This window comes from Filicampus tigris, chromosome 7 (assembly GCF_054856515.1).
Source record: "Filicampus tigris isolate MCC_2025a chromosome 7, RoL_Ftig_1.0, whole genome shotgun sequence".
NCBI classification, from domain to species: Eukaryota; Metazoa; Chordata; class Actinopteri; order Syngnathiformes; family Syngnathidae; genus Filicampus; species Filicampus tigris.
In genome coordinates, this window is record NC_141223.1 from 15,621,048 (window position 1) to 15,765,226 (window position 144,179).

General features: G+C 41.3%; 8 protein-coding genes across 13 annotated transcripts in view; 4 read left to right on the forward strand and 4 right to left on the reverse strand.

The window, feature by feature from the left end:
* Positions 1–3,463: 3,463 nt before the first annotated feature.
* Positions 3,464–8,487, reverse strand: LOC147144882 (uncharacterized). The gene is made up of 8 exons (XM_086036789.1): positions 8,276–8,487; positions 6,897–7,042; positions 6,168–6,277; positions 5,753–5,886; positions 4,832–5,058; positions 4,573–4,661; positions 4,314–4,500; positions 3,464–3,997 (listed from the first exon to the last, which is right to left on the reverse strand). The coding sequence occupies exons 1-8, from the start codon at positions 8,355–8,357 to the stop codon at positions 3,851–3,853; spliced, it is 1,122 nt and encodes a 373-aa protein (XP_085892915.1). The 5' UTR covers positions 8,358–8,487; the 3' UTR covers positions 3,464–3,850.
* A 1,077-nt stretch (positions 8,488–9,564) lies between these two features.
* Positions 9,565–18,876, forward strand: rrp8 (ribosomal RNA processing 8). 2 transcript variants are annotated; one of them, XM_086036605.1, is made up of 9 exons: positions 9,565–9,861; positions 10,116–12,751; positions 12,830–12,938; positions 13,279–13,540; positions 14,633–15,380; positions 16,240–16,369; positions 16,470–16,576; positions 17,592–17,688; positions 18,492–18,876. In XM_086036605.1, the coding sequence occupies exons 3-9, from the start codon at positions 12,843–12,845 to the stop codon at positions 18,603–18,605; spliced, it is 1,554 nt and encodes a 517-aa protein (XP_085892731.1). In that variant the 5' UTR covers positions 9,565–9,861; positions 10,116–12,751; positions 12,830–12,842; the 3' UTR covers positions 18,606–18,876. The 2 variants fall into 2 exon arrangements, with proteins under 2 accessions (XP_085892731.1, XP_085892732.1); XM_086036606.1 differs by having other exon boundaries at positions 10,119–12,751.
* Positions 18,877–45,765: 26,889 nt separating this feature from the next.
* On the reverse strand, positions 45,766–92,020 carry nectin3a (nectin cell adhesion molecule 3a). Its single transcript, XM_086035851.1, has 6 exons — positions 91,848–92,020; positions 67,526–67,873; positions 61,220–61,519; positions 59,182–59,299; positions 52,862–53,013; positions 45,766–46,948 (listed from the first exon to the last, which is right to left on the reverse strand). The coding sequence occupies exons 1-6, from the start codon at positions 91,900–91,902 to the stop codon at positions 46,338–46,340; spliced, it is 1,584 nt and encodes a 527-aa protein (XP_085891977.1). The 5' UTR covers positions 91,903–92,020; the 3' UTR covers positions 45,766–46,337.
* Positions 92,021–99,338: 7,318 nt separating this feature from the next.
* On the reverse strand, positions 99,339–105,490 carry LOC147144885 (diablo IAP-binding mitochondrial protein-like). The gene is made up of 6 exons (XM_086036430.1): positions 105,328–105,490; positions 104,143–104,266; positions 103,458–103,580; positions 101,453–101,563; positions 101,282–101,378; positions 99,339–99,838 (listed from the first exon to the last, which is right to left on the reverse strand). The coding sequence occupies exons 1-6, from the start codon at positions 105,369–105,371 to the stop codon at positions 99,636–99,638; spliced, it is 702 nt and encodes a 233-aa protein (XP_085892556.1). The 5' UTR covers positions 105,372–105,490; the 3' UTR covers positions 99,339–99,635.
* Positions 105,372–110,621, forward strand: LOC147144886 (odorant receptor 131-2-like). Its single transcript, XM_086036429.1, has 2 exons — positions 105,372–105,490; positions 109,579–110,621. The coding sequence occupies exons 1-2, from the start codon at positions 105,486–105,488 to the stop codon at positions 110,426–110,428; spliced, it is 855 nt and encodes a 284-aa protein (XP_085892555.1). The 5' UTR covers positions 105,372–105,485; the 3' UTR covers positions 110,429–110,621.
* A 2,965-nt stretch (positions 110,622–113,586) lies between these two features.
* Positions 113,587–118,891, reverse strand: LOC147144887 (diablo IAP-binding mitochondrial protein-like). The gene is made up of 6 exons (XM_086036714.1): positions 118,696–118,891; positions 118,167–118,296; positions 116,278–116,403; positions 115,383–115,493; positions 114,998–115,094; positions 113,587–114,854 (listed from the first exon to the last, which is right to left on the reverse strand). Exons 1-6 carry the CDS (start codon positions 118,809–118,811, stop codon positions 114,649–114,651), a joined length of 786 nt encoding a protein of 261 aa, XP_085892840.1. The 5' UTR covers positions 118,812–118,891; the 3' UTR covers positions 113,587–114,648.
* Positions 118,892–121,400: 2,509 nt separating this feature from the next.
* Positions 121,401–135,331, forward strand: p4ha3 (prolyl 4-hydroxylase, alpha polypeptide III). 3 transcript variants are annotated; one of them, XM_086036722.1, is made up of 14 exons: positions 121,401–121,606; positions 122,332–122,884; positions 123,947–124,101; positions 124,270–124,493; positions 125,164–125,313; positions 125,387–125,438; positions 125,736–125,884; positions 126,888–127,064; positions 128,750–128,814; positions 130,305–130,464; positions 130,878–130,940; positions 132,823–132,891; positions 132,967–133,063; positions 134,830–135,331. In XM_086036722.1, the coding sequence occupies exons 2-14, from the start codon at positions 122,529–122,531 to the stop codon at positions 134,898–134,900; spliced, it is 1,788 nt and encodes a 595-aa protein (XP_085892848.1). In that variant the 5' UTR covers positions 121,401–121,606; positions 122,332–122,528; the 3' UTR covers positions 134,901–135,331. The 3 variants fall into 3 exon arrangements, with proteins under 3 accessions (XP_085892848.1, XP_085892846.1, XP_085892847.1); XM_086036720.1 differs by having other exon boundaries at positions 122,479–122,884; XM_086036721.1 differs by having other exon boundaries at positions 122,491–122,884.
* A 3,822-nt stretch (positions 135,332–139,153) lies between these two features.
* Positions 139,154–144,179, forward strand: part of c2cd3 (C2 domain containing 3 centriole elongation regulator) — a 25,717-nt gene continuing 20,691 nt past the window's right edge. For 2 of the 3 annotated variants that reach the window (XM_086036855.1, XM_086036856.1), the window contains exons 1-6: positions 139,154–139,357; positions 140,279–140,548; positions 141,674–141,831; positions 143,083–143,255; positions 143,333–143,454; positions 144,011–144,116. In XM_086036855.1, coding sequence (XP_085892981.1) covers positions 139,303–139,357; positions 140,279–140,548; positions 141,674–141,831; positions 143,083–143,255; positions 143,333–143,454; positions 144,011–144,116 — 884 coding nt within the window. In that variant the 5' untranslated portion in view covers positions 139,154–139,302. Of the gene's footprint in view, positions 139,358–140,278; positions 140,549–141,673; positions 141,832–143,082; positions 143,256–143,332; positions 143,455–144,010 lie in introns of those variants that run through there. The other variant, XM_086036857.1, reaches the window with a different exon arrangement.

Consider the following 144,179-nt stretch of genomic DNA (forward strand, 5'->3'; position numbering starts at 1 on the left):
GAAATTGTCCATTAGCACTAATGTAGGTACTGTACACTTGTACGCAGTGTGGTCGGATGTGTGGAGCGCTCCAGCGACACACTGATTAAAATGAAATGTCTATTATGACCCCGGTCGGCTTCTCTACCACCGGGCTAAGCAAGTTTTCTGGGGGAAACATTGTGGTATGAATGATCTTTCCGCAGTAGTTTCCTTTGTATTTTACTTAAACTGTGTATTTGCAGTTTGTAGTCATCACATTGTTTTTTCTTTTGAGTTTGTTGCGTGGCTGGTCGTGTCAGTGTGGAATAGCGAACTATCAAGCTGGTGGCCGTTTATTGCTAGCACACAAATTTCCAATAGCTAACATTAGCATTAGCATTTTGATTCGAACATGGAAAGCTACTTACTAGACCAGCAAGAACAGAGCCAATGCAGCATCGGTCAACGTCGTGAGCTCACGCCAGCGAGTGAAGCCAGGCCAATGTTGATCGTTCTGAACATTCTTTCACCCGGGTAGACTCCCTTTTTCTTTTTCTTTCTGTCTATTCTTTTTGTTTCTTCAGTTGTTTTGCAGCTTCTGCGTTAACACTAGTAATTGCACGTAGATGTTAGAATTGACTACAGTCTTTGTAACGAATTGGGAAAGTGGGGAAGTGACATATCCCATAAAGCAGTCAGCACATTTGTAATTATTTTATGTGGCAGGGTTTGTGGCACCCTCCTCAAAGTTGCCTAGTGGCTGTAAAAGTGATACAGGCACCATGAGGCCATGACAAAGATACCATTCAACCCCTTGTAAGTCCATGTTTCATCAGAAGAGTCATGAAAATATTTTATTAAGGTCGAAAACGTACCCAGTGTTGCTTTAAAAAATGTTAAAAAAAAAAAAACAAATAAGATGACTACTGTTCATATTTTATGAACCATTCATAAAAAAATAATCAAAAAGTAAATATCAAATCAAATCAAATCAAATTTTATTTACATAGCACTTTTCACACATAAACATGCAACTCAAAGTGTTGTACAATAAAAACATCCAAATACAACATAACAAGAAAACCCACTCCCTCCTTCCCTCCAACCCTCCCTCGTAATATACACAAAGGCAGATATCCACAAGCACACCTGCACTCAAATGAATAAATAAATAAATAATTAAATAAATAAGACATGGCAAGGCACAGAGAAACTGCATGAGGAAAGATTACCCAAAGGGGAGCTCATCCGCACTGAGAGGAATGACAGCCCATGGCCAAATATGACCATCAATAATACTGTTGTTAAAATTCAAACCAAATGAAGACTAACTCATTTGCTGGTGCAATAATGCGAATACGAGGAAACAAAAAAATGACTCAAATAGCAAAAGAAATTCCGGCTGATGTTGGGCGAGAGGCAGGTTACACCCTGAACTGGTCGCCATACAATCATAAGGCACAAAGACAAATGTGACCATTCACACCTGAAGGACAATTTAGAGTCTTCAATCAACCTCCCGCGCATGTTTGGGGAAAGTGGGAGGAAACCGATTACCTTGGCCGATGAGCCAAATGCTGCTTCAGGAGAGGTTGTTTAGAGCAGGCGTGGAGGTGCGCAGTTGGAATACTGATCAGGTTTTCTACTACAAAATGTCCCGGGTGGATTGGGATGCTTCAAACCTTTGCTAATTCTGTGTGCGAAGCTAGGTTATTAGCTTCACGCTAGCTTCCATCTCCAAAGCTTTTCGAGGGGAAACAAAGGGCTGTTCTTCCCTGTAAAGAGGCACTCGTCACGGGAATGGGTGGGGGTGGATGCAAAGGAAAGGGAAATGAAAAGAGCAAAGGTAAGGAATGGGGAAAGGTAAGGATAGAGAAAAAGAAAATTAAAAGGAAAAAGACTCATGGAAATGAAAAAGGGAGGAAAAAAGACAGGAAAGGAAAAGCAAAATGAAAGGAAAAGGAATTGAAAAAAGGGGGAAAGGAAAGGGAAATGTGAAAAAGAAAAAGGAACGTGAAAAGGAAAAAGGAAAGAAAAAAGGACAGTGAAAAGCAAAAATGAACATGAAAAAGAAAAAGGAAGGGAAAAGGAAGAGGGGAAAAGGTAAGGAAGAGGAAAGAAGAGAGGAGGGTCATTTTTTTAGTTTTTGTTGCACAAATATATATATATATATATATATATATATATATATATATATATATATATATATATATATATATATATATATATATATATATATCCTAATTTCCTGCAGCACAATGATGACAAAATCATGACAAAATGTAGGTTTTAGTTATCTGCCCTGAATATCAGAGAGACACATTTTTACTTTTTAGGATTTTAAACTCTCACAATGTGTGAAGAACCTGGGTGTCAATATTGACTCTGAGATCAATTTTATTCCTCATATTAAAAATGTAACTAAGATTATTTTTTATCATTTTAGGAATATAGCCAGAGTCCGCCGTTTCTCTCTCAAGATAACACGGAGGTGCCGATGCATGCTTTTATTTCCTGTCGTTTCGATTATTGTAATGCCCTGCTCTCTGGCCTCCCCAAAAGAAGTATTTCCACCTTACAATTACTCCAGAATTCAGCCGCACGGCTGCTGACGAGGACCAGTGGGCAGGAGCACATTTCATCAGTTTTAAAATCGCCACATTGGGTCCCTGTGTCAGGATTGATTTTAGGGTGATTTTATTAGTTTTTTAATGTCTTAACGGTCTTGGGCCATCTTATTTATTTGACCTGCTTTTATCATTTCAACCCTCGTGGATCCTGAGGTCCGCTGAAAACACATGGTGAAGCTGCATTCAGCCATTTTGGTCCACGGCTATGGAATAGCCTGCCAGAGGACATCAGGTCCGCAGATTGTTGATATTTTTAAAGGGAGGCACGAAACTACCTTTTTAGTTGGGATTTTGATTTACCGGTAGGATTTTTTTCATCTAATCTTACTGGTTTTAGTACTTTCTTCTTTTATTTTGTCTTTTACCTTCGTTTTAGCTTTGTTTTGTCATTTTTAGCTTTTAGCTACCAGCCTTACTACCCTAGCTGGGTCACAGCACCGATTGTCAACATCCATCCATCAATCCATCATCACCTGAAGCACTTACCTTCATGATGGATACATTAAATTACTAGTGGAAAAAAGATCAAACATGGTTTGCACATGGTTTGTCTGTTGTTGCACTTGGTGTCTTGACATTGCACGTTCCCCGTGTCATCTCTCCAAACAGGTTCATGCACTTCAGGGATCTGCTGCATTCAGCTTCTAAAGCTTTGTGATCTTTTTTTTGGACTGCGACTGATTACACTGCGCATATTTGTTTAAAACACTTTGATGCTACCGGTAATTAGCTGAGGTTGTAATTATACACAAGTTTGAAATAGATCACATTACGTTTAATGCAGATAGCCTACAATCTTGGCCAAAATATGCTGAATAAAAACGGCATTGCATTAATAAACTAGCCACAAGAGGGTACTGCAAATGCACAAATACAATCAACGATTTTATTCTGGTTCAAACGCATTTACATTGTCAGTTGAAAAAATCATGTTTACATGGTCACTTCAAAACACATTCAAGTCAAAGTTTATTGAAAAGAAATCATGAGAACATTTTTCTTCAATTAAAGTGTTTACACTTCACATTATTGGCACTTCATTTTCCACGCTAGGACATTCTTCAACAATAGCACTATAAGTCTGTAGTGTGGCCTCAATGCTGTCAAGATGTCATACTGTGATTATATTTCAGCGCTAGTCTAAACAGTGGACAACAACAGAAGGTAGCAGCAGCGAGTGCGAAAAGAAACATTAGAACTCAGTTGATTGCTGTTCGCAAGACAAAGCCAAGATGGAAAGCGGCGGTCGGATGGCGACGTCACATCAGATGGACGCCAGTCAGCATCACGTACCACACCTCCAGCCATTTGATGCTTTGCAGGTCCTTAACTTGATATGCGAAGTCCAGCTCGAGGTCGTCATTGAAGGTCAGGTGGAAAGTACCATCGTCACACTTGATGACAATCTGGATGTTGACAAGACAGCAAGGTAAGCAAGCACTCCTCCGTCAGTCAACGTACACTTTCTACAGGTAAACCCTGGAGCTCTGAAAACGGTAGACATCTCAATTTGTGTCCACTTCTATACCGCTGCAAATCTTAGAATGCGACTTTAGATTTTAGTGATGTGAAGCCTGTTCTGCATAGACACTCACTACAGGAAAAACTTCCAAAATATTTCCGTGATCGTTGTAATCGTTTGACAGGTTAGCGTGGGCACAGGTGCAGATGTCCATGTTCATTTGGGTGACAATTGGCTGACGACATAGTGATGGACCTCACCTTGAAGTCAAGTCCGGGTCCAAAGGGGCGTTGTTGGGGAAAGTTCTCGTCTCGCTTGTTGCCCCACTTGCCGTCCACTCTGTAGGTGAGCGTGACGGTTTTGCTGTTCAAGTTGAAAATCAGGCGCAGCGCCGTCGTGCGGGTCTCCTTGAAGTCATGCTTGCGCACGTCCAGGTTGACCATGAGCCTGTCACACAAATGCGTTCTTGTGTTGACTAACTTGTGTGGGTGTGTGTGCTGGGGGCGTGGGGGCTATTACGTGTCTGCTTTGGGATTGGCTTGTCCTCTGATGACGATGATGCGGTTCACACTGAGACCGTCTTTGAGCGCAGCCCGGAATCCGCCGTTCTGTGCACACACATTTGAGAAAAATGACAACTTTGACAACAATTTATGTTCAACTCAACTTTTTCATGGACACTATTGACAAGCATTTCCCCAGTCCGTCCGTTTGTACAATTGATGGACAAAAGAATAAAAAATGCTTTTGGACTTCACAGCAGAAACCATCGACTCACCGGGTTGGCAATCATGGGGAGCAGGCACATGCATGTGACGTTGTGAGACCAACACGATGGCCCACCGGCAGAGCTCGCGCAGGTCAGCGTGGTCGGACAGGACGGAGGAGGGACGGTAGACAGGTTGGCGCAGGGTGTAGCCTCAGGAAGAGGGGCACAGGGAATCGGATCAGGACAAGAACGACAGGGAGGAGGAGGAGGAGGACAGGTTGGACAAGGGGTCTTGGCTGCAGAGAGCCAATCCATTTGAAGGGAGAGTGCACATTAGAGAAATGCAAATGTTCTTGTTGGTCATACATGTATTGACTGCACTCGCACACCAGATGCTATATTCTTGGGAAGAGTGATACTTTTTAATGCAGGCAGCAGCAATTAACTAGTGTTTCACTACCACCATCTACTGGATGGATGGATTAACTGCAATGCATATAGACTATCAATTGCAATGCAAATCCACTATCAATACACAGGGTTGGACATTACCAGTGGCTCACCTGAAGCTCACTGACGCTGGCCCACAACACCTTCTTGCTTTTGTAATATTTAACATTCAGTAGTTCAAGGTTTATTCAATTCAATTGATCAATCATCACTGATGTTTGAGAGATGGCTTGAACAAGATAAGCTCATCAAATGTTAAATATTCAGTTAAGATGTTATACTGCAAAAACAAAAATAAGTAACTCACAGTAGGCTCACATGAGAGAGTGGCAGTTTCCCAACCTGAAGGTGTTGAATGCATTGCTCAACTCTTTTAGGTGACTTTTGTTTTTAAATCTCACTGTGCAAGCGAAATTTACATAAATACTATTTCAAAATTGACTTCAATTTCTGAAAAACAATTCAGTATCACTTCATATATTTTTCAGTTTAGTGCACGCTAACGCAATGCAGCCACAAATCTACAAGGTGTGGACTCACCCAAGGTGAGCTTGCAGATGTAGGACACGTTGAGTGAACAGCTGAGGTCATTCCAGCGACGATCTGGACCCCTCATCTCACCACAGTTTTCGTTCATGCTTTTCCAGTTGTTCGGCTCACCGGACCTCCAGAACCTGGAATCGACGATCTTTCACACACAGCTACAGGTGCAAAAGAGCCGCGGCAGACAAGAGCTGGCCTGGGGCCACCTTCGCCTTTCGCTCACGAAGCAGAGGAGGTTGTAGTGATTTTGCTTCATAAACGACAAGTAATTTTTCATTCCCAAAAATATGTGCAGTACTTTTGCCATCGTCATCATCATCATCAGTATTTACAGCGACAAGTCAGCAGGAGGAACAATTGGAGCGATTTGGCATCTGCGGCTCACAGGCTTTGTTACTGGAAGGACACTTACGTCTCAGAATCAAATAAACGACTTCCGTCTGTCCACTGCCACTCGCTGTTCACGGTCTCGCGCCGCAGGCCGATCCAGATATTCTTACCCGTTTGTGAGCCCAGCCAGGACTGCAGGAGAAAGAGTGAGGATAGTGAGTGTGAGAAGGGTGTGTGTGTGCGCGCGCATGCTTGTGTAGAGTATGGGTACGTTTTTGCACGTTTATACTTTTGTAAACACTATAAATGCTGTGAGTAACATGTATACTAATGACATACAATTTTAGCGCCTGCGTGTGTGTGTAGAGAGAGACAGAGAGGAGAGAACACTCTTTCTCTGTTCTTCTCTCTCACCCAGAGAGAGAGAGAGGGAGAGAGAGAGATACAATTTTAGTGCGTGTGTGTGTAGAGAGAGAGACAGAGGAGAGAACACTCTTTCTCTGTTCTTCTCTCTCACACAGAGAGAGAGGGAGATAGAATTTTAGTGCCTGTGTGTGTGTAGAGAGAGAGACAGAGAGGAGAGAACACTCTTTCTCTGATCTCTCTCACAGAGAGAGAGAGAGAGCGAGAGCGAGAGAGAGAGAGACAGAGAGAGAGAGAGAGAGAGAGAGAGAGAGGGAGGGAGGGAGAAGAGAGAGAGAGAGAGAGAGAGAGAGAGAGAGAGAGAGAGAGAGAGAGAGAGAGAGAGAGAGAGAGAGAGAGAGAGAGAGAGAGAGAGAGAGAGAGAGAGAGAGAGAGAGAGACGTGTCACCTGCTCGTCTTGGTCCCAAATGCTCGCCAGTTGGGCTCCCTTGGTGAGGCAAGAATTTTTCGCCTCATTCCAGTTCTTTCGATCCGCTGAAAAATAGTAACAGCGGCCCCTGTAACGCTGCCAGCCGGTCGGACAGTCAGACAGCGCTGCAACAAGAACAAGAAGATGAGAGCCTCGCCAACACCCAGCAGACGTAACCTATTTGGTCACACATGCAGCAAGAAAACAAAGTCGAGTGCCTTATCGCCTAACAGTGTCAACACGTTCCTGCATTCTTCCCGAATGCAACCAAGTGGCTGTCAAATGAAATTCCACGCTTGTCCATCCAGCACTGCAAATGTACCCCTCATGGGGGCGCTACAGGACACTAGAAAGTCCAACGCAGGTCGTCACAATCACAAAGCCACTGACTTTACAAACCCGCTTCCGCCCGTGGATTTTTGTTCAGAAGCCTCTTTAGACTAGTGATCCCAGGGCATTTAGGAACATTGAGGTGGGAAGATCTCACATGGAGTGCCAATTAAAACAGTAAAGGTGCGAGACAACCCAGTGGGCATATGATGAAAATTATCAATATGACATCAAGTTCATTCAGTTGATGCTATATTGATGTTGAATTGACATTAGATGCCCACTGGGAGTTTGTAGAACAATATCCTTCATAAAGTCAACATTCAAGTGCAACTTGCGGACTATGTAACAAGTTCGTTGCTTGCCGATGCGTTTAGGCTTTAACCTGAAGGTGGTCTGACAGTGTTTAAAAAATGATGAGGGGAAAATAAAAACCCCGGCGACTTTCTAACATTCTTTTTTTCCCACCAGCGGAAACCACGACTTCTTTTTGCTTTTTCACAAAACTGGAGAAAATGGGCTACTTTTAAAGGAGTACTTTTCCTGTATCAGCACGTCAATATTCAATCCAAGACACGTGCAAGACCAATGAGCTTATTGAGCTCAAAGAAATAAAAGGCAAAAGTTGAGACGAGCAGAGTTGTGACGTGTTGCGTTTAGGACGCGTTTCACGGAATCCAGCCCGTATTTCTTCCCCATTTGCTCATTCAGTAGTAGACTTTTTCAGACCCTCTGTGAAATTACACATAAATATGTCATTGGCCATTGGGGTAGAATGAGCTGTCACCGGTGAATTTTACAAATCAGTTATTCCGATGACATAAAAACGTTCAAAAACCCCAAATGACTCACAAATACATTAAATTTGATGAAGTTAGCGTGACGGAAAGAGGAAACGTTGACGTTAGAGTTAAATTCTCTAAATTAAGACAATTCAACTGCTCGTAACATTTGTAAAACGCAAGGTGAAGCCCACAAAAAGCCAACAACATTTCCATCCCAAGTGAATAAAGTGAACATTAACTCACATGTGCAGGTCCAACACAGTCCAAGGGTGATGATCAGCCCCCCGGCGAATGACATCCCAATGTCAGGAAGTTTGGGACCCATCCAGTTGGCCCAACTCAGACGGAAACGAAGCAAAGCAGCAGATGACTTGAGAAGGACAATGACGCGTCGTGTAACAACAAGTGCCTTGCCCGGCCTGAACTGCACCTCGAGCGTGCGGGACCAGCTCCCGATCGTGTCCCCCAAAACACGCCCCCCCCCCCCCCCCCCCCCACACCACGCCACAAAAGAAAGCAAAGAGTTGATGCTCTTTGTGCTTTGCATACTTTGTGGACGCGAGGGACGTCGTTTCAAAGCCTCAAACAATTTTGAAGAAGAGCAAAAAATAAAAATACAAAAGAAGTAAACATGCATTGATCTTACCAACAAGGAATCAAAAAATATTGAGGATTGACTTGGTCATGTTGTCCGTCTCATTTTTTATTATTACATAGATATTATTAGATTTTTCTTTTTTTCTTCAGTTTCCAATTTTATTTAAAATTAAGTGAAATTAATGAATGATTTTTTTTTTTTTTTGGTGGGGGGGGTGGCTACATCAAACACAGTGATTAACGTTGTGCACGCATTCTGAGGCGTGTTGACTCGATTGTCACCCGCCATTCGTACCCTGGTCAAATGTTATTCAGATGGACACATGTTATCGGACAACATCAGCACCTGGCCTTCATGTCTCCCTGACTGTCTGAAGACAAATCACAAAAGACACACTGGGAAAAAATGTCCCCTGCATGGTTCCATTATATATTTACTTAATTCAGACATGTTACCTGGATTGCATGATTAAAATGTGTTCAGCTAACATATTTGAATATTTGTGAGGACTAGAGTAGAAAATGGCATCATCAGCTGATCATATTTTAATCTTGTGCAACCGAAAGTTAAGTGCTTTGTTTATTAGTGCAGAAGGAAATTTTTGCTGTGGCCTTTCAACAAGACTTTATTCCAGTCAAAGATTGCCCGAAATGTGATCACTATCTTTTGATTATCTTTTGATTGAGGCCTTGAGAGAATCGAGGGACCCGTTTGTAAAAAGGAAGCTTCACTTCCCAAACAAGTTTGTCTGTGAGCTGCATGGAGTGATGCCTATGTACTCGGAAAAGGTGAGACCGCTGATTTGTCAGCATTTACCAGCAGCCTAAGATGGGGACTACGGGACCCGCCCACATCAAAGGCGAATTCCCGTCCTTTTTCCAACATTAAAGCAGCGCGTCGTCACTGGAGAAATGCAGAGTGGCCTTTGACAGATCGTTATATCAGAGATCATTTGCAAGATTGTGCAAAAGGATAGGTCACAGCATGGAACCTTGGGTTACACCCTCAAAGAAAAGTAAACTCATAAATTTCCTTTAGATTATGTGCCCCACTTGTCAAAACACGGCATACTTATTAATATTTGAGCTGTGCAATGTGAATGAAGCGGCAAAATCCACCAGTTTTCATCCATCTCAGGAGGCAGCCATTTTGCCACTTGCTGCCGACTGAAAATGAAATCACAGCTTGATCAACAGTTTGCGAGTGCCATGTGACCAAACTCAGAAAACAGGTGAGCCCTGAGCAACTGTAATGTCATTTTTTGTCGATAGCAGGGGGAAAAATGGCCACCCAGTGTGATGGATAAAAGCGGGTGGATTTTCCTTCTTGATTAATGTTCCACAAATGCAATAATAATGAGAATATCATGCTTAGACTAGTGGGGGTGGAAGGAACAAATTATAAAGAAAATGTATGACTTGACTTCTGCTTTAATATTCAGGGAGGTTTGAGGATGACTTGTGCTTTTTCTTTGCTTTTGGGCAGCAGCGGCACAATCCCGGACACTTTGCATAGGCGTCTGAGTTCCATGCTGAGACGTTCGCAAGGTGCCACAATGTTTCAACATGAGGCTCGCGAGGGACGCTCCGGTTTCCCCCCAACACTGATTCAAGGTCATACAGCTGCTTATCTGCGGACACTTCCTTGCCACCATTCGGCCGAGTGCATTTGAGCTTTGACCTCTTTTTGGAGAACAAAGTGTGAAGTGTGCAAATCTGGAGGAGTGCCGTCATGTGATCGTCGGTGCTCAGAAAGGGAGGCCGGTGCAATGCACCTCCTGCAAAAAGTTGACAATGTTTCTTCTACAGCGATACATTTCACATCAGACACAAGCAAAGACAAATACTTTGCGGGGGGCTGGGGGGGATGATAAAAAAGAAGAAAAAAAGCAACAGTATCCGTTTAGGAACAAACTGTACTCAGAAATGTATTCACGTGTGCATTCACAGGCAAAGCATCAAATTCTCAACTGCCATAGTTATAAAAAGTATTATTTAAGACAAGATTTTAAATGTGTAAAATATAAATTCGCAAGTCAATTTTTCATTTTCACTGGTCAATATTTTGGTGTTTGAGTTTAGTTATTTAGTAGAGTTTTGACTTTTAAATAATACATATACCACTGATTTTAGGTTGGATCTACTCATTATTTACATTGAATGTATTTATTTTTTTCATACACAGAAATCTAGTTGGTAAGCAAGAGAAATATACAACACCACTACTTTTCACAATTAAATAGCAAGACTAAAACATACTTATACAGGACATTGAACATTTTTTTTAACTTGGTGCAAAACTTGCTCCTGTCAATTAGCAGATGAAGGACACAATCAACAACAGGCTATCCAGGCACTGTGGCACGAAGCTCAGTCTTGAAAAAATGTTTCATGGCAGTGAAATTGGCCTTTGTCCAGTCCTCTTCTTCTTGCTGTTCAATGTGGCCTCATGAGACGAGACCACGTCCAACAATGGCTTGCAGCACCTGGCCATCATGAGGCTATGAACAGGATACGCCCAGAGGGCCATGGCAACTCACACTCAAAGACTGGAAGAGTCACAGAAAGGCACAGACGTGCATGTCTTTGACAATTCCAAAGCAAGGGTATGACCTTGACAAAACAAAACAAAGCAGAGTTGTCAGCCCACTCACGTGGCATGTAAACACACATGGAGTTCCTGGACTTTGGAGGATGTCTTTAGTGGCAAAAAGTGCTTTTCAAAGCACTCCAATGTGTACTTCAACTTCTTGCAGATTTTCAGTGCCCCGTTTTGCCAACCACAAAGACGCTGAGGGCAAATCGGATGGCTGCGCCATCGTCGTAAGCCGAAATCTGTGAAAGAAGTGACAATGAATGCCTGTATGCTCGTGTCAAGGATGTTCATCACATGCTCCTTTATTCGTCTATTTTTTCTCCCATTTTACAATTACGATTACTATACAGAGATTGTCCGACCGTCACAGGCATCGCATTCAAAAGAATGGATTCACCATAAAGTATTTTGGGCCTTTCTTCAAACTTGCTCATCAATCATTCCAGTTTGCTTTTGGCACACATACTATATGCGTGTGTTTTCACACACACCCACACACACCCACACACACCCACACACACACAAACACACAACGTGGCTTCACCCACGGACAATGAGTTCAGACCTTGTTGTAACTGCATTTCATTTTCTATGCAGTCTTCTTACTTTCTATAGAGTCCTCCATTTTCATTAATTCATCACAAATAACTGGAACGTGTCGCTAAAATGCTTGTTTTTGGTAGGCGTACCTTTGAAACAACTTTTGCCAGCATGTGCGCCCGGCTGTTTGATTGACAGCATACCCGTGCCTCTCACAGTCTCGCACGCAGATAGTCACACCAGCCCGAACACCACTAGACTTAACCCCCCAACACACACACACCCAACACACACACACATAGCCCGAGACCCGACCCCTTAATAGCCTCCACTGTGTGTTGTCTGCTCTCATCACACAGGTGTTTAATAAAAAAACAAGGTTTTAGACGCACGTTTGAAAACTGGTGCCTGCCTGCCGATCAGACATGCGGGACAGCGAGTCAATTTGCGGGACGCATCAAAAATAATTTAAATACATATAGAGCTATTGAGAGAAAAATGGCTAGGACGTTCCTTGAAACATGTGGCCTATACAAGCATTATTTTAGTTTCTTACAGCAACTATAAAACAACGATCAATCGCTACTTCCTTTATATAAATTCAAGTTCACTCAAAAATATAATAATGTAGAGTACCTTTTTATGAAAAGTAGTTTCTAGTGGAGACTGTATCATATTTTGTACATTTGACATTTACAAATAAATAAATAAATAAATAAATAAATAAAGGTAAAAAAAATAAATAAATACTTTTCGAGCGGACACACGTCTGCGTTCCTGACGTCATCAACGCGCGCCGGTTCTCTGTGTTGCTTCGTCCACGCGCATGCAAACTGAGCGACGAACGTGGTCCAAAAAGGTGTCGAAGGCATGCTGTGATTTATATACTCATAGTTACACATATGCACAGAATATACTTTACTACATTTGGTGATAAGCCTACCGTGTTCATCAAGCGTCGCCTCTATTAGACACGCCGTAGACTGGTGAGTTAAATTAGAGCTATTTTGGGTGTAGTACTAGTTTAAGTCTTATTTTAAAACGTATGCTTCGGCAATATGCAGAGTTTGGGGAAATATGTTTAACGAGGACGAAGACTGGAATGGCGCCGCCGACATCTTGAGTCAAAGTGTTGTGAAAAAGAGGCTAAACAGCAACAGTACCGATGTAAAGGTATGTCATTGTGTGCGCGTGCGTGTGTGGGCGTGCGTAGTCTGCACAACGATAAAGTTAAGAGATTCGCACACCCCAAAAATATTCAGCATCACAAATACAGAAATAGACACATTTCTGAACAGTGGCCCTGACATGTATTTACTGAAATGCACAACGTATCAAGCATTTTTTAAAGCCGGTGTTTGCATTGGCCAAAATGTATGTATTCCACATGGTAGAATCCATCGCAGTAAAAATCTTGTGGCACCAACTATTATTGATTACCTGAGGAGAAAATGGAGGGGTGTATATTTGGGTTTACAGTCGCTACATCTAGAGCATTTTTCATTCTGCTTAGTCCAAACATGTGGGAAAGAAGAGTCTCCTGCGGACGCTGCAGACGTTGGAATCGATACCAGACTGGAAGGGCGAGGACCAGCGTCAGCCTGACAGTGACAGCGACACAGAAGCCACCGCGCCACACATCAAAAAGAAGAAGAAAAAGAAGAAAAGGACAAAGAGGATTAAAGCCAGTATGACAACCGGCGAGCAGGTGAACAACACTGAGGTAAAGGAAGAGAAAACTGTAATCAAGGAGAAGAAAGTGGAAAAGACAATTGGTGAGTGTAATTTTGTGATTATAAATTAAACATACTCATTCCACTAAGAAGTATTGGAACAGTGAAACCTCCATTGTCGCTTTAGACTGAAAAGCAATTGGGTTTTACAGTATACTGTACGTACAAATGGACACGACACTAAACGTCAATAGCATTCTTTGTAACAAAACGTCATTTTCACGTGAGCAAAAGTAGTGGGACAGATATTCTTCAAATAAATTAACGTAAACAAGACTTAAATTGGGGCGCCACGCTGGTTGGCTGATTAGCATGCCGCCCATACAGTTCAGAGGTCGTGGGTTCGATTTCGGCCTCGGCCTTCATGTGTGGAGTTTGCATGTTCTCCCCGTGCCTGCGTGGGTTTCCTCCGGGTACTATGGTTTCCTCCCACATTCCAAAAACATGCATTGTAGGTTAACCCATTAAGGAATAAAGCGCCTGTCTCAACAGCTCCCCAAAACCTAAGGTTGCCTTTGGAATTACCCTTGAAAACCTGAAGATTTCCCAGAAATTCAACACTTACAAAATGATTAATATATCAGCCCCTGTAGCAGACAGAAACGTAATTACAAAAGAATTAAAGAGCTTAGACACGTGGCTTTCACACAGGCAGAATTTATCATTATTTACTGCTTCAATCGATGATGTAAAAATAACGTGTCAGTGCAAGAGAAGCACCATTTGAATTAAAAAAAGAAATCGAGTGGTAATTACCATCCTCTATTCTGTTACAAAGACGTCTATATCGTCATTGTCTACAAACCATATCATATCACATTCGACTGGTTCCACTGGTCGTGCGCGTCGTCTATATATCACTGCCGTTACTTATCAGAGCTCCGGACGATCAACGGGTTCCGCCGTTAGTCTACCTACGGCTCGAAAAACTCCACAACATCCTCCGCGGTCTCGCGCCACCCTCACGTGTATATTCTGATGCATTAAATTGGCTAAGAGACGGAGAATTGGATTTAAAAAAGACACCGACGTATCCGCTCTCCCGGCTTTAAAGGTAGAATGACGCAGCAGTTTGCTGACTGTTTCAATACTTTTGGAAGGGAGCATACATAATGGAAAAATGTCCTTTGGAAGGTGTCCCGAAGAGCGAAAATGCACCTGCAAGTGAGACTGAAGGCAAAGCAACTCCACAGAAGCCAGCCGGCGATGCCCCCAAGATCAGCAGGCAGCAGTGGAAAAACAAAATGAAGAACAAAAGGAAATGTAAAAATAAATACCGGCAGAATAAACCTCGAGAGGAAGTCGTGAAGGACGACAAACCTCTGCCGGCGACGCATTCACGCATCAATAGTGGCCAACAAGTCCAAGCACCAGACAAGAAAATGTTGCCGCAGAAAAGGAAAAAGACTGACGAGGATGACAACACGGAGACATCAGCCATGAAAACCGCCAAGAAGGAAATGGGAAAAAACATCAACGGATCAATGCGGGATTCCCAGACACATAGACAAAAACCTGAGCTACGCAAAGCAGAGGTGCTGAAACGCCAGCACCTCCGGAAGCTTCTCCGACCGGCGAGTCCTGAGGCGCCCAAGGAGGAGGCGCCCAAGGAGGAGGCGCCCAAGGAGCCCGTTTCAGAGGAGGCCAAGGATGCGACAGTGGACCGCTCGAGCTCATTGCGCTCGCGCATGGAGCAGCGCCTTGAAGCGGCCCGCTTCCGCTACATCAACCAGTTGCTGTACAGCAGCAGCAGCGGTGAGGCCAAGCGCATGTTCCAGCAGGACCCGGAGGCATTCGGGATCTACCACAGGGGCTTCACGGCGCAGGTGCGCTGCTGGCCCGCCAACCCTGTAGACGCCATCATCGCCTACATTTGCAAGAAGTAAGACGCCTTCCTTCCGTCACATACGCAGCAGCATCGCTGCTTTCCGACGCAAGGCTGCCAAGGTGGAGGAAACATTCTATAGTATTTTTTCCCCCCATAATTTAGCCGATGTACGTTCAAACGTACAAGTATTTGCCAATCACAATGTTTACTCCACACTGGCAGCTCCACGGTGCCGTACATTTCAAAGTAAAAGCACATTTTTGTAAATGTATTGCTGAGCCCGAAAATCACACCCGTTTCTTTGCATTGGATTTAGCTTTTTGAAATAGGGATATTTTTACAATTATTGATTGATAATTAATATGAGGTTATCAAAAATATTCATCATTTATTCTGTAATACAAGTGAAAGTCCAGTAGTACAGCGTTCGCGTGGTCAAACATGATTTGTGGAAGAAAATTTGTAAACATTTTATTTTTGGGGGGGGACAATTAGGATTGGTGAATGTGCGCAACAGTTTACGAGACGTACTTTGAATGTTACTAAAAGTAGTGTTTGTGCTTTGGTATTACCTGCTTTTGCATAACAAAACTGCGTTGTTTACTGCTGATATTGCCTAATTTTCAGATTTATTTATTTATTTTATTTATTTTTTAGACTTGGCTTTCACCTGAACCATGATTTCCATATAGGAGGTTCTCTGCAATACGGTGGCTGTCTTTCATGATATTACATTTAAAAAAAAAAAAGCAAGAATAATGTATGGACATGCTTGAAAAAACAAATACAGCCTCATTGAAGTTAGAGCATCTAGTAGGTGTCTAAAGCTCACTCGTACCAACACTTTTTATGTGCGTTTCTTGGCAGGCTGTCCTCGGCATATTTTTACTTTTTTTTGTGTGTGTTTTTTCAGACCTCCGTCACTGGTGGTGGCCGACTTCGGCTGCGGCGACTGTAAGATCGCGCTCAGCGTCAAGAACAAAGTGCACAGCTTTGACTTGGTGGCGACTTGCGACCTGGTGACAGTCTGCGACATGGCCCATGTGCGTTTGTGTGTGCGTGGGTGTGTGTTTGTCCGTGTTCGTGCCCGTGTCCGCAAACTTGCTCACACCAACGGCGTCTCTGTCCGCATCCTCCATGCAGGTGCCACTGCAGGACAGATCAGTGGACATTGCCGTCTTCTGCTTGTCATTGATGGGAACAAACCTGGCGGCTTTCCTTGTTGAGGCCAACCGGGTTTTGAAAAGAGGGTAAATTCATTCATTTCAATCATTGGGCAATTTGCTACAGATAACGAATAAATAAATCAGCATAGAGTGAGTAAATAGCATGATGATGAAAGCAGACGAGTGATGTAGTCAAAATAGTGGCTGCCACAAGGCTCATCTTATTTGTTTTCACACTTCCTACTTTTGTGTGCACAATGGTACTTTGAAATACAAGTTTCATTCAGTCCTTAATCACACAACTCAAACCTGTGACCATTGAAAAGAATGGAAATGCTTATGAATCAATTACACCCCCCCCCCCCCCAAAAAAACAGTATTACTTTATAACGAATTTCGAGTTTTAATGTGATGAGTTTTAAACATTTCACATTAACTTCATTTTAACTTTAACTTTACATTTTACCATGATAAATTTCACATTAAAACGTGAAGAGTGTGACTTTCACATTCAGCAAATCGATGCGGTTCCTTCCGGTTCGCCTGACTGGTGGACCACTGTGTAGGTATGCGCGTCGTTATTTTAAATTTTGAATCTGTTTTAAACCCCTGGCCTTAATTTTATTTATTTATTTTACAGCATAACAAAAGAGCAGCGTGATTATGTAGCTAGTGACTCGGGTTTTTTTCTGGTGTGGCAACAGTACACGTTATAATATATTTTATAAAAACACAGTAATTATACAATTAAATAGAATTTAAAAACTTTGAAACCTTATTAAATTCGTTGTGTGCATGTTGGCCACAAGGGGGCAGTATAAAGGCCAATTTATACTTCACTCTTGCGTGCCTGGATGCAGCAGGCAATCATAATGCAGGTGAGGCTAGAACACAAAAAGGATTTACATAGGTGTTCCTCGCAGATGATAAAGAATGCAGGAATATTTACCAATTCAATCTGACACTGCCACCCGACAGCATGGGTATCTCCAGTTTGTGCTCGCAAGTAGGAAAAAAAATTGTACTTGTGGTCACTCGTATCTCAGGGCACCGCTGTGTGTGTCTCTATCTGTTTGGCGGCCGTGTGCGTGTTTTTTAGGGGCGTGCTGAAAATCGCGGAGGTGGCGAGCAGATTCGACAACGTGCGTAACTTCCTAACGGCGCTAGCCAGGCTGGGATTCAAGATGGTGTCAAAGGTGAGAGGTTGAGATGCACAGGCCACTTGATTAGGCACACCGGGGGCAGGCCAACTTTAGTTCAACGGCCACGTGTGCGTTAGAAAATGGACAGATGGGCCTTGGGTTACTATTTTTTAAATTGTTTTTTTATTGATAAAATTCTCTGTTTGGATTTCATTATTTTAATTCTGCTCCATTAATCATTTAATGGTTTCTCTAATTCATATGTAAAATTGTTTTTACTAGTATTCTATTCAAAATAAATTAACCAGTTATCTTTTAAAGTACTATACATATGCAAATTTTTAATTTGGAATAAAGATTTTTTTTAAACGTTTATCAAACTTTTTCTTTTCTTTTGAATAGTTACAATAAATGACAAATACTTTTAATCAATTGTACTTTTGCTGTAGTTTGTTGATATTTTAACTTTGTTCACAATAAATAAATGGCTCAATTATTGCAATACATTTTTTACAAATACATTTTTACGATGACATACAATCATTCGTTTTAATTTTGAAAATTATTAACAATAAATTAACCTATCATTTACCATCTTCAAGATTTGCACTTTTTTTTTTTACTAGTATTTTTTAATTATTATTTTTTTATTTTATATAAAATAATCATTTTAATCATTCATTATTAATAAAGGCACCAATAATTTAATGTAGATGTAAAAATTTTCTTTTTACAAATATTTGTGTGTTGTGGTTGACAAATCAATTATGTAATTATTTAATGAGATAACTGAATAAAACAAGGCAAACCTAAGGAGGATTAGTTTGTAAATATTCTGTTTGCCTTCTTTCTTTTAGGATACAGAGAACACTCATTTCTACGCGTTCGACTTTACCAAGACGGGCGACGCGCCAAAAAACTTGAAGAATTTCGGCTTGCAGCTCAAGGCCTGCTTGTACAAAAAGAGATGATTTTTTACGTTTACATTACCTTCACTTAAAGTACACGCGTGTGTAGTACACGTGTGTCTCCGTTTTGCATTTGCCCAATATGAGGATTTATTTTGAAAATGTTTTAGCTGGGACGTGAGTACAATTGTTGAAACATGAACACATTTTCTTTTGTGATGTGTTGTCTTTGTTAAATGTTTTTGTTTGCAATTCCTTCAAATATGGAAAATTGTATAAAATGTAAAATACGGGGGGAAAAGACAAGATTAAAGTCAACATTTTTGTACCATGAGGATGAAGTCTTTTACAAGAAAAGTTCTCTTAGAATAGTCATGGAAGTGGAAATGTTTTGTGAATAGCCATGTACTGTATACAATTTTATTTTATGATGGTGGGTACAAGGGGAATGGAAAATGGATAATCAGCACAGAGCTGTTTTTATTATTGCTGCACTTGTCAGCAGTGGCCCTAAGGGGGCGTACTAACACTGTTGCGCTGGAAAAAAGATGCATACATTGGGACCTTGCTTTACTAACCACTTCATTAGAAAAAACAATGAAAATAACGCCCTACAGTATTGTACTATATAAAATCATACAGTAATAACAAAATACATTGAAACGTATTATTTTTTCCCCCATCTTTTTTTTATGACCAGGCGTCAGCATTTAGAAATTTTCAGGCATGGTTTCTTGAGGGATTTTTGTGTGTCGACTCATGACAGACATGCCCACTAAATGTCATGTTGCTTTGTGAAACTGGCTTCAAGGGGTGATTTTATTTTTTTTTAAGTTTTTTTTTTTTTTTAATGGCCAGCAAGAGTAGAAAATTATTGTTTTTTCCCCCTTTGGTCAGCAGTTTTGCGAATCACTTGAGGAGCAACTTTCTAATTTTGTGGGGCAATTTGTTTGTTGGGGGGCAGGTTAATGCCAGGGAACTGAAACAAGGGTTTTATCAAATAATGAAAAAATGACAATAATTAAGTGGGTTTTTTTCAGCGGCGAGGCAGGCTGTCTTTGGAACCGTCAGGGTGGTTCTTTTTTTTTTTTTTTTTTACTTTGTTTTGACTGGTGTATCTGCGATTGACACGCAATGGCAAGAACTACATCTCTTCATAATTTTGCTTGGCCCATCAGACTAGCATACTTTAGTCAATCTGGTAGTAATTGTACAAAATCTCTTGGAGGATTTTTGCAAATGACAAAGTTGACTCCAAAATTGTCAGACTTTCTTTGTGCTTTGGGACATTGGGACTTTTTTGTGGGTCAACTCATGCTACACATGGTTGTCAAATTTCATGTTGCCAAGTGAAAGTGGCTTCAAATTTTTAAAGTTTCCATCCCAAGCCATTTTGGGATGTCAAACCCACCCTGCCCCCAACCAAATATATAAAGCTGCAAAAGTGGCCTTTTTTTTTAAGAATGGGAAAGCCCTCAAAATTGTGATTTTTGATCAGTTACTTTTTAAACAAAGGAACAACTATAAGAGGTCCTTTTTTCAGTGTCATCTACCAGATGTGCCAATGGTGTGCAGCTCCACTTCCGCTTTAACCCGGCAAAAGCCAGATGGAAACGTATGAACTCACAAATACCGCGAGAATTCAGCTTGCAGGCAACGTTTCTGCCGCTTGCCACCAATACAAAGATGGCCATTGGCTCATGTGACACGAGGCCAACAATGTGCTCCTCATCAACACTGCAAAGCGATGTGGCGTTGCCGTGTGGAAAATTGTGCGAAGCGCAAACCGTAAAGCGGCTCGCGCACATCCCACATCAAATGACTCACTCGTTTTCTTTCCAACAGGAAAATGAACAAAAGATGGACTTCTTTATATTCTTAGGCCAAAGGCAGATTGAATTTCTGCACAGGAATGGCATCCAAATATGTAATCTTTTTTTAGCCAAACTAACTCTGGCTGAACTTAACTCTACCCCGGGCTTAACCCCAATAGTAACACTCACCCTTAGCAGACAAACCCAAATCCTAACCCCTGACCCTGACTCACAACCCCTAACCTTAACTAGAGGTGGGTAGAGTAGCTAAAAAGGTAAGTAAGAGTACTCTTTAGAATAATATGACACAAGTAAAAAGTAGTCTTCCAAATAATTAGTTGAGTACTAAGTAACTGGCATTTAACTTTTGAGTTGCATATTTTTATTCACTCAGCACCTGAAGCCAAAGGTAACACGTCAGGTCAGCACACGGCTGAGTGAGCCTTTTTCGTTGGTATTTTTTGTGGTGATGGTGGCAAAAGATGGAGGATCCAAGAGCGGGGAAGCAAGGTGTGTAAGAGTCTCCCAAAAAGTATTTATTTAAAAAAAAAAAAAAAAAGCAACATGAATTAGTAAAATTACTAAATGAACAAAGTCCATAAAAACTTTACCACTTTAAAATGTGCTATATAAGTGCTGTGTAGATAACTCCCGTTACATGAGATTCAAAGTAGCAAACAAACACTGAGAATAAACTCACAACATTAGGAAACAAGACATGAACAGGGAAACCTGCCTGATGACAATAACAAGGCACACCTTTAAATGACTCACGCTGGATGAAGCTGATTGGTAGACACAAATGAAAATCTAATGAGTACAGTAAAGAGGACATCAGAAAAGGGACACAAGGAAAACGACAAAACGGAAATCTAATCAAAACAAAGTCAACAAAAACACACATCAGGACTTATCTATCTGTACATCTATCTATTTGTACATCTATCTGTACATCTAGCAAGCGTTCTACCTTTAAAGCAGCTAATGAGCTACCTAACCTCATAGCTACTTATCTGTGTAGCTTCTACATTATCTACCGATCTGTCTACCTGTGCACCCATCATCCATGTATGGGTCCATCCATCCACCCAGCAAGCTATAGCTAGTGTTCTTCTCTGTATAGCTTCTATGTTATCTTGCTATCTATCGATCCATCTATCCATCTATCCATCTATCTATCTGTCTATCTGTCTGTCTGTCTGTCTGTCTATCTGTCTCATCATCCATCTATTTATACATCCAGCCATTATCCATCCATCCATCTCTATCTCTCTTGCTGTCTATTTGTACATCCAAATGTTTTCCCAAATGGTGCAATCAGAGTAATTTTGCCAGCCATAAGTAAGTAAGCCATAAGTGACGCTGCAGTGAAAAGGTCAATAGGGACTAGTGGTGACGTCGCGTCCCCCAAACATGGCGGTCAACCTCTGTCAGGGTACAAAGCCAAAAAAGTGTCAGAAACCACCTGAGACCACCCTGCACTGTGTTCCTGCTCACTACACCATCTCTGCTTTAACACTTTGTTAATTTCTCACGGCTTAATGTCTTTTCCAGCAAATTAAGCAAGCGGAAGCAAAAAACACAGACGGTCCGACACAGGCCTGTGCTTGTGCTTAGCACACGCAACGTTCACGCGCGATAAAACATTCGCCTCACAATTCTGAGGTTAGGGGTTTGAATCTGGTGAGGAGTTTGAATATATGCTGAAGAATTCATCCAAAAGCCACATAAGCATGGGTCCCCTTTGACAAGTCAGCCATTGGCTTTGAGCCAAATGAGGTTAAGCTCAAGAGAAAATGGACGGATAGTTTAAAAGTTAAGAGTGTTATTCATTTTGATGCAAGATGGCCTCGAAAACATTTTTGCCATTTTCCTTGCTTGTTTTCTTTTTTTTAAATCCCCCTCTTTTGTACTTTTGTTTCCTTATTCTCTCTCTCTTCCTTCCTCTCTATGGCCTACGAAGTTGATGTTGAAAGTCTCCACAGCAAAGAAGCCTGTGTAATTTGTTCCTGGGAATTCTCTTCCTGTCACAATAGATGATGGGTTGTCATTTGGTTCAAGATTAAGAACCCTGTTCATTTTGATGTCTGACGTCAGATGATGTCAAAAATCTTGTCTGAGAAGAAGCTTGCGGACACATATTAGTTGAAATACTCATACCTCATGGAGAAAATGTTTTGTTTGTGCTTTTTGTTTGCCGCTGCCATGGCGACACAATAACTCTAAATATTGATGAGATTCCGTGTGCGACATCTCCTGACTGGGCTCATGGAACGTCATCAAACAAACGAACGAAAAAAAAAAATCTTTGGCCTAGTGAGACGTGTTCTCCACGATGACTGGCAGGAGTTCCAAAGTGCTGGCTGCTCCCATGATGCTTTGCAGGAGGCACCCAAGCACGCGTCCACAAATGTGGGGAAAGATGACTCACACTGCAGACAAACAGTTGTGCAGTCATTTATCAGCAGTGGATAGCGATGGCGCCCTACTGTGAATAACGAATAACAGCAAATGCACTGTTGCCTTCGGAGTAAATTAGCAAAACATAGTGGCTAGCTTGCCAGCTAACATCAGCGCTACAGCACGCTAATCCTTTCAGCATCTAAAGAACACGCCTGTTCCAATAATCCGAAAACATTTTTGAGACATTTTTCCATGAACTAATAGTAGCTGGATGTTCTTAATTTCACTTCCTCCATCTAGTGGTGAAGCCGAGGCGTAAGTTCACGTTTTTGCTCGCAACCTAAGGCAACATTTGGACTCGTAAGTTGGCGGCCTGGTATGTGACAGTACCACTACATTTGTGTAATCATTCTACTTTTGAGGGTCATAAAGCAGCCATTGCGCTTTCAAGTCACATCGCCGAGTCTAAAGATGTCAAAGTGAAGCACTGACAAAGAAAGCAGCCCCTTTAGCGTGCGTCCAACAGGTCCGTAGAAGTCTTTGAGGGCCCGTAAAACAAGAGCGTGAGGATGTGGCCCAGGATTTTTTCCAAGCACAGCTACATCCAAAGTCAATATGTCGTCCGGTGAAATACAGCGTACCTTCAGACAGTGGATGTAAGAAATAAATGGATTTCAAGTGTGTTTTATTGATTCAGGTGCACACTCGTTTACCAGACACGGACAGGATTTGGTGCCTTTTCCTGAAAAATATCTTTTTGATATTGAAATAAAGGTTTCCAATGAAGCTATTGAGGTAAACATGCGCTGCCGCTAACTCGCTATCTTCAAACCAAATTTTCTTCTTCTGTTGTCTTAAAAGTGTCTTCCTTTCTTTATTTCCAGCTGTTGCGCCCGCAGCGTTTTATTCGAGACTCCAGCCAGTCTGAGCTCAACCGGTAACATGTTACCGGTCTCAGTAACTCTGTACTAATATGACAAGAATAGAATGGGAGAACGTGTTCTTAACGCAGTTACCGCCTAAACGTTATACATTGCTCTCACGCATTTCCGGAGTAATGTGTGAGAGTAATATATTACCCCCAACACTGGTTGTTGTTGACCTATATAGGCTACGTTGACACTGCAGGGTGATGCCAATATGTATTTTTTTTTGGCACGTACGATCTTTTTATGTAGTCGTTCACATTACAAAAACAAATGTGACTTTGAATGTGAACAGAATGCATCCGTGAAGTTCCATCAGCCCTTCTCAAATAGTGCGGCGGGACCCCAAGGAACATGCCTTTTTTCTGTTGTTGTACTAGCATAAAGTGTAATTGCACATCCACTACAGTAGGTGGCAGTGGCACTCTCAGCGAGTATAAACAATGTTAAAGTTATTTAGCAGATTTAGAGAGTATTTTATTTTTGGTTTTCTTTAATGTTAATAAGGATAAAATATTATGCAAATGCCTACTTCTAACAATTTCAAAGAGAAATTATAGTATTTATAGTGGTGGCGGGGAGTTGGGGGGTGAGAAATATTTCCTTCTGCGTCAGGGGGCATTGCAGCACTGAGTTACATGCATGCGCACAAAACACATGCATGCACACAAAACACGTCACGTGAAACTACAGAACTAAGTTAAGGTAGCCCCTTGTGTGCAACCGGAGCCAAATATTTTGAACCTAATAATTTCACGGATGAGTCGGATGAGCACCCGAGTGTCCGGATTGCAGTCATATCGGATATTTATACAATTCATAGCCACATACGGAAGAGGCACACGTTGAATTTGGAAAAAAATTGGAATTGTACTGTTCACATTAACTGACATGAAAAAATCCTATACATGTCACATATGTACAAAAAATTAATAAGTCAGAATTGACCTGCAGTATGAACATATAGCTCTATTGTGCTGAGTGACCAGGACAGAGACCAAAGAAAACATACACACACAAAATGCCAAAGAAAAAGCAAAACAAACTTGTGGAGGTCATTGTTTGGACCTGAAGTCTCACCTCTTGCACAACCTTTCAGTGCATCCTTATTTTCCCTGAGATATCCTTCACTGATGTTTTGAAAGCAGTTTCACTGCATTTTGACTGATCTTTCAAGATCAACAGAATATTGCGTTTTGTGGTAATATAAACACCAATGCTTCCAAAACAAAGAGGAGACTTTCTTCTTTCACAGGAAAAAAAAAGCTTGTTTCTAAATAATCTTCAGTAGAACATGAGGTGGATTCACGAAGAACACCAGTTTCCGATCAAAAAGTGGAGACAAGTTGTTTTTTGTGTGAAAAGAAACATGTCAAGCAGAACAGTGACTTTGAGGCTAATATTTTTTGCTTTTGTGAAACCTCAAAGTACAAAACAACAAAAAGAAGAGCAAGAAAGTTTTTTTGATGGCAAAATTCGAATGGATAGAAACACACTGTGAGCGATGCTGATTAACCGCATTGTTCTAGTTGACTATCAGTGGCTTTTTACACCGCGTGAACCATTCACTCCATGAACTGCATCATCTTTTCTCGTGAGCGCGACACACATATTCTACTGCCTACCGATACACATGCTCTGTTTATACCTTTACATATACAGTACACGCTCTGTTCAAATGTGAGGTGCCTAAACCTAGCCGATCTTCAACGTGTTGGCATTTCTCTCCCTCGCGTTTGACGTGACAATCAAAAAAGCAAGATTCACGGCTTAATTTTTTGTCTACTCAAAAACTGCTGACCTCAACTCCAAAGTGGTGTGATCCTGCCATCTACAGGGGATTGTTAGTTGTACAGTGGTTTACAAACCTGAATTTCACAGATAAGCAGGGAAAGATCGTCTTCCTCGCCTACCCGGAGAAAAATATACTTAAAGCGGAAGTCAACCCAAACATTTTTTTTTTCAATAATATGTTCCCTGCAGGTTTTAAAATGCACTTGTTTTTAGCCATCTCTGACCTGTCTTCTGAATCTGAGCCGTGATTGGTTGTTGTGAGCAGTTGTGATGTCATTTTCAGTCAACAGAAGACAAAATGGCCGCCCCCAGAGATGGCTAAAAACGAGTGGGTTAACACTTATTCCACCAACGCAATATTTATCAGAATGCCCTGTTTCAACTAGTGGGGTTGCATAGAAGATATTCTTGAAAAAAAATGTTTGCTTTGACTTCATCTTTAAGTAAGTTGGTGGCAGTAAACGTTTGGATTGCAGCTTACAAATAGAAATGTCCATAAACAGTAAATGAGCTAAGGACTGATTTGGAGTTCCTACTGTAATCTGCCAAAAACGTTTTACAAGCACTTTTCTATATGTTGCAACAAGTTTGTTGCCTTAAGTCCATTTTTCCCTGCAGGATGTTGTGAGGCCACGTCGAGCTTTGGTGCAGACCGCAGCAGGATAATTCTAATAGCATATAGGAACAAATGAATGGCCACTCATTTGTTTGTGGTTTGAAGAAGCTTTTTAAAGCCAGTGACAGTCAATGCTGTAAACGTCTGCTAAGGCTGTCCACGGATCGATGTGGAAACGAGATTTGAAAGTATTGTGGATTCAGAGCTTTGTCTTCAAACTCCTGCTGCAAAACTGCAGCTTTACAGATGCCACCATGGCTACATAGGTGGTGTGTGTTGTGGTCCACAGCAAAATCCGTCTTAGTCCAGCCTGTTAGCATTGTTAGCATTTGAGCCAACCTCCTTTCAAATGGGCCCATGAATATTTGGTTCAGGATTTGGTAAATGGGCAACCACATTCACAAGAATCACAAGACTAGGTGATTATATTCCCTTTGTGGCAACACTGTCCTGTGATGGGGATGGGGAGCACGTCCGCCTCACAGTACTGGGGGTGTAGGGTTTGATTCTTGACTCTGGTCTTCCTGTGTGGAGTTTGCATGTTCTCCCCGTGCGTGCATGGGTTTTCACTCACATTCCAAAAATATGCATGGTAGGTTGATGGAACACTCTAAAACCGTCCCTAGGTGTGACTCCGAGTGTGAATGGTTGTTTGTCTATGTGTGCCCTGTGATTGGCTGGCAACAAGTTCAGGGTGTACCCCGTCTACTGCCTGTAGACGGCTGAGATAGGCCCCAGCAAACCCACGACCCTTGTGAGGATAAGCGGCTCGGATAATGGATTGATGGATTATTTCCCGGATCCCCAGTTGCAGACACCGCAGTTTGAGAACCGGTGCTATAAACTGTATTAAAGCAGTGTTTCTTCCAATTTTGCTGGATGATGATATTTTCCGGAAGGTGAAAGACAGTTCAAGAATGAAATGGAACATTCCATTTTTTAGGACACGCACACACACAAGCACACTTGCCATTGCCTCGTCCAGCCAATGTAGTAATGACAGGAACGTGAGGCTGGAGGTCACTTTTACACGCTAATTAAAGCAGCCCAAGCACTTCCCCACCGAATGCTTCATGAGCTTGGATGACGAGTCCGGAAAACGTCCAAAGTGCTCCGCTGCTTTCGGCTGGAATGTCTTTCCCAGACGATGAGTTTACGCACGAACCCTACGCAGAGTTTACGCATTTTTCACAGATGTGCATCCTGGTCACATGGCTGAAATTGTTGGGATGCGCCACAACAACATAGGCTAGAAAAGACATGCCACTCAAAACAAATAAAGAAAAGCTGTGAGCAGTAAAAAGCAGATTTTAGTAGACAAACAAAAATGAAGCCATAAATAAATACACAGTGTCATCAGTCACTGTATACTTCGTTTTTTCAAATTTGTTTCAGTCCCAGGATCATCCGGACAGATGTGAGGCCATCAGCATTTGACAGCAAAGGTTGTGCAGCTCTTGTAAGCATTTCATTCCATTCCGCATGGCTCACTACTTCAGAGCAGCCCTGCAAATTGCAGTCTGACAAGAATTTTTTTTCGTCACACCGTTACAATTCGTATTACAATTTTCGCTACCCATGGCAGGTTTTTCAAAACAGGACCTGTTCTTGGGAAACAACGCAGCGAAAGAACTGCTAGTTCTGACGAAAAACACCACACTCCTAGAGTAGGCGTTAGCGCAAAGGCAGGCAATGTTTGGCAAAGTATCCATTGGGCTGCAATGGAAGTCAGTCTTGACAAAAAAAAGATTTGGCCGATGCATCGAAGAGTGAAAAAGCTTTAAGTGTACCGACTTCTGGTTGTTGAGCATCTTAATCTCGCGCTCGACGTCTATGAAGACGCTACAAGGAAAGCTTTTTCACCCACCAGAGCTTTTGCTGAAACCAGCTGGAGTTTGGCTGTAGAACGTACAATTTCACCGGCGTTGGGCCAAAACCTCACATTTTGGTGAATTTCATATATTTTCAAAAATCTATACTATTGGTCGGCGTGGGTGTTATCTGTACACATTATTGGCTAATCTAAAGTGTTGGGAATGGCTTGCTCGCTTTCACCATGCAATGCAAATGGTTGAACAAACTTGCCACTTCTCCTGAAAAGTGACTATTTTGGCGGTACACTACCGGTACAAGGTTTTGGCCCGACGTCAGTGATTTGCGATCATTGGGGGGGAAGTTGGTACAGAGTGTGAAAATGTCATTTTTGAGGCTGTTTTACAACATTTATATCCTGCAAACAAACTGGAATTTAATTTGTATATTTTATGCAAACAAGAACTAATGTTAGGTAAAACTGTATGCAGGTAAAGAAGCCTCATTTTGAACAATCCAAACAATGGCGAGCTGAAAAGGTCGTCAAATTCAGCAAGGCCTGAGGGTTAATGGATGGACTTGTGTTGTGTTTGTTTGGGAATGACAATCCATGTCATGATCACGGAGTCCAAGAAGTCATTGTCAGCACGTATCAAATGCGCCATTTGGTCTGGCCGGAATGCTTTTAAAGAGTCAAACTTATTGAGTGACACGTCTGCGTGACTTCCTGTTGATGTTGCGGTGCACTCTCCTGCGCCTAATGACTCTTTAGTGGACTTCAAATGACTCACACGTGACCGTGCAGCAGATAATGAGGCCATCAAGAAGCATTTATTAGCAAGTACTTATTATTAAGTAGGCTACTTATGCTGTGGACACACAGCTGAGTGTTTCATGTGTTTATGCAACTGAGAAAGCGGGAGGCGAATAAAAGCTGCTTCATTTGATCACTTACGATAAGCGGACTCGCTGGAAACAGCACAGAGTTGATTTGGTTTTATCGGTTCACTGAATTGGGATTGTTGACTCACCAGACACATTGAAGATTTTTTTCATTCGACCCATTTACGCTAGTTAGCCAACATAACACAAATGCCGCTTACTCAGTTGATTCAGTTGTATTGGCTTACTTGCTCAAGTTAGCAGACTCATTGATTTGTACGGGTTCATTGACTCGTGTTAGCGGATTCACTAGAAACACAGCAGACTATGACAATTCAGTTGCATCATTTCACTGAGTCTTGTTAGCCAACTCGGAAACACCGCAGACTCAGTTGTATTGGCTCACTGATACAAGTTAGCAGACCTGCCACAAATAATCAGAGCTGGGCATTTTACAAAAAATGGAGCGTCTGTTATTCGTCATCTGTCTGCGGAGCGGGACCATTCCGTCGTTAGTCGATCGCCTTCTTTTCGGGGGGGGGGAGCGGGTGTTTGAAATAGTATCCAGTCCAGTCCGCCTCTGATTTTAAATGAGCTTCCGTCAGCGATTCCGACTGCAAACTTCAAATAGCCTCTCTGATTGGCTAGCAAATCTGCGCTCGGAGCACGAATGGGAAGTGACAAATGCTGATAAACAGTGAGCACGCCTCTACTGCCTTAATATTCTTACAAGTACAAGAGCGAGGGTTGACAATGTAAGTATTTCACGATACTGTGTCAAGAATGTGATGGTTTGCTTTGCGTGGGAGTTCTGTTGTTTTTATAATCCGCCTCCATCCAATAGCTTTCCGGTTGGCTTTTTCTAACCGTGAGGAATAGTGCCTACCGCCACCGATGGTATGGAGGTGTATTACATCTCACACATGCGCAGAAGTTACTTTAATGGTCAGCGTCGCTGTCTGTGGTTGTGGTGTATTCTTCCAGCGCGACGTGCCGACAGTCGGCCCGATGCCACAGGTGGTAAGCGTCGGTCCTAGTTGGCCAACGTCCGATTGGTCTATCTACGCCTTTAGAAACACCACAGACTCAGTTGTTTTGTTTGTACCAGTTCAGTGACTGGAGTTTGCAGACTCACCAGATATAATGCAGACTCAGAAGAGTCAATTTTACCAGCTCACTGATTTGAGTTCGTAGACTCATCTGAAATGCTTGCTCGGTCGGGTCTCTGACTCGATTCACAGCAACTATCCCGGATTCAGTTGTATTAGTTCATCGACTCGGTTTAGTGGGCTAACCAAAAACACTTTGGACTCAGTTGATTCGGTTAATTTGACTTGTGTTAGTGGACTTGAAAAAAACGGCAGACTCAGTTGATCCATTGTATCAGATTACTAACTCCAATCATCAGATTCACCTGAAACACCGCAGACTCAAGTGAATAGGTTGAAACGGTTTAATGACTCAAATGAGCACACTCAGTTGATTTGCTCGTTTTGGCTCAGTGGCTCGAGTTAGCAGGCAACACGATGACTTAAATGACTCAAATGAAATTAATCACTTTAGTGAAGACTAATAGTCCATAAACTGAAACACGTTTATCCGGATTATGACAAGTATGAGGAAGAAATAATACTACTCCATCAAATTAGATTTAAATGATACAAAATTATGATATTAAATAAACAGATGCAGCAAAAAAAAAATGGATTTAAGAAACTGCATACACTGCACTGTAGTGCTACATGAGGCGTTAAGTGAGTCAAAGACTTCCTTCCTTGCCAGCGAGCTCGTAATTAAGGCAGTTGGGAGATAATGTGTGTGGGTGTGTGTGTGTGTGTGTGCGTGTGTCTGTGCGTGTATCATCGTGCAGCTGATGCAACACAAAATTCCCATGCAAAGCTTCGAGCAGCGGGACAAATGACTCTGGCAACAAGCGAGGCGAGCAGCGAATCGATGCGAGTTTATGGACGTGGCGCACGCGTCAGTGTTCTCGGTTGGTCACGCTGGCTCTGCGTCTCTTTAAAAGAGCAGATGAGGGGGAGCACGCGAACGCATCACCACTGCACAGTCCAGCTCAGTAACGCGTCAAACAGCCTGCATTGCACTGCTGATGCAACAAAACCTAAAATGGGGCAGGAGTTGATAAATTGATCGACTCAAATGGGGGTTTTGGTCTGGTGGCCCATGTTTTACAACTGGCTACATTTACATGGACAAAATTGATCAGAGTCTGGATTGAAATGATGATCACAGGCGTTGTTTTTCATGGACACTAAAAAAGTACTTGAGTGTTTATGCATCACACTTTCGATCGGAACAAATTATTTTGACATGCGCAGATTGACCAAATATACTGGAAATAATAGTAGATGAAGAAGAAGCCGTAGCAAGGTCCGTTTCAATAAAACATCGCTCCGTCCATTTCTACTTTGAACGTTAGCGTTATTTTGCATATTTTTTCCGTTTGCGCTGTTACGTCGAGTTGATACTTCCTAATGGCGTTTGGACTAGTTCAGTCTTGCGCCTGCCATGTCTTTCACTGGCTCTGCTTCTACTAGCTTCCGGGAATAATAGAAACGTGTACACTGACGTCAAAGACGTGCGATAAAAACAGTTTAACAATTTAATAATTTTAAAGAAATTTCGAATTAAGCATTTTCATGCACGTCGATTTTATTATCAATCGACATAAACCACCCCTTTCGTTCGGAATAAAATCTTGATCGGAATGGGCTTGATCGATTTTTTTTTTCTAATCAGGTTTTTAATCTGAATAAATGTGACCATGTAAACCTAGCCAGTGTTACTGTACACTTGAAACACTAATGCTAAAAGCAAAGCTGAAGTAGCATGACTGCTACTACGAACAAGATTTGAAATCAGCCCCATTTCAGAATCAGCCTCGAATCATATTTAGCATATCATGAATAGCACGTATTTCAAATTGCTGCTGTAGACTCCGAATGCTGATTCTAATTTTGCACAAGGGGATCACAGGAATTCCTCCAATTAAAATATATACATATAATTTCGGATGTTGTGCATCCCTGGGAGCAATCACTTTGGATCTTAAATAAACTGTTTGAGAAATATAGCTTTAGAACCAATCACTGGGGTGAATTGTGCCGTTGATAAATGAAGTAAAAAAAGATCATTTTAATCTCACAAACGATAATGCTATATAAAAGCAAGACAAATTCAATACAAAAGTACTTGTTCAATGTTTATTGAAAGTTTTAACATCAGCAAAGGCCAATTTTCTTCAACAAGGCCTAGCGCCACATAAACACATGGTCAGAACAAAATTACTATTCCAAAATGTGCACACACAGATTCGGCCTACTACTGGACATTCCACTTGTCAATGCTGCAGGGGAATGTGAACTGGTGGTCCCTGATGGATTTTGGTCTAAAATTAAGAATGGCACATAGTTTTAGTGATCAAATGTAAAAATACAATGTACAATAACAATAAAGTAATAAATAATCATAAACTGGGGGGAAGTTATGCCATTGGGACAACTTGACCCAGGTCCTTTGGCACAAATTACCCCACACCCACCATTTTGAAATAAATGCATCCCCCAGCTGTTTTTGAGCTAGCATCATGCTAACTGTATAGACTCGTGATGTAGCTTACTAAACCTCTTAAACGTGTGAACTGTTTTCAAAGTTTTTCTATAATTGTTCAACCACAGCAATCAAAAGAAATAGACATTTTATTTGAAGGGCAAATTTTTTTTTTCTAAACTTAAATGTTCTTACCCATCAAGCCATGTGTATCCCTTCTTTGCAGGATGACCGAAACAAATGCCTCTTCAAAAATATGTAGTCACATGACCAACTTCTTCGGTGGTTTTCTAAACAACAGGGGTGGCCCTATATACCTGCCCCTTGGCACAAATTAGCCCACTCTCCCTTACCAGTCACAGGTTTAGGGATATTTTCTCATGCTACTGAATTAGGACGAGCTTCTAAACCTTTGACCGGTATTGCACATGTGCATATCTGCATATGTGAATATGTAACCCATATCCCCAATATAAATAAGCTCTTACGGGAACCTGTAGCTGGAGCAAGTATGACTGGTAATCTATTATGCACACACACGCACACACGCATGCACACACCCACACAACAAACACAAGTTGAGGCCCTCAAAAATCCCCGTGGCGCCCCTCATATACGCTATGATCACTCAACCGTTGCATTCCTGTCAAAAACACACACACACACACACACGATGTTCAGCCATCACAATGACAACACAATCTAAAAAGGGGACATTCCCACTGTACCAGCCAATATCGCAGGTGTTATCCCAACACACACACACGAACACACACGCACACCCACGCACACGCCTCCTTGCTTTGCTGCCAATAGCACACAACAGCATGACCTTTGTGTTACTTGCGCTGACTCTGCATTTCACTTCTTTGCGCTAAGTGATTACGCGGCTGCCTGTGTGCGTGTGTATGTGTTTGTGTGTGAGACAGAGAGAGAGGCGTTTATTTCTGGATGAGCCTAACAACAATAACACACAACTACTGTACGTGCAATTTAAGAGGCGGAGGTACTAAATCTTGTCCTTTGGGGGGGTTAATTGGTTGGACAAATGGGAGAATGCTAATGCTGTAAGTGTTAAATTAATTGATTTTAGCATATATGTCATTCCCAACCGGTGGTTACATGAGGTACCATGTTTGGAACCAATCAATGTAAGTCAAAAGCTTGGAAACCTTTGAGTCTAGCTCAGCCTAAGCACTGGAAATGAAGGAATGTCCATTTTAAGCCCTGAAAATATAATGAGTATTAGGTATTGCGAGGATCAAATCAGTGACATCATACATGGTCAAGAACAAGCGCTGAGGATGGTCAGGAAGTCGAGTGATTTTTTCAGTTACGCTATGCTAACCTGTAGCATTAGCTTTAGTGTATAAATCTCTCTGCTCGCCTCGAGACTTGAGGCTCAAAAACGTCAGTCAATGTTTTGAAAACGTCAGTTTTCCAGATGCAGGCGGAAAAATAAAGGCAGGAATCCAAACAAGTAAATCCTTGTACTGTCAGGCAGGCTAAAGATTGCATACTGAAGAAGCCCTAACAACAAGCTGGAAACAAGGACCAGCAAAGGTTTTAAGTCTCTTTTCTTCAGACAAATGTTTTTTCCAGTAAAGAGAAAAATCTATTACCTTGCTGACAGTTCCGACTGTCACTCCAGCCTTCGTCAGTCCGACAGCCGAAATTGTCAGCAAGATAAGAGATTGTTCTCTTTACTGGGAAAAAAAAAAGCCTGACCAAAAGTAATTTAAAACCTAAAAAAGAAGACAAGATGAATGCCAAAGCGCCAAGAACCAACAAAGACAGGAAACGGAGACATGTTCAAAAGGGAAGAACCTAGGAATCCTCAAACAAGAAGCATAAACTTTCCACCACAAACATAAAAAAAGTACTTGGCCTTTGCTTCTGTGGACCATATTTATGCTTCTGGGTTCGGGTCACGTAGGTTGGTAACCATGTAACCAATCTTGTTCACCAAGATTTCATATGAATTTCCTATACAGCGGAACCTGTTTAAGGTGATGGGAAGTTTGAGGAGTCCATTTTGGTGAACTTCAGGGTAAAAAGTAGGGTAGACCTGTCAACTTCAGACTAGACACCTGGAAACACGTGCATTTACTTGAATTTAGAGTCTTCTGTCAGCCTAAGATACTTTGCATGGTTCTGGACTGACGAGAGAGAACCCATTAAAAAAAACAAGGGCGACATCCATTGAGTTGACACTGATTAGAGTCCAGAATTAAACTTCACAATTACAAAATTTGTAGTCATTTTAGTCACGTTTGTCAACTTGCATGGACACCCTCACGCCAGCTGTGGTTGTGCCAGCCCCCTCGGCCTTCCCCTTGTGGAGCCCTTGGCATGTGATTGGCCAGCAGGGGGGGCACCGCGCGGTCATTACCACCAATCAACCTGAGCGTGCGTGAAAGTGTAAACCGACAGGAGGGATAAAGGTGGGACAAAAAGGTGCAATTTGGTGGTCCAGATGCCAAGTGGAGAACAGGATGAGGCCTTTTATCTGACAGTCGGGAAAAACTCAAGTTAATCAAGCGTCACCCTGCCCCCGGAGCCCCTACCGGCGCTTTGTTTTGTCTTCAGCTCACCATCCTTCTCATCCTCGTCCAACTCCTGACCGTCGCAGCGTGACGTCAGCATTAAGTCTCACTAATTAAGACTTCACGCTGGTCGACTTTAAACGCCGCTCGACGAGCGCCCTGCCGGGCCTCCCTCCCCCCAAAATTGCCGTCCACCGACCTGCTCGTTGATTCAGTTTGACGCCGGCCGCGCTTCACCTCACCCTCGCCTCGGCCCGCCACGCACGCTGGCGCCCGGCCGGAACAATGGCTTTCCTCTCGTCCTTTTGTCCGTTTTGCAGCCGTCGCTCCCTGCCTGGCGTAGACAATGGCGGTTGCGTTTAACGAAGTCAAATGTGTCTTTGTTTCAAGACAGAGCACCCGCAATTAGGAAGCGATTGTGTCAACGGTGAAGGGAAGGAAGGCGGACTTTCACTCAGGAACGTAGCTGATGGGATCTAATATGCATTCAAAGACAAGTTCAAGGGAATTGATTCGTTTGAGTTGTGCAGACAAAGCACAATTTTGTGGATTATTGACGTTGGAAGCACTCCAAAACTACTAATTTTATATTTATCACACTTTATGCATCGTTTTAGACTTTTGCGTTGGAAAATGTGATCAACCAATCAACCGACCAGATCATCTGATTGAGCTACTAATCGACTGACAAAGCAACCAATTAACTAAACTAGTCTTACTAACCGATCAACTGACAGTCGACTACAATATGAATGACAGAAATGATTTTTAATTCTTGACATTTTTGATTAAGTATTATTTTGCCATTATTATTAATTTGTTAATTGTTGTAATTTATAGCTATGACTTCAGAAAAAAATCCACCCGTTGCTGAACCTAATCGTTAATTCATAAATTTTACTAAACATATTACTATATTACATTGTTGTTATATTATTATGATTATCATGAAAATCTGATGTAGTAGAGAAAAAAAGTCATGCCTCTTTGATTTAAAAAAAATGTTAAAAAAAATATCCCGCACTTGCTTCAAATAATTTGTTATCTTGTAAAAATATGATTTGCGTAGCTGACTGGCATTTCATGAAGTCTCCAATCATTAACGTAGACTTTTTTTTTCTCCTCGGTTAGTGAAAAGGTATTTCTACTTTTTTTCAGTTTGATTTTTTTTTCTCCCTTTCCTCATTACAATTGGTTAATGTGAGTATTTTCTTTTAGTAAAAACATTTTTTTCATGTTTTTGGTCAATAATTAAACTGAACAGTGAGTAAATAGTAAAATAATAAATAAGAATTGACTGTTAGGATGATAATAAACAGATAAACATTTCAAGTCTTTATTATTATTATTTTTTACATCATTTACGAATGACCTGGCCCACAAAATGAAATGTGGCCCTGAGCACAAATGTTTGGCCACACTCCTTGTCTAAATGCAGGCAAGTGACATTTTAAAATATCATGATTAGGGGGAAAAAAAACAATGCTTAAAATAGCGTGCTCAAGAGCGTGCTGGTGCATTCACGTTTGGACTACATATGAATGGATATACTGTAGATCTTGTGCAAGAACCTTTCATGTCTTTGAGCTGCATACTGACCTGATGAAGTGACACGTTACAACAATACGCTGACTTTGCGCTTTTTGATCTTGTGTGAGGGGCTTGCGAGTGGCAGCCTCCCATGGTGGTCCACACGCAGTCATATGACGGGAGGGGTCACGCGACCCAAATGGTCGCAGCTGCCTGATAGCGGTGCCGAGCTGGACCGGTGGACGGACGCGAGCAGGTGACGCCGCAGGTTTTGCGATGGAAAATAAACACACCAGACGCAGACGTCCCTGAAAGCAATTACATCATTTACACTGCAGACGGAGAAGAACAGGAATGCCACACCACCGGGTTAAAACCACAACTTGGCATCACATGGAGGCCTGAAAACTCGTGCAGCACAGAGGAAACATCTTCATCTACACTTCATGTAACCAACCATATGTGACTAACTGACCAACCAACCAAAAGAGTATTTGAGTAACTGATTGACCAACTCAGTGACAAGCTGAGCCATTGATTGAGTGACCAACCAAGTAACACACAGACCAACCAAATAACCAACCAACACACCATCAGGCTAAAGCAACCAATTTTCCAATCAGCCAACGAACCCAATAAAAATCAAATACCAATCCAACAAGGAAGTAACTAATAAACTAGGTAACTGACTGACCAGCCAACAAGGTAACCAAAACCAACTGATCCAACTAAGGTGTCAAAGCACCAATCAACCAATGCATCATCAACCCACCCAGCAAAAATGCAAATACATGCAATTAACTACCTAACCAATCACGTAATGAAAGAATCAACCGATCAACCAACCAACCAATAGAGTAACTATCAAACTGACCAACCAACTAAGTAAAAAACAAACACCGTAAACCTCCAACTGACCAAGTAGCTCTACCAACCATCCAAGTAACAAACCAATTAACCAAACAATGCGACAACAAAAGCTGTGTTCAACCAACAATCTAATTAACTAACTGACCAACCAACCAACCATCCAAACAATCAACCAAGGAACGAGCCTACAAACCCAACACACAAAACCTCTAACCAACCTACCAAGTAATTTACCAACAACCAAGTAACAACCAACGCGCCAACAAAAGATGTTTTTTTTTTTTTTTTAACCAACCGACCAACACGGCAAATAACTGAGCAATCGACTAAGTAAAGAACCAAAAAACTAATCCAACTCATCAACCATCCTACCAAGTAGCTTCCAAATCAACCAAGTAACAAAGTAACTAACCAACCAATGGGCCAACAAAAGTTACATTTTTTTTCCCAACCAACAAACTTAGTAATTAATGGAGCAACCGACTGAGTAACTTAATCAGTAATTAACCGAACAACCAACCAACCAACCAACCACCAAGTAGCTTACCAACCAAACAACAAAAGTAACTAACAAACTATGCGGCAACAAGTTCTATTTTTTTACCAAGCAACAAACTAAGTTACTAACGGAGCAACCAAGCAACAGTGTGACTATCTAACTGACCTACCAACTGAGTAAAGAACTAACAAATCAGTGACCACCACACTAAACCTCCAACCAACAACCTACCAAGTAGCTTACCAACCAACCATGTAACAAAGTAACTAAAGAAACAATGCACCAACCAACAAGCTAAGTAACTAATGGAGCAACCAAGTACCTTACTAAGTGTAAGTAACTGACCAAGCAACCAAGCTAGCAAGCTACATCACATGAGTTAGCTGCTGTGTGTCGCTCTAGTTTTTGCTTTTGCAGCATGCAGCCATTTGCCAATTTGGTAGGATTATATATGAGCGCAGAGTTTGAGATGCACTCTGGCCCGGCGGAATAATTCCCAGCGACGCCGACTCTCCCACGCGTCTGTCCCCACTGAGGGGGCCACCCACCCAATCCGATCACAGAGGCGGGTGGGCCGTGACCGCCAATTAGCCCAAATAAAAACTACAAGCGCCGAGCTGACGTCTACAACATGGTTACATCACGTGCTTTACGTGGTTGTAAAAGGTCATGGGATTGTGCCCCGGCAATTCGGCCTGGCGACAAGGCCGCACAGCCAGCAATATGGGGACACAAGAATGGGCAACATTTGTGACGGCTACCAAAATGTTTCCTATTTGGGGGGGAAAGTACTGGTAGTAATATAATGAGATTAAAATTGTATTATTTCGGGGGGAAAAAGTATCTATTTTGCTGGGGGAAAATGTCGTATTTCTCCATAAAAGGGTTGAAGAAATGTATTTCAAAATGTATTTTTTAAGGAGAAAAAAAACATAAAGAAAAGATTACAGTCATTAATTTTATGAGACTAAAGTAGTCACTTTTGAGAACAAGGTGCATACTTGTCCAAGGAAAAGGTTGTTTTTGCACCAGATTGCTTTTGTTGCGAGAAAAGCATTTCCCCTCAAAAATGCAACTTCAATGTTTTCTATTATGATTTTTTTTAACCCCCCAAAATACATCCTTTTTCTACCAATGTTTACACTTTAAAAAGTCACTTTTTTACAACATAATACAACTTACTTTGTCCGGGGAAAAAAACTAATTCAATGGCACAAGGCTGACTTTTTTTCTTAAAAAGTTTTCCAAAAAATAGACATTCAATAGGCACAGACGCTTTATCTTGGAAAGTACAACTTTCTTTCAAATTCTTTTTCAAAAAAGGGATATTCTTGAAAAGAATCTGACTTGAACTTGTTGCGATTGGCACCACTTGTAGTTGCCGCAGCTCGGCTCTCTTGCCAGCCTGTTGTGCCGTTTGATTATTTCCCACAGCATGGGAATTTATCGCTCGGGGCCAAGTCCGCCTAGTGCGTTTGATGTGGGGCCCACCCGTGCTCATCAGCTAACAAGCCAACAAAAAAGGGTTTTGAGAGCACCGCCTCTGAACAGAAACCAACGATTAATCGGATTGTGCAAAATCATCGCAGACCATGTTTTGTTCTGTTTTTTTAAGGACAAGTCCCTTCAAAGGAAAAAAAGGACATTTCGATGGCAGGAAGCCCTTGAAGAAAGTTGTGAGCTGCCATGACAATAACTCAACAGTTCTGCTGATGGATTCATGAAGTGCGGAAAGACAAAGCGTCCGCGGGCAACTCGCCGCGCTTGCACCAACATGCAAAGTGTTAGCTTGATGGATTAGCCACAGGTTAGCAAAGTGACGTCCCAGAAGGGCGTTATCGGACCCACATGCCGCTGAGGATTAAGTATCATCTTTCTCCTTCTAATCTGAGGTTGTGGGGGGCAGGGGTGCAGAGTTGTCACTTTGCTAAACAACACGTATGGGTTTGATAGCGGGGTTGCCGGGTTAGCACCGGCCGAGGGGATTAAAGGTGGCCACTTAGAGCGGGAGGGCCCGGATTAGGGAAGACATCGTAGCAACACGTCGTTTCTCTTAAGAGCTCGCCATGTTTGCGGATCGGGGGGGTTCTCGAGGTGGGGGTGGGATGGAAAGTAGCGCTGGGTGGTCAGTCGGCATCCAGGTGCAGATCAGGGGAAAAGGTTGATTTGTTTTAATAAATTAAATTTTCGATAAAAAAAAAAAAATTACAGAATGGTAATAGAATTTTTTAAACTATTTAAGAAGTGATTTTGATCTAAGCTTTTGGCGAAGAACCCTACTCCCCATATTTGTGTAGAATTTTTTTTTTCTTCATCCAAATTTTGAAATTGACTTCTAGAAATTTTGTGTGTGTGTGGGGGAGGGATCATTTTTGTAGAAATATTTTTTTGATACTCATTCTAAATTTTTCTTGAAAATTCATGACAAAATAAGTCACATTCTTCATTAAAGTGTCATTTTCAAAGTTTTTTTTCCTTGACAAATTTGGAAATGTACTTGAAAAATGTATAAGACTAGTAATTTTTTTCAAAAGATTTGCAAAGAAAAAGCCCCATATTTTTCTAGAATCTTTTTCTTCATACGAATTTTTACATTTTCTGTAAAATTTGGATTACTAGAAAAACATTTTCTTGAGACAAATTTTGAAATTTTCCCAAAAATGTATTATGACAAGACTAAATTGATAGTTTTTTAATGATTTTTTTACAAGAAAAAATCCAGTTTAAAAAACATCCTAGAAAATGTAAGTGTAATCTTTTATCCAAGAAAATCAATGTTTTCCAAGATTTTTTTTTTGCCAAGAGAAAAAGATCAGGCTATTTCATTAAAAAATTAAGAGATTAGTTTTTTTCCCATAAGAAAAAAAGGTTAAAGTATTAAGACTTTCTAAAACAGATTTTAAAAGATGTAAAAAAATAAATTAAAAAAAGTCAAAACACCTCGAGATGTTTTTTTAGAAAAAATATTTTTGACGTAAAGTCTTATTAATTTGAGGGGGAAAAAAAGCATCAGTGAGTAATAAAAGCTGGGGCGGGCATGTGGGTGACAGGGCGCCAAAGAGTAAAGTGGCTGCGGGTGGTCAGTCGGTGTCAGGACGCGACAAAGAAGAGGCGTTAGCGATGATGACGAAGTGGCTGCATGGCCGGCGGTGGCCGTCAAACGCTTCGTTTAGCCAGCATCACAGGTGACGACACTCACCACACAAGACAAATGACCGCGAGCTGCAAAATGGGGCCACCCTGAAAATAAGCCTCAGCCTGATGACCACTCTTGATTGAAAGAAAAAAATGCAGCATAGTTTTATATTTAAGTAAAAGTAAGAAAAAAAAAATATATATATTTTTTTTCGAGGTATGCGTTTAAGAAGCATTTTGGGGAGATAAAACTTTCTATGGAAAGTTGTTTTTCCACATAAAAAGGAAAAAAAGATTCTAAATCATATATTTGTCTGAAAGTAGTTTTTTTTTTTAACTCACTATGCAGGAAAGAAAAATACCAAATAATATAACACCAAATAATGATATAAAAATAATTTGAGAAAGAACTTAGAATTTAGTGGGGAAAAGGCACATTTCTTCAGGACGGACGTCTTCAAAACAAAAGGTCACCAATCTTTTTTATAACAGTCACTTCATGGGTAATGCAAAAGGCTATCAGTTTGACGTACACGTATTAATAAATGTGTTCGACTTACCTTGAATAATGTTATTGTCAATAATTAATGATATTGTCCGCCTCAGTATTTGATTTTAATTTTGTTAATTATTTCTCTGATAATTAGGAACCAAGTTATTACCATTTGCAATACTATTTCTAGAAATTTTCAAATGAGCACTTCTACAACATTCCTAGGAAATCAGTGTACCATGCTGCTTTTTTAGAAAAGGCCCATGGGCTACCTTAAGGGTACTCTAGTAATATATTTTCGCTGTCCTGTGAAAAACACTTATCTCCAACTTTGGAAAGTTTTTTTAAACTTAATGCGATGTCTGTAACGCGGAAACAAGATTCGTGTAAAAATAAGAAAACGAAGAAAAATGGAGATGAGTGTTTTTCACACGATAGCAACAATATATTTTTTTGATTAATATTTCTTCTGAGTAAAAAGTTATTTCGTCACATTAAAATACCCTTTTTATTAATTTGCATTTTTTTTTTTTTCCCCCTTTTTAAATTTATTTATTTATTTATTTATTTTTTAAAGTAAAAAGCTCAGAATTATTTTCTAAAAAAATTCACGTGGCGTAAGCCACCTAATGTTCAATTGGAACGCTAATGGTGGCAAATCCAGTTAAATCCTGATGAGGAGTACCTCAATGGACAGAGAAAGAAAACGAGTGCCGCCCATAACGAGAGCACACTAAAGTCAACAAAGTGGGCGAATGGTGACTCAAGACAATAAAAGGATGACTTGAGTCCCGTAAGTCGCAACTCTTAAAAGCTTTGAGTGAGCGACGGGAAGGTTGATGAGAGGACACGCGACAACATGCGCTAAGGTCAGAAACTTTTATTGCAAACAATGGAACCCAAAAAAACCCCGTAACAAAACCTTGTCACACATTCATTCTTCTCCGCTTCCCGGGAGAGTGTAAGCAGTCCATACAAAACACGTCGGGACAAGAATTGAACTTCTCTTCAAATGTTACACATACAAAAAAATTACATTTCCAACATTAAAAAAAACACGCCAGTTTATGTATAAGACAATATTTCCCAAGATTGAGGCTCGCCTGCTAACGTAACAAGTTACACGCGTCCAATTAGAAAATGCTCAGGATAAACAAGCTTTTGTCCCGTTTAGCCGCTGGCTAACTTGCAATCTCATAGACATGGTAAGGCACCGTCCATTCAGCCGCAACGGCTGATGCTAAGCTAACATCTTAAACAGCGGATGCTAACGCTAACTTCTTAGCGTCACTTCTTAGCATTAGCTACACAAAATGGTGAAAGAAGAACTAAAACTACCTTCATTGAGGTGAACAAGACGCTTGAATAAGTTGCACATTTGTCACACAAAGTGCTTGTCACATACCAACGCTTCTTCCCAAAATTGGCCAAAAGTTTTGCATTCGTCATGAGGAGGGACAAAATGAAAATACGTTTTTCTAGAAAAAAAAAAGTGTAATCTTACAAGAAAGACATTTTTTCCCCAATGCAATAAGTCTCTTTTTTCACAACTCATACAATTTGTTTTCCCTTAGGTACAATTTTATGTACAACTAAAAATCAAGGGGGGGGTCCATCTTTTCATAAAATTACAACTTTTTTTCTGAAATAAATGCAGTCGATTCAGTCTTTTAAGTATCTTGAAAAACATGACATGAAAAAAAACTTTTTCGTGATAAAATACAATGAAAAAAACTTCTTTGAAAAAGTTCTTTGGAGAAAAAAGAAAGACCCTTGATGATTACTTGGAAAAAAACAAAACTTTTTCTTGGGAAAAAAAAATCCTTTTCAAAAGCACAACTTTCATTCTTACAATCCAACTTTTTTTGGGTGCCAGATCTAACTAACGTTAGGCTGGTAATACGATTTCATATTTTCCTTCCAGTGTGTCCCTCGTCCTCCTTTTAATTTCCGATCCGCAAAAATATCTCGACGTTTTTTTCACCGGCCCGATTGAAGCAGCCGACAAGGCGACGACGATTTAAGTAAGCAGATGTGCCGAGAACGACCAATTTAGCGAGAGGCTCAATTTAAGTTGGAGATTTGAGGTGAGGGCCGCTCCCCCTTGCGGGCGGGCGGCGCTTCTGTGTGTGTGTGTGTGTGTGAGACATTAAAGTGGTTTATTCTCAGCGATGGCGGGGACGGGATGGGATGGGCCCACTAGCGGCAGCACAAAAACCCCAAAGAGGTGGAGACGCAACACATGCTCCCTGCGTCTCAGTGCCTTGCCCCCAAGCGACTTAACCCTTTCATATGCGCTTCATTTTGCAGAAATCAGAATAAATGTGGAGATGTAATTTGGAACTTTTCAAAATGGAATTCTAGTCTGTCGACGTGAATAAACAGATCATTCATCCACATGTTTCAGAGAAAAGGGAACGCCACACATTTTGGATCAATATTTATGACGAATGTTGAGTGGGGGTGCTGGGGACCTCGCGAATAACCAAAATCCCTGCGTTAATGACAATACTTATAATTACATAGGGGGAGGGGTCCACATTTTTAACCCCACAAAAAACTCTTGAATAAGCCGGGATCTGCCGCCATGTGTTTTCCACTAAAAATGGGGGCTGCACCCCCTAATAAAATAAATTAAAATATATTTAAAATTGCAAATAGGTGACTTGTGACTAGGCAGGGGCCTAAAGTATTTTAAACAATCTTGCTTATGAGATGTTCACTAACCCAAAAATATTGCAAGTATTTTTTTTCTGAAAAAAAAAAAAAAAAAATCTCACAAGTATGCTTCTGTCTTATTTTTGGGCACAGTGGTGCCTCGAGTCGATCACGCGCATAAAAATGTGTATGACAAATCATCTTTTCCATTGAAATGAATGAAGATGCCATTTATCTGTTCCATCATTCCCCAAAAACTTTTTTTGTAATTATTTCATGCCAAACGAAATAACACTTGACAATATTTTACATAAAAAACATTTGAGCATCGTGATTAGAGGGGAAATTAAGTCAAAATAAATCTTTACAATAATGTGTTTTCATCTATGTCATTTTGCACAGTGTTAGCATGAATCAAGCGTAAGGCGAAGTTGTGTGGTTGGTTTCAAATAAGCAACTGCAAACGTCAGCTGCCAGCGGCAATCAAACAGCGTGAAGCCTCTTTTAAATGTTTTTTTCTTTTTCACAAATCCCAATGACAACTCACATCTCCAAAAACTCACGCGTCACTTGTATCACAATGCACCATTGTATTTGTTTTGGTCAAATTGGACGTGAACAGTCTTGCAAGAGTTAAACACGCCCTCTCGGATAGCAAGAGGGGAAAAAAAGTGCAAGTTGGTGTGCGCTCACAAGTGATGATGTCAGTGCTTTGCTGAGGATTTGAGAGTGTGTTTCAGAGAGAGCGTAAGACAGAGAGCGAGAGTCTCTCCTCCTCTATTTGGGAACTTTTCCACGCGTCTTCCCCTCTCCAATTCCTTGCACTTTTTTCAGTGACGAGCGGGCGCTGATGTCAGCGGCTAACAATGTTTCCGCTAAGACGTTGTCGTCCTCCTCCTCTAGGAAAACGTGTTCATTTTCTTGTTTTTGGGGGGTGGGGGGTGGGGGGGTTCACAAACAGAAGCACAGAATGGCCACAAAAAAACACACCAACACATCTGCAACGCGCCACTTTGATGACACGTACACAAAAAAAGCCTTCTAGCGTCGAGAGTGCTGATGAGTAGCTGCAGCTTAGCCCGGCTGGTAAGAGAAGAGGGGTAACACCCTGGACTGGTCGCCAGCCATTTCCAAGGCACATGTGGACAAACAAACATTCACATCTGTGGACAATTTTGAGTTTTCACTGAATTAATTTAACGAAGCTGACCTTTAGGGAGAGAAGCGGGGTACACCCTGGATTGGTCTCCGACCAGGGCCAGGGCACATAATGGACTGGTCGCCAGCCAGTGACATGGCATATATTGTATAGACAACCTTTCATCTTTTTGGAGCATTTTGGGTCTTCACTCAAGCCAGGATGACTTTTGGCGAAGTTCACAGTGGACTGGTCGCCACATGTAGAGAAACAACCATTTAACCTATGGACAAATTTGGAGTCCTCAACTTGCTGAAAGAATAAAGCAGGGTACACCCCAGACTGGTCGTGAGCCAATGGCAGGGCACACAGACAAACAACCATTCAGACTCACGTTAACACCCACGGACACTTTGGTCCAAATTCAAACACACAACCTCAAAAGTGTGAAGCAGATGTGCTAACCACTAGTCCATCGTGCTGACATCACCCCCCCCCCCCCCCCCCCCCCAAAAAAAAAGACAAAAATCGATGAAAAGATAAAAACAATCCATTGGCGTATGAAATGGGAGAAGGCGTAGGTCGGTTTGCTTTCCTTGGTGGCAAGTAAGCAAGTACAAGTACTTGAGTAGATTTGTCCGAGTATTGATTGTTCCGCCTTTAGTGAGCTCTTCCCCGACATGCAAACTTTGTCAGTCAGTGGAGATGCTCAGCATCCTCGCTTGTCTTTGATTGCGGCAGAGGATTACTGAACATTTGCTTTGCAGTTTGAGGAGGAGTTTTGAACAGGGACGTTTTGTGGAAAGCTTTGGCGGGTCACAGAAAATTGGGGGTTTGAGTTTGACACCTGTGACAAAGGGGCAGGGGGGAAACGGCGACCACGGGGGGTCTCCAGCAGGTGTGTCTTTGACATTTGTGCGAGTGCCAGCACATCTCAGTAGTGTGTAGGAAAGCCTCGTTTTCCTTTGATTTCCTGACGTTCCCTTTGAGAGCGTGTCTTTGTTACTCAACACCGAGAGCTGTCAAGATGCCAAACATGGGCTGACCGCGCCGCGGCAGAGACGTCCCGGCGCCATCACGGTAAAGCGGTCTACGGTACGCACTTGAGCTCAGACGTACCACTCCCGCCGCGAGATGACCGATCCGTCCATGTGCGCCACGTAGTCGCCGTCGGCGCAGTTGTTGCGGCAGTCGTCCGGGAGGTACGGCGAGCCGTTGTTGAGCACGGGCAGCCCGCAAGGGTGCTGCGTCTTCTGGTCGCGGTAGCGATCGGCATAGTAGTCGCACTCCCGCTTGGCCCAGTCGTCACCGCCCTGCTCCTCGCCGCTGTATTCGGGGTAGATGACTTCCCCGGAGAGTTTGGACTTGAGCTCCTGGCTGCCTTTGTCTCCGTAAACCTCCTGGAGCTCGTGTGGCTGCAGGACGTCCATCTGCGTCTCCTTCTGCATGTCCGATGGGCCCAGGTACTGCTTGGTGTAGTAGTCGCCCCGGAAGGTGCGGCGCTTGCGCAGGAAAGAGAAGCAGACGGCCAGCAGCACCAGGATCAGGACCAGGGCGCCGCCCACCGCGCCGCCTATCACCATGCCCAGCGTGTCATCCCGCGCAGGGGCCAGCGTGGGCGAGGACAACGGGGAGCGCTCCGTGCCGGCCCCGGGGACGCGCGGCTGGTGGCTGGCGGTGGTGGTGGTTGCGACGGGGGCGGCTGTGGTGGAGGGGGGTTCTGCGGAAGGTACGAGTGTAGATTAATAAACGGGCTGACGGTGAAGACAAAATAGTTGTAGAAGAAGAACAGTGCGTGTGTTTGAAGTTCTATAACAAGTGACGTTTCAAGTCTGCCGAACTCACACTGCTCCATTTGCTGTGCCATCACAATTTGTATTTTTCCACTTTTTTAAATAAAATGTTATATTACAACAATTGTCCTGTATATGATTATTTCTAGTACTGAGGAACCTTGTCTACCAGTGCTTCAATTTAAACAGCCATCACCTGGCTTTTTTTTTTTCATGAGAGCAAAAATCTGAATACACAGTCACACAAACCCAAATACAAACTGAAAACCCAATTTATCAGAGTACTCACACAAGCCAGACGTGGCAGAGTACCTTAAAACCAGTTCACACGGCAGGATAATCAGCCCGATTTTAGCCTCCAATCTCCCCTCCCGACAATCGTAGGTCGGCCCCGATTCTTCTAACTGCTGCAAAAATAATCCTATCTGATAATCCTGCAGTGTGTGGTGTGCTCAGACTGATCTCGACTACTCTGAGGTGTGATGTGCCCCGAGGACAAACGAGCACACAGCCGGTTGACAGTGATGTGCAGCCAATCAGAAAATGAGGTGACGGGGGGGGGCAAAAATCAATACTGTCATGGCGAAACAGAGGCCAGCGTCTTTTCTTCTTGTGTCACTTCTTTTTCCGCTAAAAATAATCCACAAATTAGCGCCACCATCAAGACACGATCTGAGACCCCTGCTGCCTCTTCGTCCGCCATGTTTGTTTACGCGGAAGTCATGTTTGATCTCGAGGGGTTTTGTGAGATTTTGTCAGTGAATGAATCGGTTGTGTGTGTGATGTGCTGATCTTGGTGTGTGGCTACACACCACACACGTTCAAAACAGTTATACCCGTGATTTTTTTTCACGTCACGTGTGGGGTATCTCAGAGTTTGGAAGTTAGCCGACAATTTTAAAATGTTGCCGTGTGAACCAGGATTAAGATGAATTTCCATTAAGGCCTGGTAAACACGTTTTTCAAATTTTTAGTTTCTTTTTCTTTTAAGTCTGTGATAAACCCTACAGATGGAGGTTGGAAAAAAAAATCGGGCATTTACTTGACAGTTTTTTTTTCCTCCCGAACAAAATGCCACATACATTGAGTCCTCTTCTCATGCTAAATCTAGAGCCAGGTGCAGTCTAACTCTGCGCATGGGTGGAGTTTTCTTCCTTTTGACATTTTTGTTGATGCGCACAGGTGGAAAAGGGTGTTTGCGCCATTGTGAGATGGAACGAGGATGATCGGCCAATGGAAGCAGCTCCCCTCATTTCCGTTAAATTATTTTTTCACAACGAACTGAATTGTAATCGTCAGTCCAACAGTCCATCAGTTAAGTCTGTTGGTCCGTCAGTCGGTCCCACAACAAACTTCAGAAAAACGGTGACGGACCGTCACTGACTGACGTGGTTAGTGACAATAACACTTCCCAATGAAAACCCACTTCCGTCATTCGTCAGTCCGTCATTTTTAGAAGGTGTCCCATCATTCGGAAATACAACGTGTGAGTCTATCAGTCTGACGGAATGCCCACCTCTGGATTTTACCATGCGTTGTAATTTATAGATATACGTTTCAGAAACAAGCTGTTGCTGGATTTAACTTTGACCTCATGAACATTACTCAATATATTACATATAATATTATTGTTATTATTATGAAAACCTGATGTGCTAGAGAAAAAATGAGGACAGATTCAGAATCAGCAGGAAAAAAATAAATAAAAATCATCTAAAAAAAAAAGTTTACCTGCATCTCTGACAAAAATGTGTTGACCAGCGCAATGTTACAGGGCAATTTTATAAAACCTAAACTAGTCGGGCGTTTGACACCCTTAGTCGGGAAGGGGCAAAAACGACAAAAAGAGCCCTGATTGTTTTTGAAGTGCGTGACCAAGCCTAACACAGTTAGTAGCAGGCGTACGAGGCTCCCGCGGGCAAACGTTTAGTTGAATGCTGCACTGTCCAGCGGAAAAAGGCGCAAATGAGGGAAAAGCCAATGGAAAAGCCAAGGCACCGAACGAACATCTTTGTATTTTGCGCACAGCAGAGCTCAAAGTAGACAAAGAAATTATGAAAGGACATGGCGGCGCTCTACTTTCAAACCCTGTTGCGGGGTCATCACGAGAGAAGACGCTGTGATGTCAGGATGAGCGTTTCCCATTTTGACCGGCAGCCCCTTGACGCCATGACCAGCCCGATACCGTGAAAAAAACCTCACCATGAACATGTGTTGTCTATTTTGTGAAGTTTTGGCTGTCGTCGAATATCGGAGTGTGTGTGTAAGGAAGTGTCTATCATGGCTGTTGGACGTTTGCCACCATTGTCAGAGTCGACTGTGATTTCTGTGTCTTCGAAGTTTGGGCACACACACACAGATGATAGTGTGCGGCCACTTGAGCGATGACAAATAAAAACACATCCGTGCAAAGTTGTCAAGCGGTCAAATACAGTATTAAGAGGATGAATTTGGCCATATGTTTCAAACTAAAAGCCGACGAAAAGATAAATGATGAGTCGCCGCCGAGGGGGAAAGCCCACTGGCGCTTCATAAGTAGGCATTATCTTACTTTTCCTACCGGTGTACGTGTGATGTTACGAACTGGAGATCGGGTAATCATATATCATATATACATAATTTTATCCGTCTATATGATAAGTTGACTGAGTGATTTAAGAAATGTAGTCCATGTTTACATATCATGTTTCATGAAATGAAGTGACATGTAGGAGGTGGTACAGAGGCACTGGGTTATAGTTTCTCAGTCTATATAATAAGACGAGTGATTAAGAAGCGTAGTCCAAGTTTACATCATGTTTCATGAAACAAAATTATATGTAGGAAGTGGCAAAGCTACTGATTTGTTTACATTATTGTTGTAATCGGCACTTGAGTTTGTGCCTTTACAGTATAGAGTATAGTATCAATATAGTATATACTTAATTTTACACCACACCTGTGTGGCAGACTTATGTTATGTTACCAAACTGCACATTAAAATATTTAGTAAGTTTATACCTGTAATTGTAGTAGATAAACTGTCTTTCATATGACTTAATGTTTCATTTTGCCTTTACCTCAGTATTCTACAATGCATAACAGACATAACTGATATTGGTATTGTTGGAATAAAAATGTATTGCTGAAAAATACAACAGACAAGGACCTTAGAAAAAAAATTGCAACTCATAGTGCAATCGCAATTTTAGGGAAAAAAAAATGCAATTAGATTATTTTCCATAATTGTTCAACCATAGTTTTGATTATCTGCCATTTCTTTCGATTGTTGGGTGTCTTAGATTGTTGGGTGTCTTGAAGAGAATATCCATAACGATTATGCTGCTCTAGTGTAGGGTACACTACACACACACAGCAATACTCGGGATGATTTTGAAGTTGACAAGCCGAATGATATCTTATTGCTGTCAAATGTCAAAATGGCTCAGATTTGACCCAAACATTAAGTGAGGATTAAGAGCATCTGCTAGCGCGTATCTGATCATCTGAGAACACGAGTGGCCAAAAACTGCAAGGCTTAAGAACAACGACAGCAAGTGGGGGAAGGGAGGCAAGAGAAGGGGCAGCGGGAGGGCGCGTAAGGGAGTGGTGAGGCCAGAGGCCGCATGCCCCAAGTCTTAATATTTGAAGTGAGAGGCAAGATAATTGGCCTGCAGAGTCTTTCCTGGACGCGATGTCTGTCAGCTGTGCTTTCGCTCGGAGGAGGACTCTGGCTCAGGCCTGTAAACAGATGAAGCGTGACAGCATTTTTGGGGCGCGTCCAGTGCTTTCCAAAGTCGAGCGATCGGTGGGGAGGTTGGGGGGAAGCAAAGGCAGCGGTTGCTTTGTTTGGAGAGGGATTACAAAGGAGCGATGCAGGAATGAAAACAAAAAGGAGAGTTCTCAGGATACACACCCTGGCCCTGAATCTGCAATAATGAGCCGGCCCAAGTGGCCACACGGGGCCCGGTGCAGGAAGCACAGATGTGGATGCAGCAGCGTCTCAGGACCAGGATTTATCTCCGGCATTTTATACAACCCCAATCAGGAAAATCCATCTGCATGGTTCAGGAACGGTCCAGTCTGCGGCTTTCATTGACAGTTACACACAACATGGGCACTCAACGGCTCCACAGCGTTACACTGGAACATTTCACGGCTTATATACTGCACATAACTCTACAACCTGCAAATCTGTCAATGCAAGGCGTTTTGTCTTCGAGAAAGCTGACCAGGAATTCAAGTGTATCACTGAGAGAATCAAGTCAAGTATTTTCCTCAACCACAACACTTGAAGATACTGCTATGGATAAATCGACTTTGGACCTGATTTATTAATGGTCACAAAAACTTGATTGCTGATGCAAACAGATGTTGTATGACAAATGGGCAAAACTGCCACGCCCAAGCCCAACTGGGGAAAGCTGATTATAAGTCTTTAAATAGCGTGTCTGAAGGGCAGGTGCAAACCGGCCATGACTGCGGTTAGTTGTGCTGAGGAGGAAGTGAAGGCAAAATGATAGGCTATAGGAAGAACTGATCATTTCCTTTTGCGTAAACATTTGTGAAATGTCAGAAACAAAAAGTAGGACAATATATCATTTATTCAGTATTTCGATTTCGGAGCTACAGAAAGGTCTTGAGGTCTGATAGTCACAAGAAGGAGACATACCATATCCTGTATGACAAAACTCTTTTAAACTCTGCATTTCCTTGCGGCTCGGTCACTTCATCACACTTTGACAACTGGTGCTGATGTTTCCCAAAGAACTTATCTGGGTGAGCTCTCGCAAATTTGACACAATGTTATGCAGGATGGGGCATATAAGTCCCACACATTTAAGATGTGTTAAATCAAACTAAAATGGTTTTATAGGGTTGTTGACTTACCCATAATTATAGGAGGGATTTAAGTAAGTCAGTAATGTTCATTCTTCTCTTACACTAACACTTCCAATTCCATCACTTCAAACTTCATTTTATGCCTAAAAGCGCAAACCCATTATTAAATAAAGCAGTCTGTATGCTACCACTGTTTACACCTGTTTCCAAGAACACGTGCCATCTGTTAAGAGTGAGCAAACTCGCAATTTAGCACCCACTATTTGTTATCTGAGTACGTTATCTGTTATCTGCACGTCTGGACGTGCTGACATCTTGCCAGTTGAACCGTACTTGAGTCCACTTGACACCAACAGTAAAGTTTCAAACGTTTGGTTATAGTCTGAGTGCTCTGATGTGTACTCAGGTTTTGTATACTTCCCCTTCCACTGAGAAGTAGTGGGCCAGGGCCCAGCACAATTGACTGTACAATTACTTCAACCTGATCGTTCTTATTTGTGCACAGCAGAAATACCTTATTTTCTGGACTATAAGCCGCACCTTTATACAAGGCGCATCCACTCTTTAAAAAAGGTAATGAAAAAGACGATATATAAGATGCACATATCTATGTTGAAAAATTAAGATATTTTCTGCATTTGCAGAACGATTATGAACTGTAAATGTATATGTATGTACCTGAACAGATTATTTTCTAACAGTGCCTTTTAACATGGCAGCTACTTTGCTGATTAAAACGGAACAGAACCAAAAGAAAATAACCAGTATTTATTTATCCATCCCCTCGTTTAAAATCACAAGTCACTTTAACTGTCTTTGCTGGAACCCATGAAGTTGTCTTCTTCTATGTGAAATAATAGATAGATATTTATTGCATTTACAGGATGATTTTGAACTGTAAATGTACATGTATGTACCTGAATAGATTCTTTCCTAACCTTTCCTCATCATGTATATACGAGTACACACTTTAAGTGGATTTATGCTTGTGCGTTCGCAGTTCAGAAGCAGGACATTACCTTGGACCCAGAGGGATAAGTCCTGGCTGCGGATGCCAATGTCATTGGTGGCTTCGCAGCGGTAGACGCCCGAGTCGTTGAGCTTCAGCGGTTGTGTGAACGCAAACCTGTTGGATACGATAGCAACACTGTCCGGCATTGGGCCATCCAACCTGGGAGGAGGAAAAAAATGACAAGACAATGACGTTTTTATGTTTGTAAACAATAGACAGCAAGGTTCTTCCAGGTGGTGGAAAGTGATTGGCTACTGCTTGAACTGTATAGAATGAAAAAAACTAAATGATGGTTGAGTTGTTTTTGAATAGTTCGCAAAATATAATGGCTAGCGTGCTAGGTAATGTCAGTTCTACAACACGCTATCCAGTGTCACACGAGCATGTCTGAATATTAACTCTGCCTGAATTTCCACCGTGAATATTTTTTTTTTCAACTTAACCTGATGAAAAGTAAATAACAAATGGCATTCAATCTCCCTCCCAAACAGTATACTAGACTTTAAAGCGACTTGATGGAATCGGCCATTATTTGGCATTTTATGCACATTTTGTGATCGGCCGAAATGTCTTCAATTTGCCAATCGATAAATGACATCACTGTGTTGAGGTGAAAATCATCATTCAAGCCATGTCCCCCATTTTCACAATTGAACTGCTTTGGTCAAATGATGTGGGAAAATTTGTTTATGAGCCATTGTAGCTACTGCTACTGTGAAAAGATCAGCAACACTTTGTTTGGGCTAAGGCGATGATATACAGACATTTCTGTCCCTCTCCGAAAAAGTCTGGAAAAACACTTAGAAGAGCGCTTTTGTCTGTAGTCTTGGGGGCATAAGGTTTCACCGGGCGAGACTTTGCTGCTCCTGTCAGGTCGCCATGAGCCTCGTTTTCACATCAGAGGATGACAGAGTGCCACAAGGTCTGACTTACTCGCGTGCAGGACACATATGGCATACTCTTATTTATAGCACAGTCTCTTCACGATGGATATGACTAGCGGATCTAGTGTCAAAGCAAAGTATCTCCGGGAGTAACTACAGTCATAGCACGCATATTCGGGGTTCACCTATTCATGATTTTTTTTTTTTAACGTGCTGAAACACTTACCTATTTGTACCTCCATGTGCTCTTTCTGAAATGTAGTAAGATGCTGCCAAAGCCCTGTCTAAATACTAATTCATATTAAGGAAGCATGTTGAAACATGCGATAGGTGCAATCCACAAATTAGGAAATTATTCTTTGCAATTACGATGTGTTAAGGCTGCAAACCTCACCATTAATATTTCTCTCGTTTAAACATGCTCAAAGTGCAAACCTTAGTAAGAAAAAGAAGTATACTTTATTATTATCATTATTATTATTAGGGCCCGAATGCTGCAAGGACCCTATTGTTTTCAAAGAAATTCTTCTGATCCGTAAAGGCTCACATTTTTGAGGAACTAAACGTGGACGCAAACTCACAAAACTTTACACATACATCAGGCCTGGTGAAAAAATTGTTATTTTAAAGTCACCATACAGAAGTACAAAACAAAAAATGGTTCTGCAGCGCCCCATAAGAGTGGTTCATCAAAACACTGCCCCGGTAAGTTTGCCCTACGGCTATGAAAACTGGGAGGCATGTGTAGCACAGTCAGATGTACAAAAAGTCTTTGGTACCCATGCACTAACATGTATAGGAAGTGAGTTATGAGTATTTGAAAGTACCATTTTGGCCCATTTTGCACATTTACAGGGGTCATAACTAAGGATTTAGTGAAAACTTGCATCCGATCCGATCACCCGCAGCTCATGCTTGGCTGCCGCGAGACGAAATGGCAAAAAAGTTGATTGGTTTAATACGCGACGACGTCCCTCCGTCCAAAAGCATTACTCGCGCCGCCCTGCACGCATCCGCGCCCGCCCGCGCGAGCTACAATGACTCCAATTGAAACGCGCCGCCAGAAAGGCTCCCTAACGCAGCCGCGCCTTCGCTGCGAGCAGAGGGGAGGGACGCAACACGAGGCTGCGAAGCATGAGCTGCGGGTGATCGGATGTTTTGATCGGCAATAAAAGGCTTTGATCGAATGTTCCGACCATCGCAGTTGGTGTGAACATAGCATTGTCTGCTGTGTGTGTGGAGTTTGCGTCTTGTAATACTGTATATGCCATGGAAAGGTAACTCGCGCGGGGAGCATGGTCAAAAGTTTCAACACAACCAACTAAATCCGACAACAAGCAATTGGGAGACTATGACGAGTGTACGAGGCTCACTGCATTGAATAGTCAAGGCGGACAGCGCAGTATGAGTGGCATTATTGCCGCAGAGAGACGCATTGTAGGTCATTTGTGGGCAACAGACCCACTACATCATTTTATAATTCACAAAAAGATTAACAGTGCTTTTTTCTCGTTGACAAGTGCACAAGACAATAAAGTTCCAGAGTTGTTTCAATTTAGGAACTCATTGAATAGTTTATTCAAGTGAAGCCTGCATGTGACTATTTTTTTTCTACTTTGATTATATTCTGAACCATGCAACGTTTAGGTGGCATGTTATTTATTTGACTTTTTGCATAATTAAGTCTTTTGAGACTGCTGATTATTTTTATCTGTTAAAAACTGTGTTACTAAAGGCTGGTAAATTTAAGTTTTTCAGTTATCTTTGTGACTGAGTAATTGTTGTATTGTGCCAGCAACGGTTTTGTATTTCTTCATGCTTTTGAAAATACAGGGTGTTCCAAAAGTCTTTGGGCACATTTTGACATGGAATATCTTGGAAACTATTAAGGATATAAAAATGCGTCTTGTAAATTCAGAAATCTTGTAATCTCAATTATTACATTATTATATTAATGTTCAAAGATGTTCATTGTGAACATCATTGGTCACACGACACACATCAAGCCGATAGTCAAATTCTTGCCAAACGCGTCCCAGCATTGCATTGTCAATTTTTTTTTTTTTTTCAAGATAATATTGCATAATAGCAGTCACCATAAATAAATGGCAAAATATACAGATATTCCATGTGATCGGAATCAGTATCGGTATCGACCGATCTCACTCGTGCATGATCGGTATCGGTATTGGTGTCATAAAACCTGATCAAAACATCCTGAGTCATAACATTTGCCCCTTCGTTGTAGACGGTTCACCCGACTGACTTCAAATTTGCGTTGTACTATCCCAACACTTAAAACGTTTATGTCTATACGACGGGGGCACAGCATCAAACGTTACGTTTCATAATACAAATTTTTAATGAAGCGTTCCCGGTTCCATGTTTCACATAGATTTTGAATTAGGAGGCATTTGGCAAATGGCCGCCCCCAGAAATGGCTACACACAGGTGAATTAACTCTTATTTGACAAAGGCAATTTTTATCCGAATGCCTTGTTTCAACTAGTGGGCATGCATAGAATATAGTCTTGAAAAAATAAGTTTGGGTTGACTTTCGCTTTAATAATGTTAATATTATTTTATAATGAAACAAATGTCAAAACCTTTTTTAACTTTCCTGTTATGTTGTGAGTCAAATAGAACCGTTTAGAAAATCTAGGAAGAAATAAAGTAAAGAAAAAATAAACTGCTGGACATTCTTTTTTTTAAATTTTCATTTCTTTACATTAAAAACATTGCTATGTGCTCTTTTTTTGATGATTAAACATTAAAGCAGGTCAGACTGAACCATGAATATCATTAACAAATAATCACAACAGGGAGTTTAAGTCCCAAACATCAGCCTAAACCTAAGAAAGCATCTAAAGATTTTCATACAAATAATGACAAATATTTGAACTAACAAATTAAATTTTCATGAACAACATATTAAGTTGCAAACATCAGAAATTATACGATGCAAACATTTTCATACAAATAATGACATTTTTTAACTAACATATTTTATTTTAATGAACAACATATGAAGTTGCAAACAATAAATTATACGATACGCGCGAGTCAATTACTTTGACTCGCGTGTGTATCTCACACTTCCTCCTCCCACTGTCCTGACGCGGCTCCGCGGTATCTTTGTTTTTGCTACTCTCCTTGCCGAGAGAAAAACAGTTATAGCTAGTTGTGGCCTTTTTTTGTCTCTTGGGCGAGAAGATGAGAAGAAACTTCGATTATAAAATGAAAAATGTTAGAACAAAACATGAAAGGTTCTGGGTCTTGCGCAGTTAAGTGTAAGTTCATCCTCCTATCTTTGTTGACTCTTGTGTCCTCTTCTATCTCTTCTCCCTCACTAAATTAAATTTAGTAAGCCCATGTCTCTTCTCGCACAGAATGCGAGACATGGCATGGCGAAGATGTATTCAAATTGGTCTACAGTACTTTAGACAATCAGGACACAGAATACAATGCGGGGTTTGTACGCTGTAAAAAACAGCATGCTTCAATTCAGGCAGTCGATTAGTACACAAAAAGGGGGCATACGTTGTAAAAAAACAGCATACAGAATAGTACTGTCAAAAAATTTGCAATGTAGCGAGTCCACCATATAGTGAAGAACCACTGTATAGGCACAGTTGCACACTTTCAGTGCATTTTTTTTTCTCAATCAAGTCATCTGTAAGCTGCTAATGTTTAAAGGGACGGTGGGGCCGGAATGGCCATGTTTTCACTAACAAGTTCATTTTATATATTTTTTGATCAGGAAAATGAAAAGAGTTGCCATTTTCTATTTTATCCATTCATTTTGGAGCAATTAGGAGCAAAAAAAACCCTGCCGTTCTATCCTTGTTCGGCATTGGAAATCATTGTACTTTCATTGCTTATAACGTCCAAAAACGGCGATCAATTGGCACCAAAATTTATGTGGACATCTCTACTAATGCCCACTTCAACATATCAAAAGGATTAACCTCTCTGTGGCTGATTTATATGAGAATGAGGAAATGTGAGCAAAGCTACATAAATTTAGGCTGGGACGAGCGCACACTGCTTCTTTGCTTAAAAAAATAAAATAAAATAACACTGCTTCTTTGCTGATCACGGTTAGGACAGGCGAGGCATTAAACACAAATCAGGATATTTACAGAGACTGAAGTGCAAATGAGTAGACGTTAGGCCTGCACAATGTGTCGTTTGAACATCACGATTGCGATGTGCGAATGCGCGAACAGGCGACATGGAGGAGACGACGGCAGAAGCGGCAGTGGATTTAGTCCCCAAAAGAAAGTCAACATCCAAAATATGAAAATATTTCAGCTATAAAAAGGAAGATTCAGAGCAAAAAAACATCCTTTGCCAACAGTGCCTCACCGTTGTTGCTGCAATTGCCGTCACAAGCCCCTGTATGAGCAGTTCAAACTAAGAAGTGGGACCCGAGGTGAAACTTCATCGACTCAAAAAACAATTACAGACGCCCTTGCCAGCATAACTCCTTATGATAAGGGGTCCAAAAAGCACTGAAAAACTGCAATGTGTTTTATAGACAGGCCCTAGTAGACGTGCACATTTATTTGGATGAGGAATGGCCCCAGTTTTTCGACCGACAACACGGCGTCCAATTTGGAACACAAACAGCCGAAAAGGTACGTTCCAATGCGGCCAAACTTGGTTGTGGAGTCAGCCTCGCTGCAACTTTTTGTTCGTTGAACATTGACGCTTGTTCGATGAGGGCTTAACTCACTCTCTGGCGGCTGCAAGAGGTGTCGGACAACGCACGCGACTGCTTGGGAGGCAACCCCACGACATGAAGATCGACGCAGGCTGAACGCAGAGTAAGGAGATAATGTTGTTGTGCTAACACCTTTTGTTTTAATGACCTGAAGCTAGTTGTTGCTATTAGCATATATTTTGGGCGGGGCACTTTAGTACTGATGTCATTTTTACATGCAAACCTATTATATAAGTGCCAATGTTAAGCTCACCCAAGTGTCACTTTAAGGGTAATGTAAGAATTTGAAATTATATGAGGTGCTTTGGGATCATAGTTTGAGGTTTAATTTAATATAGACAATTACAGACCTTAATTTATTAGTGGTTTCCGCTACTGTCATGGACATTAAAGGGTACATATTAAGGAAAACTGAATTTAAGCAGTCTCTCTTGAGCCATTATAAATACAATAATTGTGTAGCATTGGGAGGGCAACCAACACAAAAATGACATGACCTTATGAAGCCCCATCAAGCAGGTGGCGGCCACACAAGTACAAGAGCCTGGCAAAAAATCTGTCAGAATGTTTGCAAATAATAGGCGCCAGGGTATTTCCTTGGTCAAATGTCATGTAACACGGCAAGGTTTGTGCACTAGTGGTGCAATTAGAATTTTTGCCACCTGGAAGTATGTATGACATCATGGTGAAAAGGTCCATCATATACTGTAAACCCACCTGGTCCACGTATACTCCCGGACTGGCGGGTTGGCCCGGGCATTACAGATGAACGTCACGTCGGCTTGTCCGGCATACCAGTGTTTTTCCTCCCCCTTTATGAGGACCGTCGGTGCAACTATGTAAAAACAAAACACAACCAAAATTAGCTGCAACAATAGCTCGCTTATGCTGACCAAAGCACATTTGACACTACGTAGAGTAGCTCAACAAGTGGTTTTAAACGGGGTGGGGGGGAAACACAGTGTGCATTAAGTAATATTGTAAGAAGCACACTAGTCTAAAACAAAAGGTTTGGCTGGCCTGCCAAAAACAAACAAATGACCTGATGTTGGAAAAGAATTTGAACAAAAGAGCAAGGAGAAGTTATACAGCTAATAAACTCCACAAAATAAAGAAGCAAACGGGGTGGGGGGCTGCTACATGTCCTGGATGAAGCCAGCCCATGCAGCTGTAATAAAACACAGCAAACAGACTCGGATATCCAATTTCGCTCATTTTGATTTCTCCGGAGAACAAATGAACGAGTCACTACTGAACGAAAAAGAGGACGTCTTGGCCCGTCTCGCCTGCTAACCCGTCACGCGCTCCGCCGTGGAAATTTTGCTTCTTTTGCACTAAAAAGAAATTCTCGCCTGTGCTTCTGAGATGATTTATTGGGCCACAAAGCCTCATTCCGACTGTATTAACCTTGCTTTCCGCCAATGCCTTCCTCACCCCATCCTCCACTAAACTCATGCTCCTATTACTTGCGTCACCGCTGGGGATTCATCTATACTTTCACAAATGCCTTCATTCGCAAGTCATCACACAAAACGATATCATTTATATAATCCTGTATTTATACTGTATGTCATCATAGTGAGACTACCAATGAGTTGCAACTATAAAAGGTGATTTTGAAATACTATAGAAGCTGGTTGTTTTGTTTTTACTGGAGACTGGCATTAATTTCAAAAGGATTCATGTAAGAAAAATACATTTACCATATGACAGTGTCCCCTTATACCAGTATTGTGTGGTGTTCGTGAGAGTGGCCTCTTTAATTGGTTAGCAAGTGGAAGAAAGGTGTGTGAGTGAGCAGTACAACTAGCTATGAAGGTGATGAAGCTATTGTCTAATATCAAGATGAAAGACGCAAGATCAGACTGGACTGACCGCTGAATGTACTCTAAGATTATTTTGCATTTTTGAAAAGGCAGCTCAGAGCCTTTGCGTTCACTTTAATGCAAACATGTTGCAGTGAGACATTAGCGTTAACGTTAGTGCCTACCATTTGATCACAAGCTAGTCTGAAATTGAAACAGGCAAGGAATGTACACTGGACTTCCAGAATTGGAAGACAATTTCTGTCCACACACTCCCAATAAAATTGAAAATGATCCATATACAAAACACCGAAAACAGGCTTCTGTTGTGTAAATTATAGTTGGGAAAGGCTCCAGAACTCCCCGCGACCATTGCGAGGAAAAGCGGTATAGATAATGGATGGATGGGATGTTTTCAGACAGAATGGATGGTGTCACTCAGAAAAATATTAATTTCTACATTTTGCTTTACTTCATTGCAAATTTGCTCTTGTCCAGTTTTAGCATATCAGCTAAAACTGCTAATGTACGCTGGAACAAAGCCTCAAAGTTAGCGTTGATTTGCTATCCTGTTATGGTCAACCCTATTATGGTAACTGGAGTAATGTTAAAATAAAATAGCATTGAAATTAGATTCTAATTAATGGACTCATTTAATGAAAATGTAATTGTAAAGAATTTATTCAGAAAAATTTAAAATAAATACTTATAACACAGTTGCGCCAACTCATTAAAAGAACACCATTGACATTGAGGTGGGTGAATCTGTCTTCCAATTTTGAAATGAAGAGTTGAATTATCATTCTTGAAAATGTTGGTCAAAGCCTTAGCTCTCACTTCAATGCCAACATGTTGCAGCGAGACACCAGCGTTAACGTTAGCAGCGACCATTTAATGCCAAGCTATGGCACTCTTAAAACAGAGGAGAACTGCACCTAAGTGTTACTCACAGTGAATATTGAGCGTGTGGTCTATGCGGAACTCTGTCTCCAGTGTGGGGTGGCGCACCACGCAGGTGAGCTTCTTGCCCTGGGCGGCGCTCTGAGGCTTCCACATATAACGCAGGTGCACGCTGGCCGTGCCGTCTGCCTCGTCGCGTCTCTGCGTCTCGACGCGGCCGCTCAGCCCCGTCTCCCATGAGACCTCGGCGGCGGGGAGGCCACACTCTGCGATGCAGGTGGCCACCAGAGACTCCTCCTCACCCTCCAGCAGGGTGGCGGTCCCGGTCGACACGTAGACCTTGGGCTCCACTGGACGGACCAGACAATAACACAATTAGTACATGAATAAATCATGGGCATCCGAAGACCAGATGAAATAAGTGGCTCTTGGTGGTCGACATCTTTCCCACCATTTAAATATTGAACATTAAGGTTGTAAAGGGCGGTGTGTGTGTTGTCCAGTAAATCTCCATGTAGGGTTGTGCAGGGGAATTTTGGTAATATTCCAAATTGGAAATATCAATTAATTATTTTGTTTGTTTGGAATTTAACTCATTCCCTGACAGACATTTTCCCCTAACGTTTGAAAAAATTTGAAAAGAATATAAATAAATTCCTGGGATTGAATGGCTGGGCTGTGAAAAGAAAATATGTCAATGGCAGTGAATGAGTTAAGCTTCCCAAGTGCCAACATTCGATTTTGTAAATTCGTAGTTTATTCCCCTAAATTCCCATGTAAAGTTTTCAATTTGAAAAAAAAAAATCCTGGAATCGATGCTATTCAATCACCAAAGATATTTTATTCATACCTGTCAACCTCAGCCAATTGCTCCCCTTATTAATGATTGCAATTCCCCTTATTAAGCGATAATAAACCTTACTAACACAACGCGGCACCTATTTACTTACAGCAAGACAGACTATGTAGAATAAGACCAAAGATAATTTGTATAAAAAAGTTTTCCTTTATTTACCAAATAACATTGTCGTCTGCCACCAGGGACCGAGACAATCCGGATTAGAGCCGAAATGGGCAAGGCAAGATCGATCTAACAAAAAAATTTGTTTTTTTAAATTATTTTTTTGCCGTAAAATTGTTATACGGCGTACACAATTTGAAATGATCCAAAAAACGTATCAAATACGGGGAAAACGTATAAGTTGACAGGTATGTTTATTTGGGCTATACACCAGTAGCATCTATCCTCTTATTAGTATCTCGCAAAGCCTAATGGCGCTTAGTATACGGTGATATCTTTTAAAGCAATGCACTTAGGGAGCTTTGGGTACACAAGACAGTACAATTATATCTGCTTCAAGATATTCAAACATTAAATTGTACGTAGACATACAAAAGTCAGTAAAAGCACAGAAAGAGAGAGATTGAGGGATGTGACAAAGCACGACAAGAGTGACGCCTGAAAATCAAGCACACAATAAAGAGTGTGACAGCAGTGTGCCACATAAAAGCATGAAAAGGAGCGCTTAGAAAGCCTGTAAAACAAGCACAGAATGAGAGAAGTGAGAAAGCGTGACAGCGGCGTGATACACAAAAGCCAGCAAAAGATTTACAAAGCGAGACCGTGGCAAAGCATGTGACGTAAAAAGCTTGAAAAAGACACAAAACCTACAGCGGTGCCTTTAGCGATGGGTTTAATTCACTCTATGAGCATGAATGCAACTGGGCCCGGCCCAGTTGATCAGCAGATATTAGCTCTTTTAAAATCGGAAACATCTGCCAAATTTATTTTGCTGATTGTTTTAAAAAAATTTTTTTTTACACATTAAGACAAAGGATAATGACATGCAACTCTGGACCTGAGAGACAAAGTGTTAGTGTTAGCTAGGATGTGTTGGTGTTAGCTAGGATGAGGCTAGTATTAATGTAGATGGATTTAAAATGAGACGAAAGAGAAAAATCATCCTGTGCTCAGCCGTTGGCCAATGTTCGTACGCAATATAAGTTATTTTAAATTAAAAACGTTAACCGTTCCGTGTGTTGATACGCTGCGTCAGCGTGTCGGTGTGTGCTGCACTCTGATTAAGTTTGAATGAGATAAGTGAATATGGCTTTGTTAAACATCTGATCAAGATAAAGCATAATATAAGTGCACTTTCACCCTTTGGATCAAATTGGATTTGTCATGAAGTGTTTTTCAGCAAAAGTACAATGAGTAAGCCATTCCAGGTGATTTGGTCATTCGGCGGCTAATGTCAAAAGTGAATGCTGATCTTGTCATGGTCTGTTCTGTGTTGCTGTCATGTGCTCTGTGTTTCAGCTGATTAACTGTGGGGGCGTGTCCTTCGGCGCCGCACCTGTGCGGCATTTGCAATCAGGAGCTTTAAAAGGACTGCGGCGTCGAGGACTTGGTGTGAGAGTATTCACATTGCTTGTGTACCAGCGAACCTTGTGTCTGTTTTTCCAATCTGCCTAGTTATCTTGTAGTTTGATCGCGTGTTTTTGCCCCGAATATTTTGGTATTTGCGTTTTGTTATCTCGTTCGGAGTTTGGTTTATTTCTCTTTGGATTTTCCCTGATCCCTCTGTGGCAGGTGATTTTGCGTTTGTTGTTCTCCTTGCCTTTTGCAAGCGTTTTTGGTTTTCCCGTGTTCTTCCAGGCAATCCACCTGCGCTTTATTTTGTAGTTTTTACAGTAGTAAATCGTTTTTGCATTTGTAAATAAATATTCTTCAAATCTCGCGTTTCTTCAAATCTGTCTGCGTTTGTGGGATCCACTCCGTTTCCGGGTTTTGCGAAACCCGACAGATCTAAAGATATTGAACAGTGCGAACCCAAGCTCTAATCAACAGCAATCAAGAAAATTATTTAAGAATGCATTCTAATGCATGATCGATACAATATTCATTGGTAAAAATATTCATCTAGTGACAGCCCTACTGTTAATGCACCTCAGTCCGAAGGATCATCTTGTAAGATGTAAAGTCAGACCTTTGAGGCCCTTTGTCAAGGGGAAAAATCAGGACAACAACAGCCCGATTGTCTTCATGTGCTGATTAAAGAGCACAAGCAGCTGCGCCACGAAGTGAGGCAATGACAGTTATGAAGGCAAAGGGGGGCAGTGACCCCCTCATCACTGAGAAAAGCCATCACCTTCGGGACATTTGCTGCCCTCGTCTCCAGTCGAGCGAGAGCTGCGGCTACAAATTCCCAAAATAACTCCTGGCACCCCGTTCTCTAAAAATAGCTGTCGGTGTCCTGCGCCGGGTCGGGGCGGGGCGGGTCGGGACGGGGGAGGCAATACTCATGCTGCAGTTGTCAGGCTCTCTGCCCCTCCCTTCCTCGCTAGAGGGTTCAAGCTAAAAACAGTAGCTGCTCTTTGTTGGTAGACAGACATGTTCATCAAGACGAAGGCCAACGCTACACCAGTGCAACGGCAAACCCAAACATTAGAAGCTCTCACACCGCAGTAGTGGCAAGTAAACAAGTACTTGAAGAATTAACAATTATTTAATAATTCATTCATCTCAACTATTCGATGAATCAGATTTTTTTATCTTTAAGTTTTCACTTCCATTCTTTATTCAAATGGACAGTGCAGAAAATGCACAAACATAAATAAATATGATTTAGTAATTGGCTTGTTTTCCAAAGTAAAAGCAATGGTTTATTTTGATGAACCCGAATTTGGACAATTTTAGGTCTCCAAACTATTGATTATCAAAAATAATTATCGATTAATTGAATAATCAATTAGTTGTTGAATAATTGTTGCACTTCTAGAATTTTCAGGTATTTGTACAGAGAATATGTATTTTTATGAGGCCTTTGTACTTTTGACTCCCTAATCTGAAAACAGATCTGTGCTTTCTACTCTTTGTCAAATTAGGCCTTGGTTTATCTATTTCTTTATTTATTCATTTATGTATTCATGATTATTCTATCGATTAATCATCAATCAAACAGATGAAAAATATTTTGCATTCAACTGTCCAATTACAGTGTATTAAGTCATTAATAACCCTAACCCCTAACCCTAACCCTAACCCATCCTGTTTATTTGGTATTGTTTAATGATTACACCAAACCAAATAAACAACACATATTGCAATATAGCACGAGAGTAAGTCATGTACTGCACAACACTAATTAACGTAAATATTTACTAGCTTGCACAAGTACAGCTTGCACAAGTACATTTCTGAGGTTGTTTTTGTTTTTGCTGTGCGGAGTTATCAAAATGGATATTGTGTGTTTAAAAGGACAATGTGCAGAATTCATTGCCATTTAGTGGTCAACTAATAGAATGCAACGACCTAAGATGGAAACGCGTGTATTTTGAAGCACACGCACTGCGATGCCTCCGAGAGACCACGCGTGGCAAGCCTACCAACAGTTTCTTCAGCAGAGGTGCAAGAACAGTGTCATCACAAACGACTTCTAGTATTCCCTTAAGTCATGAAGTTTAGTGCATTGCATTTTTTACACATGCAGTAGTCATGATGCTGAGGAACAACGTTCGCAAAGTTTGTCTCCTTTGAGTATCCGTAGAGCAAAGATGGCAGCGAAGCATGGCAGCCTCCTGTAGGGGAGGCCCGCCCCATGTAATATAATTAGAGATTTCACCTATGATTATATAAAACTAATTACGTTGATGTGCTAGAGCATATTTTTTTGCATATTGTTGAAATGAATAGTGGGTTTTTAAAATGAATGATCATTGAAAAATAAAAACATTCTACACATTGTCCCTAAGTATTTGTACTTCTAATGAATTTAGCCATCTGAGTACCGGTATTTTCAGAACACGTTCCATCTGCTTTCGTGTTGTTTATACAGAACAGCGATAAAGCTACGTCTACTCATAAACTTAGTAATAATGAATTTTGGTTCTTATGTTATTAATTAATTGTTCTGGATGGCCGTGTCAAAGAAGTGCACTTCACTTGCCATTCTTTCTACATAAAAGCCGGTGCACAGTTGAGCAGTTACACGCCAATGCAGGAGCTTGGGCTTTTCCATGAGTCAGCAAATGTCTATGCGCAGCTGAATTCTCAGTTTTCTGACTAGGCAAAAAAAAAAAAAAAAAGCTGCATTGTTGGCCACACGACTAAGCAGACAAATTTAAAAGGGACGGGCGGGTGGTTGTGGGGCTGATGGCATCTGCATCTCATCGCGGGACAATAAATTCTTGTAGATGCATTCTTGTCACATTGGTGTGCCGTAGCTGCAATGTCCATTTTTACACAGCTGGCCTTCTATTATCTTATGTCAGCAAGCTTCCAGCAAAAGGTCATTCTCATCTTTTGGCATCGTATCTCTCCTCCTGTTACACATTTTTAACCATGGCTCTAGTCATTGTTGTGATTCTGAACAAAGCTTGCGGAATATGAGTGATTAAAACCATGTGTTGAGTAGTCAGTGTCATGGCCTGGGTAGTTTTAACGGTCTATCTGTACTCGATGCTCAGGTCCTGCGCCACCTGGAGTACTAGTGCTTGAGGTTTGTTTGTACACAACCTAAGCCAGTGCACTTTTCACATGCTTTGAAATTCGATACACTCTTGGTAAATAGTTTGTTAATAATTCAAATGTAGAGGTTTTCCTGTCAAGGCCAAAGGAAGACACACACACACACACACACACACACACACAAACACAAAGCAAGGACACGCCACCACAAGTCAAGCCAAGATGCGGCAACTTTTCGTCAGACAAGTGAACAGTTAGCTGCCTCCCAGACAACAGTCAACTTTTGTATCGGCCACTCCACAATTATTCGTAATAACCGAGAAATCCACAGGGTGACATTATGTGAAGGTGGTAGAGCAGGTCAAAACCGTGTTGCCACAAATTGTTCATGACATCAATTAGTGCAGCATTATAACCCAAAACACACCTCTGAAAAAAAAACGTGAGACCATAAACATTGGACATTTTTTGATTGTGACTATGTTGTATTTTGATCCAATTAATGCTAAGTGACAAATGTGTATTTGTAATGTAGGGAGCTCTGCTGTCACTAGTTTCAAAATAAAAGTGCGATGTCTTGATTTACAAGTTTTTCGAGATACACACTGTTAGTCGGCTAATTTCTTGCCTTGCCTTCCAAGCAAGAACATTTTTTATTAATTAAGATGCAAACACTAGGTTATGGCAGCAACATAAACTCACCTCATTTCACAAAAAGCAGCAGTTTGGCACATTTAAGACATTCTTTAAAGAGACTTGAAGCTCTTTATTTCCACTACCAACTGGAGTTTACCCAACCCAATATCACGAGTCACCCATCCACATGGCCTAGAGATTAAGCACTTGCTGCTAATTAATGCATGCACGCAGAAATCATCCTACTTACCTAATACATCGACGTCCGTTGATGCTTGATCATTTCCCAGTGGGAAAGTGGACACCTTGCAGGTGTATGAGCCCTTATCCGCAAGCTTCACATCCGTCAGGGAGATGCTGACACCTTGGTTCGTGGTGGAAACGAAGGACACGCGACCGGCGAACTCGGGGGGGATGTGCGTCCCAAGGCCCACGTGGTACACGGCCAGGACCTCGCTGCCTGAAGGGAGGTGGCGCTCCCAGGAGCTCTGGATGAGTGTGAGGTTGGGCACCGTCTTGATATGGCAGCCCAGCGTGATCTTCTTGCCCAGCACTGCATTCACTTTCTCAGGGGCCACCACCAGGTCGGTGCTCACGTCTGCATGAGGAAATAAACCCCAATGTTAGGCCAATTTTTCGATATTGCTGTTATAATAATTGCTGTTGGTGACATCAAGAGCTGTCTGTCTAGATTATTTTTTCTCCAAACGCATCCATTGTGTTTTTGCCAAATGTCCCAGACAAATTCAAATGCAAAAGTGCAATATGAAAGTCAAATTGGTCAAAAGTAGAAATTTGAAAACTAGCAAAGTAACAGCTCAAACATCAGTCAACAGAATCACAAAATGGATAACTACCCTTTGTTAAACAGAGACAAGCGCATGGCTAACCTTCTAGCTAGCAGCTAACATGAGAAGCGAAGATAGCAGTCTATATCATCACTCGTTTCTTTTCAAACTTCGCCAATAGGCAAACTCAAAGGCAACATTGACTAAAGAGTCAATTTAGTAATTTGCCTACAAAAAGATAAGAAGATAAGAATGCCTAATTGGATCAAAGTTCTGATTGCGTCATCTGATTGGTGTAGTGACCAGCGTCGTAGCGTCGGAACCCGTCAGGAAACGTCTGGTGGGCGTTTCAGCATGTTGAATCGGCGTCGTGAGTCGTGACATTTGGTCACTCTGATTGGCTGTTAGCTAGCAAATCAGCGCTCAGAGCGCGAACGAGAAGTGACAAATGCGGATGAACAGTGAGCACGCATTTGCTGCCTTAATCTTTTTACAAGTACAAGAGCGAGGGTTGACAATTTAAGTATTACTGTGTCAAGAACGTGAGGGTTTACTTCGCGTTGGAGTTCATCGTGAGCGAAAAATATAGCTGAATGCATTGGTTACGTTTTTATAATACACCACCGGCCAATAGTTTTCCGGTCGGAATTTTCTAAACATGAGAAATAGTGACGACCGCCGCCATGGTATGGAAGAGTATTACATCTCACGCATGCACAAAAGGTACTTTAATGGTCAGCGTCGCTGTCTGTCGTTGCGGTGTATTTTTCCAGTGTCACGTGGTGACAGCCAGCCCGCAGCCACAGAGGGTAAGCGTCAGTCACAGTTCGCCAACGTCGGATTGGTCTATCTAGGCTTTATGGCAACAACCCAGAAACCCTAAGCCTACCCCTTTATACTCATGCCGTTTATGAGTTCTTCAATGTCAAAAAAATTCAAATACACCGTTGTACCTCTAACCTGTCATTAATAGTAATGTGTTCAGATTGTACTTCCCAAAAGGTAACTAAATGATTTATACAGACTCAAACACTATAAACATATTAAATCAAACTCAAGTATTTCAGACTTGTCAAGTCAAACGTTTAAAGACACAGTCAGTATTTTTTTTCAGCTCCATTTTAGCTCTGTTGACATGTTTACAACGCAGAGTTCGTTATATTTGGGAACCATCAATCTGCTGTGTGTGCCTCTCGGATGTGCGCACTGAGTAAAACATATAAAAGTGGCCCATCGGCTGGTATTTTGGGTCCTTGGCACAGACTCGAGCGGTTAGCCGCAGCAATGCTATCAATCGAGGCTGAGGCTCCCCTGTGCTCCGTCGGGTCCTCTGTAATTTCCCTGATTACACACACACATGCACACACACACATGCATGTGCACTATACACAAGCTTTCCCATACCAAAATAAGGCCCAAGTGTATGAGAGGCAGACATTTTGTTTGAATGTGACTTGGCGTATGTTGAATTGTGATGTAAACTTACCGGCTGTGCTATAGTACTCGGGCTTTCTTGATGCCCTAATTCGCCCCTACCTAGCCCCGCCCCGCCACCCCTCCCCCCAACCCAAACCTACCCGCCCAACGCTGTCAAAACATTTTATGTGTGGGATTCTGGCACCCGCCGACATGCCAAGTGAAAGATTTTTGACCTAATAACTCCCATTTTTAAAACAGCCCAGAGCTTCTTTATTTGAAGGAGGGAATTCCTTAGAAGGTTACTTTTGCTATTCTTAGACCCAGAGTCTGGCGAGCACCAAAAACGTAGATAGTCGTCTACACCATCTAAACGTCACATACTGATGAACTCAAAATACATGAAAGCGTCAACAGTAGGGCCAATTCTAAAGTTCTTGTCAACAAAGTTGGCCTCAAGTAGAACCCCATCAAATTAATGTGCATGACATAGAAAAACCAAAAGCAGCAAAAGTGCAAATGTTGCTCAGAACACTCGTGCTCTACTTTTTATTCACAAGTAACAAACATAGCTTATTGTTGGCCTGATGAAAGCATAATTGCGCCTGATGAAAGCATAATTGCGCTAACAATATTTACTAAAGTTTGCCGATCCGTCATTCGTCATCTGTCAGCAGCCTGGATACCCGTCCGTCATCTGTCAACTCATCATTTTTCCAAGCTGCACCAAACTGTAATCGTCTGTTGGTCTGACCGTCATGTTATTTCAACTGCATTTCCGTCATTAAATGCCCAAAGTCCGTTAGTCCGGTAATCGTCAATCCAGAAAAAAAAAAGGTAGAACAGATGAAAAATTCATCCATCCATTATTTGAACCTATTTGATTAAAATGGTAACTGGAGTGCGCTAGCTACATCATAATGTGTCGGCTTCCTGCTCAAACAGCTTTACAATCACAAACATTTGACATTTCACATAGCCTACACTTATTTGCCTTGTCACAGAAAAGTCAAATCAGTCATTAAACCTCAAATAGTTTGTCAGAAGTGGAAAGCTAGCACGATAAAAAACAGCAACAGTGCCAAATATTGCACAACAAAACCAACCCACCTATGTAAAACTATCTTCTGTTCAAAAGTGAAGGATGAGCTTAAAGGGATGGTGGGGCCAGAATGGCCATGTCTTCACCAACAAGTTCATTTGATATATTTTTTGATCAGGAAAATGGAAAGAGTTGTCATTTTCTATTTTATCAATAAATTTGGGAGAAATTAGGAAATAAGTGACTCCGTGAATAACGCCTCTTGTTAATGAGGAGAATGGCCGCGCCCCCTACCGTTCTATCCTTGTTCGGTCGGAGTCACTGGAGGGACCGATTACAAACTCTCCATTGGAAATCATTGTACTTTCATTGCTTATAACGTCCAAAAACTGTGATCAAAAACCACGTGCACATTTATTTGGATGAAGAATGGCCACAGTTTTTCGACCGACAACACGCCGTGGAACATAACAGCCGAAACGGTACATTCCAATGCGGCCACACTCGGCTGTGCAGTCAGCCTCCTCGCTGGAACTTTTTGTTTGCTGAACATTGACGCTTGCTGGCGGCTGCAAGCGGTGTCGGACAACGCACGCGACTGCTTGGGAGGCAACCCCGCGACATGAAGACACAGGCTCGCTAAATGTCCAAAATATAAACCAGTCGGGGGTCGTGTGCGCATTCTTGCTCTTGTCCGCTTCAGCCTGTGTAAGTGGAGAAGCGATTGCCACGGTATTTTGGATTTTGTGGAGGTGATCATGATGAGATCACGTTTTATGTCAATAAATCCAAACTATTGTGCACAACACTTTTATACTTTCACAGGTTGAAGTGGACAAGAGTAGTAATGTGCATTTGCATTTTGGTGGCGATCGGTTGCCATTTCAGACAACAGAACTGTCAAAGCGAGCAATATTACCACGCTTGCCTTCCTCCCGTGACGTGGATAGCTGAGACAGAAAACATAACACAAGTCACACTCCAAAAGGGGGCAGGGCAATTTGTCATAAACCCAATCACAAAAAAAGCCCTTAAATCACTACAGAGTCTTTTGAGGTGGGCATTTGACAACAACCCAAAAACAGTCTTTGGTTACTAAATGATGTCATTTTTACATGCAAACCTATTATATAAGTGCCAATGTTAAGCTCATCCAAGTGTCCCTTTAAAGGGTGGGTGGGTGTTTCGGGGGTCAACCCAAAATGTTCTTCACAAGAATATGTTCTGTGCAGGCCTACTAGTCAAAACATGGCATTCTGATTCATATTGCGTTTGCGGAAAACGAGTTAAGCAGTAAAATCCACCCATTTTTGTCCATCTCAGGGTTAGGCCCATGAATATTGGGGGGCTTTGAACGGATTATGGCATTTACATGAAAAATGCGTCTTTACTTACATTTTCTACTTAAGAAATGTCTTCCAGAACCAATTAATTTCGTAAGTAGAGGTACCACTGTAGGTGGATTTTGCTGATTAATCCATATTCCCCAAACGCAATAATAGTTTACATATAAGGAATTCCATGTTCAGACTAATGAAGGCGCATAGAACATATTACAAATAATTTTAGGGGTTGACTTCCCCTTTAAACACTCAAAACAAGTCACACAAAGCCGAAATCATACTTGTCCACAAAAAGAAAATCTGTAATGTAAAACGAAACTATACTGTACTGCAAAATGAACCTAAAAAACATGAAACACAAGTCTCTGTTTTTGTTGATAAATGGCTGGCACTGACCCACTTCTGTTTGTTTCAGTACGACTTCACGAAAAAACATTTCATTGCTTGACTCAATGCTTGACTGACACTACGCATTTAACTGTTACAAGAGATGACACGGTAAACTAACAGCGCTGATAGATGTCCACAGGCACGTGTGTCAGACTTCTAGCCCAACTGCTACCGTACCACTTGGTGTGGGTGTCGGCTTTCCGACACCGAGAAACGAGAGCCGGCATGCGCGCCATGTGCTGTTTGCTTTAGCGTAAGCGTCGGGGAGCATGTACATAAACACAGGGCGGGGGCGCACACAGCCGACTCCACCCTGACCATTCGGGGGGAGGAGAGACAGATGGCCTCAACGTGGGATACCGACAGCCAGGAAGTGTGAGCGTGGGGGAAAGTTGGCATGACGAGTACCTATGAACAGTGTTAAATGTTTGCCAAAAATACAGCTTGAGAAATGTTAAGGAATCAATGTGTAGTGTTTCAAAACTCTGCACTTTGCATTAAGAGCAAACAATTGGAAGTTTGTGATCACGAGGCAGCTCAGTATCAAGTATGTGTGACAATAGATGCACCATGAGTCCAAGACCTTTTATGATGTGCTGTACAGGTAAAAATGCCACCTTAAGAAAAAAAATCATACAGGTATGTACACACGAAGTATGCCCAAGTAAACACATTTGGAGGATAATTAAATCCCAGATGACTACAAGTTTGTTTCTATAAAAACTCTTGTCAAATCTTGTCAAGGGGCAGCTTGCCCAACAGCCTGGGGAAGACAATCCTACTCCAAAAGGTCACACTTTTACCATTTTCACATATTGGGGGGAAAAAAAATGATTTGGTATAAATCCACAAGACTCACATGTTAACATATACGTCATTCTGTGCAACTGCTCTACACAACCTCTCCCTAAGCAGCACGTGGCTCATTACCAAAAGTTATTTTTGAAGGCTTTGTTTAAAATAATTTTTTATGAAATATTGCAAGGTGGCTGGATCTTTAGTATCAGTGTGAGTCGAGACGCCATGTCATTCCCAAGATCTTGTACGCTTCTCGAGCATAGTTTTCGACAAAACGCTCCCAAAGAGGAACGGATTGCACTTTTGCCCTTTTTTGCCGCTCCATGAGCGGCCCAGGGAAACGATGAACTCATGGGAAGGCTACGCTTGCTTTGAAGAAATGCTTCGATATTTGTTTCTTTCCTTTGTGACATCACTAATTGTGACAAGCTGCTGCTAAGGGTAAATCAAAACCATCCTCCTGGCGGCCTGGAAAAGCGGCTTAAACATTCCGTGTCGGCCGCCGCTGCTTGACAAGCCAGATTCAACGCCCACCCGTGGCCGGCGCGCACCTCCCCGGAGGAGAGTCTCTTCTGGACCGAGAGCCGCGCCGTTAGGTCGGCCAGTATGCGTAGGACGAAAGACAGCATTGTCCCTGTTGCCGTAATCGAATATCACGTATGGACGGTCATGAGGGATTGATTTAAAAACCTCACCAATCAAGAATGTAGGATCTGGGCAGGAGGAAAAGCAGTTTTAGGACTAGCAGGAACATCAACACGACCTATCATGTAGAGCTGGGACATGTCCTTTTGGTCCATTACATCTACTATTACTACTCATGATAATAATGACAATGATAAATAGTAGGACTGGGCCATTTAAATTTTGTCCATTACTAGCTCTACTCCTACCAATGGTGATGTTGACATTTATTGTGCAATGTCATTTGCTTTTCCTCCACAAAAAGGAAAAAAAAATAATAATAAATAAATTTGGGGGGGGGAATCCCAAATCCCATGCTGGATTGGTAAACAAGCAAAAGAGTGTGAAGGCTGGGCTTCCTTTCAGAGCAGCATTTAACAATGGCTTGTGTCCAAAGTCATCAGCAATGCTCCAGGGAGGTTTGTTGCTGCTGCTAGCCACGCTAGCCCATGAAACTGAGCCCAGCCCAACCCAACCCTAGCCGCAGCCTGGCTCTCTTTTCCTGTCTCCACACACTTTCAAGGGGGCGTCGCCGCTAAGGCATAATGAGGCTCAGTGTTACTGTCGAAAGGGGCGTGCGCGCAAGCTAATAAAAAAAGCGCACTATTAAAGCTCCATTATGCTCCATTAAGATGATTCCTGAGCTTCTGCGATTCTGATCAAGGACACACATTCGTTCAAATGCTTCTAATGAGGCGTACTCACACTAGGACATTTTTCCTCCCTCCGTCATCCTCCGTTGGCCAGCATTTAGCACTGTTTTGACAGTGGATGGGGATTAGTTGTAGTCATTCTGTTTGACTTTGGGACAAGATGCATGGTTCACCCTGGACTGGTCACTGGTCAGTCACAGAGCAAATATAGACACACAAGCATTCACAAGCATTAATCCGAATGGAATTTCATTCAGATTCCTAACGGCGGTCTATTCTTTTTTCCAATACAAACGAATGTAAACAATTCGATCGGTGTAGCCAGTCTGCATCCGGTCTGCGCATGCTCTGTCTTGATGTAAATGCGTTGTGATGTCATCGTTTACGCACTTGAAAACCGGTTTTAAACTACTAGTAACTTGTTTTTAATCAAACTGTTTCTTTATCAAAGTGTGAAAACAATCACAACTACTGTGCTAAACCCCATCTTAATAAATCACCTGATGTGTGCATCCATCTCTGCGTGTCGGACTGCACTTCCAATTAAACGTGGTGGCGCATGTAAACGGCAGATCGCAATAGATCTTGTCACATTTGCATTATTCAACACAATGACACGCAAGTATTATTTTAGTCCACTTGAGGGATCACCATCATGTTCTGCTGAAGCAATTGTGGCTTTGGATGTGTTTGGCTTTAAAAGAGGTCGGGCTTGGGCTGCTTAGTGGTGGGGAAGTCAGCAAAGCAGAGCTGGCTGTTAATTGTGTTGAATGACTCTTCGTGCGACTCATAGCCATCAGCAGCTCGTGCATGTTTGTTTTACCCTTTGTTTAGTAAAGCAAATGAAAAATCCAAATATTCAAGCTATTCGATTAACCGTAGCAGCACTAGTCCAAACCAGGGTCAGAATAGACTTGGATTTTTCAATACAATTAGTTTTTATTTCGAGTTTGACTTGTTCAAATTCAGTGAATTTTAATTCGTTTTTAGAGCATATTTGGTAGTTTTTACTTTTTGGAAAATGGTTTTAATTTAATTTTCTTTTTTTCAAGGTATGGTGTATATGTTGAGTGAAAGATACAAGAAAACATCACAATAAGTATCATGTCATCAAGTAAACTACAATTCCTAAACGACTCAAGTTTCCTTCTTACGCAGGGCCTGAAATTCAGTAATGCCAAAATGAATGTTTGAAATCAACCTCTAAAGCTCGTTTATGAAGAACATTTTCCTTTAGTTAGTCTCATTTTTCTTTCCTTGACAAAAATGTTTTTTTTAATTCAGTTTTAGTTATTTTGTTCGTTTTTGTCAAAGCCCACCACCTTAATGCAGGACGTGGTGCATAACGTTAACGTCAACCGCTGTCGTGTGATCCAGGCTAGTTTCACTCCGAAACTGTTAGGGCAGGAAAAACATTCTCGCATCAAAGTTTTGGAATTTTGCCGTTTTAATGGCACCTGTGCAAAAAGGTGACTAAATGCCACATTCTCTACCATCTCTTCGTAAAAGATTTTTTTTCTCCCTCTTTCACATTGAGAATTTGAAATCCTCACAATCTCTTTGTGTGACGCTTTGTGCTGTGTGTGTGAGTCGGTCCTAAAAATACTGCAAACCCCCACAACAAACAATAAGGCGGGACATGAGGAATTTCTGTGTTTTCTCGGTACACACTCCTTTTGCCCTGGAGGGGTTGACTTGTAGCTTACTACTACCCCTTGGACACGATCCATATCGGCCTGTTATGTGGACATCTTTAATCAGCGGTCTGGAAGGCCGTCGGGGTCCACTTTGTAAAGGGAAAGGGCCATTTGAAGAGGCCCGCCTGCCTCGCTTTTTAAAGGCCTGTCACCCTCTATTTGTCTACCCTCGCCAGGGCACAATGCAAGGAAGGAAGGGGGTCGATTACACTAATGTTCTTGTCACCCTGCACAAATATTCTTGATGATAAAGACAAGTTGGACGAGAGGCAATGTGCCACTCGGCCTTTTCCGAACGTCGTAGGTGTGGCAAAGGTCTGCGCTACTGTGTTAAGCGAATAGGCATTGTGTGTTTGTGTTTTCCACCTCTTTACACAATGACAATAGGCGCACAAAGGGCTCCATGTGGCCTATTGACCGCACTTTGCCAAGCCAGAGGAATTTGTAGATCCCTTGGGGGTCATTCGCTCCTTGACTTTGCCTCCTCGCAATGCCTGTTGAAAAACTTGGAAACTGTTCTTGCCGGGCCGTTGATTCTAAGAGCTCATATGCACACAAGGCCAAGTTTGCTAGTTTTGTTGAAGCGAGTGGTCTAATGCAAACTATAGATCGGTCAACATGGGTCCTCTAGCCCGCTAGGAAGACAATTGGTCATGCAACTAATGAAATGTGATCATTCTTCCCAGTTCAAAATAACGGGCACCTTGCACAACTGAAAAACAGAATGACAAGAAATCGTCGTCTATGGCCTATTCTGTCATGGGAAATGTAGATGTGTGAAATCATTGCAGCAACGTGATCATTCAATGCCAGTAATTTTACCGCCACCAATAAGCACGTTTTTTTTTTGTCCGTCCCTCTATTCGTCCCAAACCGGGTCAAGTACTGACAAGTGTAGGGTGCTCTTTTTCATGTGCGTTGCATCCCTGCAGTATTATTCTCACAGGCACAGTCTGCCATCTAGTGGACGCCCATTTCACTGACATGGAAAAAGGTGGTTAGCAATTTTGTTTAAATTGTGTACATTGTGCGGGGCGGGGTTCGAACTGACGGAATGTAAGGACGGAAGCACTTTAAAAGGACGAGGATGGACGGGGTTGCAGGACAATTATTTTTATGAATAAAGACGGAGGACGGACCAGCAAAAAAAGGACAAAGTGCCCGTCTCTGGTGGCAACCATATGGCAACCATATGTAACGTCATATTCTATTTGTTTTGGAGAGCGGGGGCAGTACAGTAATAAGCAGTTTAAAAAGAACAAGTTCACTGCTCTCACTTCAAATGTTGGGAATATTGCAGGTTTCCTATGATTCATACAGCATTTCATTTGCTCTTGTTTTCCCCCCAAAAATGTATTTAAGGTCATGCAAAAAGCAGAGCAACCAATGTCTCACAGGGAGGAAGTGAAGCCGCCCAGCGAGAACCGTACATTTGGTAGTTGGTTAAATATGGCACAGGACCAGGATTATCCCGCCTGGTCAGAGGGAGTTCACTTGCTTTTTTTTTTCTCAACACTCTACTGTCAGCCTGTTCTGCAAAAGATGAATGACACTCACAATCTACACTCACAGACCCAACCAGCACGCGGTGAAAAGAAAAGTCTCAGTTAACTGCAATACTTTTTCTGGCTATGTCAAATGTAAAAAATGCATACAGTTCACAGCAGAGAAAAACAATTCCAAATGGGAATCGTGGAAAAATGGTTTGTTCTTGGGGTCAAAATGCTTTTAACTGTTCAGGCAATATATTAACTCTCTCACTCTTTCCATGCCTGATTTGCTAAGATCCCGATTTGCTAAGATCCCAAATAGCCGCCACAAAATTGTGCGTACGCTAAAAAGATTCCACATGCCATTGGCAACAGCAACAGAGGTAAAACTGGTGGAGAGTGTTGTATTTAAAAGGGGGTTTTGGACATCGGGTGCTGCTGATGGTTTTCAGGTTTTCACCGTGACAAATTTTGGAGTGCAGCACAAGGGCAAAATGAAGTTTGAAGGGATGGAATTGGAAGCGTTAGTGGAAGAGGCAAACAAGCATTTCACTGAGTTGCAGGAAAGAAATCAATCATTTCAATAATTTGTGTCAAGCCAGGAAACTGAAAAAAATGTTTTTGCTTGCCATATATGCATCCAATGTTCGTATACATATATGCGTGGTAATTGGATGCAACATTTTTGGGTTGACTTTCACTTTACTGGGTCTATGAGGACAGTCAAGCAAAAATTTCTTTACAATATTATGTTCGATGTGTCCCTGTCTCCCCACTAGTTTACTCACAGCATTCTCGTTAATACTGCGTTTGTGGAATATGAATTAAGCAGTAAAATCCACCCCTTTGTATCCATCTCAGGGGGCAGCCATTTTACCCCTTGCTTTAGATTGAAAGTTGACATCGCTGTTGATTGAAAATTGACATCACAGTTGCTCAGGGCACGAGTAATGACCAATCATGGCTCACCTGTTTTGTGACATTTGCAAGCTAAGCCGTGACTGGTCGTTACCTGAGCCCTTTTAATTGTGACCAAATCTTCAAACGTTTAGAGTATGATTAATTCTTCTACTTTATGCATGAGCTTGTATTAGCTTTTAAGCTAACGTATTATTTTCCAGACGTCACATGTGCTTGGAAATAGTGTTCCCATATATGTAGAAGACAAATATTTTGAGTACAGTACACTAAAGGCAGAAGTTGCCCATTTATAGCTGTGCGGTCCAACATTTTCCACTGCATATACAATCCATGGGACAGAATATGCTACCATGTCTTCCCATTGACCACAGGTCTATGAGGACACATTAGCACCTTCCCGACCGCTGGAACTAATTCTGGAACTTCCCGATCTACCATGGTAGTTTGTGTAATTTGTTTGCTCACACATAGAAAAGGTTCCCAGGCTGGAGGGATCCACTGAGAACTACCTAAGTACCACGTAGTCACAAGGGTCTTCGTGTGCCTATCCAGATCATTTGAGAGGGATGTGCTGTGCTGACGAACGCCGATTGGTTGGCTGAACTTGGAGGGGTTTTGTATTGGTCACGCACATCGGAAACCGCCATTACACGACTAGGCATTAGGGAGTAGATGGGTTCAGTTTAACTTTCACTATTGTACTCGTCACTCTAATATATTACAAGAACAGAAGGAGGGGGAAAAATTATACCACAAAACAAGTCCATGAAATAGTGCAGGAACTATTTTAAAAAAACTCAGAGACCGCAATAGCCTCAGTGGAAACGGTAGAAAAATTCATAAATGGTACGACCGACTGGACACCATCCTCGGCCACCGTCCACCACTGGTGGAAGGATTCCGCAACTGCCGTGCTGGAAGCCACGTGTGAGGATTCAGCGGCAATAGACGAAGGTAAATACAAAATAGTACCATTAATTCTTTTTATTTAGGTCGTTGCCTATTGTAGGATTTTCCCTACTACTTATTTAAGTCATCAATCCAATATGAATTAACTTCATGACCCCCTGTCGCTCCATGTGAATGCAAACTAGTGAGCCACACACACACACGTTCTTACAACCAGGAACTCCCGCTGCCTGGAACTCAAAGTTCTTGGGCGGCTTGGTCTGAAAGCCTCTTGTGTAAAAAGCGTTACTTATTTCAACCTGAGGAACTTCATTGCGGAATTTAGGAACTTTTGTAAGAAACCACTTACATGTTTGGATTGCAGAGGTAATTGTCTAAGTTTAGCCCTAGGGTAATCAGAGCCAAAAAGAAGACCCTGCGCAGGCCTTTGGGCATACCTACGACTAACTAGTTGGAACTAAGTTGAATTTCAAGATACTGAAGTTTACATCTAGGAACTTTCAGACTATTAATCACAGAATCACAGTGTGTTTGCATCATAGGCATAGGAACATACAGTAATAGGCTCCAGAGTACTTCCGGAGTGCTGAAAAGTGAGTGACAATGGCTGACTTGAACTGAAACTATGTGTTTGGCGTTACACCGCTAGATGGAGCCACAGAGAGTTTTGTTTGTTTCCTTCAAACAAAAATAAAAATGAATCCAGGGGAACCTGTGTGTGGTGGGTGGTTTAGAGGCTAAATGGAGAGGATGTTGTAAATACTTGTACAAAGATTGTAAGACTGCCTGTTGGGAGACTAGCCACTTCTAAAGGGACAGACCATCCAAACCACTGGGTTCGTGCAGGGGTGGGCAATTCCAGTACCTCATGCATGTATTAAATGTCACCCTGCTGCAACCCACCTGATTCAAATGATCAGGATTGTTATCCAGCTTCTGCAGACCTTGCTGATTATATTATATTTGAATCAGGTGTGTTGCAGCGGGGAAACATAGAAAACATACAGGATACCAGCTCTCAAGTACTGGAATTGCCCACCGATGGGTTGTGTAACACATTCTCACACACGTAGGTAATAAACGTTTGGCTCATTTGAATAAGTGAGCAACTAATGGCCACCCTGCGAGCTAACATCAGCGCTTTAACACGTTTCTATAATCTATATAATTAATCCAAGCATCACATAAGTTAATTAGCCAGACCCAAACATGTCTATTTTTGACTCAACCTGTTAAACTGTAAATTCAAGCTGCAGTTCCATCTCCCTTTCAAGCATTTCACCTTATGTAGCATCTTTTAGACTGACACTTCACACAACAGAGGCTGAAACTCAAATCGTCAGTGAAGCCATTCTTCCGTTTTTGCAATCACTCTGCCTTGGTCAACGACATGGAAGGGTTTGTTTACTACTGGTACGGTCAGCGGTCATGGCAAAAAAGTGTACAGAAAGTGTTTTCTCCACCATCCCAGACGTGTTCACTGCATGAAAGTGCAGACAACAATATCCTGCATTGCTGAGTTCCCTTTACAGGACAGGACAAAGGGTGGCTATAATTGACATTTTTGCGGGGTGCACATGTAAAAAGAGTACAAATGGCTTCCAGCTACTTCCTTGGTTAACTTCCTACAGCAAATTTGCGTTTTTTGCCTGCTGTTTGTTTTTTGATTTTTAATGAGTCAAGCTCCCCTCCTAAAAGTGACGCCCCGATACTCAGATCGCTGCGGTGTTGTCTTTTATATTAAAGAGTAGCGGGTACACAAGATCCGAGGATGTGGTGAGTCAGCAGGGAGAGGCACGGGAGGCGGGGTGGGGGTTATGGGAAACAGGTGTGGCCGCCATTCGGTCCTATTTGGCCCAGTCGCTCAGCTGTCAGGTGGTTGTGCCTCCCACTCCCACCACCACCACCACCACCACCCAAGCCGGATAAATAACAGACATCAGTCAAGAACTGACAAATGCTGACAGCATGAAGTAAGCTTGTAGTGTATTGTCTCATTTCTACTGTATGCTCGCCTCTCCCAAGCAGTACAACCACTTGTCGGGCGCATATTTGTAACAGGAAAAAAAAAACACAAACACGGCAACTGCCATGCACTCTCCAGGAATGACAGCTTCCAAAACCATACGCAACATTGGCTAGAGTGCATTATTTACGGCATGGCCAATGCGCTTCCGACCATTCTGTCAGGAAAGCCCGACAAATAAACTTCTTCCTGTGATATAAAAAGTACAATAGACTGGGATTATTTGTGAAGGCATATTCACAGCCCAACGTTTTTGCAGCAGCAGCCACCTTATGGCTGGGAATGCGAAAGCAGGGGGAAAATTATAGTCCCCCTAGCTTGGATTTCTTTGCTTGTGTTTGTTCAGCAGCCTTGCTCCTTCACACAGATGTACTGTGGTAATGGTCTGAAGAAGAATGTGCTCAAATAGAGCCACGCTGCTCTTTGGTATCCTCAACTAATTCCCCCTGTGCCACTTCACTCATGGTGCACTCACGACCCGCCATACTTCATTTTGTCTTGCCTCTTTTATGCAGAAAATTTGCAAAATAGACGTGTTCCAGCCAGGAACAGAAAAGTTGGCATTTGGCTTGACTTGCAGGGTCAGTTATAAGTCAAAACTTCATTCATCAGCCATGCTAGTTAGCTTGTTTTTTGCCAAGTCTATGGTATTCATTTCACCAATTGTAGACGCGCCAAACCTCGTAGCAGGTTGCACAGGTTCATTTCAAGGCAGTATTAGTGTGACACTACAAAAGTTACCTGAAGTTTGGCTCTCATTAATGGTATTGGACATTTGCACCTCCGGAAGAGCAGCCACTCTTTGTAAGCACAGTGTTATGTTTGGGCTTTTTTAGTCTTGTTTTGCTCAGTGCTTTGTCCGTCTCGTCATGATTATTGTGTCCACCTGTGTGCCTTCCACTAGTGTTATGTTTTGTTTCTCCTAGTGTTATGATTTGTTTCTTAGTAGTTTCTTTGCTGCTTTTAGTTTTGGACTTTTTGAGATTTGTTTGTCCTCGTTTTTGTTAATAAATATTTTCTTCAGTACTTCTCCTGCCTCCCTGCATTTGGGACCTCCCATCCCGCAATCATGACACACAGTTTGCATTTCCAACCTCGACCAAGTGACATAACCGAAAACAAAAACAAAAAACATTTTGCTCACAACTGGCCAGACAACTCAAAAACAACAACAAAAAAACAACTCATACCAAGGAAAATTGTAGCAGTTTTGAAACCATGACTTTTTTAAAAACATGATATACCTTGAAACTAGTAACCAAAGCGTCTTTTTCAATAATCACACAAAATGGCTGCCATTTACACAGAACCTAACCAAGCACGAAGCACCATCGACCCGCAATCTGATTAGATGCATGACCATGTTAGTATCTGGTGTGACAAAACAGGGTGGGAGATCTTAGTTTTACATGCTGTACCCCACACTCCTGCAATTCCCTTCCACACTGGCATCGCCTGGAATCTGACACTACCACCGAAAACAGAAATTGCAGGACCATTACAAGTCAAACTTTTCATTTGTCTTTCACACAATGATCCCGAAAGCTAGCAAATGGCCACATCAGGAGATCCGACATTTGGCTTTGAAGGGAAACCCAGCAGAGCAGAATATCGTCATCATCTCGCAATCAATTAATAGCACATGTGATGTTATCCATGTTATCCAATGTTTGTAAAAAAATACTTGTCTGGCCGCAACGTCGCTTTCAGCACAGGCGCCGGGCAGGAGACACGAGTGGTAGGTGTGAAAACCTTAACTGACAGTCGACTTCGCCTACTTGTTCATTCATTCCGTATGTACGGAAAATCGAGACACAAATCCAAAGTGCACAAATCTATTTGTGTGGCAGGAGGGTTGAGTGCCCAATGTTAAATTTCACACCAGTGTCCCAGTATTGCGGAATTCCCTTACACACAAGCGTCATCCAGCCTCGTTGGAATTTGCATTCTTGACTTCGTCCCGGAAATTTAGTTCACACAGGAAAGCCGGCTGAATGTCAGCTTTAAGAGGCATTGGAAAAAGGGACTACTCTTTCAATTTTTGAGGCAGCCCTTTTAGGCATCAGTCAACTTGGTCCACCCATTCCTTCTGTACAGAACAGCCAAACAGAAAATCAGAAGGTTTTACAGACAGTGCAAATAGGGACTAGGGACATTGCGTAAAAAGGACACTATTTATTTATTTTCTGTTTTTTTTTATTAGACCATTCAGCCCAAGGTTGCTCAAGTTCGGTCCTCAAGAGCCCCTATCCAGCCTGTTTTCCATCTCTCCCTGCCTGCAACACACCTGATTCAAATGATTACAATCGTTATCAGCCTTGTGCAAAGATTGCTGATGAGCAGATCATTTGAATCACAGGGAGAGATGAAAAACAGGCTGGATCGGGGCTCTTGAGGACCGGGACTGAGCACCCCTGGTTTAGCCAGTAGTCAGCCAACTTTCCCCATACCGAACAATGGAACGTAAAAATGCCTGCTTTCGCAGCAGTGTAAAGGGGGACTAGTGGTTACTTTTGTGGCATTCTGTTTCGGCAGCAGCTGATTAAGTTCATGCAGAATAGCGGCTTGAACAAATGCTGGCTTTTACGGGCCATTTAAAAACCAACTCATGTTTACCCGTTTTTTGCAGCTGCCCGATTAGGCGGCAGCCGGCTTTCTGCCCCCGTTCTGCTAATAGAAAACAGTGACAATAAAAATATGCAGACTTTAAAAATCTGTTAAAAAATAAATAAAATAAAAAGACATTTACTTCCTTTTTCGATTTGTGGCAGCCCCTTTAGGCAGCCGTCGACTTTGTATCCCTTTCTTTGTTTGTGCTCCATCCAATCCAGTATGGTGAAGTACTTGCAGACTAAGGATTTTCTTTTTCCCTAATCAGTCATCCATTGTTACGGCCGCCCTTTAAGTCACCAACTACATTTTAGAGATGGAAAATACATTTCAAAGTCTTGGAAAACGCTGGCTGAGGTTAGACGAGGTGAACTTGCAAGTTTACGGTCAGAATACACTTGAAGCACATGGCCGTGTGTGTATGTATGTGCCTGGACAGCAATATGTGTTCCAGAATACACAAACGCATGCACACAGTTGCCAGGCCCTTTTATTTAATGACAGGAGGGCCAATGAGAGATGTGACATCATCTATCATTAGCCTCCCTTCACGTAAGGAATGAATTTGACCCGTCGAGTCAGGACCTCTGCTTAGCATCTGTCAAGTACTTTTGTTTTCTACGAGCACAGCGACTTGTAAATCACGAGCGTTATTGTGCGTCTTTATTCATTGCAGCCGCGTCCAAAGCTAAGCTTAAAAAGTTCCAATGCTGAGTTCCCGAAATGGACCACCGGGGAGCAATTTTCCCTCAGGAGCCTTAACAGTCGCATCTATCAGGCGAAAAAAAAAAAAAAAGGGCGGGGGCACGGGTGGAGTCGACAGAAGACGTCGGGCGACCGCAGGCCGCTAACGCCGCATGCTCACTAGCGACTCCCACAATAAAGTGCAGCGCTCATCTGCTGATGGCTTGGCTTGCCTAAAGAAAACACTGCGTGTTGCAACGGTGATGGACGCTTTCCAGCAGCTGAAGGTCAGTCGCAGACGTGCCACATGCAACAGCTGAGGAACACGTGACAAAACTCAACACAATTCACGTCACATGTCCTGGTGACGTCACGTTAGGCCATCAGGTGCAATTGCTTGAAGCAAGTTCATTCAAATTCATATTGAGAGTACAGTCGAAAAGAACAGAAATGCCATTAATGCATTGCAGCCCCCAACATCCCAAAAAAATAAATAAAATAAAAACGATCCAAAATATCACTCAATGATGTCATATAATAAAAACAGAGTAACTAAAAAAAGGAATACAATTTTAAAGAACTACAGTGATCCCTCAATTATCGCCGTTAATGGGGAACAGAACCCTCCGCGATTGGTGAAAAAACGCGAATTAGAGGTTGACTTATTATTATTACTATTATTAGTTTAATTTTATATTATTTTAATTGTACCGTAGTCGTTCTTTGCAGAGGATAAATAATACATGCCACGAGTATTGCTAAATTATCTGTCCAACATGTGTTGATGCACTTTTCTGACCCTTTTCTGAGTATTTCTCGCTACCAAATATTTTTATATTTTTCACCTAAAAATTTTGCGCTGATATACAGTGGGTACGGAAAATATTTAGACCCCTTGAAAATGTTCACTTTTTGTGTCATTGCAGCCATTTGCCAAAATCAAAAAAGTTCATTTAATTTCCCATTAATGTATACTCTGCACCCCATGTTGACAGAAAAAAATTGAAATGTAGAATTTTTTGCAAATTTATTAAAAAAGAAAAACTGAAATATCATATGGTCAAAAGTATTCGGACCCTGTGCTCAGTGTTGAATAGACGCACCCTTTTGAGATAGTATAGCCATGAGTCTTCTTGGGAATGATGCAACACGTTTTTCACACCTGGATTTGGGGATCCTCTGCCATTCTTTATTGCAGATCCTCTCCAGTTCTGTCAGGTTGAATGGTGAATGCTGGTGGACAGCCATTTTCATGTCTCTTCAGAGATGCTCAATCGGGTTTAGGTCAGGGCTCTGGCTGGGCCAGTCAAGAACGGTCGCAGAGTTGTTCTGAAGCCACTCCTTTGTTATTTTAGCTGTGTGCTTCGTTCGGGTCATTGTCCAGTTTTTCTTTTTTAAATACATTTGCAAAAATTTGCACATTTCTGATCTTTTTTTTTGTCAAGATGGGGTGCTGAGTGTAATGAGAAATAAAATGAAGTTTGATTTTGGCAAATGCCTGCAATGACGCAAAAAGTTAAACATTTCAAGGGGTCTAAATACTTTCCGTAGCCACTGTATTTGAGGCTGCACAGTTTGACAGTAAATGTGCATATTTTATTTATTCTTAGAGAGACAAAATACTTTGGAATGCTTTTACATTGCTGCTGTGACCAACATGTTGCATGTGAAGCACGTTTATTGTCATGCTGCAATTTAGCATTCCCGACAGCACAAAGTGTGTGGAATGTCCTGGTTACATGTGTTTTCTCCCCGGCGATCTTTTAATAATGCGCCTTTCACGCTGATTCAACATATTTCTACCGTCCAACTGATTGATAGCTTTGGCTTTGTCAGTATTGTCTTGACTCTCGCCACAAATGTTACCACGTAAACAATCACTCCGCCCCCAGCTTGTAATCATAACTTAGCTTCCAAGTTCCCGTTGTCATTTTCAAAATTGGGGGTGCTGGGGATGTGTGGGGTGTCGATTCCAGCGAGGCGGAGCTAAAAGCTGTGAGGTCTCTTTAATTGAAGACCTGACTTGGTGGTTTTGGTCTCCCCCTCCGGGCGGTGTGATTCGCATGGAAATAAATAAAATGTGGCAGTAATGGAGCCGCCCAAATTACAGGCTCAAGACAGAAATAGATTTTACAAAGAGTCAAGCGCAGCGGCACGGCTAATTGATTCAAATGTAGCACGCTTCCGTGCCTGTTAATGAGGAATGAGACCCGCGAAATGCAGTCAAGGCTTGGCGCTATACAAAAGAGAAGAAAATATTGCATGGCAATATTGAAATATTGGAGAAAAAAATGCAATGAAAAATACAAACGCTATTACACGTAAAATACAAAAACATTGGATGAAAAATATATTTGTAAACTACAAAAACAATGCAAAGTAAGACTTATAATACAACACAAAAACAAATAATTAAAAGTAAATTAAAGGTATTAGAAAACGCTTAAAATTATTTTAAGTAAGTATTTCATATCGGTCGATATCGATATATATTGATTTTTTTTTGATTTTACTATTGAAAATAAGGAACTGGAGGAAAATGAATTTACTTAACCTTTAATTGGAGGTCAGCACAACTATGAAAAAGTGAAATAAACTGGTCAACATAAAGATTTACTAAACTCCTTTTTAAACATAATGTGCTTCATAGGGCTGGGCGATACGGCTGAAAAATGTTGCGCAATATATATAAGTATTTCATATCAGTCAATATTAAAAAAACTAACTGGTTTTGTGTACATCATTATGTAGTGTAATGTGCAGTTTCTCCTCCTACCAGTGCATTGCAAATGCTTATTTGCATAAGATGCTAACTCAAAGCAATATTTTTGATACACTTACATTGGCCTTCATTCAATGTAAATACATTGTAGAGTCCCTCCAGGATTTCGCAAAATTGCGATCGCAACTATTAACGCAAAGTCAAGAAAATCGCACTTTTGTGCAACTTCGTTTAAACACTGCAACATTCCCGCAACAACTTCATTTTAAAAATGAACATTTTACAAAAGTTTGGGGGTTTGCCTGAAATGGCTCCGCGGGCGCTCTGCTGGAAATGGTAGCGGTAGTTGAATTTACAAAGAAAATCCCTACATCACATTCTGTTTCCGACGATGGCAGAGAGACGTAGAGCAGGAAATTGTGCATTCAAGTTGAAAGTATAAATTGGCAAATTACTTTTAACTGTATTTAATTTGGTAGTTAATGTATGTTTTCTTTTTTTATAAAGTATAACATAACAGTTACATTTCCCTCTCAAAAAAAAAAAAACATGTTACAAAAATGTATTTTTGGGGGGAGGCTGGAACAAATTAATCAAATGGAACTTCCATTCATTTCTAAGCGAAAAGATAATTTGTACGTAGCGTTACATACGTGGTGGTCACGGACCAAATTAATCATGTAACGCAAGGCGCCGCTGTGTTCATTATTTGTAGTTATTAAATATAATGTTTTTGCCGCAAATAGGTGAAATTGCTTAGTTTTCCGCAGCAGTGGTAGGAAACCACTGCAATGCAGGTCCAACATCAAATCTACTACGTTGCTTTTACTGCTCACCAATTCAGACATTCAGATGATCGTTGTCACCTTTAGTTGTTTGTCAAGGATGCATGTACAAAAAAAAAAAAAAAAAAAAGCCCCCTAAGCTGCACTACGCTGGTCTGGGGAGGACAGTAGGGAATGTTCAAGGGGGGCTCTGGGTATCTCCAGCTGGAATTCAGCCCAACTTACAGGTCAATCCTCCCAGAGACACTGCAGTGCCTCCCCTGGAGTGACCCCACAAAAAAAAACTCTGAACTGCCTCCCCCTTTTGCACACAACACACCACAACACAAGCCCAGGCCACCAATCTCAACAAGTCAACACACACACACACCATCCTCCCATCGGCTCGTCTTCTATCGCCATCTTGATTGCTTTCTAATAACTTCTCAGGTTGTCTTGAGTGGACATTTTGGACAAGAAACAAACCGTTTTTCAGTTTACATATTTAGACCAAAGAAATTACCAAATAAAAAATTGAGTTCTTGGAGGATTTAATAACATTTTGGGGCATTTAAAAAAAAAAAAAAAGGATTCTGAGAAAAAAAAAATCATTATATTAAGTAGTGGAAAGAAAATCAATGTATTAAGTAGTGGAAAGAAAAATTAATATACGTTTTTGAAAATATATTGGGTGGAAAAATGTTACAATACTAGTAGAAAAATATTGGATAAAAGTTAAAGTATTAAAAAAAGATCCTAAGTCAAAATCGTGAAGAAAATTATATTTTTCGCTTAAGTAGCATAATGGCCGAAGGACAACACATCGAGCATTTCAATGTTCATTTGCACAAAAATTTCTGGTCTCCTTATGTTTGGGACCGGGACACCTTGAGGCAAAAATATCTTCATCCTTGAAACGTCGGATAACGTGGGCTTGTGTAATCGGTTTAGTCAATAGCCGTATACTGGCACTTTTCAAGGAGGAAATGTCAAAAGTTGTCTTTTGAACCAACTCTGTGGTGTACCGGCCGTTACACTCAGCGATTGAACTCAGCTTTTTTTTTTTTTTTTTTTACATTCACCAGTGAGCCACTACTACAAAGGAGATAGCTTTGTATCAGAGGTGTCAAATCGAGGTCCAGAAAGTAAAAACCCTGCCAAGTTTGGCTTCTACTGAAGAGCTCATTTACCTGCTGGTTGAGTTGGTTGTGGCTAAAGTTTTACTTTCTGAAGCTGAATTTGACACCTCTGATTGCTATAATGACTCTGTGCTTTTATGACAGGGTGGAAACAGAAATAACTTTTCAAAGTTCAAGTATCTAACTTGCGTGTAATACAGCAGCAACACACTGTTTGGAGCACATACAGGTATCTTTATCTTAACACCTCAATTTTGCTGCACTGCACCATAAAGTGACAATAAAGGCCTTCGATTTGTTCTATTGTTGATCCTTTTTTGTCTTTCTGTTTGTACAGTGTCAACTAAACCTCTTAATCATCCAGACCATGTTAATCTTGTTTTGCCTGTTGATTTTTTTTTTCCATGTATTCCGAAAGACATTCAAATTATGACTTACTAACTAACTAACTAAACGAACTAACCAAATATACGGTTAGTTACTTTATAGGCATTTTTTTAAACCAAATAAAGAGCAAAACAAAACAAAAAAAATGGAAAATGCAACAATGTTTGAGTAATATATAGTCACCCACTGGTTAGCATGTCCTCCTCACAGTTCAGAGGTCGTGGGTTCAATCCCGGCCACGGCCTCCCAGTGTGGAGTTTGCATGTTCTCCCCGTGCCTGCGTGGGTTTTCTCCGGGTACTCCGGTTTCCTCCCACATTCCAAAAACATGGCATGGTAGGTTGATTGGACTCTCTAAATAGCCCCTAGGTGTGATTGTGAGTGCGGATGTTTGTCTCTGTGTGCCCTGCGATTGGCCGGCAACCAATTCAGGGTGTCCCCCGCCTACTGCCCGAAGACTGCTGGGATAGGCTCCAGCACTCCCCGCGACCCTTGTGAGGATAAGCGGTATAGAAAATGGATGGATGGATATAGTCACCCAAAAATAAACGGGGGAAAATAATACTACACTGAAAAAAAAGTACTTGATTTTCAGTTGCACATGATTGAAATGTGTTAAACTTGTAATATCCATCCATCCATCCATCCATTATCCAACGCCTGAGGCCAAGCGACCGCCACATTTGTTCTTTTAAGAAGATATAGATCAAAACAAATTAGGAGGAAAATGGTGAGTTCGGGAGAAAGCATGGAGCTAGAGGAGCCGTCTGCACTATACAAATCAGCCATTTGTATAGTGTATTGTGTATATATAGTATAATAAGCCAGGAACATTTCGGCTTCCGTACGGCGGCGATGGAGTGCAAGGCTGCGAGCGGTGGAGCGAACAAGAACTGTGTGTCGTGTTGTTGGGCCTCCGTTCGGTTTGTTGCAGGTAACACTTCAAAAATGCTAACATCACCCCGATACAGTTACCGGTGGTAGAAAAAAGAAACCCGTTCAACACCAACAACTTATCCCCGCTAATCTTAAGCAGCCTGGAGAAGTGAAAGCAGACAGAGCCAACGATATTCGTAATTACTAAAGAAATCGGCATATACATAGCAACATCTATGCGCCCATATGCTTTAGTCGAGGAGCCGGGCTTTGAACGTTCATTAAACATGCTGGAGCCCCGTTACAATGTTCCATCCCGGGCGCATATTTGCAAGACCGCGTTCCCTGTCATATACAATCGCACAAGAGCCGTTGTGGAGCATGAGCTGTCCTCTGCTGCGCCTTAACTCTTAGAACGAAGTTAAAACGTATTAGTTGGCAAGTGCTACCTGACTAGCTGCAACCTCATTCTATCCACACAAGAAAGGGGGGTTCCTGTGTTTAATTATTATTGTTATTATTATTATTATTATTATTATTATTATTATTATGAATGAACAACCCTAATGCGCACGTTTTTATTCTATTTTGTGCTTTTATAACAGGGAATATTTTTTGGTTTATATAAAATTGAATTGTAACTTGCTCTCTGTTAAAACTTAAAAAAAATAAAAAATAAAAAAAACTAGTCTTATGCATTTGAGACTTATTGCTGTACTGAACCGTGACCCCCATACAGAGGTACGTACCGAACCGTGACTATATATATATATATACACATATATATGTGTGTGTGTGTGTATGTTGCGGCGGGGGGGGGGGGGGGGGGTCCTACAGCTGGCACAAAGCCCAACTTGCAGGTCAAGCCTCCCCTGGAACGGCCCTTCATTTCCCCCCCTTTCGCTCTCTGCCAGACTTCAGAGCCCGCGGCGGGAGAAACTGCGCTGCCTTCCACTCTCTCGCGCACCACACAACCCCAGTACGACCTTCTCACGTCTAAATCAACACTCACACATCCGTCATCTATCGGCTTGTCTTTTATCACCATTTTGCCACGTTTGAATTACTTTCTTGGCCGTTTTGAGTGAGGGTGCAAAGCCCATCAAGCTAGCAGCAAAGCAACGGGCAGGCACGACTCGCGCCGGGCACTCGCAGATGAGGAGAAGGGGGCAAGAAAATCGACGAAACGGCACATAAACTTCTTGCAAGTCACTACAGGGGCCGAGCGACTCACCGGCGAGTCCGTAAAAGACGAGGAGCGTTGCTAAAAGTCCGTAGAGCGGCTCCATGGCTCCGTTAATTGGACTTGACTGGACCGGAGTGAGTTGTCCTCGCGCGTCCCAACTGTGGATGAAAGTCTGGCTGCTTGCTTTCTTGCTTTGCTTGTCTCCACGGAAGAAGTGGGCTGTACCACTTCGACAAGAACCGTTTCGCATGGAAACAAAGTGGGATGTACCACCAGAAGCACGATGTGTACTTACTTTGTACTTTCACTTCAATACAAATGTTGCTGCCACACCAAAAAAAGAAAGTTCATTGTCACGTTATAGAGTGATAAATGTCACGGGGTTTTTTCACTTATTTTATTTTATTTAGTATTTTTATAAATTAATTAGTGCTGTCAAACAATTAAAAGTGTAACAAATTAATCGCAGAATTTTGCATAATTAATCGCGATTAATCATATTTTTCAACTACAATTTATTACAAAGCTTGGAACCGATATTTAAGTTTGAGTAAAATCTTGGAATTAATATGGAAAACAATCAAAAGTATATTTTGATACAAAGACTGTTGTAATAGTTGTCTTTGATCCTTGAATACAATTCTTTTCCAGCTTTTGATCCGACGGGAGACTGACGGTTTTCTGCTAGCCGTCGAGCAACATTTTTAAAGTAAAACCATGTAAGTCCGTCTTTGCGACAGTGACTCTCCTCTAAGTTTGGCTGCGCAGCGAGCAGGGGTCAGCTGCTATAGGACGTAAATAAAACTGAGTTAACCGAGTTTTTTTTTTTTCGTCCGTTATAAAATTTAAATTAATTTCCATAGTTAATGCTTTAATTTTGACAGCCCTAATTAATATATATTGGCATTAAAATCAGTCTCAATACATTTTTAACAGAATTTAATATTACTTTTTCACAAATATATCAAAATTTAGATGCTATTTTCCATTGTAAAATGTAGAAAGTTGATCATATTAGATTCAAAAGTCATCATTACTTAAAGCACACATACCCTTAAACAATCATTATCATAAATTGTTGGTTGATAAATCAATACATTTTATCTTTGTTAAAAATATCTTTATTTTGGTAACGACTGCAAAGTTTCAGTAGTGAACATACTGTTAGTGTTGAGGAAGTAATACTTTGTGCGAGGGTAACAATGTAATCGCTTAACTAGTTTTGCTATATTTTAACTTTTTAACATGTATTATAACTAATAAAACGTTAATTAATTCATTTTTTACTGCTTTGTGCTGTACTCAGGTTTGCGGGGGTTGGAGCTGATCGCTGCCAACTTAGGGCAAAAGCAGGGCACACGCTGGACAGGTCACCTGTCATCATCACAGGGCACTTCATCATTGAAGAACTGTGGTTTCACCTTCCATATGAAATTTTAGTTGGAATGGCAAACATTTTTGCAGGGTTCCCTCGCTGCTGATGGATGAATAACGGATGCTCAATTTTTAGGAAAATGCCCAGCTCTGGTTGTAACTTCAGCTTGTGGTGGGGGAACGGCAACTATTTCTAAAAACAATTTTAAATGTAAACAATGTACATTCGCCATATTGATCACCAGCTTTGAATGCACTTTCTTTGAAGTTCACAGGGCTGTTGCTGTGCTCTGCATCGTCATTTACCGTCCTCCCAAATACAACAGGGAGTTTCTAACTTTTCAAATCTTTGTGCCGAAATTATGCATAGAGATAGACCGATATGCTTTTTTCAGGGCCGATACCGATTGTTAGTAGTCAAGGAGGCCGATAACCAATATTTGGAGCCGATATTCATTTTCAGTGAGGAAAATATTGGCAAAAATCTAAAAAAAATACCCAAAAAATCTAAATCTAAAAAATATCTAAATCTAAAGAAAATGTACTCTTAACTTTGCTGTAACGTCTTTAAGCATGTTTATTGAACAATGTTTCAGGTTTGCATAATGGTGATTTTTAAAAAATCATTATTACAAGATATTTTTGACAGTATACATCTCTGTTATAAAATTCTAATAAAAAGTTCAGGGAGCACCCGGGATTATCAGTTTGTCTTGAAAAGGATAAAGGAAAAGTTAAACAATAGCTCCATGTAGTTTTCTACAGTAAATGAAAATTTCAAAATGACAGAAATGTTAAACTTTCACATATCTTTGTTTTGATTTCCACAGTTATAAACTTATTTATTACCGGCCAGCAGAGTTCTAAAAAAGGCAGATGCCGATATTCGTCAAAAAGCCAAATATCGGTATATCAAATATCTGATAATTGGTCCATCCCTATGATATACGATCACATCCTGTTTTCATCCGGGTTTTAACATTCGCGTGTGCTGTCCCGAAAAAACATTGGAAAAGGACTTCTTAAGATTCAGTGACTCTTTCGATTTAGTGCCGTGCGTGTCTGGCCCCACTCACAAACATGGACACACTTTAGAGCAGGGGTCACCAACTCCGGTCCTCGAGGGCACCTGTCCTGCAGGTTTTCCATCCCTCCCTGCTGTAACACACCTGTTAAAATGATCAGAATCGTTATCAGGCTTCTCAAGAGCTTGCTGATGAGCTGATCATTTTAACAGGTGTGTTACAGCAGGAAGAGATGGAAAACCTGCAGGACAGGTGCCCTCGAGGACCGGAGTTGGTGACCCCTGCTTTAGAGCTCGTCATTACTTTTGGTCTAGCTGTCTTAAAATTTTAGTGTTGGACAATGTGCTTTCTGATCATATGACTGTGTTCTTTGATGTAATGTTTTCCTGTGCTGCTGTTAAAACTACTGCTGGTGAGTGCAGCCGTCTGATTTTTAACCCCCTCACTGCTAGCTGGTTCTCTGATGCCTTCAGCTTTGTGTTGAGGAACTCAGCACTTGGTGACACTCAATCTTACCATAATATATTGGATTCTGTTTTGGAGTGAGCCAGTCCTCCCTCAAGCATCTCCAGTTGGTCCAGAATGCTGCTGCTCGCCTCCTAACTGGAGCTCAGAAGAGGGAGCACATAACCCCAATTCTGGCCTCCTTTCACTGGCTCCTGGTGCATTTTAGAGTTCATTTTAAAATGGTTCTATTTGTCTTCAAAACTTTAAAAGGCCTCGCCCCAGCGTACCTCTGTGAGCTTCTCCACCCCTACGAACCTTCCCGGTGCCTCAGGTCTGCGGACCAGACGCTACTGGAGGTGCCGAGGACTAAGCGGAGCCTCAGAGGGGCTCAATGTTATTGTATTACGTCTATTGCCATTTTTGTTAAATGTAAAGTGTTTTGTTACGGCTGCAGCTGTTATGAAATACGATGTATAAATAAAGTTGTATTGTATTGTTTGTATAGGGTTGACCTCTGCATTGGGCAAGACAAAAACCGGTTCAGGTCACTGACAGAGGCTCACTTGTGTCTTGGTACTGAACTTGTTTTTTTAGTGTGGCTGCGATATGCTTGATATGCTTTTGTGCTAAAATATTAGCTATTATGATAAAAAGGAATACAGATGATTAATATTTAAAAATTACAAAGCAATACCAAATTCAAGACATAAACAAAACAATATTAGATGAAAAATACACAAATATTAGACTTTCAAGTCAACTTTATGAGAGAACTTTAAAAAAGAGTTTTAACAGCACTGTACATAATATTAAAGATCAACACTATTCAATTAATCATAAGGAAGATATTTTAACCATTAATTCTTATCATTGCCTATTTTTCTATTGTTTATTACTTCTATTATTTGGTTCAGTGGGCAAATGCAGTTGTACATACTTTGAGATGTCGTAATGTGGATGTTGATTTAGTCTGTTTGTTGTCAGGGAAGATGCAAAAATGAGTTTCATAATAAGGAAGTGAAAGTTAATATTAACCCCAGGAGATTGCTCCCTGAAGGACAAAGTATGATCATTCCCTTTGGCACGTGCAGATGATAGTGCACTGTCAGCAGTTTGGAGGAGCCATCCTATTTATTCACTTAAACATAAGTGGTGTGGAAGCTCCAAAGTTCACTTCCACGTTATTGTTTCAAAACACATTTTCCCATGTCGGAAATCATTAAGGGGAAGTGAGCAATTAATTCCGTCATCGTCATTCATGTGGATGTTTAAAGTCAAACGAGCAGAGGTAAATGTTGTGTGTTTTCAGGAGGGTTTCCCGAGACTTTTTTTGTGGCTCTACTCGTGATAGACATACCTACCAAATGTCATGTGACTAACTAAGTGAAAAAGACTTCAGTAGATGAAATAAAAAAAAAAAATACAAAAAAAGCTCTGAAGATAAATTTTTCTCTGAAGGAACCTCAAAGAGAAGTCAACTCAAACATATTCATAGCTCAGCTTCAGAAAACAGGTGAGCAATGAAATACAAACATAATACCTCATTAATATTAACATTTTGAGGGAGGTTTTTTTTGGGGGGGGGGTCGGGGGATTACAAAATCAGTTGAATTAATGTTGGTTTCATGTTCAGTACTTTTGTGCCGCCATTGAATGGTTCTTTTTACACAAGAGAGCCCTTTGCACTGGAAAAAAAAAAAGTTTAGTTTGTTGTTTGCTTCAAATCCTTGGTTGTTGACATAGGATAGTGATTCTTTATATATGCAGCGTATTGTCAAATATGAAAGAGCACATATATTGTTCATATTTAAAGTAGCATTTTGGTCATACTGTACATCTGGTTGGGAAATGTGTGGTCCTATGTGGGCCCCCCAGTAGCACTTGTGAAAATTTGTGGCCCCCTCCTGCATTGAAGTTGCCCATCCCTGCTCCACCCGCCACCCTCCATCTCCCTGTATATCTACTAGTTCTCCAACCGGGTTTCAACAAGTGTTTGTTGTTTTTAAAGTGCTCCATAGAAGTAAGGTGGAGTTGAGCTGCTTTTTGTTCTCTCACCTTTTCCAACTCGAGTGTTACTCTTGGCATTTTGCTCTCTTCTCTCCCTGGTTTATCGGCAGGGTTAGTGACCAGGTAACAACCAACTTTGCTGTTGTCTTTGGTTGTCCCTTTTACCCAGAACCAAATTGGTTCAAAGATGATCTTAATTTGATTTATCCTAACTGACTAATCACAATTGCAATGGCCATTAGTGCAGTGGCACGCATCAAAGAGCACATTTTCTCTATTACTGAATTAAATCAGATGGAAATGTGTAGCTCAAGCGTCATCTGCTGGCTGGCATGTGCTCAAAGCATTATTATGTAATAATTCATATATATACTGTATGTATTTGATTTTAAACATAATACGCGAAAACATAACAACCATGAGCACAGCAACAATTTGCAGATTTAAATATAGGAAAATATTATCGAACCCATGACTTCTGAACTGTGAGGCGGATGTGCTAACCAGTCGACCACTATATATATATATGTATATATAGATGGATATATATATATATATATATATATATATATATATATATATATATATATATATATATATATATATATATATATATATATATAAAATGTTCCAAAAGTATGTTATAGAACATACAAAACATAACATAACGTAAGGTATCAAAAGTATTGATACTTCATCAACATATCGATACTTTATATATTTTTTTCTGATTGCCTTAGCAAGCTAAGAAAGTGAGGTAAAGAGCAGAATCATTTTCACGCTGTTTTGCGTATATGACAAGAATTCTATTGAATGAAGAAGTGTCTACATACATTTGACAAGTTGTGAACAGGTTATGTCAACAAGGACATTTTGCTTGGGGAAACCTGCAAAAAAAAAAACAATAATACATTTCTATGATTTCTGTAAAAGTGGATTCAAGGTAATTCTGTGAGGAAAAACTTGTTTGCTCTCAGGAGAAATTCCCGAAGTGACGAAGACAAAAGTCTCTTTGTTTGTCATGTGCTTTTTTTTAATGTAAAATCAGGATTTTGTGTGGGGGTGGGAAATCTGACATTTTCTTTTTAGACCATATCGCCCAGCCCTATGACCGCCCGCTGGATTGGCTCCTGGCCCTTGGTTTCAGTTTAGAAAACAGTGAATGACGTGATGACAGCTAAAATGAGCGACACCACGGCTAATTTACTGGCAAACATGTTGTTGAGTGACTTTTGAAAGCACAGTTCAAACCTCAAGCAGCATTCAAATAGCCAACCAAACACACAAGGCTAAAATGACAAAAAAAACAAAAACAAAAAAAACAGTGGTTCCCTTGGCACAGGGTTGACATTTTGTTCCCAAGTTAGTGTATTATAGCCTGACATTACAAATGTGGTTTTTACACTTCCTCTGGAAGTCCCAAGAAGCATTTCTGAATTTTTACTACTGACTTTAAAGAAACAACAACAATGTTATGCAATAAGGACAGGACACATTTCTTGATTATATTAAATGTTGCCAAAATGGCACAAAAATCTCAATAAATCATAGCAAACTAGACCATACAGTCACCCCAAATACACCTTTTATTAACAACAGCAAGGACGGAAGCAAGGAAGGGAGGAAAGATCAAAGGAAAACAGAACATGATGATGACACCATTAGTTTTTTGCTCCAAAAACAATTTGCTGAGTTGTTTTAACTAATATCTTTAAGTTGGGGGACAATACAAGGAACAATTTCTCTAAACTCTTTTTTCTTTGTTGTGAAATGCAGGAAAGTCAATCTTCACAACAGCAAAACTTCAATTATGTTGTTGAATTGCCTAACATTTTTTTTATCTGTTTGTTGCCTTTGAAATGTTGAGTTCACTCAATTTTACAGTGGAAGGTTTTCGCTGAAAGCGAAAGTCAACCCAAACATATTTTTTTCAAGAATATGTTCCCAGCAGGCCGGCTAGTTGAAACAGGGCATTCTGATTAATTTTTCAGTTTATGGAATATAAGTTAAGCAGCAAAATGCACTCATTTTTAGCCATCTCCGGGGGAGGCCATTTTGTCTTCTGTCGACTGAAAATGACAGCACAACTTCTCACAACAACCAATCACAGCTCCGATTCAGAAAACAGGTCAGCCGTGATAGGTCGTTGTGAGCACTTGTCATTTTCAGTCAACAGAAGACAAAAATGGCCTTCCCCAGAGATGGCTAAAAATGAGTGCATTTCTTAGATTTCTGTGATCAATTTTTGGCTTCAAAAACATAAGATAAATAGCTTTCAGGAAATATGTCAGGTTTTTAGTTGTTTTTTTTTTTTTCAACAGTCAATTGAGATATGAGGTAATGTAAAGTTACAGACTTATGAAACACCCTGTACATTGTGTTTAAAGAGTAGAATTGCAATATGTAAGTGTAAATGTGAAAACAACTTTTGGTAATTCTTGTGCCACAGAACAAAACACCTGCAGGCCTTTGTCAAGCAGGACAAAAGACAAAAAAAAAAAAAAAAAAAAAACAGAATATAAGGGTTTTTTGGTCAAAACACATTTTTGTGCTTCTTGACTAGTTTCAACAACTTTTTCTTTCCTCCAATTTGTTTCTAACACACTCCTTCATTTTGCTCATTTCTAGCGGTCTTAGCCACCAAATCCTCAAGATTTTGCCAGTCAAATACAGCAACTATGCACAGTCACATTTCATTATGTTTTTATTAAATATTGTCCAAAAAACCAAAAACGGAACAAATCACAGCGAAGTGGACATTCGAGACAAATTTGCAATATAACAAACAGTGCAGAGACCTCCGCCAAGGTCCCGACAGAAAGAACTTGCCCAATCTCCACAACGTGGGCCGAGGAAGAACCTCCTCAATTTCCAAAGACCTCCACCAATGCAATCCTTATTTGTAGCGACACGTACTGGTTTCCCCCCTTGGGCCCAGTAAACTCAAGTGGTTATTCTCTGCTGCCATCTTGCGGTGGTCTCCTCAGTCCTCTCTGAGGTACGCTTCGGGCACGTCTTCCTCGCTCTTCTCCAGAGCGGCGGTGCGCTGAGCGCTCGCCTGGACCTCCAGGGCTTTGGCCTCAACCAGCGTCTTGTCGGCGTCGCGGGAGAATTTGCGCGCCTCCTCGGCCTGGGATCGGGCCACCTCGATGTTGGTCTGCATGGTGATGGACGCGTGCTCGGCCCCTGCAAATGCTCAGCGTGACAAAAGTGCATCTGGGAAGGCTTCAAAGTGCCCCGACAAAGTTATTAAGTCATGTCTTTGTGTTGTGTCGAGAGGACAAATTTGATGGGGGAACTAAACCCCCAAATTCTTTTTGCAAGGATACATTCTATCTGCCAGCAGTAGGCAAAACTAGGGCCCGACTAATATGGGCATTTTTTTTAAGCCGATGCAAATTCCAATAACCTATTAATTATGAATAAAATAACTTATTTTTTGATTGCTTAACATTTACAACAATACAAATATGAGTTACAGGCAGATAATTTTACAGTTTTACAATATTTCAGCAGAAAGAGAAATCGGAGTAAATTCAACAATTTTTGCCATTTTTTAAATGTATGTATGATTGTCTTATGTTGTAACATCGGGCCCTTGTCAAATCAGTATTTAATCAGTCTGCTTTCACGAAGGACTACACAAACCAAAGAATATTTACTGCTAAAAGACTGAAATCGAATAATTTGGACAATTTTATGTTAAACATTGGCCCTAGACAATTTAACGATCATCAAGATTGTTGTCGATGAATTTGATGACCTATTAGTTGTCGATTCATCGATTACCTGTGACACCTTTAGATGCAAACATTTCATGCGAATTACTTCATTACAATGTACAAAACAGTGTACAGTCCTTGAAGATTGCTTGCACTACTAGATATTTTAAATTATATTTTTCCACTGGATATTTGTACTTTGCTGCAGTTGAATGTTTTATACATTCTTTATTTTCCAATTTTTAATTAAAAGTATGTGTTTTATGAATAATGGAGAATCGATCAGACAAAATTGCCATCACAGTTGTTTAGTGTTATGGGAAAAAAATACTATATTCGGATGTATATCGTTACTGGGATACAAAATTGTGTTCATTTGAAACAGCACTATGCAGAAACCTGTGAGACCCTAACCCTTGTGTGAAGCCCTACCCTTGGCTTGAAACCCTAATCCTGACAAATCACAAAACTACACTAATGGTGCATTCCAGAAAATAAATAAATAAATAAGAAAAATCGCCACTCGCCATTCTACTATTTGAGAATCAGGGTCAAATTGATGAGGTTATTTATGTGCAGGATTTTGTCCAGCTATATTTGAAGTACAGTATTCTATAAATACAATTGAATTGAGTTTAGTTTTTGTACTACTTTGGCGCCATCTGGTGGCAGCTTGGTGCCATGGCACTTCAAAGAAGTGAAACACGTTTCATCTATACGTGGTGCTTTTTTAACCCCATCGTGTGGCGTCTATCAGGAATTCCAAAGCTCGACAGATTTTCACTGTTTGGGGCATTTCTCATCCCCTCGTGATCGCTTCAGCAAGACGACTGTCTGCTTTCTACTGGAACACTTTGAGGAGTGACCTGGAAATTTCACGTTACACTTCCGCTGTACTTTTGCCCACCTGAACTATACGCCGCTTCAGCTGCCGTTTCACACAAACGGAGGGCGCTGGTCCACACCGCCTCGAAACGCTTGCATTCCTCTTGTCTGTCACTGACCTGACACACACGAGAACATGTGACGTCACTCCGCCGCGGCCGGCGCTCGGCGAGTCCCGACGGCCGTAACTCACCTCCGCCCGCTGGCCAATCATCACCTGCCAGATGGATTCCTCTTCCGTTTGACTCAGATTCCCCAGCGAGGCCAGGTAACGTTTTTGGAGCGCTACCAGTGTGTGCACAGCCTGCAACCCCCCAAAAAAGAGACAAATTAGCTCAGCTTTAAACTATTTTGTGTCCAATCGCCCTCCATTTTAGCCTCATTTTAGCCATTTGTGGAGGTCCATTAAAAACATTTTAATTCTAGAAATGTCTACTTTAGGTTGGAGCCACACAAACAATCCTCCAAGTAGTGAAAACACACAATTGACATCCACCCAAAAAGGTTTGTAATTGTCTCCAGATGCCAGAAGATGGTGGCAAAAACACATTCTACTAGACAAGGGTGGCCTGAATAAATGAAGCATCTCTTCTCACTTTAACCCATTAAGGCCGCGTTTCTACCACTAAAGCCGGAAGCACTGTTGCGTGTTCCTACCTTTAAACACATGAGCCCAGAACTCTTCTCCACTGACAAATGCAATACCTTTGCCAACTTCTTTAGCGAGTAAATAAAAACCATTAGACAAAAAATTAACTCTATGCAGACAAACAGGAAAACTAACCTGTGTCTAACACTTAGAAAGAACTTGAATGTTATGTCACAATTTAGAAAAGAAACAGTTCGGCATTTGAAATCAACAACATGCACTCTGGACGTGATACCATCTGACTTTTTAAAAAAAAAAGTTTTAACTTCAGTAGAAAGTGACCTCCTACAAATAGTTAATAGCTCACTGGCATCAGGCATTTTTCCAAAGTCACTAAAGATAGCTGCCATTAAGCCACTCCTAAAGAAAATGACTCTCGATGCCTCTATGATAATCAACGGTGGACCTGTTTCTAAGCTCTCCTTTATATCCAAGGTCATTGAGAAAGTCGTATTTAACCAGCTTGGCGACTTTCTGAATAAAAGTGAAATTGTTGATAAATTTCAGTCAGGCTTCCGACCACATCACGGCACTGAGACAGCACTGGTAAAAGTGTTAAATGACATTAGGCTGAACACTCATTCTAGTCAAGTATCAGTTCTGGTTCTGCTGGACCCCAGTCCTGCATTTGGCTGGAAAACTGGGTTGGTCTTTCTGGAACAGTGCTTCATTGGTTTAGGTCCCATTTAGAAGGCCGGAGTTATTTTGTTACAATTTGCAGTTACGAATCTGATCGATTGGCCATTACTTGTGGTGTGCCCCAGGGGTCGGTTCTTGGTCAGTTCTGCAGTTGTTTCGAGTAACAGTATTGACTTTCTATTTGACTTTAATTTAATCCCACTTGAAATATGAAGCATAAAGTTTGTTTTCTTGTCGGTGCTTGCTATTTGTTGACGGTCCCTGGGCACACGTCTCAGCGGAGGCTGTTGAAAAAGCACAACCGCACTGCTGAGACCACAAATTGTGTTGCTGAAATTCAAGTTAGCTAAGTTAGCAAGGCAGCTCTTCGGCTACCTTACATAGATTGTAAAAAGCCATCGTTTGCAATGACTTTGCATTTTGGAGTTACCGAACGGACAACTCCGAATGTGCCAATCAGGTGCTACCTTTACCTAACTCCTCGACTACAGCAAAAGGGGCGCTTAGATGTTGCTAAGTATATGCAGATTGCTTCAGTAATTTCTTTGGCTCTGTCTGCTTTCACTTTTCCAGACTGGTTAAAGGTAGCGGGGATGAGTTGTGTTCTGTAGGGTTCCTTTTTTCTACCCCTGGTAACTGTATCGGGGTGATGCCGTACTACATGTGTTAGCGTGTTAAGTATTCCCTGCAACGTAATTTACGGAGGTCGAACAACGCCGAAACTCAGTTCTTTTTCGATCCACCACTCACCCCACCGCCGACGTATTGAAATGTTTTCTTTTCCGTGGAAACCGGATCAAAATGGCTCTTTGAGTTAGTGTAAAAAGTTGCCGGCCCCTTGTCTACACCATCTAGTGTGGACACGTCTGGTGTCAAAGTTTGATCGTTTTGCGGGTCAGTTCAAACTCACCTTTGAATATTCTGTGATGGCATCTATGAGGGCTAAAGTGGTCTGCGAGAGGAACGTGCTGGAACTGTCCGTCACCAGCGAGGCCGCTCGTCTGATCAGAGACTCATGGGTGAGGCTCGGAACCTATGACAACACAAAAATAAAATAAGCTTGTAAATTTACAACCCGAATAAACAGGATTTTATCAAACTGAAACTTGGCTCTTAACAGAGAACTTAAATATCGTCGCTGCCATGCGAAAAGCACATCTCCATTTTTTTTTTTCATTTTCTTATTTTTACATGAATCATGTGTTTCTGCGTTACATACATCGCATTAAAGTGAAAAATAAAAAAATAGGACAGCGACGGTATATTTGGAGACAATACATTTCATTTGGTTTTCAATCTAATTTCTGTACTTGAAATTGATTGCACAATTAAATATTTTCAACTTGACAAAGTTGTACACTTTTAAATGAATCTGTTGAAATGGCATGTTTTTCAATTGTGTTATTTTGCCTGCACCTTTGCTTATGATAAAACTAAAGCTTGAATATGATACCGTTCCCAAAGTCTCCAGTTAATCTTTCCAAAGAAATTGACTGGAAACATTCCAAATGTTTGCCAGAAATTTTCCACTTCAATGCAACATTCTCGCTCATTAAGTGGCAAACAGTAAACGACCATCTGGTCAATGCGCTTACTTGAGTGAAGGGAACGGCGCATAGCCCGCCGCCCAGCACCGCCGCAGACGTCGCCACGCTCCTCCATTTTGCCAAGGCGCATCCCACTAGTTTGCCGCGCCTGCACAGCACCTGAGCATTGCTCCTGCAAGCCACCACCATACAATCGTAGTAAGCGGCGGTAATATTATTCCTTTTTCACGGAGGATAAAGAATATACGCCTGTGAGCATTGTTATATTGTCTGTCAACATGAGTTGCTGTATCGTTTGTGTTTAAATAACAGGTTCTTAATGGGTTATTATAAAGATCACTACACCAATGATAATTTTGTTTGCTTGTCGGTGATGATTTGCAGTGTGGGTTAGCAGTAAGCTAGCGGACCTTCTGAAATTCTCTTTGTTTAAGTATGTTTAAACTTCAACTAATAGCTTGAAGCAAGCAATCTGGACCCTTCTGAAGAATTGTCAGCTGCTTCTTATGAAGTTCACTCTCACCATTTGGTACTCGGAACTAAAATGTTTGCTCACAACTCAAGATGACAAAACCAAACAACCAGTTGCTTGTATAAAAAAAAAAATTCAAATAAAAGTGATTTTTAAGCATACTCCATGACCTCTAAATGTGTATTTCATAGCCACAAATTTCTATTTGTGGCCAAATTTCATGCAAATGCAAATTTCTCAACTAACTAACTAACTAACTAACTAACAATAATAGCTTACTGTTGTTCAAGCATTTAAGATTGCATCGGATTGGTCAAAGTCAGTTAAAATCATACAATTATGTGAAAGTGTTCATCTGTCGCACACCTTTGCGATGCGCATAATTGCACGTGCCATAACTGCATGGACAATATTTCTTCGATATATTGTACGGCCCAGACCTCTAGGTGTGCCTGTTGTGACTGGCGGGTACACGTCATAGTAAGACCAATTTTCTTAATTTCAGCTCAGTCTACAGCGTAAAGACGAACGTTTTAAAACGTCTCACTGACAAATTGCATATCAATGTTTAATTAAATTGTCGTTTATGTATTGTGCACCTATTGCGTCACTGTAGGTACGCTTCAATGTCTTTCGGTTTCCATTCCGGTGGAAACCCATTGTGTAATTATTCAACATTGTACATATATTTCGTTATATTACAAGTAATGTCCTTATTCGAGCAAAATTGTAACTTTAACCTCGTTTAAAACAGGACCTACCGGAGGAAATTGAGGAAGACTGTCCCCCGCCCGAGCGCGGCCATTTTGGTCCGCCAACGTAAACAGTCCCTCCCCCGTAGCGCGTCCACACTTCCGTTTCCGTCACGCCACGCGCTGCTGTCCTCTGGTGGCCAAAAGCCTCAAGCGTTCACCTTCCCATGAGGTTTGGAAAAGGTATTATTTCTCTTTCGTGAATGAATGAAAAGTGAAAACTACCACAAAACACGTTTGCTGTTGTGCTGACAGGTCAAAGAGACAAACCTTGAATTTCCTGACAGGTTTTATAAAAGGTTTGTTTGTGTAGTTTTAAAACCGCGTTCACTGCAGGGCATTATGCCCGATTCAGATTTTTGTTTTGTTTGTTAAAGCAGAAGTCAATCCAAACATATTTTTTTCAAGAATATGGTCCCAGTAGGGACCACCAGTTGAAACACGGAATTCTGATTAATTTTGCTTTTGCGGAATATAAATTAAGCAGCAAAATGCACTTGTTTTTAGACATCTCAGGGGGCGGCCATTTTGTCTGCTGTCGACTGAAAACATCGCAAGTGCTCATAACGACCAGTCATGGCTGACCTGTTCTCTGAATCTGTGCTGTGGTTGGTCGTTGTCAGCAGTTGTGATGTCATTTTTAGTCGACAGAAGACAAAATGGCCGCCCTCAAAGATGGCTAAAAACAAGTGCATTTTGCTGTTTAATTTATGTTCCACAAACGCAAAATTAAACAGAATGCCATGTTTCAACTACTGGGCCTGCTGGGAACATATTCTTGAAAAAAAAAATGTAGTTGTTTACATTGCAAAAACAAATGCGACTTCTATGCGGGGGTGACATGGATCAGTGGTAGAGTGGTCGTTTCGCAACCCCGAGGTTGTGGGTTCGATACCCGGCCCTTGTGACCATGTCGAAGTGTCCTTGAGCAAGCATACTGAACCCCCAGTTGCTCCTGATGCTGCGTCATCAGTAGGTGAATGTGAACTCATTGTGAAGCGCTTTGAGTCCCTTAATTGGTGGAAAAGCACTATACAAGTGAAAGATCATTTACCATTCTAATGTGAACGCAACATGTCCATAATGTGACACGTATGCGTACAAAGCATGCTGTCGAGTGATGTGTAACCAAAAAGTGCGAGTGAAAGTTTACAGTCGGACGGGCCTTTTGACGGGTATTTTTTTTTCCCCCCACGGAAAAAAAGGCGAATCACGGACGATGAAGGATACCCACATTGCAGATGGATGACGAATAATGGATGCTCAATTTTTAGTAATATGCCCAGCTCTGATAATTATCAATCACTAGACCTACGATTATATAAAATAAATGGACATTGATGTGATCGAACATATTTTTTTTGCATATTATTGAAATTAATAGTGGGGTTTTAAAATGAATGAATGCAAACAGTCTCAAAACAGTTAAGAGTAAAAAAAAGATGTATCTTTTTAGAAAAAAAAAACTTGTACAATATACAGTAAATGGGGGGGGGGGAAACAATCAATCAAAATATTAGGAAGAGCTCTCAGTTGATTGTGACACATTTCTATACCATCGCAAATTGCAACCGCATTAGTGATTCTAATGTTATTTTTGTAAACGCTAAACATTTGATACCGGTTGTGCAAGTGTCGCTACTTTACTACTGTATGCTATCTGAGTGTAATTTTAATATAAAAAAGCAAGACTAATCCAAATATTGCATTGCCATTGCTGTAAAATGAAATCCAAGAGCGTGTTGTCGGTAAACAACAATTTATGAATAATTAATGATGCTGGTGGTAATGAGGTTCACTGGAATTTATCATCAATTATCAGGACAGTGTCTCAGGGTGACATCGTTGTATACCAAAACACATGATGACACTTTATAAAAACAACTTGAGTGTATCTGCGTAATTGCATCCCATGATGTCCAACATTTTGCACTACAACATTTTTCACAAACACTGAATAAATGATGACTGCTTTCAGTCTTTAATGAGTTTCACAGGGATTATTTTATCTTGTGACAATAGTGACATGGACAAAATGACTTGAGAGCCTTCATCGTTGGAAAATGTAAAACCCCCACTGCCCCTCGAGGCCCTCTTTAACAACTCCACGCAACCAATGTCTAACAAACAAACACATCTACCTAATCATGTGGCTGGTGACTGTAAGGTGGTTTCTTTTGGTAACAAAAGAAACAAAATGAAAGTTGTCTGGCATCACATTATTGGGCAGTTTGGACCCAAAATGAAAAATAATCAGAGGTGACAAATCCAGGTCCAGAAAGTAAAAACCTTGCCACAGTTCGGTTTTAGCCACAGTTTTTACTTTCTGGACCTTGATTTGCCACCTCTGAAAAGAGTCCTCCATAAAAGTCAAAAATAACTTGCAATTGATGATTGTTTTTGCTAGCATTCTAAAATGTGAATCTAAAATGGTTGCTTCAAAACAAAATGGCAGAATTTCAGTGTCTTTTCAACCATTAGAAAAAACAACCTTTTTTTGTGGACCTAGTCATGATTGGCATGTCTGCCAAGTTTCATGTTGCTGTGAACCTGGTTTATTGGGCAAAAATTTCAACCCCCAAAATCTGGATTAATCTCAGCCCTCGTAGAGCTGAGTTGCCAAACTGTTTTTCACAGCTAATTGTCACACACAATGATGAAGACTCAAATGTTTTCGCAATTTGGCATCAACCATCTGTTCGGTATACAAAATTTCTTGGACAAGCTTCTTTTTTAAGTTCACCCAGAAATGGCCAAAATCGCTTTTGGCTGCTTCAAATGAAAATGGCCGATCTCCTATATTTGTGAGTCAAATATGCCTACTTTATTTTGTGTTCCTGAGGGAATGGGGCTTCAGCATCTGAAATATCCCAAAACATCTGTGGCCTTTTTTATTCTAAACATGTCACAAAATATGCAAAAATGCTGATCCTTTTGTTTTTCCAAGTCCAAGTTTATTTTGGTGGATATATTGTTTCGCTTATAAGACAGACAATTTGTGTGTTTTAATGGAGGACGAAGAAAATCTAAACGCATTTACTGTATATTTAAGAGGCTGGAATTGTAACATTTCAAAAACATTACAAATATTGGTTAAAAAAACGTTTCACTTCCTTTCCATTTTGTGTGCGATACGCTTGCTGCCAAGAACGATGTCTTACTGAATTTTGTGTTCAGCGTTAGCATTAGTGGGTTAAACAGCTTCCGATTTTTGTTGTTGTACCTGGCGCTAAGGTAATGATAGTTGATGACGCCAAATCGATAACGTCTTTGATATTTTTTCACTTTTGATCTCTACCTCTGCACACAAGCTAACACTGCTCCCCACTTGCTCATCCAATCACATGCGGGCATCTTCACGGCCTGGAATAAAGAAAGGTAACCCCGGTTCACGTAACGCAGCTCTAGGGCTGACAGTGACATCTTCATTTTCACATTAAAGAGGGGTTTTGATCGACCATCGCTCTAACTCGTTTCATCATCTAAGGCCGGGTACACACACACAAACACAACCGAGCTGTTTTTTTCCCGATTTTGCCCCCGCCTGACCAAGAGACACAAGTTGAGAATTGCATCTTATTGTACCTACACCTAGATGTGTTAAACAACTCAGAACAGAACACCTTTTGCTTGAAGCCACACATTTTATTATTATTAAATTAACTCAAAGTGATTTGGACATTGAATATTTAGAGGTATAACCTGCAATAAGTGCATCAAGACTGCGAGCCACTGATTTCAGCAGACTGTTGCTTTCCTCATTTGAAATGCTTTTGAAATGCAGTATACTTTACTGTCACTGTGTTTTTCCTCAACGACGATTGAAAGTTTGGTTATTTACTTTGTTGGTCACTAAGGAGAGGAGTAGTTAAATGCGAGAGTATGATGATTTGCTCATAAAAGTTGGCTTACTCCAAAACAATTTGTCTCCCCCGCCTTCCTATTCTGAAATAATGGCTACGCCCCTGGGTGACCATGGTTACTGTGCATGCTGCACGTTCATTGGTGATGACGACTCCGAAAGTGTGCTACAAATTTGGTTGCCCTCCCTGCGAAGTGCCGAACCGAGTGCAGCCTCGTCACGACTTGGCTCATACGTTCCCGAATTGTTTTTATACTTGGATGAATGGCTGGCAACGACTCGCTGCTGGCGGGCGGTAGGGCTCCAAAAAGCATCTTGAGCATTGCCATTCTCATCCAAGTTTTGATCGTCATCTTCCTCAGCATCAACTCCTTCCAGCTTTGCACGTTCTTCTCCAGGGCCCAGTTCATGTTGTCCATGCGCTACATCCTGTTTGCCAACATGCTGCTCAACGACTGCTGGTTCCTGGTCATGAGCGACATGCTGCTCCTCTTTTACTACGTTGGTGTCTTCATGCATCGATCGCTGTGCATGCTGATCTACTTCATCCTGGCCATCTCCAACCTGGCCACGGCATGCACTTTGACCGCCATGACTCTAGAACGCTACGTGGCCGTGTGCATGCCCCTGCGGCATGCCGAGCTGTGTTCCAGCCAGCGGGCCCTGGGCGGCATGGCGCTCATCTGCGGCCTGAGCAGCATACCCAGCGTGGTCTTCTACTTAGCCGCCTTTGCCTTGGTGCCCGGAGACTACTACACAGAGGAGTTGATGTGCGCAATCAACAGCTTGGAGAGGTACCTGTGGCAAAACTACCTGAGATCAGCTATGTTTACCATGTACTTCCTGGCCATGTGTGGCGTCATCATCTTCTGCTATGTGCGCATCATGATGGTGGCCAAGGCGGTGTCGGTGAGGGACCGAGGGGCATCCAGGAAAGGTCTCAGCACGGTGACCCTACACGCCTTCCAGCTGGTCCTCTGCCTCATCCACCTGCTGCTCCCCCCAATAGAGAAGAGCCTGGAGCAGGTGGATGAGGGCTTGTTTAAAGCAGTACGCCTCTTTGACTACATCGCTTGGGTTTTAAGCCCACGTTGCCTGAGCCCTCTGGTCTACGGTGTCAGGGATGAGATGTTCTTCAAGGCGCTCAAGTCATACGCCCTCTGCGGTTTGTCTAGGAAGAATAGGAAGAGTGCAACGAGGCAAATTGTACCTTTTCATCGTCGCTGTTTAGAGCGTTCAAAAGTGTAACGCTCAATCCATGTCATGACAATCCATGTCATGTTACCCTCCTAAAATAATAGCCCAAAAGTCCATTTTCCATTTTTTCAGAAAACACAAAAAATTGTGCCCATCAAATCGAAACTGAGATATTTAGAAGCACTTGTAATGAACATATTTGTCTGTGTCCGAGCTTTCCATTTACCCATTTTTTTGTGCCCTTCTCAAGAGAAAGTGACAGTTTTATATAGTGATATTCAAATCTTCAGAGTCATTTTTTTATATATTATCCTGAATTTGTATCTATATTATCCATGGTTGCTCATGCGTTGTGTGTAATTAAATAATAAATAAAGTAAAAAGACACTTTGTGACCATATCAAGTTGAACACACTTTCTTTTTACCTCTTATTTCCAGATAATGTTGACAACAAGATGATGGGGGTGATGCCATTATGATAGATTAAAAAAAATAGCAACTTGAACTATATTGGCAGTATGTTGGGGTAAGGGTTAACATCTCCCTCACAGTTCTGCGGTTCAGGGCTTGAATCTATCTGGGTTCGTGTGTACAGTCACTGCATTCTCCCTCGCTTGTTTTGGTTTTCTCCAGGTAATTCGACGTCCTCGGCACGTTCCAAAGATATACCCGATGTTACCTTGGCCACGAATTCGCATTGTGTGTGCATGTTATGTTACATTATAATTTATGTACAGCAAAAATCATCTTTATTTGGCCAAGTTTGATTTGTTTGTTTGTTTATTGAACACATGATCAAGTCACAGAAAATATTTTTGTAAAAAAATAAAAAATAAATAAAAAAGAGAAAGCATATAAATGGTCATCATTAAGTGCAGTTTGCATGTTTAAAAGGGAGTCAGCAGTAAAAAACGTATCTAGTCCGACCTCTTGTTCTTTGCATATTTTTTTTCATATCAATACAGAGTATATCCCAACGAAAGAAAGTTAACAAATAAGCCTACACATGTATACAACTTATATGTGCATACATGTGCCTACAGCATATTGTACATGCAGTACTGTACATAAGCACACACCCTAGCACATTTATGTCGTTATACAATATACTCAAACATATAATTTTCATTTCATGCAAGCTAATATGTTCCAAAAGTTACAACATTTCTGTAATTATATTGACTTATTATGGCTGATATATGTTATTTTTGGGTACTTTGCCTGTTTTTAAACACAGCAAGTGATTCACACATTTTCAGGTCGGTTCCAAAATTGGTCCACCAATGAACACCACTTATACTGAAACACGCCTTTGCTTAATATTTGGTCTTGTTTTAATTTTTTTTTTTTTGAGACACTTGCACTCCTTAATCAGAGAAATACTCTCTAATTTTGAACAGTTCTGAGTATTGCAGCAGAGTCAAGTCAAGTCAAATGAATTTATATAGTCCTTCATCACAGAAAAGTCTCAAAGCGCTTCAAATGCCCACAGTTGACAAATATGAATGACGTGCCTTGAGCTTGACCCATAGGAGGGCAAGAAAAACTTTAAAAAAATAAAAATAAAAAACATCTGGGGAAAATGACAAACCTTGAGAAAGGGCCACAGACGGTAGAATCTGAATCCCGCTTCTAGGATGACCAGGCTGCAATGGATGCAGAGTGGGTAATATTTAACACAATCTGGATGTTAAACAATGTAGTTAGGATCATGTAAGAGTCCATTTAACCGGATGAAATGCTGCAGGAAGACACCTTCAGAGTAATGGGTCCAGAGTCCAGATCATCAGTAGGCATCCAGGAACGGTCTCAAGGGTCTTGACCCTTCACGCCTTCCAGCTGGTCCTCTGCCTCATGCACCTGCTGCTCCTCCTGATAGAGAAGGCCCTGGCGCAGGTGGATTATGCCCTGTTTAGAAACGTTTGCCTTTTCATCTTCATCACCTTCATTCTGACTCCACGCTGCCTGAGCCTCTGGTCTATGATCTCAGGGACGAGATGTTCTTCGCGGCTCAAGTACTACGTCCTCGTTTCAGAAGCCTTAAAGCGGAAGTCAACCCAAACATATTTTTTTCAAGAATATGTTCCCAGCAGGCCGACTAGTTGAAACATGGCATTCGGATTAATTTTACGTTTGTGGAATATAAATTAAGCAGCAAAATGCACTCGTTTTTAGCCATCTCCGGGGGCGGCCATTTTGTCTTCTGTCAACTGAAAATGACATCACAAGTGCTCACAACGATCAATCACGGCTCAGATTCATAAAACAGGTCAGCCGTGATTGCGATTGTGAGCACTTGTGATGTCATTTTCAGTCGACAGAAGACGAATGGAAGAAAACAAAATGGCCGCACCCAGAGATGGCTAAAAACGAGTGCATTTTGCTGCTTAACTTATATTCCACAAATGCAATATTTATCAGAATTCCTTGTTTCAACTAGTGGGCCTGCATAAAACATGACTTCCCCTTTAAAGCGGAATTCTCACCTGTTTTCTGAATCCGAGCCATGATTGGTCGTTATTTGAGCCCTGTGCAACTGTGATGTCATTTTCAGTCGCCAGCAAGTGACAAAATGTCCGCCCTCTGAGATGGACAAAAAGGGTGGATTTTACTGCTTAACTCATTTTCCACAAACGCAATATTAGTCGGAATGCCATCTTTCAACTACCGGTACTGTGTCTGCATAGAACATATTCTTGAAAAAATAAAAAATGTTCGGGTTGACTTCCGCTCGACTTTTTAGTGCAAATGTGTTTAAATACACTGAGAAATGCGAAAGAACGTACTCATTTATTTAAAGTGTATTTCAAGCGAGTTTTATTGAAAATCATGGTTTCTATTTCAGATAATGGATGGATTATTATTGTTATTATTATTAATATTATTATTATTATTATTATTATTATTATTATAGAAGAGAGCCTTTTGTAAAGTCCTCCGAGGAAAGTTTGTACTCAACTAAAACGTGAAATGTAAAGAAATGAACATGTTTGTCTGTCTGAGCATCTCATTTATGTGGTCATGAACTCCAAAGTGACATACACAGTAAAGTGTCACCATCTGCTTTTGTACTTTGTACTTTCAAATCTTACAAGCACAATGAAACCATCTCATGTGGATATTATTAATGAATTTGTTGCTCTATTTTCGGTGTTGGCTGATGCTTTGTGTGCAAATTACAAAAATGAGGAGACCATTTGTGAGCATATCAAGTTGAAAACATTTTTTTATTTCTCATTTCCAGATGAGTGTTGACAGCATGATGCAATCGATGAAATAAAAATAGTTATCATTATGATAAAGACATATTGTGTTCCAACAAACTCTCGCAAACGTTGACAATTGTGTGCTTCCATCTCAATTTTTGGGCCATCATTTTACTGTAGTCATACTAAATGTGAAAAATAACAGTGTAAATGATGTACAGTAATTGTAATAAGAAGCAAAATGAAATATTTTGGCAGCACGCTGGACGAGCCCGACTCTCGCCCAAAGTCAGCTGGGATAGACTGCAGCAGAAAATGGATGGATAGTATTTTCATAATATTCCTCACAATGTCATGTCAAGAAATGAGCAACAATAAGAGATGTTGTTTCGCTAACTGGACTCTCAATTTGCTCCGTTAAGCATCAATCGATCAAATAAATAGCCTTAAATAACCAGGAATTACACACACAGACCCGCACACAAAAATTTGTAAGTAATTGGCCAAAGTTCCTTGACACCAAGATACCACAAGTTGGTGGCTAAGCACTCTTTTGTCTAAATGGAAGTCCTCTGTGTACTTCAACATTGTTCCTTGAGACCAAGATAACAACAAATGGTGGCGACGCACAACTTTTGTCTCAGTAAAACTCCTCCACTCACCACAACATATTTCCTTGACACCAAAAATTGGTGGAAAAGCACTTTTTTCTCTAAAGGCAACTCCTCATCTGACATGAACCAGTTTCCCTTTACACCAAAATGCCACAAGATGGTTTCTATACACTATCTTCCCTAACACCAAGATGGCAGCAAATGGTGGCAGAGCACGTTTTTTCCAAACGAAACTCATCAACTCACTTCGACATAGCGCTTTGACACAAAGACGCCACCAAAATGGTGACGAAGCAAAAAGGCAATTACCAGTATAACAATAATAATCATTCAAATATATCTGTGGAATTGCAAATGCCGACCCACGAACAAGCGGCTGTGAGTGTAGCCTGGCACTTCCAAACAGCAACTCAGACTAGTAAAAGTCCAAAGCTAACGCGCATGTCATCTTCAGTCTTCTCTCAGGTAAGCCTCGTGTATCTCCAGCTCATCAGCGCCCTCCAGAGATGAGGCGTACTCGGCCATCCTTTGGATCTCGTCCACTTTGGTCTCGGCCAGCTTCTTGTCCGCTGCCGCCGCTGCGTCGCGGGCCCGCTCGGCATGCGAGCGTGCCATCTGGATGTTGGCTGTCAAGGTGACGGACGCCTGCTTCGATCCTGACGACCACAGGTGGGAACTTGTGTTAGACAAACTCAACTTATACCACTCGCTCATGCGTGACTTTTAATTGGCACACTAGCAAACATGTAGCGGCGTGTCATGTGTGCAGTACTGACGATGTGTCGCGCGCTTCACTCACCGGACGCGGACGCCGCCTCCACCGCCCTTTGGCACAAGTCGACGGCCTTGATCCAGGTGCTCTCGAAGCGTTTGCATTCGTCCAGATGCTGGCCGACCTGTCAGAGAAGTCATTTGAACGTCAGATAGCTGTACGGTGTTCCCACGCTGAAGCACACATCTGTCTGTCACCTCGCTGGGCCGCGCCTCTTAAAGTCTTATGCATGCATTACAGCCTATTCAGTATTTTCTATTTACGACTGCAATTTTTTCATATGCTCAAACATATTTACAATGTGTTTCAAAAAGGCTGTAATGTATAACTTTATTCAGTGAGATGCTGTCAGATCCTCACTTTACATTTGAGGAATTGGTATTGTTAGGAGTTAATCAAGAATCCAATTGACCTGCGCCTTCTGTTGAAAAATGGCCCGCTGGAACGAGTCCTCCTCAGCCGGGCTCAGTTTTCCCAGCGAGATCAGGAAACGTCTCTGCAGGGCGATGCGTGTGTGCACAGCCTGAAAAACAGAACAAAAAACATTTGATGAAACGTGACAGTTTGGACTGCAAGTGTAACGAATCACATAATAATCACATCTCAAATACTTCAATGGTCTCAACCTGAAAAGGTTTCGTCCGGACCACCCGGCATTTATTTCATCAAGAGTTTGGTAATATTTATTGCCTTCATTTATTCATTTTACCCCCTAAATTGGTTAGTTAAAATATTTTATTTTATTTTATTTTAATTATATTTATTTGTTAAGTAATTGTCTGATTTATTTATTGTAAATGACATACAATTTTAAGAATTGCTTATATATTTAACAATGTTTTATTGAAAAAAAATTGTTGGCTTGATTAGAGTTAAATTAATTATAGATAATATTATGAAAATGAGCATGCATTATTTTAGAATCAAATACACCCTCATGAAATTATGCCTTTTTGAAAAAACATGACAGTATCTTATAAGAGGTCTTCTGATTTTTTTTTCTTTAAAAAAAATCTGACTTTATTCTCAAAAAATTATACAGTATGACTAAAAAAGTAGAACTACTCTTGTGCATTTTCTACTTAATTTAGAAAAATATATTTCTCATGAAATTACAACTTTGTGGGGGGGGGCTTAACAGCTTTATTCATGTAAGATTTACTTTTTCAAAACTGTGACTAAAAAGTCTGAAAGAAAAAGTCTGATTTTATTCTCATAAAACTTCTTTGGGAAAAAATACAAATCTATTCTGTTGATTTGCATCGGGGTGTCCCTACTGTAACGACAAACAAAGGGGGCGTAGTCACCTCTGTATAGCCGTGGAGGGCGTGGACCAGTGCGAAGGTGCTTTGCGACAGGAGCGTGCTGGTGCCGTCGGCGGCCAGCGAAGTCGCCCTTCCGATCAGGGCGTCGTGAGTCAGCAGCTCAGTTTGCTGCCAGGAAACACATTAGATTGTTTGCCACTATTATTCCATTCATCAATGAATCAGATTAAAAAGCATTTTTCCATTAAACAGGACATGATTTCAAACTGACACTGCAGAAAATGCACAAACAGAAATTGACTTTGATTCAGTTAATGTTTTGGTCTAACTAAGCGTGGAGCTGTCAATGTGGAATAAATGTTGACTGGTAAACTCGTTTGAATGTATTTGCAAGTACGTTTGAACGGATTTAAATACTTTTTAGTGTGTTTAAGGATACGTTGAAACGTATGCGCAAGTTGGTACTTGTAGGCTAAATGCTAAAAACATTTTTCGCATATTGTTACACTTGCACACATGCACACATATATATATATATATATATATATATATATACATTTCTAGCGTGTGGCCTACGTTGTACCAATAATTCAAGAACATTCGAAAAAGTAAACACTGTTTATTCTTAATTTTTATGGTTTTATTTATTTATTTATTCATTTGGCAAATTTTCCTATAATGCAATTAGGTATGCGCATGTCAATACCCTGTGGCCTTATGGGAAAAAAAGTGTGGCATTTAGTCTAAAGTATGTTTGAACTTATTTGGAAGTACGTTTGAACGTATTTGGAAGTACCGGTACGTTCGAACATATATATGCATATACGTTGAAATGTATTTGCAAGTACGTTCGAATGAGTTTGCCAGTCAAAAATGTTTATTCCACATTGGCAGCTCCACGCTTCCATACTTTCCAAAGTAAAAGTAGATGATCATGTTTGTAAATGTCTTATTTGTATCCAACACTAAGATAATCAGTATGCTTCGATGGAGGACAACATGAATGGGTGAATATTTCCTGGACAATTTTAAGATGTCTGCAAACAATTAATCTGGATTATGGAGGCGGCTCCATTAAATGTTTGGCGACACAACTTGCATTTAGTATATCAAGTATGACAGCAACCTCTGCACTCTAAAAACAGTTGGGTTAAAAATAACACAATTTTTGGTCAAAAATGGACCAATCCACTATTTGGGTCATTTGACCAACTTTCTTGCGGGTTTTTTTTGTATAAAACAGCCCATTTTTGGGGTTGTTTTGTACAACCCATTTTGTTTTTTTTCTGCAAAAACAATCCAGAAAGTTGGGTGAAATTGACTCAAGTAGTGGATCGGTCCATTTTTGACCCAAAATTGTGTTATTTTTAACCCAACTGTTTTTAGAGTGTTTGTACGTGTGAATACGCTTTCCTCTACGCAGCTTGTTGCTCGTTACTCAAGGTTATTTCTGCACTCGCTTTTCCAAGTACAACAACTGTACTGTATGGGGTTCCATTTGTGCCAAAAACATGTTATGTGTCGATGATAAGTGTCTATGATAGACGTCCATGATATGTGTCTATGGTATGTGTAGCTGATAAGTGTCTATAGACGTCCATGGTAAGTGACATCTAACATAGACACTTATCATGGACGTCTAACATTGACACTTATCATCCACACATAATATAGACACGTATCATCGACATAACATAGACACATCATGGACGTCTAACAAACACTGATCGACACATTACAAAGACACATAATATATTTTTGACACAAATGGAACCCCATAAAATGGAACCCCATAGTACTGTATTTGTGAGGTCAGTACAGAGATGGTGTTTAGTGCAAATGTGCCACGAGATTTTGCATCCTGCGTTCCGTGCATGTGATCAATGCAACATTTGTGTTGACTGTAAGTAAGAGAGAGCCACGACACGCACCTGCAAAGGCGAGGCAGTGCCAAGGCGACTCCGGCTCAAAGGCGCCGTGCTTGTGCTTGCACACGCTTGCTGTTGCCCCGACTTCTGCTTTGCTGTCTCTGTGGTGCTGCAGAGGACTCCAGGAGCGCTGCTGTGAGGAGGAAAATAACACAAAATGAGTCAGACAATTTGAGTTTTTTAAGGATAAAATGGGACATCTTAAGAAAAAAGGAGATTTTCTTTGGATTTTTTTTTTAAAGTAGGATTACATCAAAATCAGTTGTTTCCGAGAGTATTATAGTCACATTTGTTGAAAAATAAAGTCATACTTTTCAAGATTGATAGTCTTTTTTATTTTATTTTTTTCATTACTTTTTAATGGTCTTATTTTTTATATTATCAGAAAATAACTTTAAAAAAGGAACAAATAAAAAAAAAAATCATTCAAAGAGTAAAAATAGCATTTTCAAGAATAGCGTTTTGTTTTTTTTACTTAGAATTTCCTTTTTTTTTCAAGCACGAAAGACACATTATTGTCAAGCAAAAGTACCTTAGCAGTCGTGTGCTTGCTGCTTTTCTCCTGTCGCTGGGGAGGTGTCGCCGCGAGCCCAAAAGTTGTCTGCTGGCCCGGACGGCACATGTTGAACATGAACGCACGACTTGCATTTTGGTCAAATAACTCAGCAAACACTCTCTTCTGTTTTGTTCCTGCAGCTTTGGGACTCTCAGTTTGCTCAGGTAGCGCTGCCGCTGGTATTTATGCAGAGGCGAGGCTGCGTTACGTTGCGTACTAAAAGTCATCGATCTGTTGACTCTGCCTGCTGATGCGCTCGTTTTGCCTTATCTCCCCCACACCCCCCGCCAAAAAAAGGCCACCAAGGCTACGTGCGTGCATCTTGCAGAGTTTGATGTCCCAGAACCTCAGGCCATATGCCACCGCACAATCGTCTCGTTAGTTGATCTTTGGACGTGGTGAAGCAGCATGCGGTTCATCTATACGCGGTGTTCCAACAATTCCATGTTATTCTCATCAGGCAGCTCTTGTTTTGCATACATGAACGTTAGTCAGAAGACGTTGAAAACTGCACGTCGATATCAAAATTATTACCGGCCGAAGCGGGATCCAGGGATTTAGCAGCCACACAAAACTACAAGGCAGTGTTTATGAAAGTAATGCAGAAAGCTTTGGCGTCATAATTGGTAGCAGAACTGGGATCATAGGTTTGAACACCACCACAAGACAAAGCGTGTTTTGTCACAGTGTTAACAATAGGAATGTACATAGTGGGAATCAGAAGTGGCGTCCAAAGGCTGACCAACCCTACAACCCATTGGCAATTCCTTGTTGTTTCCTAGTCATGTAGAACAAATTGCCACAAAAGCTGTTCTCAGAAGTGGGATCCAAAGATTGAGCAGGCTCCAGAGCAACAGGCCCTGACAATTTCCTCTGGATAATGAACTAATAGAGAACATTTTGCCGCAACTGGTGTCAAAAGTGGGATCCAATGATGAAACAACTCTTTGTGTTTTGGGGTATTTTGTACCATAAAGGACACCCGTCTACAACGGTTGGTGTTAGAGGTGGGCTCCAAGGAACACAAACTTCACAAAAACACAAGCCTTGTTGTTTGGCAGTGTTTATTGATATCCGTCAGTACGTATATTGTAGAACGCATAGCTACCAAATGGATGTCAGAGGCATTGGCCAAGCCGGCAAGAAGACAATTTGGCAATTTCTGTTGATTTCTTCGTGCAGAATTGTTAAAAAGTGTTTGTTTGTTTGTTTGTTTGTTTGTCATTCAAATGTGTCTCCTTTGCAGTCTAACACACAAGATCGTTTGGTAGGCACATTTCGTCATCCAGCTCAAAATCGAGTTTATCAGCCGACTAGTAAAGACTGTGCCAGCCGGCGTGTGTTTGCTCTGCGAGTTTGTTTTGGACACGGCCTCCGGCCGTGACGCAGAACTTACGTAAATAAAAGAGCCCCACCCCCCCAGGGTGACCCCCCCAGACCCCGGACCAGAGTCGACGTGTTTGGCAAACAATGGGAGGAATCGAGGTTACTCAATGACAGACGCTGGTCGTGACGTTAATGATCAGCTTGTCCGATAATTACTAACTGAATCCAACCCTCATCAGGAGACCTTGGGAAGTAATCAACAACAACAAAAATGCTCAGCCCTGCCATAAAGTTTGAGGCAAAATAAAAATATTGCTTTCTTTACAGAACACAAAAAATCACAAATAATCCTGTTCATGTCAAAAGTGGGATCCACTGATCCATTGAGGGTTTCCCATGGGTTTAACTACAGTAATATACAACATATTGACTTAACTGTTGGTGTCATAGGTGTCATCTATCAGTTGACTGGCACAACATATTGTCAACAAGTTAGCTCTTGTTTCACCAGGGTTTTGTTACAGCAATATAGAAAATATTAACACAACCGTTGGTGTCAGAAGTGGAATCTGGTGGTTGCGTGACCCGGCAAACAGACAAAAAGACAACTCTTGGTGTTTTCTCAGGGTTTATTTCAGTGGCAAAGAACGTGAGTACGTCAGTGACGGACTGGGAAGGTCCATCGGTACTGGACCAGTTCCAGTACCAGATTCCAGTGATAGCCGAAAACCCGCTTCGTCGATGCTTCGTTTCCCCGTCATTCGCCAGTCAAATGTCTTTGGGCAGTAGGCGGGGGACACCCCGAATTGGTTGCCAGCCAATCGCAGGGCACACAAAGACAAACAACCGCACTCACAATCACACCTAGGGGCAATTTAGACAGTCCAATCAACTTACCATGCATGTTTTTGGAATGTGGGAGGAAACCGGAGTACCCGGAGAAAACCCACGCCGGCACAGGGAGAACATGCAAACTCCACACAGGGAGGCCGGGGCCGGGATCGAACCCACGACCTCTGAACTGTGAGGCGGACGTGCTAACCAGTCTACCACCGTGCCGCCTTTAAATTACTTTATTTATTCAAAATGATTATTTTTAAATAACTTTCACAGACACCAAAAATTAAAGGGTAACTTTGGACATCAATGCCACACACTGCACATGCCTGCTAAGGAGTAGGCAAATTTGCGGCAGGCCCAAGGTCAGCCGAGGTTTGAAAGTGGACCAGACTTGCTCAAAGCAGCTCTAACTGCTTTGTGCGCGGTTTTCATGACAATGTTTGTTAACCATTAACCTGCTGCATGCACTCACGTACAAAAGCAATGAAAGGATAGGACAAATGTCTACAGGACATTTGCAGTATTTGAAGTATCTGAATAAGATGAATGCAAGCTGCCAGCGTAGCTTTATAGTAGTAATATTATATTGGTTATAATATGGTGGTTTTTTGCACGTTAGCTCATTTGCTCATTAGCACTTTTTCTCACGACAAGCTGCCCGCAAGTTGGCAAAAGATCAAAAAGTATTTTGCCTGTCTGTACTTCTGCCTGAATACACACTGTGAGTACTTTTACTTCACTTAGTACACTACTACTACTACTACTACTACTACTACTACTACTACTACGACTACTCCCCCATTATTACTACCACCAATACTACTACAACTACTACGAACAGCACCGCCGCTAGCTACTACTACCACTACAGTACTACTTGACTACTGGTACTGTTACTATTAATGCTGCTACTATCACTGAACTTCAACTACCACTACTATGACTACCACCACCATTACAACTACTACAATGTATGTCTACTAATACCTTACTACTACTACTAGTACTGCTAGTACTGCATTATTACTACTTCTACCATATACTAATACCACCAGTATTGCTCCTACTACTACTTCCTCTACTAGTTTTATCATTACTACTATTATTACTAATACTGCTATTATCACTGTACTTCTGTAACAACTACCACTGCTACTACAACTACCGATTCTATTACTGTCTACCAATAACCCTTGTTCTAACACCACTATTATATTACTACTTTAACTACTGATACTGCTACTATTACTACTACTATCATTGTACTTCTACTTCCACAACTAATACTCCAGCTAGTACCACTACTGCTTCTCGGTCTATTAATCCCACCACTACGACTATAGTACTACTACTAATAATAATGATAATTATTTTACTAATTCAACTACCACCGTCTACTGCTATTGTACAAAAGTGTATTTCATGGGGCCTTCACTTTTGCTGCAGTGCATCATATGGCCACGATGTGTCAGTAAAGCTCCGGACACCATCCCGAAACTGATTTTGGATTTTTCGCTCCCTCAACATTTTATGTAAAAATCAACGATTGTGATTGTTTGCATTTGATGGAGCAACTGGCGATTTCTTGAAAAGCTTTTAATGTAGGTTTGCCTACAACACAACGAGCAGTCGAGGGTTCACTCATGTGCGAGTTGCAAGTGGACTATGAGGACAGGGAGATAAAGGTCTCCCCCCGAGGAGGAGGAAAGGAGGTGTGCCAAGATGGGGGTGACTCACGCAAGAGGAGCTCAGCCCCTGAAGAAGGCTTCTCTCAAAGGTCCTGCGGCGTGCACGGGAGCGCGAAATTGCTGGAGATGAAGCTGACGTTGTGCGTGCCGCTAGCGTACTTGTGCGTGTGCGCGCTGGTCCCGCCGTGCGTGGCTGATATGTTCACGTCGCTGCTGGACGTTCGACAGGCCATCAGCGTGGAGAGGAAGCTCATCGGGCACTTGAGGACGTACATCCACAAGGAGTGGGACAGGCTACAAGATCTCAGGCGGTGAGGACCACACCAGGCCAGAATGGCGCACACATTTAAAAATGACCTTTCAAGGGTGGCACAAAACTGCTGAACAAGTAACCAACGTTAAGTGCAAGAAACTTTTTTGGTGCGTCTTTTTTTCACAAAAATCAAATCACTCAAAATGTTACCATTATTCAAGTACTGTGTTTCCCCTGCATATCATATCATATCCGCAAAAAATATTAGGCCGACTCATGTTGTAGTACAAGGCAGTAGAAGACACACTGTAAGTGCAACTAAGACGTGTCTGCCATCTAGTGGTGGATGGTAATTGTACAACTTAAAACTACAGTTGAACTGTTGTTTTCTGTTGTTTTTTCCCCGAATGCTTTTTAATATTCTGTATTTTTCCATTTTTGGGGTGGGGGGGGGCGGGGCGTCATTTCCCCCAATATTTTTGTGGAAAACGTATTTTGAACATTTATCAGTGTTTTAAAGAGGAAGTCAACCCAAACATTTTTTTTCAAGAATATGTTCTATGCAGGCTTACTAGTTGAAACAAAGCATTCTGATTAATATTGTGTTTGTGGAATATGAGTTAAGCAGCAAAATCCACCCCTCAGGGGCTTTTGTTTTGTTAACTGTTAACATTGAGAACAAACGAACAAACCGCAGAGAAGAGCAAGAAGTCGCTATGTGTGCTAATCGCTAAAGTGAAATGCAGTCGAGAATAGCAAAATCAGTGCTTAGGTGTACAGTAGACTTTTTACTGAAGCCTGACTAGAACCGCGTAAGGGTGGCGATCCAGCAGTTATGAAAAGAAATGTTGTATTACAATCAACACGTATCTAGACAAAAAATAAGGCGAGGGATACACTAGCAAAGTAATTGTGATGACATTTTCAGTCAAAAACAAGTTGCAAAATGGCTGCCCCATTGAAGATGGACAAAATGGGTGGCTTTTACTGCTTAACTCATATTCCACGTACGTATTATTAGTCATAATGCCGTGTTTAGACTAGTGGAGTCTTCTTTAAAATGAAGAACGCAAGAAATGATGATGTTAACGGTGACTCTCACTATACACCCCCCACGCAGGTTTTACGGCAAAGTGTGGCGCCTTCACAGCGAGATGTTTGGAGGCCCGTCAGACGGGCTGGCCAACCCGCTGCTGGCCTTCACGCTCATCAAGCGGCTGCATGCTGACTGGCTCAATGTCGTCTACAGCCACCGAGCCCAAGACAACGAACATGGTTTGCACGCAAGCGCACACTTAGTGACGCTGGAGCACACTGACAGATACATACACAGACTCACACTGATACACTAATAAGGACTGACTCACACACACGCACACCATCACATGTGGCACGGATGAGTCCCGTTCCTCCAAGCGTTGACGCGTCCCACTTGGTGGTCAGTCCTCAGGTGGAGTCTGGAGCAAGAAGAGGACAAGCTGCCCAAAGCGGAGGACGTGTGGGGGGCGGCCCGGGGCCTGATGCGGCTGCAGGACGTGTACGCGCTGCACGTGTCCAGCCTGGCCGCTGGGCGCTTCAGGAGAGCCAGCGGCGGCCGGCTGGTGGACGTCTACACGCCGGCCGTGGCCACGGCGCTGTCTGGAGACGACTGCTTTCTGGTGGGAAAGGTACAAATATTCCGGGATGATATTCCGATATTCCCTATCCACTGCATTCCATGTATTCACAATGTATTCACAAATGAAAATGTAACTTTACATTTTTTTAGGGTTTTTGAACCAAGCGAGGTAAGATATAGTAAAATAGTAAAATATTGTAAGGAATTCATAATAATAATGATAAAAATCAGTCATGTGTGTGCCAAGTCATGACTGGATGAAACAGTCAAGGCACGCTCACATCCGTCAGCTGCATTCCAAAGTGTGTGAGACGGTTGGAATCCAAAGTAAGCGGAGGAAGAAGAGACGTTCTCCACCCAGGGAGTCACGAGGCCACCGAGCCACAATACATTCCGACACCAACGTACACTCATCATGTGTCTGATGAAGATCCGTTTATTTTTTGGGCAGAGACATTTCTACTGAATTCAGTAGAAAAAGTTATTAAAAGTTAAATTAATGCCAAACACTGAGCAGCCTCTGATTACAAACATACAATTGTTTACGGGGAAAATACACAAGTTGTTTATTAAGTTGATTCTTTGCCAGAAAGAGGAGACATTTTATAAACGCAATGCAGTATACAAGGTCCTCTGACCGTTTGATAAACATTGAGCTTGCTCGTGCTAGCAAACATACAATTGTTTGTGCATAAATGAGCCCATGTGTGTTGACGCAGGTGGCCTACGATCAGGAGGACTACTACCATTCGGTTGCGTGGCTGCAGGAGTCGGTTGAGCTCTTCAGGAATTCAGAAGGCCGCTGGAGCTCCGAGAACGAAGGCACGCTGGAGGACGCGCTGGACCACCTGGCCTTCTCTCATTTTAAAGTAGCACACACGCATGCACACACGACGTCAATATAAGGTACTAGCCACCACTTAGTGATTTTTGTGCTTTTAGACTGGAAACATCTCACACGCGCTTAGCCTGTCTCAGGAGCTGCTGCATCACGGTAACGAGTCCTAACATGCTCACAAACATGATTCAGATACAGTATACAGCATGGACAGTGTATATTGTATTTATATTTGTAACCAACGGACAAATAAGTTGGGGCTCTTGGGCAACTTTTAGCAAGTTGCAGAAAAAGTACTCAAACACAAGGTGTGGTTTTCGTCAGTTTGAGCTTCATCCTGAAATGTCTCCCTCCCAAAAGCCTAAGATCAACGATTCCTGAGTTGTGTGTGTACTATATGTGTATAAGCGACTGTATATGATATATACTTTGATGTACATATAAATCTTCCAGATCCGCTGAACAGAAGAATTTTGCAGAATGTGGTGAAATATGAGAAGCTGCTGTTGGCCAGGCCGCCTGTGTCGCTGGTCAGACCCGCCACCAAACATGTCAAGACCAGGGACGCCTACGAGAGGCTGTGCCAGGCAGCTGGGCCTCAGGTCAGCACGTACTTCACCTTTGCATTTTCACACTGCCTCCCCCCCAAAAAATAACCACACAAAAAAAAATCATTTGATCATTTGGTTTGATAAAAAATACAACTTTTTCTAAAAAAAAATTTTTCGAAAAACTACTACTACCACTACCACTATTAATACTAATTAATAGTAATACTACTACTAATAATAATAAATATATGAAACATATATACTTTATTCTTGTAAATTACTCATTTCTATGAAAAATTCACAATTCAGAACTACTTTTTTGGTTTAAAAAAAAAGCCTGTTTTTGTTGTTGTCCCAAAAATAAGCCCATTCCCCCTCATAATATAACCTGTTTGAGAAAGAATCCATCTGCGTGTGACATGGTACAAGTTAAATCCGTTCTCGACACCGTTTGGCTGACTCGAACCGACTGGGACCACGTGGGTCGTTTAAATATGCAGACGGGAAACAGGCACTGCCCAGCTCAAATATTACAAATATGCAGTAACTAAAATTAAAAAGTTACGGTTACATAAATTATGACAAAAAATATTTTCAAAGAACATTTTAATTCAAACAAAAAATATAACTTGAATCTCTAAAAATATGATTTTATTCTCAATGTAAAAAATATATAGTATTTTCTTAAATTAACTTGTTTTAACACTACAAAAGTATGACTTTATTTTGAGATTTCAGCTCCTTTTTTTAAGCTACCAGGCCTTTTTTTTCTAGGAAAAAAAACAACTTTTGCCATTTTTTTCTCAGAATTGTAAACTTTCTTCTTGAAAACTTAAAAAAGATTTCATCCTTATATTCTGATATTTCAAATTTCTGCCTAAAAAAAAATATGCCTGTTTTTACGACTACGTAAATCCTTGCTTCCAAAATGGTCTCATGGGAGCTGTAACAGCCGATCCTGTGTTAAGAGGACCCTGTGCACTGCATTCCCGCGTCTGCCCTATGCAATTTCTCCCAAACAGGAACTGATTGCCTGGAGCGTTTCTCCAAACAGGCGACACGGGTGAAAAGTGACCACTTGTTTTGCGACTACTTCACCAATGGCACCCCGTCGCTGATGGTGCTACCCGCCAAACGAGAAGTGCTCAGCCTGCAGCCTTTGGTGGTTCTCTTCCACCGCTTTGTCACGGACGACGAGGCTGAACACATCAAAGACCTGGCGCGAACCCGAGTAAGTGCCGTAACTGCGGCGCTTCCTTCAGCCTGAACGGCTGTTGGAGGATGTCGCTTTCATTCTTACAGGCCAGTGTTGGGGCTACAAATCGGGAAATAAATACAAGGTTAGGGTATCAAGCACAGGTTGCAGTGGCTCCATGTTTTTCGTCAGTGTGTTTTTCGGCAGCTGTCATATTAGTCAGAAGGCCGCTGATAAACATTCAATATAAGTTTTCCACGAAATATCAGGGGTAAACAGGGAAAGATAGCCGGAAAAAAACGAAAAACAAAATATTGAAAATGATTTAAAAGAAAACTATCTGAGAATGTGCGAATTCACAGGTGTTGAACCGCGAGGGATTGACCGTAGCTTCAAGTTGTGATATCATCATTCACCACTAGATAGCAGACATGGCTTGATTGCACTACACTACAATACGCCTAATATACAGTGCTGTATGTTTTTTTTTACAGATTTGGAATGATATGCAGGACAAACATAGTACCTCAATAATATTCACATTTTGAGTTGATTTTTGAGAAATAAGCTTGATGTTGTTTTGCTGTACAGCAGTTTTGTCATTTTTGTGCAGGACAGCCATTTACACTGGGATTTTCCTTTTTTTTTTAAGATTGTGGTTATTTTTTTGTTTGCTTCAACTCCTTTGTTGTTGGCTTAGGATAGTGGATCTTTTATACATGCGTTGAGAAATGTATTATGAAATATGAAATATATTACGCACACATTATTTTGCATGTATTTTATTTTGCACATATGCATCTATTTTGTCCATATGCCAAATAACATTTTTGTCATACATTCGGTGAGGAAGTGTGTAATCCTACTTGGTCATCGAATAGCACTGATGAAAAATTGTTCCCCCCTTCCAGCATTGATGTTGCCCATCTCTGACATAAAATCGACTGATTAAGTGGGGGCTTAAGACATTTAAATACAATACAAAACAAGCAAAAACAATGACAGCAAAAAAAGTGAAAAGAAAAGAAAACAAAAACTCATACAATAATACTTGGAAGACAAACCAAAACAAACCCAGTCAGTAGATTCAAACCAATTGTAGCTACCTAGTCAGTAATTAAGTTTTTCATTTCCTCTTGAAGATGGGCATTGAAAAAAAATGGTTCGCTCCTGCTGCTGCATGTTTCTTCTGAGTGGATATTCTTGCTTGTTTAACTGTAAACTAGGACCGCACTGAATTGGCCTGTGGGAAAGTAGCTGGTGGGCTACCATAGTGGCTTTCCTATAAGTGCTGTAGCTTTTGGCCTGGCTCACTGAGAGTTTCCATCCTTTTGGGGGGGTTACAGAAACACACGGCCAGCTAATATGTTGCCAAATAAGCTCTCACATTGCATCATGTGTTTTCATTAGGTGACAAATTGAGTCCATGATCTAGCGTGACACCACTTTTCACTGACTGCGATGCGGCTGTTTTAGTCGATGACAAAGCGGGTGCGGGACATCTGGAGCTTTCTGGCGTCCCCGCTCAAAAGCTGCGGTTTGCGGCGAAATTCTCAGGCATTAATTATCATAAATTCACTCGTAGGAGATGTGGCAGCTCGGGGGGAAAATGTTTTTTTTTTTCCTGATGCCACGTGGAATTTGCTGTCTCTTGTGGATGCGTTCTTGCCAACTCTCCCAGATGGCGTTATAAATATTATTTTTTTGCCTTTGCTATCAAGTTGCGAAGATCGGTGGTGGCGTCTGGAGAGAAACAAGCGACGGCAGACTATCGCATCAGCAAGAGGTACTGTGTGTTTTTTAGGTAATGTACTTCTTAAAAATTGAGGATTAGGAAAAAAGGTATTGTTTTTAAAATTAAAATTAATTCATGGAAATTTGACTTGGTGTGACAATGAGAAAGTTAATCATTTATTGGAACAATTGTCATTTCAATTACATAAATGATACTATTTATTCATGGTATTTATATACGTTCATTTGTTTAGTGTTTACAAATTTGGTCATATTTTTTTGTTTATGTATTGCTATTGTATATATATTTATTAGGGCTGGATGAGTATCAGTATTGTGCCGATACCGACCTTATTTTTAGGTATCGTGTACTCGTGGAGGCTGCCAATACCAGCCACTGGCTACGTTTACATGGACAATATTTCTTTAATCCAATCAGAGTTCGGATTAAAATTATGACCGGATGCACTGTTCATGGACAATAAAAATATTGATCCGATTAGGACTTGTGCGTTCATGCATCACACTTTCGATCAGAACAAATTATTTTGACATGCACAAATTGACCAAATATATCGGAAATAGTAGTAGAAGAAGAGGCCATAGCGACTTCCATGTCAACAAAACATCGCTCCATCAATTTCTACTCTGAAATGTTTTTTGCCCATTTGCGCTGTTATTTCGAGTTAACACTTCCTAATGGAGCTGCAAATGTAGTAGATCAGTCATGCGCCTTTCGCTTGCTCTGCTTCTACGAGCTTCCGGGAATAACAGAAACGCGTATACTGACGTCACAGAAATGCGGTATAAAGACGGTTTGTTCTGAAATTTCTGAATAAGTGTTTTCATGTGGACTGATCGGAATATTAATATACATAAACCACCTTTCTCGTTTGGAATAAAATCTTGATCGGAATGGGCAGAATATTCCGAATGGGGTGTGTACATGAAGCATTTTTATTCCGATCAGGCTTTTAATCCGAATAAATGTGTCCATGTAAAAGTAGGCACTGATATTTAGGCAAAAAAATAATCTGACATTGAGTCAGTCCTCCTTGGTGCTATACTGCGGCAGTTTGACACATCGGCGAATCATCATCTGCGTCAGAAAGACAGGTCTTTGGTAGCATTTTTTTTTCGTAAGGAAAAAAAATGAAAATGCCTGAAGCCTACATCCAATTGTACTTGTTTATCCACCAAACAAGTTGAGACCAAGTGAAGAGTGCCTCCACTGGTTGCTGCAGAGCCCAGCAGTTTAAACCTCCTATGAAAGAGCTTTAGCAAGGCCTTTTTCAGACGTGTGACTGTCAACACATCATTGCTTGGCGACACAATGATGGAATGCGTCTCTTTTGAACAAAATTGTCAAAGAAATATACAGCTCAAGTTAAGCAAAAAACATCACAGAAGTTCTTTGGAAGCATTCATAGCTTTTGAATGGGGACTGGTAACAAGTTCAAGCTGCCGTAAGAAGCACATGCTAATCTTGGCGCCAGTCAACGGCATGCAAACCATCTCAATATGTGTTTCTGATCATTCCAGCGCGTGGCTGAAGGACTCGGCGCATTCCGTGGTCGGCAAGCTGGACCAGAGGATCGCCACGGTTACGGGTCTCAACGTGACACACCCTTTTGGCGAGTACCTCCAAGTGGTCAATTACGGCATCGGAGGTCATTACGAACCTCACTTTGATCACGCGACAGTAAGTAAGAAAATGACCAATCACAGCTCACCTGTTTTGTGAAGCTGAGCCATGATTGGTCATTAACTGAGCCCTGAGTGTTTGTGATGTCATTTTCAGTGGACAGAAGTGACAAAATGGCTGCCCCCAGAGAGGGCTGAAAATGGGTGGATTAACTATTATTCCACAAATGCAATATTAATCATAATGCCTTGTTTTAACTAGTGAGCCTGCATAGAACATATTCATGAAAAAAATATCTTTGGGTTGACTTCCACTTCACGTACCAGTAGTTACAAATTTCAGCTTGCATGAATTGTTTACATGAGTCAAAGCTGTAATATTAGGTGTGTTTTTTTTTGTTGTTGTTTTTTTTAGTTCATCCAATGTTTCATTCATGAGCTCACCTTGATTGATTGTTTTCATGCCACCAGTCGCCATCCAGTCCGGTCTTTAGGCTGAACACCGGCAATCGGGTGGCTACCTTCATGATATATGTGAGTATTTGGACAGAATGTTCAGAAACCTTCCATAAGAAGTAATGGGACTTTATGAGAATAAAGGGAAATAAACCAGGAATTTACAAAAGTGAAGGTTGACTCTTAATTCAGAGAACTTGAATATCTCTGGTGTCAGGCCAAAACCTCATAAGTCACATTTTGGTGAATTTCATATTTTTCGAAAAATCTTTACTTGGACCAATTTAAAGTGTTGAAAATGGCTTGCTCTCTTTCACAATGCAATGCTAATGGTTGAACAAACTTGCCATTTTTGGAGTCTCCTGAAAAATGACCATTTTTTGAGGTACAAGGTTTTGGCCCGACGCCAGCGATATATAAGATAGTTGAAGAAAAAATATTCAGCATAATCCTGACTAAAACAAGAAGTACCGTATTTTCCGGACTATAAGTTTGCAGTTTTTTTCATAGTTTGGCCGGGGGTGCGACTTATACTCTGGAGCGACTCGTGTGAAATTAAACACATTATATTGTATCTCTTTCCTTTTCAACGTCAGTGAACATTACACCAAACAACCACAGGAGGGCGTTCTAAGGCTGCATATATACCTGCATTGCATATTGACTTTACAACGGGCAGAATAACATGTATAGTGTACCGGTATATATCGAATGACTCGAGCCGTCATCCATTCATTTCTTTCTTTCTTTCTTGTGCAAAATTGGGAGAAATTGTTCAGGGCAGACAAGCTGAATGCAGAACGCATGGTCTTCCGACCAACATGGCAGCTGCTCTTCCACTATAGACTTAAAAACTGAGCCTCCTCTTGTTCAAAAAAGTAACACGTTTTGCACTAACTTATAGAGAATAACCTTAGGCACCGAACGACATGCTGCTTCACCTAGACATTACGGTGTTCTCACCAGCTGATAATTCCCCTTGACGCAGTGTGGAACATATTTCGCAGTGTGTGTGTGGAAATGTGGAAACTAAAAATGTGGAGCTTTGGCAGGGTCAGTGCTGCTGAACTTTGGAAGAATCTCGACCAATGAGCTCATCCTTAACAACACAGACAAGCTCGGAGATTTCTTTTGTTTTTCGCTCAACCTATCATTGTCTCCAACCTCCAATGATCAGGCTCTTGCGTTACTCTTATAATACTTTTTCGAAACAAAATCCTAATTCAATATCAGCTGTAGTTGTCCCTCAGCTCAGTGAACAAGCGAGATGTTTTAAGACATATGTTGCACTTTATTTGTAGACACCGTGTGCATTCATTTAAGAATAAGTACAAATGAAAATGACATCAATTCTAAGATTAGGACGATATCTACAGTTAAGCATACAAGATTCAAGTCTTCTGCTCAGTTTCTTCTTTGTTTCTTCTTTGTGTCTGTTGTGCAAATGTTCAAGGATGGGTCCTGAAGCACTTCTTTCCAAATTCTCAGCGAGAAGGTGTCCCTTCCAAGGATTGCTCAGCCCATGTAACTTTGTGATGTCCAGTACATCACTTATAAAATGTATCAAAAAAGACGCTTCATGATGTTTATTGCCACTCAAAGCTGAATTTTACTACCAAGCTCAACATAAAACTAATAGAATTAGACACTCTGTATTTAAATTTTTTTTTAAAAAAACTTATGAATGACACAAGCTTAATGCTAAGATATAATGGAATGCACCGTTGACATGCTAATGGTTAGCATCAATGGTCATGGTTTTAGACCTCTTTAAGTAACAGCTATCTCAACACAAACGGAAGGGTGGAAAGGATTTACAGCATCTTTTAAATGGGGAAATAAGATTATATTATATATGAGATATCGGAGGGAATTAAACTTGTATATGTCATGACTCATTGACATGCTGAATCTTCAAAAGGATCTTGTGAAAACAAAGTATTGTACTTGTATCACACAGCTCAGCTCTGTGGAGGCGGGTGGCTCCACAGCATTCATTTACGCCAACTTCAGCGTTCCCGTCGTGAAGGTAAACGTCCTCATTTGTACAATGTGTCCCTGCGCCAAGGCCGGACAGTTATAATTTGAATCTGCGCTTTTGCAGAACTCTGCCATCTTCTGGTGGAATTTGCATAGAAACGGCAGCGGGGACGAGGACACGCTGCACGCTGGCTGTCCTGTGCTCATCGGAGACAAATGGGGTAAGCGATCGTGGCAACACGGAAACTGAAACACCGCAGAACTGGCCAGACTACTTGTTGAATATTGCCACAACAATTGGTGTCAGAAATAGATCCATGGATAAACCAGACCTACCCATGTGTTTCCCAGTGTTTATTCCAGCGATATTGTTTATTCAAGGAAATCAAGTATTCAATAGGCTTGCGGGGGCTGATGTCAGAGCTACAGAGAGCACTGTTTGACTCAATCCAACAGCTTGCGGAAAGAAGCGGTTCCTCAGTTTGGTGGTGCTGCTCTGGATGCTCAGTAGCCTCCTGAGGGGAGGGGATGGAAGGTGTGTGTGCTGGGTGGTTTGGGTCTTCAGGATGCTGCAGGATGCTGTCTGTGGTTGTGGCGAGGCTGTTTGCCATGATCTTATGAGCAGCATTTACTATCCTTCCTTTCGTCAGCCATGCAGCCGCTGTGCCGCACCGTGATAGCGGTGTTGAGGACGCTCTCCACCACACATCTGTAGAAGTTCCTCAAGACTTAGTTCTCTTTGTTTGATGCAAATGTCTTTGCACCAGTCCACCAGATGTTCTACCTCTTCTCCGTACTCAAACTCATTGTTGTTCGTGATGCGCCCCACTACCGCTGCGTCATCCTCAAACTTCACGATATGACAGCTCGGGAATTTCTGAGTGGTCATAGTTCAGTAGGGTGAACAGGAGGTGGCTCAGCATACAGCCCTGGGGAGAGTCAGTGATGAGGGTGATGGAGGAGAAGATGGTGTTGTGGATTCTGACAGTCTGCGGTCTGTTTGTCTGGATGTTCAGGAGACCATTTCCCACTGGACTCAACCGGAGGATGTCTGACTTTTAAGATAAGAAGGCCTTTATTGATCCCACAGTGGGGAAATTTTCAAATTTGCATCAGGGTCTGTGCGATGATAAAGGTGGAAGATAAATCCAGGAAGAGCAGGTGGACACGGGAGTTCTTGCTTTCCAGGTGGGTCTTCTTCCTGTAGTCGTATTGCTAAAGGGTTTACAGTGACGTTGATAGAGTTTTTGATCACTGCACTTCACGACTATCTGAGTGAGAGCTACTGGCCGATAATCATTCAGATCTGTTGTTGTGAAGATCTCAGGTACGGGGATGATGAAGGCGGTCTATAGGCAGATGCTAGTTGGAACGGGGTGTTGAAAATGTCTGTTGACACCCCAGTCTGCTGGTGGGCAGAATCACTCAATGCATGTCCTGGAATATTGTCAGGGCATAGAGTTTTGCGGGGGTTAATCCATTTTCCTCACATCTGCTGGGGATAAAATGAAGGGTATGTCATCGGGTGGTGGTAAGGGTGTGATGTATGGAGTGTTGTTGGGGTCGTCAAAGTGGGCAAAGAGCTGGTTTTGAGAGCATCTGGCTGGGAGGGCTCTTTGGAGCATTTTCCAACTTTGGTGTTGTAATGCCCTCCCACATGCTCCAAGGGTCATTGGCATTGGAGGTGAACTGACCCTGGATTTTCTGAGCATAAGAGTATTTAGCCCTGCTGAGACCGCCTCCCAGCCCCGATTGTGCATCTGTGTGTGACCACGTGGTCGATTAAATATGCAGGACGGAACGCGGTGGCGGTTTGGCGATGACCAGCTCTGCTAATTCATGTTAGTACAGCTTGTGGTCTTTCCAAGTGTTTATTATATTAATGTAAAAATATTTTGACCCCCCAAAAAATGGGTGTTTTTGTTTGTTTGAAAAGCGTCAGACAGGCCGGTTGTAACACATTTTTGTTCCCATTCTTTTCTTCCAGTGGCCAACAAGTGGATCCATGAGTATGGTCAAGAGTTCCGACACGGTTGCAGCCTGAATCGTGAGGAGTGAGGAGGCGGGCGGACACATTCACGCCGGGCCTCTCCCGACTCAAACGAGCAGCCGCAATTGTGACGCATGTGTGCAGGCTGCGGCCGAGGAGTCCGACGGACTGAGTGAGCACACAGCGGAGAGAGAGAAGCTGCATGAGGACCTACTTTAGGATCTGGCCTCCATTATTGCTTCCAGGGGACCTCTGCAGACCGAGTTGCTATGGCCAGTTTGTGCAGTTGGACACGAAGCACACAACGCTGCTGGTTTCACTTAATTGTGTACTAGGCGCTTCGCCTGCAGCAAAAAGACATCCAATATGAAATTGATGGTGTCTCTCTTTGATGTTACAAGAGCAACACTGCCCAGCTCACGTAGATAAGAAGCAAGGTAGGGAGTCTTGTGCGTAAATGTTCTATGTTGCAATAATAAACACACTGGAAAAACGCCAATTGTTGTATTTTCTTTATGTGAGGCTAATAGAATCTTTGGATCCCATTTCTGGCATCAGTTCTTTTAGCAAAGATTTTTTTTTACTATACTAAACAATGGGAAACAAAGAGTACTCTTTGTCTTTTATGGCACCGACCAAATCTTGTTCTAATATGTTTTATATTACAGCAATAACCACGCAGGAAGCCTATTCTGTTCTTGTGACCAGAACAAGTCGATGTTTTTGTCGATATGCGTAGGTAGTAATGGGCAGAGATGGGCACTTTACACTATTTTGCCAGTGGAATCAATCATGGCTCAGCTTCAGAAAACAGGTGAGCTGTGATTGATCGTTATCTGAGCCCTGAGCAACTTTGATGTCATTTACATTTGACAAAAGTGACAAAATGGCTGCCCCCTTAGATGGGTGCATTTTTCTGATAACTCATATCCAACAAATGTAATATTAATCAGAATGCCTTGTTTCAACTAGTGGGCCTGCATAGAACATATTCTAGAAAAAATATGTTTGGGTTGACTTCGTCTTTAACAAAACAAAATTGGGTTCCATCTTTCTTCCTATGCCCCATACATACCCGGATTACACACGCAAAACAGGCTTGGCGTTTTTCTGTCAATCGCCAGTGAAATGGGCGTCCTGTGGAGTAATTCATGGTATTACATGTGTTGAACCACTAAAGAGCAGACTATGCCTGTGAGAACAATGTTAAAGCAGGGAACGCACATTGAAGAGTTGTGGCAGGCAGTTAATAAAGCAGAGCGCAGAATCTGGCCGCCTGCGCTTCAATAAATCCACCAAAATCACGTGACACCACCTGCGCCACAACTTAGACCTGCTTTTAGCTGCTCTATGGTCTAATCTACATTCTGTCACCAAATTGTCAGCTGTGCCGAGGGCGTGAAATAGAAAATGCCCTCTGTCCGCCAGATGCCCAGAAAGGTAATAAGAGCGGGGTCTGCCAAATTCCCAAACATGGTAGCTTAGATTTGCAGGAAAATGAAGATGCGCCCATTTTTACGCCAAGCGCACGTGTGAAAACAGAGCCCTATGAGTTATTTTTATAGTTCTTGACTTTAATTAGGGTGGCACGGTGGTCGACTGGTTAGCATGCCCGCCTCACAGTTCAGAGGTTGTGGGTTCGATTCCGGCTCCGGCCTTCCTGTGTGGAGTTTGCATGTTCTCCCTGTGCCTGCGTGGGTTTTCCCTGGATAATTTGGTTTCTCCCACATTCCAAAAACATGCATGGTAGTTTAATTGAACACTTTAAAGTGGCCCTAGGTGTGATTGTGAGTGTGTATGTTTGTTTGTCTCTGTGTGCCCTGTGATTGGCTGGCAACCAGTTCAGGGTGTACCCCGCCTACTGCCCGATGACAGCCGGGATAGGCTCCAGCACCCCCGCGACCCTCGTGAGGATAAAGCGGTATAGATAATGGATTGATCGATGACTACAATTAGCAATGGAAAACACCAGGAGAGTTATTTTAGGCTTTTCATGAGACTGGTCAAAACTTGAACACTACTTCTAACCATGAAGAGTTCAAATACCTAAGCCTGTGTCATATTTTATGTGGATTGAGAGAAATGATTTATCACATTTCTGGTTCTAGGTTGAATCATCGCAAATGACTGGTGATCGTGACTGGCCTCAGTGGAGGTGACGTTAGCTGCAGCAAATTGCAAATGGCAGTTGTCACTTTCTGTTTTACATAGTAGTCGTTTGGCTTTGTAGGGTTAGGAATTGCACCATATTAGTAGGTGTGGCTCTATATTTATCTATATGGCACTTGTTGATTTTTGTGTTTGAACTCTTTGATTGCAGTGGGAATATTCACTTAATACATGTATTACTAGAATAAACCCTGGGAAACACAATTTTGCTGGGTTGACGTTGACTCATCATTGGTTGCCGCTTCTGACTTGTCGCAGCAGAAAAAAAATCAATTTTACCATAATAACCAATGAGAAACACAATGAGCTGTTGTTGTTGTTTTTTTTTTTTTTTTTTTTTGGGTCATTCTCTGATGCTGCATGGCGATTATAAATAAAAATAGAAATGTAACATTACCGGACAAAACTAGAAAATGATCACCTCGGGGTTATAATTTGTATTCATTGTCCTATTGAGCTCCTATTTGGGGATGGATCTGCTTTGTAAAGTCAGAGCTGTGAATAGAAGCTAAAAGCTATGATTTAAAAGAACAAATTGCAGGTTGTTTATTTCAGGCCAATGTACCACGGTGACAGAGCGTCTCATTCTATTGATGAAACCACATGTGACTTCCCCACATTGTTTTGATGACTGTCCCCTTCTCCTTATACCTAAAGTTTCTTTGACTAAGTGGCTGCTAACCTTTAGTGTATCCTCCAAAGTGTTGGAGGTGGAACAGGTCGGTATAGCCTCCAAGGCACCGAGGGGCCCCTGAGCAGTGAGCACACAGAGCACATGTGTGTTTCTGGGATGCACCGTGGTGCGTGAGTGACAGGAATCTGCAAGAGTGAAAAGTGAAGAGGGGGTGCCGAATGGGGAAAAAAAGGAATAGGAACCTCATCGGGTTTCATCCTTCATTGCCTGGGCTTCAAATCTCTGCAAAGGCCTCGTCGTTGCCAAGGGAACCAAACAAACACCACCACAGGGGGATTTGTTGCCAAGAAAGAGAGACATTTCGCCAAGCTCTTCCTTAAACACATGACACTGACCTTAAAGACCAAACACTCTTTCCTATATGAGCAGAGACTATTTATTTCAACGACATTATTAATATTTATCTATGTGTTTGTGTCACCAATTTATCCAAATTATAATCACGTACGAAATGTCAACGTATAACAAATGCAACTGCTGGAGTTGGCACAAAACGGCTGCCCGGCAGTAGTCACGGGTGAACTCCATTTCCCATCATGTCTCTGTGATTAACAGCGGAAACGGAGCTGCTTTCGTGAATAATTACTGAATATTAAAGCATACCATATGTTTTATAGAAGATTCATTGCTGGAGCTGACAGGAAAAGAAAAGCGACGTGCTGCCATCTACCGGTGTTGGCACAAAATGGCTACCTGTCACTTTCTGTCATACCTATATTTAATATTATATAATATTATATTATATTAGATTATATTATATTAGGTTAGATTAGATTAGATTAGACTAGATTAGATTAGATTAGATTATATTAGAATGGATTATATCATATTATATTATATTAGATTAGATTAGATTAGATTAGATTAGATTAGATTAGATTAGATTAGATTAGATTAGATTAGATTAGATTAGATTAGATTAGATTAGATTAGATTATCACCTCTTTAAAAAATGTCATTTTTTTCTGTTTTTTGGGAAAACATGAAAAACGGAACCACGAATAATTTCATTTCAGGGGTAGATTTGAATGATGTTTTACTAAGGATGCGGCCGATTTTTGGCATGTGGTCAGCATCCTGAGATGTTTAAGGCAAAAAAAAGTCAAAATATGACTAGGGTTATTTAAAAGGCTGGCGATATTAGATTTTATAAGCGGTTTATATAATAGATGGATGGATGCATATTCAACCATATGCTGGTGCGGCCAAAAGGCTGCCCTGCCACTTGTGAACTTCATTTCCCATCATGCTATAATGCGTGTAAGCAGAGGTGAGCATAGAAGAGTATTCTATATTCAATTATATCGTCTGAAATTAAACCGATCAATTGAATCTCGTCGAATAACAGCAACATGAAAGTGATGCAATGCAATGGTGTAGATGCAAATCGTTTGTGTGTCACTGCCAATGGAGAACTACATTTCCCGTCATGCCTCAGTGAGCGGTAGCGGAGGCGGGACTGGAGTTGAGCTCAACAGTTGGGCGCGGGACGATTTATCTGTGTTTGCTCTTGAATGTGTTAAACGGCTTAATCATTGAAACATGCTTCCGAATGTCCATGTCGCCTGGTCGGACACTTTCGCTCGTCGTATTCCCCGTGTGGCGTCATGAAGGGCCTAAAACAGAGCTCCGTCAAGGCCGCCGGGGGCACGAAGCAGAAAGGTAAAGTGTTGTTGTTAGCCGGTTAGCTTGCTAAGTTGGCAAGATGCTGTCAGCCCGGCTGGTGGTCAATATGAAATATTGTTGTAAAGAAAACGTTTTCAATTTTGGTTTAACATTGCCGTTCCGTTGTTTGTGTTAGAACGATAACAATACTACAATGGCAGCAGTTTAGGGTTCTGTTTTAGGATCTATGTCCTCCTTGTACATCCACTGTTATTCACGTATTTATCCAATGGTGTGTTTACTATCGTTCATTCGCGTTTATTATTACGTCATGACACCTTTGAATTTACAGTAGGCTTTAGTAAAGGATTAATGACGCCTTCACCAAGTGAAACGTGTGCAGCAACGACAACAATTGCTTGCAATTTTCGGAAAATGAAGGAATAAATGTTGTATGGAGAATCAGTGATGTGGCAGGGTTTCAAGTCGTGGCATCCATAGCACTTACGAAGGGCGTACACACACTACGTGTTAACCACCACTTTGCACACTGGAAGTCAACTCAATTACAACCCCAATTCCATAGAGGTTGGGACGTTGTGTAAAGTGTAAATACACCACAAAGACAAGATATTTAATGTTCAAACTGATACATCTTATTGTTTTTAGCAAATAATCATGAACTTAGAATTTTGGGACTGCACACAAAAAAAGGTGCACAGTTTTACATGGGCACATTACATGTCCTATAATAATGTGTGAATAATTGAGAGAAAAAAAGTTTATCAGTGTGGACATTAAATATCTTGTCTTTGTCTTTCAATTAAATATAGGTTGAAAAGTATTCACAAATCATTGTATTCTGTTCTCATTCACGTAATTTAAACAAAGTCCCAACTTCGCTGGACATCCCTGATTTATTTGTATCTGACCGTAAACGAGTGTTTGCTGATAGTTGCCTTGCGGACTCTTTGGCAGCCCTGTGTGATGTGCCGGCCTCCACCAGCCTGCCGCCGCTTGTGGAAGGTGAGCTGCGCGGCTTCCTGCGCGTGACTGTGAGCCGTCTGCGCTGGAGCGTGGCTAGGCCTCCGTCGGCAACGCGGGTACGTCTGCGCTGGTGGGGGGAGTCTTCGGACGGCACGCACTTCAGCCCCCGGGATGACGCACTGCCCTCGCACAGGAACGTCAAAACCACGGCGCGCTTCCCTGTGCGCTGTGGTCCCAAGCAGCTCACCTCCTACCTGGCAGGTAAACTGTGGCCAGCCTTACTTTAGGGTTGGGAGGGGTAGTAAATTGCAGGTCAATTTATTAAATTTTCAAGTGAATTTCCCTGGGGCGTTATAATGTGGAATTTTGAAAGTACAGTGGAACCCCACTATTTGCGCAAATGGGATCAACAGCTTTGCGCAAAAGGGGTCAACAGCAGTTGCTAGGACTTTGTGATTGCACTCTACAATAGCACATTTATTCAGGAAGCCCTTAGTAAGCATTCCTTTCTTCATCAAATTATAGTTTTTATATTTATGTATCATTTGTCATTTTACATTGAAAACTATTTACATATTGTTTGTTTAAAAGTAGTGCAATAAAATACAGCTGTTTTCCCTTACATAAAGAACAATTATGATAAATAATCATAATCAAAATGTCATTTTGAGCATAATCATGCAGCCCGAGATAAAAAAAACAAAAACAAAGGGCAATTGCTTGCTTCAAGCTAAACACGAAGCAAAGAATTACATGTGTCTTTAACTGAATCAAATGTCTGTCTTATGAAAAGTGTTCAAGCTTAATGCTCGTACACAATGCAAAACACCATAGACAGGCTAACGAAAACTAGCATTAATGTCAGTGTAACACTTCAAGCACTCTATATTTAAACACAAATGGTGCAGTACTAGATCTAAAGAAACGGTTAAATAATATCACGGGTGTATACTCTTTATCCTCTGCGAAAAAACTACCAATATTGCTGTGTCTTACTGAGCTTCAAATAGACCATTGTTGTGTCTTTATCATGTTGTAAGCATTATACTGCCCCTGTTGGCCAAAGCGTGGACACCAGAAGGAGCAGCGCAATGTCCATTGAGGCGTGAAATCATGATGTGCAAATTGTTTACCCTTACATTTGATTCACTTATGGTATTATTGTATGGTTTTCAGGAGAAATGAAATAAAAATTCCCAAAAGCAAGAGTTGATTTGAATAATGTCATTTGCCTTGTTTTTATTGAAGGGGATACAGATCGAGTAATATTATAAATATAATTTTTTTAGGGGGGGTGAGGGGAGAGGATCAGAGATTTTATGGTAAGGCGGCAGCCACATTGTCCAGTCCTACTGAAAGATTATCCGGCTGGCGGCTTTTCAACAGATATGGGAAACTTGGTGCTGGAGGTTTTGAGCAAGCAAGATCACCTTCCCGTCGCGCGCGCTCAAGTGCGGGAGATCTCCCGCCTCTCCCAGTCACAGCCCATCACCGGATTTCACACTCTGGTGTCACCCACCTCCAAGAAGCTCGGCCAGTTGGAGGTGAGACGATGACGGTTTGTTTGGCGTGTAATAAACCATCAAAGACTTTGTGATGTCACAGCGGGAGGCACGTACCTCTGCCAAGGTTTTAACATCGGTCCACAGGCAAAATGAATGGAAGGCTCCAGGAGAACCGCTGAGGTTTGATGCACTCTCTTCCGCTATCTGATGGCTTGACTATTTCCACACTTTAGGAAATAAAAGAAATACCAAAAGTCTGAGTCAAACCGTTACCATAGCAAAACTTTCACGAACAGTACAGGCAATCGTTTAAGCAGCATAAATATTTTAGCGTTTTTTTTTTTAAGAAACAAGGACAACAAATGAAGATTTTTTTTTTTGCTAGTATTCTGGGTTAATGAAGTTGTATTTTTTTTTTAACAAAAGTAATTTCCTAATTTCTTGAGCTAAACAATATTGTGAGAATAAAATAAAATCTTTCGAGGAGAAGAAAAAAATCTATTATATGAGAATAGTTTTTAAAGTCCTTTTTTTTCCAAAACCTTTTTCAACGATATTCCTTTTTTTTTTTGACAGAGAAAAACTATAATCTTGTATGAAAAAATACATTTTTTTAGTAGCTGTGAGAATGAAGTTCTACGTTTTCAAGAAGTTCAAAGAAAGAGTTAATGTGAGAAAAAAAGTTGTTTTTTGAGAAAACAAGTTGCATATTTCTGTAAAAAAAAAAAAAAGAAATTCATACAGTCTAGAAATTTTTTTTTTCAAGAAACAAGGTTGTTTTTTTAGGAAAGTAACATCTTGCTTGAGAAAAGTTGTACTTTTTCAAGAAAGAAAGGTTAGGCTTTTACAGAGAAAAAGCTCTATTTCTGGTAAAAAGTTGAGAAATTTTTTAGATTTAAAAAAAAAAAAAGTTGTAAATTTCCAGAAAATAATTTTTCTAGACATTTTTTCATGAACAAAAGGGTTGTTTTTCGAGGGGAAAAAAGTCCGGTCTTTCTTGAAAACAAGTTATATTTTTTCCATGAAAAAAACGTCATAATCTTTCAGGAATAAAGTCAGGATTATATGTCCAAGAGTGATTACAACTCAATTCTGTGTGACTTTATACAAAATGTTCCCCCGAAAAACAACTTCACATGTTCAACAGTCCGAAGTCACTTTTGTCTTCTGTTGAATATGATACATAAAACCCTTTGAAATGTGTTGTAAGGCCTTGCTGCAAGTCAGGTTGCTTCCGTTCTCTGTTGGGAGTTTAGTGCAAAACTCAGTGTCGCCTCCCTCCGCTTGCAGATTTCGCTCCATTTGGAGCCTGTGGCCGGAGTGTGCCACAAGCACAGCTCCTCTGGTCCTGCCACGGATTTCAGCAGCAACGTTCCTCAGGTTGCCTCGCTGGCCACGCTTGACGAGCCCCTGCCTCCCGACGCTGACAAATCATACATGGGCAGCGGCAGAAACACGTTAAGGTTTGTCAAGGACTGTTTTCACGTCTTCATTCTGCACTAGAAGAAAAAAAACACACTAACGCAATTTCTGTTCTCAGAGGGAAAGACCGCTTGTATACTCAAACCACGCAGGCGGATCAAGACAAGTCCGTTGAGAAGTTGAAGTTGCGAGCAAATGGGCAAATAGATGTGGATCAGCCTAGAAATGACATCCTGTCAGGTGCGTCACAAAAGGCAAGACATGATTGATGATGACATCATGATTTCCAACAAGTTACACCAGGAGAATTAGAGCCACAGATGGAAACACGTCTGATGACACCAAATGTGATGATAACAAAGTACTATTTTTTTTTTTCATGAAGTATTTTAGGGTTTACTGGTAGAATTTCATATTTTCAAAATTTCCAAAAACTGTGTTTTTTAAAAACAAAACAGATAAACATATTTTTCTAAGAAAAAAAATAATCCTAAGTAAATAAATTCCATTTTTTTTGCATTTTTTTCAGCAAAAGCCTTTTGTATTGTTTGAAAAGAAGCTTATTTTTTTTCTATTTAAGAAACAGTAGTAACTAACAATACTGAATTTTTTTTTTAAACAAACTATTCTTGCGAGATCATACATTTTCTTGGAAAAAAAACTGCATTTTTCACATAAACCTATGTAAACAATGAAACATTTATGCTTCTTGTCCAATTCCTCATTTTGGTTTCAGTGTGGCCATAATCCTATTTGGTAGCAGTCCAACTAATGTACCCTGTTCTCTTGGCCTCAGTCATTTTGGAGCGTGGCAACAAACTTCGGGACGCTATGGTTGTGTCAGCGTTGAAAAGCACCATGGATACTGCCCCGGTTCTCAAAGACCTCCAACCACCTTCATTGTGAGTGACCCGACAAGTGCTTCAAGGGTGCACTTGCACTAAGCCCTTTGTGGATTGCGTCTA

Coding starts and splice junctions, on each gene's coding strand:
- LOC147144882 (XM_086036789.1), bottom strand. CDS start 8,357: ATGGGTCCCAAACTTCCTGACATTGGGATGTCATTCGCCGGGGGGCTG. Junction 6,278..6,896: donor TTTGGGACCAAGACGAGCAG/GTGACACGTCTC, acceptor TTTCTCCTGCAG/TCCTGGCTGGGCTCACAAAC. Junction 5,059..5,752: donor CATCTGCAAGCTCACCTTGG/GTGAGTCCACAC, acceptor GGCTCTCTGCAG/CCAAGACCCCTTGTCCAACC.
- rrp8 (XM_086036605.1), top strand. CDS start 12,843: ATGTTTAACGAGGACGAAGACTGGAATGGCGCCGCCGACATCTTGAGT. Junction 12,939..13,278: donor GCAACAGTACCGATGTAAAG/GTATGTCATTGT, acceptor CATTCTGCTTAG/TCCAAACATGTGGGAAAGAA. Junction 16,577..17,591: donor AACCGGGTTTTGAAAAGAGG/GTAAATTCATTC, acceptor CGTGTTTTTTAG/GGGCGTGCTGAAAATCGCGG.
- nectin3a (XM_086035851.1), bottom strand. CDS start 91,902: ATGGAGCCGCTCTACGGACTTTTAGCAACGCTCCTCGTCTTTTACGGA. Junction 67,874..91,847: donor CGTCTTTTACGGACTCGCCG/GTGAGTCGCTCG, acceptor TTCCTCATGCAG/ACGTGAGCACCGACCTGGTG. Junction 46,949..52,861: donor CTTATCCCTCTGGGTCCAAG/GTAATGTCCTGC, acceptor TACCTTCCGCAG/AACCCCCCTCCACCACAGCC.
- LOC147144885 (XM_086036430.1), bottom strand. CDS start 105,371: ATGGCCGCGCTCGGGCGGGGGACAGTCTTCCTCAATTTCCTCCG. Junction 103,581..104,142: donor GCGCCGTTCCCTTCACTCAA/GTAAGCGCATTG, acceptor GTGTTGTCATAG/GTTCCGAGCCTCACCCATGA. Junction 99,839..101,281: donor TGAAGCGGCGTATAGTTCAG/GTGGGCAAAAGT, acceptor GAGCATTTGCAG/GGGCCGAGCACGCGTCCATC.
- LOC147144887 (XM_086036714.1), bottom strand. CDS start 118,811: ATGCAAGTCGTGCGTTCATGTTCAACATGTGCCGTCCGGGCCAGCAGA. Junction 118,297..118,695: donor GCAAGCACACGACTGCTAAG/GTACTTTTGCTT, acceptor TCCTCCTCACAG/CAGCGCTCCTGGAGTCCTCT. Junction 114,855..114,997: donor GGAGGCGGCGTCCGCGTCCG/GTGAGTGAAGCG, acceptor TGTGGTCGTCAG/GATCGAAGCAGGCGTCCGTC.
- p4ha3 (XM_086036720.1), top strand. CDS start 121,483: ATGGTGGTTTTTTGCACGTTAGCTCATTTGCTCATTAGCACTTTTTCT. Junction 121,607..122,478: donor CTTCTGCCTGAATACACACT/GTGAGTACTTTT, acceptor TTTCTTGAAAAG/CTTTTAATGTAGGTTTGCCT. Junction 124,494..125,163: donor ACTGCTTTCTGGTGGGAAAG/GTACAAATATTC, acceptor GTGTTGACGCAG/GTGGCCTACGATCAGGAGGA.